General features: G+C 42.1%; 4 protein-coding genes across 5 annotated transcripts; 3 read left to right on the top strand and 1 right to left on the bottom strand.

Moving 5' to 3' along the window:
• Positions 1-24,327: 24,327 nt before the first annotated feature.
• ficd (FIC domain protein adenylyltransferase) lies at positions 24,328-31,617 on the top strand. Its single transcript, XM_007901738.2, has 2 exons — positions 24,328-24,597; positions 29,932-31,617. Exons 1-2 carry the CDS (start codon positions 24,375-24,377, stop codon positions 31,011-31,013), a joined length of 1,305 nt encoding a protein of 434 aa, XP_007899929.1. The 5' UTR covers positions 24,328-24,374; the 3' UTR covers positions 31,014-31,617.
• Positions 31,618-32,411: 794 nt separating this feature from the next.
• Positions 32,412-51,851, bottom strand: sart3 (spliceosome associated factor 3, U4/U6 recycling protein). Of its 2 annotated transcripts, none has more exons than XM_007901740.2 (19): positions 51,691-51,851; positions 48,814-48,940; positions 45,929-46,033; positions 44,198-44,382; positions 43,740-43,845; positions 43,102-43,226; positions 42,539-42,694; positions 41,525-41,663; positions 40,997-41,104; positions 40,825-40,902; positions 40,248-40,306; positions 39,973-40,082; positions 38,769-38,881; positions 37,800-37,876; positions 36,862-37,021; positions 35,818-36,266; positions 34,926-35,078; positions 33,639-33,814; positions 32,412-33,046 (listed from the first exon to the last, which is right to left on the bottom strand). In XM_007901740.2, the coding sequence occupies exons 1-19, from the start codon at positions 51,820-51,822 to the stop codon at positions 32,875-32,877; spliced, it is 2,730 nt and encodes a 909-aa protein (XP_007899931.1). In that variant the 5' UTR covers positions 51,823-51,851; the 3' UTR covers positions 32,412-32,874. The 2 variants fall into 2 exon arrangements, with proteins under 2 accessions (XP_007899931.1, XP_042193765.1); XM_042337831.1 differs by having other exon boundaries at positions 48,814-48,892.
• A 45-nt stretch (positions 51,852-51,896) lies between these two features.
• Positions 51,897-57,314, top strand: iscu (iron-sulfur cluster assembly enzyme). The gene is given in 5 exon segments (NM_001292446.1): positions 51,897-51,998; positions 53,999-54,112; positions 55,113-55,223; positions 55,846-55,924; positions 56,973-57,314. Coding segments are annotated over 5 exon segments (498 nt in total). The 5' UTR covers positions 51,897-51,905; the 3' UTR covers positions 57,074-57,314.
• A 1,590-nt stretch (positions 57,315-58,904) lies between these two features.
• Positions 58,905-122,063, top strand: si:dkey-91m11.5 (BCR activator of RhoGEF and GTPase). The gene is made up of 23 exons (XM_007901742.2): positions 58,905-60,539; positions 81,025-81,209; positions 87,920-88,024; positions 88,850-89,035; positions 96,717-96,824; positions 97,296-97,356; positions 98,413-98,465; positions 99,851-99,991; positions 104,171-104,292; positions 104,632-104,800; positions 106,516-106,635; positions 107,510-107,585; positions 108,750-108,854; positions 109,745-109,819; positions 112,829-112,926; positions 113,264-113,395; positions 113,904-113,963; positions 115,753-115,862; positions 116,350-116,489; positions 117,534-117,668; positions 119,002-119,107; positions 120,335-120,497; positions 121,546-122,063. The coding sequence occupies exons 1-23, from the start codon at positions 59,129-59,131 to the stop codon at positions 121,633-121,635; spliced, it is 3,951 nt and encodes a 1,316-aa protein (XP_007899933.1). The 5' UTR covers positions 58,905-59,128; the 3' UTR covers positions 121,636-122,063.
• Positions 122,064-124,016: the final 1,953 nt, after the last annotated feature.

Genomic DNA, 124,016 nt, shown 5'->3' with positions numbered 1-124,016 from the left:
GAGAAGGCAGAAAAATTGGATAAAGAAGAAATGAGAGAGAGGAGGAAAATTGGGCGACAGAAGGAGAGCGACAGAGAGAGAACGTGTGTTAGAAGGATTGGAATAGAGAGAGACAAAGTGCAATAGACGGGAGAAAGATTCTGATAGAAAAAGTGATAGAGAGGACAGAGATTAAAATAGAGTGAAAGTGTGATAGAAAAGAGAAAGATTGGAATAGAGGGAAAATGTGAAAGAGAGAAAAAGTTTGTGATAGAGAGGAAAAAGATTGCAATAGAGAGAGAGTGTGATCGGGAGAGAAAGTGTGTTAAAGGAGAAAGATTGGAATGCAGAGAGAGAAAGTGTGAGAGAAGAGAAAGATTGCAATAGAGAGGAGAAAGATTCTGATAGAAAGATAGAGAGGGAAAAGTTTGTAATAGAGAGAGAAAGTGTGACAGAGGAGAAATATTCTGATAGAGAGAAAGTGTGACAGAGTCGCAAAAGTTTGTAATAGAGAGGAGAAAGATTCTGATAGAAAGAGTCAGAGAGGAGAGAGATTAAAATAGAGAGAAAGTGTGACAGAGACGAGAAAGTTTTGAATAGAGAGGGAAAGTGTGAACGAGAGAAGAAAGATTGTGATAGAGAGAAAGAGAGGAAAAAGATTGCAACAGCGAGTGTGCTTGAAAGGAGAAAGATTGTGATAGAGAGAGAGAAAGTACAATAGAGAAGCAGAAAAATTGCGATAAAGAAGAAATGTGAAAGAGAGGAGGAAAATTGGGCGACAGAAGGAGAGCGATAGAGAGAGTGTGTTAGAAGGTTTGAATAGAGAGAGACAAAGTGTGATAGAGAGAAGGAGAAAGATTCTGATAGAAAGAGTAATAGAGAGGGAAACAGTCATAACAGAGAGAGAACGTGTGACAGAAAAGAGAAAGTTTGGAATAGAGAGGGAAAGTGTGAAAGAGAGAAGAAAGACTGTGATAGAGAGAAAGTGTGACAGAGGAGAAAGATTGCAATAGAGAAAAATTTGATAAAGGAGAAAGATTATAATATACAGAGGTACAATACGATAGGGTGAGAAAGTGTGAGAGGGAGAGAAAGTGTGTTAGAAAGGAGAAAGATTGGAATGGAGAGAGAGAAAGTGTGAAAGAAAGGGAAAAACTTGTAATAGAGCAAGTGTGATAGAGAGAAAGTGTGTTAGAAAGAGGGAGAAACATTGCGATAGCGAAAAGGAAATTATTGTGATACGCAGAAAGTGCGAAAGAGATAGAAAAGGTTGTAATAGAGAGAAGGCGAAAGATTCTGATAGGAGTGAGAGAGAGGGCAACGTTTGTAATAGAGAGAGACAAAGTATGATGGAGAGAATGAGAAAGATTGTGATAGAGAGAGAGAAAATGTAACAGAAGCAGAAAAATCGGATAAAGAAGAAATTTGAGAGAGGAGGAAAATTGCGCGAAAGGAGAGCAATAGAGAGAGTGTGTGTTACAGAGGGAGAAAGATTGCAATAGAAAGTGTGAGAGAGGGAAAAGATTGTTATATACAGAGGTAAAGTACGATAGAGTGAGAAAGTGTGCTAGAAAGAAGGAGAAAGATTGCAATACGGAGAGAGAAAGTGTGAGAGAGAGGAGAAAGATTGCGATAGAGAGAGTATGATACAGAAGAAGAAAGACGGCAATAGAGAGTGTGATAGAGAGGAGAAAGATTGCAATTGTGATAAAGAGAAAAATTGCGATAGAGAGAAGGTGTGACAGAGAGAAGGAGAAAGATTCTGATAGAAAGAGTGAGGGAAATGTTTGTAACAGAGAGAATGTGTGACAGAGACGGAAAAGGTTGTAATAGAGAGGAGAAAGATTCTGATAGAAAGAGTGATAGAGAGGGACAAGTCTGTAACGGAGAGAAAGTGTGACAGGAGAAATATTCTGATAGAAAGTGTGACATAGACGGAAAATGTTGTAACAGACAGAAAGTGTGACAGAAAGAAGGAGAAAGATTGTGATAGAGAGAGAAAGTAAAATAGAGAAGCAGAAAAATTATGATAAAGAAGAAATGAGAGAGAGGAGGAATATTGGGCGACAGATGGAGAGAGGGAGTGTTAGAAGGACTGGAATAGAGAGAGACAAAGTGTGATAGAGAATAATAATAACAATAATCCTTGCATTTGATATAGCGCTTTTCACGTCAGGAGGACGTCCCAAAGCGCTTCACAAAACACACTGTAAAGTGATTTGACTGTACATTTGTGGGCGAACGCGGCAGCCAATTGCGCACAGCAATGTCCCACAAACAGTCATGGATTGAAAATGACCAATTTATTATTGTTTTTGGTTTTGGAGGGATTATTATAAGGAGAAAGATTGCAATAGAGAGGAAGTGTGATAGAAGGAGAAAGTTTCTGATAGAAAGAGTGATAGAGAGGAGAGAGATTAAAATAGAGAGAAAGTGCGAGAGAGAAGGAGAAAGAATGCAACAGAGAGTGTGATAGAGAGGAGAAAGATTGCAATAGTGAGAAAGAAAGTGATAGAGAGGGAAAAGGTTGTAATAGAGAGCTGAAAGATTCTGATAGAAGTGAGAGAGAGGGCAACGTTTGTAATAGAGAGAGACAAAGTATGATGGAGAGAAGGTGAAACATTGCATTAGAGAGTAAAAGTGTGATAGAGAGGAGAAAGAATACGACAGAGAAAGTGTTAGAAAGATTGGAACAGAGAGAGTGGTAAGGAGAGATTCTGATAGAAAGAGTGATAGAGGAGAGAGATGAAAATAGAGAACGTGTGACAGAAGAGAAAGTTTTGAATAGAGAGGAAAAGTGTGAAAGAGAAGAAAGATTGTGATAGTGAGAAAGCGTGATAGAGAAGGGAAAGATTGCAACAGAGAGTGTGACAGAGAGGAGAAAGATTGCAACAGTGATAAAGAACGATTGCGATAGAGAGAATGTGTGATAAAGAGGAGAAACACTGTAATATACAGAGGCAAAGAACGATAGAGTGAGAAAGTGTGAGAGGGAGAGAATGTGTGTTAGAAAGAAGGAGAAAGATTGTGATAGCGAGAAAGTATGATGGAGAGAAGGAGAAAGAGTACATCAGACAGTGAAAGTGTGATAGAGAGAGAAAGCGAATTAGAAAGAAGGAGAAAGATTCTGATAGAAAGAGTAGAGAAGAGAAAGATTGCAATAGAGAGAAACTGATTGAGAGAAGGAGAAAAATTGTGTTAGAGAGAAAGTGTGATAGAGAGACGAAGTATGATAGAGAGAAGGAGAAAAATTGTGTTAGAAAGATTACAATAGAGAGGAGTAAGAATGCGATCAAGTGTGTTAGAAAGATTGGGAGAATCCAATGATCCTTGCATTTGATATAGCGCTTTTCACGTCGGGAGGACATCCCAAAGCGCTTCACAGAACACACTGTAAAGTGAATTGACTGTATATTTGTGGGCGAACGCGGCAGCCAATTGCACACAGCAATGTCCCACAAACAGTTGTAGACTGAAAATGACCAATTTATTGTTGCTTTTAGTTTTGGAGGGATTATTATTAGGCTCTGTGTGGAGTAAGGAAACTTGCTAAAGGTTTCGCCCTCTGCCTGGAATTGAACTCAGGTCTCTCACTTGCAAAGTGAATGCTCTAACCACTGAGCTACAGGACTTTCTCCTCTCTATCACACTTTCTCTCTATTGCAATCTTTCTCCTTCTCGCTCACACCTATTAGTGCTTGTGATCTGATTTGATGGTATGTTTGATAGTGTCTCTGAAGCATTCAATAGGAAATTCTAGGAAAGTGTGAATGCTGTAAAGTAATGAATGTAAACACTAGGAGTTAATAATCCCTCCAAAACAATAATAAATTGGTGATTTTCAATCTACAACTGTTTGTGGGACATTGCTGTGCGCAATTGGCTGCCGCGTTTGCCCACAAATATACAGTCAAATTCACTTTATTGTGTGTTCTGTGAAGTGCTTTGGGACTCCTCCCGACGTGAAAAGTGCAGTATCAAATGCAAGTATTATTATTATTATTCCGGGGCGGCGAGCTGCAGGGGCCTCCGAGCATCAGTGGCCTCCGAGCTTCAGGTGCTAATAATCCCTCCAAAACAAACAATAATAAATTGGTCATTTTTAATCTACGACTGTTTGTGGGACATTGCTGTGCGCAATTGGCTGACGCGTTCGCCCACAAATACAGTTAATTCACTTTGCACTGTGTTCTGTGAAGCGCATTGGGACGTCCTCCCGATGTGAAAAGCGCTATATCAAAATGCAAGGATTATTATTATTATGTAAATCTATCTGTATTATCTGCTTCAATTACTACTGATGGGAGTGAGTTCCGCATAGTGCTGCCCTCTGTCTGAAGAAGTTCCTTCTAAATTCTCATTTCAATCCTCCAGTCACTATCTTATACTCGTATTTCTATGTGAAGTCTCAGTCAGAAATAGGAACTACCTATTTGAGCAGTGACACCATGTTGTATTGGTGTCACTTGTGGCAATATAATCAGTCCTGCAGCTCAGGTGGGGAGTCCTGTAGCTCAGCGGTTAGAGCACTCGCTTTGCAAGCTGGAGACCTGAGTTCAATTTCAGGCAGAGGGCGAAACCTTGGGCAAGTTTCCTTACCCCACACAGAGCCTAATAATAATTCCTTCAAAACCAAAAACAATAATAAATTGGTCATTTTCAATCCACGACTGTTTGTGGGACATTGCTGTGCAATTGGCTGCCGCGTTCGTCCACAAATATAGAGTTAACTCACTTTGCAGTGTGTTCTGTGAAGCGCTTTTGGACGTCCTCCCGATGCGAAAAGTGCTATATCAAAATGCAAGGATTATTATTATTATTATATAAATCTATCTGTATTATCTGCTTCAATTACTACTTATGGGAGTGAGTTCCACATAGTGCTGCCCTCTGTCTGAAGAAGTTCCTTCTAAATTCTAATTTCAATCCTCCAGTCACTATCTTATACTCGTATTTCTATGTGAAGTCTCCGTCAGAAATAGGAACTACCTATTTGAGCTGTGACACCATGTTGTATTGGTGTCACTTGTGGAAATGTAATCAGTCCTGCAGCTCAGGTGGGGAGTCCTGCAGCTCAGTGGTTAGAGCACTCGCTTTGCAAGAGGGAGACCCGAGTTCAATTCCTGGCAGGGCGAAACCTTGGGCAAGTTTCCTTACCCCACACAGAGCCTAATAATAATTCCTCCAAAACCAAAAGTAATAATAAATTGGTCATTTTCAATCCACGACTGTTTGTGGGACATAGCTCTGCGCAATTGGCTGCCGCCTTCTCCCACAAATATACAGTCAATTCACTTTACAGTGTGTTCTGTGAAGCGCTTTGGGACGTCCTCCCGATGTGAAAAGCGCTACATCAAAATGCAAGGATTATTATTATTATTATTATTATGTAAATCTATCTGTATTAGATTTGTGGAGTCCTGTTGTGTTAGTGCGTTCACCTCGCAAGCGAGAGGACTCGGGTTCAGTGTCTCCACTTCCTTTTTAAATGTCATTTTGGAGTCCTGTAGCTCAGTGGTGAGAGCACTCGCTTTGCAAGTGGGAGACCTGAGTTCAATTCCTGGCAGGGCGAAACCTTGGGCAAGTTTCCTTACCCCACACGCCTAATAATAATTCCTCCAAAATCAAAAATAATAATAAATTGGTCATTTTCAATCCATGACTGTTTGTGGGACATAGCTGTGCGCAATTGGCTGCCGCGTTCGCCCACAAATATACAGTTAATTCACTTTGCAGTGCGGTTTGAGACGTCCTCCCGATGTGAAAAGCGCTATATCAAAATGCAAGGATTATTATTATTATGTAAATCTATCTATCTGCTTAAATTACTACTTATGGGAGTGAGTTCCGCATAGTGCTGCCCTCTGTCTGAAGAAGTTCCTTCTAAATTCTCATTTCAATCCTCCAGTCACTATCTTGTACTCGTATTTCTATGTGAAGTCTCAGTCAGAAATAGGAACTACCTATTTGAGCTGTGACACCATGTTGTATTGGTGTCACTTGTGGCAATGTAATCAGTCCTGCAGCTCAGGTGGGGAGTCCTGTAGCTCAGTGGTTAGAGCACTCGCTTTGCAAGTGGGAGACCTGAGTTCAATTCCTGGCAGGGCGAAACCTTGGGCAAGTTTCCTTACCCCACACGCCTAATAATAATTCCTCCAAAACCAAAAATAATAATAAATTGGTCATTTTCAATCCACGACTGTTTGTGGGACATAGCTGTGCGCAATTGGCTGCCGCGTTCTCCCACAAATATAGAGTTAATTCACTTTGCAGTGTGTTCTGTGAAGCGCTTTGGGACGTCCTCCCGATGTGAAAAGCGCTATATCAAAATGCAAGGATTATTATTATTATGTAAATCTATCTGTATTATCTGCTTCAATTACTACTTATGGGAGTGAGTTCCGCATAGTGCTGCCCTCTGTCTGAAGAAGTTCCTTCTAAATTCTCATTTCAATCCTCCAGTCACTATCTTATACTCGTATTTCTATGTGAAGTCTCAGTCAGAAATAGGAACTACCTATTTGAGCTGTGACACCATGTTGTATTGGTGTCACTTGTGTTAAGTAATGAGTCCTGCAGCTCAGGTGGGGAGTCCTGTAGCTCAGTGGTTAGAGCACTCGCTTTGCAAGAGGAGACCTGAGTTCAATTCAGGCAGGGCGAAACCTTGGGCAAGTTTCCTTACTCCACACAGAGCCTAATAATAATGCCTCCAAAAAAAAACAATAATAAATTGGTCATTTTCAATCTACGACTGTTTGTGGGACATTGCTGTGCAAACTTGGCTGCCGCGTTCGCCCACAAATATACAGTTAATTCACTTTGCAGTGTGTTCTGTGAAGCGCTTTGGGACGTCCTCCCGATGTGAAAAGCGCTATATCAAAATGCAAGGATTATTATTATTATTATGTAAATCTATCTGTATTATCTGCTTCAATTACTACTTATGGGAGTGAGTTCCGCATAGTGCTGCCCTCTGTCTGAAGAAGTTCCTTCTAAATTCTCATTTCAATCCTCCAGTCACTATCTTATACTCGTATTTCTATGTGAAGTCTCAGTCAGAAATAGGAACTACCTATTTGAGCTGTGACACCATGTTGTATTGGTGTCACTTGTGGTAAAGTAATGAGTCCTGCAGCTCAGGAGCGGAGTCCTTTAGCTCAGTGGTTAGAGCACTCGCTTTGCAAGCTGGAGACCTGAGTTCAATTCCAGGCAGAGGGCGAAACCTTGGGCAAGTTTCCTTACTCCACACAGAGCCTAATAAAATCCCTCCAAAACCAAAACAATAATAAATTGGTATTTTCAATCTACAACTGTTTTTGGGACATTGCTGTGCGCAATTGGCTGCCGCGTTCGCCCACAAATATACAGTCAATTCAATTTACAGTGTGTTCTGTGAAGCGGTTTGAGACGTCCTCCCGATGTGAAAAGCGCTATATCAAAAGGCAAGTATTATTATTATTATGTAAATCTATCTATTATCTGCTTAAATTACTACTTGTGGGAGTGAGTTCCGCATAGTGCTGCCCTGTCTGAAGAAGTTCCTTCTAAATTCTCATTTCAATCCTCCAGTCACTATCTTATACTCGTATTTCTATGTGAAGTCTCAGTCAGAAATAGGAACTACCTATTTGAGCTGTGACACCATGTTGTATTGGTGTCACTTGTGGCAATGTAATCAGTCCTGCAGCTCAGGTGGGGAGTCCTGTAGCTCAGTGGTTAGAGCACTCGCTTTGCAAGTGGGAGACCTGAGTTCAATTCCTGGCAGGGCGAAACCTTGGGCAAGTTTCCTTACCCCACACGCCTAATAATAATTCCTCCAAAACCAAAAATAATAATAAATTGGTCATTTTCAATCCACGACTGTTTGTGGGACATAGCTGTGCGCAATTGGCTGCCGCGTTCGCCCACAAATATAGAGTTAATTCACTTTGCAGTGTGTTCTGTGAAGCGCTTTGGGACGTCCTCCCGATGTGAAAAGCGCTATATCAAAATGCAAGGATTATTATTATTATTATGTAAATCTATCTGTATTATCTGCTTCAATTACTACTTATGGGAGTGAGTTCCGCATAGTGCTGCCCTCTGTCTGAAGAAGTTCCTTCTAAATTCTCATTTCAATCCTCCAGTCACTATCTTGTACTCGTATTTCTATGTGAAGTCTCAGTCAGAAATAGGAACTACCTATTTGAGCTGTGACACCATGTTGTATTGGTGTCACTTGTGGTAAAGTATGAGTCCTGCAGCTCAGGTGGGGAGTCCTGTAGCTCAGTGGTTAGAGCACTCGCTTTGCAAGCGAGAGACCTGGGTTCAATTCCAGGCAGAGGGCGAAACCTTGGGCAAGTTTCCTTACTCCACACAGAGCCTAATAATCATTCCTCCAAAAAAAAAACAATAATAAATTGGTCATTTTCAATCTACGACTGTTTGTGGGACATTGCTGTGCGCAATTGGCTGCCGCGTTCGCCCACAAATATACAGTTAATTCACTTTACAGTGTGTTCTGTGAAGCGGTTTGAGATGTCCTCCCGATGTGAAAAGCGCTATATCAAAATGCAAGGATTATTATTATTATGTAAATCTATCTGTATTATCTGCTTCAATTACTACTTATGGGAGTGAGTTCCGCATAGTGCTGCCCTCTGTCTGAAGAAGTTCCTTCTAAATTCTCATTTCAATCCTCCAGTCACTATCTTATACTCGTATTTCTATGTGAAGTCTCAGTCAGAAATAGGAACTACCTATTTGAGCTGTGACACCATGTTGTATTGGTGTCACTTGTGGAAATGTAATCAGTCCTGCAGCTCAGGTGGGGAGTCCTGTAGCTCAGTGGTTAGAGCACTCGCTTTGCAAGTGGGAGACCTGAGTTCAATTCCTGGCAGGGCGAAACCTTGGGCAAGTTTCCTTACCCCACACGCCTAATAATAATTCCTCCAAAACCAAAAATAATAATAAATTGGTCATTTTCAATCCACGACTGTTTGTGGGACATAGCTGTGCGCAATTGGCTGCCGCGTTCGCCCACAAATATAGAGTTAATTCACTTTGCAGTGTGTTCTGTGAAGCGCTTTGGGACGTCCTCCCGATGTGAAAAGCGCTATATCAAAATGCAAGGATTATTATTATTATTATGTAAATCTATCTGTATTATCTGCTTCAATTACTACTTATGGGAGTGAGTTCCGCATAGTGCTGCCCTCTGTCTGAAGAAGTTCCTTCTAAATTCTCATTTCAATCCTCCAGTCACTATCTTATACTCGTATTTCTATGTGAAGTCTCAGTCAGAAATAGGAACTACCTATTTGAGCTGTGACACCATGTTGTATTGGTGTCACTTGTGGCAATGTAATCAGTCCTCAGCTCAGGTGGGAGTCCTGTAGCTCAGTGGTGAGAGCACTCGCTTTGCAAGTGGAGACCTGAGTTCAATTCCTGGCAGGGCGAAACCTTGGGCAAGTTTCCTTACTCCACACAGCCTAATAATAATGCCTCCAAAAAAAACAATAATAAATTGGTCATTTTCAATCTACGACTGTTTGTGGGACATTGCTGTGCGCAATTGGCTGCCGCGTTCGTCCACAAATATACAGTTGATTCACTTTGCAGTGCGGTTTGAGACGTCCTCCCGATGTGAAAAGCGCTATATCAAAATGCAAGGATTATTATTATTATGTAAATCTATCTGTATTATCTGCTTCAATTACTACTTATGGGAGTGAGTTCCGCATAGTGCTGCCCTCTGTCTGAAGAAGTTCCTTCTAAATTCTCATTTCAATCCTCCAGTCACTATCTTATACTCGTATTTCTATGTGAAGTCTCAGTCAGAAATAGGAACTACCTATTTGAGCTGTGACACCATGTTGTATTGGTGTCACTTGTGGCAATGTAATCAGTCCTGCAGCTCAGGTGGGGAGTCCTGTAGCTCAGTGGTTAGAGCACTCGCTTTGCAAGTGGGAGACCTGAGTTCAATTCCTGGCAGGGCGAAACCTTGGGCAAGTTTCCTTACCCCACACGCCTAATAATAATTCCTCCAAAACCAAAAATAATAAATTGGTCATTTTCAATCCATGACTGTTTGTGGGACATAGCTGTGCGCAATTGGCTGCCGCGTTCGCCCACAAATATACAGTTAATTCACTTTGCAGTGTGTTCTGTGAAGCGGTTTGAGACGTCCTCCCGATGTGAAAAGCGCTATATCAAAATGCAAGGATTATTATTATTATGTAAATCTATCTGTATTATCTGCTTCAATTACTACTTACGGGAGTGAGTTCCGCATAGTGCTGCCCTCTGTCTGAAGAAGTTCCTTCTAAATTCTCATTTCAATCCTCCAGTCACTATCTTATACTCGTATTTCTATGTGAAGTCTCAGTCAGAAATAGGAACTACCTATTTGAGCTGTGACACCATGTTGTATTGGTGTCACTTGTGGCAATGTAATCAGTCCTGCAGCTCAGGTGGGGAGTCCTGTAGCTCAGTGGTTAGAGCACTCGCTTTGCAAGTGGGAGACCTGAGTTCAATTCCTGGCAGGGCGAAACCTTGGGCAAGTTTCCTTACCCCACACGCCTAATAATAATTCCTCCAAAACCAAAAATAATAAAATTGGTCATTTTCAATCCACGACTGTTTGTGGGACATAGCTGTGCGCAATTGGCTGCCGCGTTCGCCCACAAATATAGAGTTAATTCACTTTGCAGTGTGTTCTGTGAAGCGCTTTGGGACGTCCTCCCGATGTGAAAAGCGCTATATCAAAATGCAAGGATTATTATTATTATGTAAATCTATCTGTATTATCTGCTTCAATTACTACTTACGGGAGTGAGTTCCGCATAGTGCTGCCCTCTGTCTGAAGAAGTTCCTTCTAAATTCTCATTTCAATTCTCCAGTCACTATCTTATACTCGTATTTCTATGTGAAGTCTCAGTCAGAAATAGGAACTACCTATTTGAGCTGTGACACCATGTTGTATTGGTGTCACTTGTGGAATGTAATCAGTCCTGCAGCTCAGGTGGGGAGTCCTGTAACTCAGTGGTTAGAGCACTCGCTTTGCAAGTGGGAGACCCGAGTTCAATTCGTGGCAGGGCGAAACCTTGGGCAAGTTTCCTTACTCCACACGCCTAATAATAATTCCTCCAAAACCAAAAATAATAATAGGTCATTTTTAATCCACGACTGTTTGTGGGACATAGCTGTGCGCAATTGGCTGCCGCGTTCGCCCACAAATATACAGCTAATTCACTTTGCAGTGTGTTCTGTGAAGCACTTTGGGACGTCCTCCCGATGTGAAAAGCGCTATATCAAAACGCAAGGATTATTATTATGTAAATCTATCTGTATTATCTGCTTCAATTACTACTTACGGGAGTGAGTTCCGCATAGTGCTGCCCTCTGTCTGAAGAAGTTCCTTCTAAATTCTCATTTCAATCCTCCAGTCACTATCTTATACTCGTATTTCTGTGTGAAGTCTCAGTCAGAAATAGGAACTACCTATTTGAGCTGTGACACCATGTTGTATTGGTGTCACTTGTGGAAATGTAATCAGTCCTGCAGCTCAGGTGGGGAGTCCTGTAGCTCAGTGGTTAGAGCACTCGCTTTGCAAGTGGGAGACCCGAGTTCAATTCCAGGCAGATGGCGAAACCTTGGGCAAGTTTCCTTACTCCACACAGAGCCTAATAAAAATCCCTCCAAAAACAATAATAAATTGGTAATTTTCAATCTACAACTGTTTGTGGGACATTGCTGTGTGCAATTGGCTGCCACGTTCGCCCGCAAATATACAGTCAATTCACGTTACAGTGTGTTCTGTAAAGTGCTTTGGGACGTCCTTCCGACGTGAAAAGCGCTATATCAAATGGAAGGATCATTATTATTATTAAAGCTTGTGATAGAAAAACTGTTAATGGCGAAAGATTGTGGTAGAGAGAAGGAAAAATATTCGGATAGAAAGTGTTAGAAAGATTGGAATTAAGAGAGACAAAGTATGATAGAGAGGAGAAAGTTTACAATAGAGAAAGTGATAGAGAGAAAGAGTGTGTTAGAAAGAAGGAGAAAGACTATGATAGAAAGAGAGAGAAAGTATAATAGAGAAGCAGAAAAATTGCGCTAAAGAAGAAATATGAGAGAGAAGAGGAAAATTGGGCGAGAGTGCGTGTTAGGAGGATTGGAATAGAGAGGAGAAAGATTCTGATAAACAGTGATAGAGAGAGAAAGTGTGACAGAGCAGAAATATTCTGATTGAGAGAGTGTGACAGAGACGGAAAAGGTTGTAATAGAGAGGAGAAAGATTCTGATAGAAAGTGTGATAGAGAGGAGAAAGATTGCAATAGTGAGAAAGATTGCACAAGAGAGAAAGTGTGATAGAGAGAAAGAACGATTCTGAAAGAGAGAAAGTGTGTTAGAAAGAATGAGAAATATTGTGATAAAGAAGTAATGTGAGAGAGGAGAAAATTGAGCGAGAGAAGGACAATGATAGAGAGAGAAAGAGAAAGTATGATAAAGATTGCAATAGAAAGTGATAGAGGAGAAAGATTACAATACATAAAAAGTGTGATAGAGAGAAAGTGTGATAGAAAGAAATATTGCGATAGAGAGAAAGTGGGTAAAGATTTTGATAGAGAGAAAGTGACAGAGGAGAAAGATTCTGATAGAAAGTACGATAGAGAGAGATTAAAATAGAGAGAAAGTGTGATAGGAGAGGGAAAGTGATAGAGAGGAGAAAGATTGCAATAGAGGAGAAAGAATACGATAGAGAGAAAGTGTGTTAGAAAGATTGGAATAGAGGGAGAGGGTGTGATAAAGAGGAGAAAGATTGTAATATACAGAGGCAAAGTACGATAGTGAGAAAGTGTGAGAGGGAGAGAAAGTGCGAAAGAGGGAGAAAGATTGCAATATAAAGTGTGAAAGAGGGAAAAAGTTGTAACAGAGGAGAAATATTCTGATAGAAAGAGTGATAGAGAGGGCAAAGATTGCAGTAGAGAGAGAAAGTGTGATAGAGAAGGAGAAAGATTCCGATAGAGGGAGAAATTGTGTTAGAAAGAAGGAGAAATGTTGTGATAGAGAGAGAGAAAGTATAATAGAAGCAGAAAAATTGCAGTAAAGAAGAAATGTGAGAGAGGAGGAAAATTGGGTGACAGGAGAGCGATAGAGAGAGTGTGTGTTAGAAGGAATGGAATAGAGAGAGACAAGGTGTGATAGAGGAGGAAGACTGCAATAGAGAAAAAGTGTGAGAGGAGAAAGATTACAATAGAGAGAAAGTGTGTTAGAAAGATAGGAATAGAGAGAGAGAGAAAGCATGATAGTGATGAGAAAGATTGTAATAGAGAGGAGAAGGACGGCAAAAGAGAGAGTGTGATGGAGAGAAGGAGAAAGATTACGATAGAGAGAAAGTGTGATAAAGAGGAGAAAGATTGTAATATACAGAGGCTAAGTACGATTGAGTGAGAAAGTGCGAAAGGGAAAGAAAGTCTTAGAAAGGAGAAAGATTGGAACAGAGAGAGAAAGTGAAAGAGAAGGAGAAAGATTGCCATAGAGAAAGTGTGATAGAGAGGGAAAAGGTTGTAATAGAGAGAAAGAAAGATTGTAACAGAAAAAGTGTGATAGAGAGGGCAAAGATTGTAATAGAGAGAGAACTGTGATATAGAGAAAGAGATCGATTCTGATAAAGTGTGTCAGAAAGAAGCAGAAAGATTGTGATGGAGAGAGAGAAAGTATAATAGAGAGGAGGAAAATTGGGCGAGAGAAGGAGAGCAATAGAGAGAAAGTGTTAGAAGGATTGGAATAGAGAGACAAAGTATGATAAGGAGCAAAAAGATTGCAATAGAGAGAAAGTGTAATAGAGAGATGGAGAGACATTCTGGTAGAGTGAAAGAGGGAAAAGGTTTATTAGAGAGGAGAAAGAGTGAAAGAGGAGAGATTAAAATAGAGAGAAAGTGTGGTAGAGAAGAGAAAGGATGCAAGAGAGAGAACGTGTTAGAAAGATTGGAATAGAGAGAGAGGACTTGTGATAGAGAAGGAGAAAGATTGCAATACAGAAAAAATGTGACAGAAGGAGAAAGATTGCGATAGAGTGGAAGTGTGATAAAGAGGAAAAATATTGCAATAGAGAGAGCAAGTGTGACAGAGAGAAAGTGTGTTAGAAAGAAGGAGAAACATTGCGATGGCGAGAAGGAGAAATATTGTGATACACAGAAAGTGTGACAGAGGCGGAAAAGGTTGTAATACAGAGAAGGCGAACGATTCAGATAGGAGTGATAGAGAGAGACAAAGTATGATGGAGAGAAGGTTGCATTAGAGGGAGAAAGATTGTGATTGAGAATAGGGGAAAGGTTGCACAAGAGAGAAGATTGCGATAGAGGAGAAAAATTCTGATAGAAAGAGTGATAGAGAGGGTAAAGATTGTAATAGAGACAAAGAGAAAGATTCTGATAGAGAGAAAGTGTGTTAGAAAGATTGGAATAGAGAGAGACAAAGTATGATAGAAAGGAGAAAGATTGCAATAGAGAGAAGGAGAAAGATTCTGATAGAAAGGAAAAGGTTGTAATAGAGAGAGAAAGCGTGATGGAGAAACATTGCGATACACAGAAAGTGCGATAGAGAAGGTGAAAGATTATGATAGCAGTGAGAGAGAGGGCAATGTTTGTAATAGAGAGACAAAGTATGATGGAGAGAAGGAGAAAGATTGCATTAGACAGTGAAAGTGTGATAGAGAGGAGATTGCGATAGTGAGGAGAAAGATTCTGATAGAGAAAGTGACAGATACGGAAAACAACAACAAGATTCCATTTAAAAAGCGCCTTTCACGTCAGGAGAACGTCCCAAGGCGCTTGGGTTGTAACAGAGAGGAGAAAGATTGTGATAGAGAGAGAAAGTGTGGTAGAGAGAAAGAGAACGATTCTGATAGAGAGAAAGTGTGTTAGAAAGATTGGAATAGAGAGAGACAAAGTATGATAGAGAGCAGAAAGATTGCAACAGAGGAAAACTGATAGAGAGGAGAAAGATTGCAATAGAGACAAAGTGTAATAGAGAGGAGAAAGATTTTGATAGAAAGGAAAAGGTTGTAATAGAAAGAGAAAGTGTGATGGAGAGAAAGTGTGTTAGAAAGAAGGAGAAACATTGCGATTGCGAGAAGGAGAAATATTGTGATAAACAGAAAGAGCGATAGATGGAAAAGGTTGTAATAGAGAGAGACAAAGTATGATGGAGAGAAGGAGAAAGATTGCAATAGAGTGAAAGTGTGATAGAGAGGAGAAAGATTGTGATAGAGAAAAGGAGAAAGATTGCACAAGAGATAGAGAGGAGAAAGATTACGATAGAGAGAAAGAAAGATTGTAACAGAGAAAAAGTGTGATAAAGAGGAGGAAGATTCTGATAGAGAGAAAGTGTGACAGACGAAAAAGGTTGTAATAGAGAGGAGAAAGATTCTGATAGAAAGGGCAAAGATTGTAATAGAAGCAGAAAAATTGCGATAAAGAAATGTGGGAGGAGGAAAATTGGGCGACAGAAGGAGAGCGATAGAGAGAGAAAGTGTGTTAGAGGAAAAAGATTGCAATAGAGAGAAAGTGATAAAGAGAAGGTGCAATAGAGAGAAGGAGAAAGATTCTGATTGAAAGAGTGATAGAAAGGTGAGAGATTAAAAGAGAAAAAGTGTGATAGAGAAGAGAAAGTTTGGAATATAGAGGGAAAGCGTGAAAGAGACGAAAGATTGTGATAGGGAGGAGAAAGATTGCAATAGAGTGATAGAGAGGAGAAAGATTTCAATAGAGAGAAAGTGTGATAATAATAATCCTTGCATTTGATATAGCGCTTTTCACGTCGGGAGGACGTCCCAAAGCGCTTCACAGAACACATTGCAAAGTGAATTGACTGTATTTTTGTGGGCAAACGCGGCAGCCAATTGTGCACAGCAACGTCCAACGTTTTTGGAGGGATTATTATTAGGCATGTGGAGTAAGGAAACTTGCCCAAGGTTTCACCCTCCCTGAAATTGAACCCAGGTGTCTCGCTCGCAAGGCGAGTGCTCTAACCATTGAGCTACAGGACTCTACTGAACAACTGAGCTCAGCCCATTAATCACTTACATCTCCCACAATTTTCAGCTGCATCTCATCTCCAAACAATTCTTAGTTGGACGTCTTTGACCAAAATCTTAATGATGTTTTAAAGACTAACATTGCAAAATAATTCCATACAGTAATTCTGTCATCACCATCTCTGAGACGAGTTACACAATACAAAGAAAAGTCAGACAGGTCAAGAGATGTTCACATTAAACCGAAGTGGATGGCAACAAAGTTCATTGATGTATGAATACCCAGTGATCATCTGGTATAAACAAGCATTAGACCAGCGTTCAAAAGCAATACAAACCTGCACTGGTTCCAGGATAACCTCTGACTGAATCGGAAACAACAGAACTAAATACTGAGAAGAGCAAAGGTTAGAAAACCAAAAGTGATAATTACCTGAGTTGCACCAGAAAGAGAAACAGTTTAAGAAAATAAACACAAAAAAGCAAGAAAAACACTATTGGGCATATGGGCAAGTGAGGACAGTTACCCTAATAAGTGTCTGACAAATATACATAGTATAAAAATAAGTTAGGAACACAAATTTAGCTTAAAGCGTCTGATGTAGTAGCCATTACAGAGACCTGGTTACAAGTTGGGCATTACTGGTAGCTAAAATTCTAGGCTGTAAAATCTTCAGAAACGATAGGGAAATTGGGAAAGGAAGGGAGCAATATGGATAACATTCAAGTACAACAGTAGACAGAAAGGATTTTAGTAAAGGTGATCAGGCCACAGAAACACTATGGGTAGAATTAAAGAACAGCAAAGGAGGGAAGACTCTGGTGGGAGTTGTCTACAGACTCCAGACAGAAACAAAACAGCAATTGTTTTTGAGACAAATTACACAATAAAAGGAGAAGCCAAACTGGCCAAGAGTTGCTCACAATTGACATGGAGAGCAGGTGGACAGTGATAATGTCGCTGAAGCTCACAAGACTGACAACACCCAAGGTTTGGACAACTTCCCTTCACAAACACTACTGACAATTTAGAGCCCACGAGAAGGTTCTCACAAATGCAGACTTACCTGATATAGTCCAGAAAGACCAGCCTGGGCCAAGCTCCACCACATGCAAACTGACCATTTCACTGCTCTGAACCACAAGCCTCCAGCAACTCATCTGCTCTCTCTAAGCTGATGAGATGACTCCTTCCTCCAATGGTTTGACTGAGCTCAGCCTCTGGGTTAAATACCCAAAGGTTCAGGTTTGACATGTGGCCAATGAGCGAATCACATTCCTCACAAGGTCCGGTTGAAGGGAATGTCCTCCCTTCACAGTTGGAAACAATCAGTATCATCACATGGGCTGTTGGCTATTGGCTGGTTCAGAGAATTCACAGGGTTTATATTAATTACTTTAGAGCATTCACACTTTCCTAGAATTTCCTATTGAATGCTTCAGAGACACCATCAAACATACCATCAAATCAGATCACAAGCACTAATAGGTGTGAGCAAGAAGGAGAAAGATTGCAATAGAGAGAAAGTGTGATAGAGAGGAGAAAGTCCTGTAGCTCAGTGGTTAGAGCATTCACTTTGCAAGTGAGAGACCTGAGTTCAATTCCAGGCAGAGGGCGAAACCTTGGGCAAGTTTCCTTACTCCACACAGAGCCTAATAATAATCCCTCCAAAACCAATAATAAATTGGTCATTTTCAATCTACGACTGTTTGTGGGACATTGCTGTGCGCAATTGGCTGCTGCGTTCGCCCACAAATATACAGTCAATTCACTTTACAGTGTGTTCTGTGGAGTGCTTTGGGACGTCCTCCCGACGTGAAAAGTGCTACATCAAATGCAAGGATTATTATTATTAAAGGTTGCGATAGAGAAAAGGAGAGAAACTGTGATAGAGAGGCAAAAGATTGTGATAGAGAGGAGAAATATTCTGACAGGAAGTGTGATAGAGAGGAGAAAGATTGCAATAGAGAGAGAAAGTGTGTTAGAAAGATTGGAATAGAGAGAGACAAAGTATGATAGAGAGGAGAAAGATTGCAATAGAGAAAGTGATAGAGAGAAGGAGAAATATTCTGATAAAGACAAAGAGTGGTAGAGGAGAGATTGCAGTAGAGAAAGTGTGATAGAGAGAAAGTGTGATAGGGAGAAGAAAGACTGGAATAGAGAGAGAGAAATTGTGAAAGATTGTAATAGAGACCAAGTGTGGCAGAGAGGGAAAAAGTTGTAATAGAGAGAGCAAGTGTGATAGAGGAAACAGATTGTAATAGAGAGAGACAAAGTACGATAGAGAGAAGGAGAAAGATTGCAACACCGAACCACCCCAGCAACCCTGACCCGGCTGCCAGCAACCTCGAGCCAGCCCCAGCAACTCCGGGTGCTGTGTGTGGGGGGCGGTGCTGTGTATGGGGTGGGACGGGAGCTGTTTGTATGTGTGTGTGGGGTGGCGGGTCTATGTGCTGAGGGGGAGCTATGTGTGTGTGGGGCGGGGGGCAGGGTATGGGGTTGTCTGTGTGTCTGGGGGTGGAGGGGCTGTGTGTGTGTGTTGGGGCAGGGTGCTATGTGTGGGGGGAGGTGCTGTGTGTGGGAGGGTTGCTGTGTGTATGTATGTATTTGTGGGGGGCGTCTGTGTGTGAGGGGGATTGTGCGTGGGGGTGGGTGGTGTGTGTGGGGGGGAGTGTTGTGTGTGGGGTGAGAGGGGAGCTGTGTGTATGTGTGTGTTGGGGGAGGGCGCCTGTGTGTGTGTGTGGGGGGGGAGGTTGTGTTTGTGTGGGGTTGGGGGCTGTGAGTGTCTGTGGGGGGTGGGGGGCTGTATGTATGTGGGGGTTAAGAATATAAGAATTACGAGCAGCAGTCGGCCATTCAGCCCCTCGAGCTGCCCCACCATTCGATAAGATTATAGCTGATCTTCAGACCTAACTCGAATTACCCGCCCTATCCCCATATCCCCTAATCCCTCTGTTTTTNAAAAATCCATCAGTCTCAGCCTTGAAGATGTTCAAGGACTGACATCTACAGCCTTGTGGGGGAATGAATTCCATAAATTCACTACCCTCTGAGTGAAGAAATGTTTCCTCAACTCTGTTCTAAAAGAATGACCCTAAATTTTAAGACTGTGACCCCTGGTTATAGATTCTCCTACCGGGGAAACAGTCCCTAAGTGTCTACTTTATCAGCCCTTTAAGAATCTTATATGTTTCAATAAGATCTCCCCTAATTCTTCTGTACTCTAGAGAATATAGCCCTAGTTTATTCAACCTATCTTCATAGGTCAGTCACCTCATCCCAGGAACTGACCGAGTGAATCTACGCTGCACCCCCTCTAGGGCAAGTATGTCCTTTTTTAAATAAGACCAAAACTGCACACAATACTCTCGGTGCGGTCTCACCAAGGCCCTATACATTTGTAGCAAGACTTCCCTACTCTTGTACTCTGAACCTTTTGCAATGAATGTTAACATGCCGTTTGCCTTTTTAGTTGCTCACTGCACCTGCAAACTAACTTTTTGAGATTAGTGTACAAGGACACCCAAATCCCTCTGCACACTAACACTATCTAATCTCTCCCCCTCAGAAAATAATCTGATTTTCTATTTTTTATACCTAGGTGAATAACTTCACACTTCCCCACATTAAATTCCATCTGCCACCTACTCGCCCACTCCCCTCGCCTATCTATATCCCATTGCAATCTTTTTGCATCATCCTCAGAGCTTACTCTCCCACCGAGTTTAGTGTCATCCGCGAATTTAGATACGTTACATTCAATGTCCTCGTCTTGATCATTAATGTAAATTGTAAATAGCTGAGGCCCAGCACTGATCCTTGTGGCACTCCACTAGTCACATCCTGCCAATTCGAGAATGACCCATTTATCTCTACTCTCTGTTTTCTACCCGTTAGCCACTCTTCAATCCATGCTAATATGTTCCCATTAATCCCATGGGCCTTAACCTTGTGTTATAGCCTTTTGTGTGGCACTTTGTCAAATGCCTTTTTAAAATCTAAATATACTACTACTGGTTCCCCCCATCTAACCTGCTAGATACATCTTCAAAAAACTCTAAAAGATTAGTTAAGCATGACTTCCCGTTTGTAAAGCCATGTTGACTCTGCCTAATCTTGTTATGGTCTTCCAGGAATCCCATAACAACATCCTTAATTAAGGACTCAAGAATTTTCCCTACCACTGAAGTTAGACTAACTGGTCTATAGTTCCCCATCTTTTCTCTCCCACCCTTCTTAAATAGTAGTGTCACGTTTGCAATCTTCCAATCAATGGGAACCGTTTCGCAATCCAGAGAATTTTGGAAGATCAAAGACAAGCCATTCACTATCTCAGTAGCCACCTCTTTTAAAACCCTGGGATGTAGGCCATCAGGTCCAGGAGATTTATCAGTTTTAAGACCTGATAATTTACCTAAAACTTTACTAATATTAATTCCCCCAAGTTGCTCGCTAACATGTTCTTCTCGGTTCCCCTCTATTCTTGGTAGGTTTTCAGTGTCTTCTAAGGTGAAGACAGTAGCAAAGCACTTGTTTAATGACTCTGCCATGTCTTTGTCCCCAACTATAATTCCCCCCATCTATGCCTGTAGCGGACCCACATTTACCCTTGACAGCCTCTTCCTCTTTATATATTTATAAAAACTCTTGCAGTCTGTCTTTATGTTCCTCACTAGTTTGCCCTGATATTCCATTTTCTCCCTCTTAATCACTTTTTTGGTTCTCCTTTGTTGATCCCTAAAGTTCTCCCAATCCTTGGGCTTACTACTCATCTTAGCTGTTTTATAGGCTTCTTCCTTTAACTTTATACTTTCCCTAACTGCTCTAGTTAGCCACAGTTGGCCCCCTTTCCTGTGGCATTCTTATTCCTCAAAGGAATACGTGTTCGCTGGGAATTGTGCACTATCTCCTTAAACGTCTGCCATTGCTGGTCAACTGTCAAATTCTTAAGTCTAATTTCCCAGTTAGTTTGGCTAAATCCTCTCATACCAGCAACATTGGCTGTACTTAAGTTTAAAACCTTTGCTTCGGACTTAACTATTTCTCTCTCTAACTTAATGCTAAATTCCATCATATTATGATCACTTTGCCCAAGAGGAGCCTTAATTTCCAGTTTGCTGATCACCTGCTTCATTACACAAAACAAGGTCTAATATGGCCTGTTCTCTGGTCGGCCCCTTGGCAAACTGATCAAGATAATTATTCCTAATACATTCTATAAATTCTTCCTCTATCATACTTTTCCCAATTTGGTTGTCCCAATCTATGTGCAGATTAAAATCATCCACAATTAATGTTTTTCCTTTACTCTACGCTCTGCTAATTTCCTGATTTATACCTTGAGAGATACTGTAACTGCTCTTCGGGGGTCTATAAACTACTCCCAATGGAGTTTTCTGCCCCTTGTTGTTACGTACCTCTACCCATACTGACTACTTTTCCTGCTTTTCGGATTTAAAATCTTTCCTCTCTACTGTTTTTATCTACTGGGTTGAGGCTCTGTTTGTGGGGGTGTGTGTGTGGGTGAGGTTTGTGTGTGGGGGAGGGGGTGTTCTGTGTGTATGTGTGTGTCTGTGTGGGGGGGCTGTATGTGTGTGGGGGGGGAGGTCTATGTGTGTGGGGGGGGCTGTGCATGTGAGTGGGCAGTCTACAACCCACATGCCCCATACACTTTCGCTCCTGCCTTTAAGACAGCGACGACCTCGCTTTAATTCCTAAATACGGTCTACAGACTGAAATCCTGCCTACATCATGACCCCACCACGCACTCGTCACCAGCCCCGACCCTCACGTGTCACAAGTACCGATCCCGCCCATCACGCGTCACCAGCCCCGCCCCTCACGTGTCACAAGTACCGATCCCGCCCACCCAGTCACGAGCCCCGCCCCTCACGTGTCACAAGTCCCGATCCCGCCCACTCGCGTCACCAGCACCGCCCATCACGTGTCACAAGTCCCGATCCCGCCCACCCCGCGTCATCAGTCCCGCCCCTCACGTGTCACAAACCTCCCGCCCACCCAGTCACCAGTCCCGCCCCTCACGTGTCACAAGCCCTGGTCCCGCCCACCCAGTCACCAGCACCGCCCCTCACGTGTCACAAGCCCCGGTCCCGCCCACCCAGTCACCAGCCCCGCCCCTTACGTGTCACAAGTCCCGATCCCGCCCACCTCGCGTCACCAGTACCGCACCTCACGTGTCACAAGTCCCGGTCCCGCCCACCCGTATCACTAGCCCCCGCCCCTTACGTGTCACCACCCCCGGTCCCGCCCACCCCGTCACTAGCCCCGCCCACTCCGTCACTAGCCCCGCCCCTGTCTGGCTCCTGTTTGCAGCTGATTGAGTTTAATAAACTATTGCACTTTAAACCCGTTTCCCGCGTTGTTCCCGGAGAGCGGTTATTAGGGAATCCCAATGTCAATGCCAAACCCCATGGATATGATTGGGATAAATGCAGAATTAGGAACATTTTGCACCAGTTTTCGGGGTCAATTTACGTCGTTCCTCTAATTTTTTTGACATGAATCAAGATTCATGTCAAAAATCAGGAGTCCTGTAGCTCAGTGGTTAGAGCACTCGCTTTGCAAGTGAGAGACCTGAGTTCAATTCCAGGCAGAGGGCGAAACCTTGGGCAAGTTTCCTTACTCCACACAGAGCCTAATAATAATCCCTCCAAAAACCAAAAACAATAATAAATTGGTCATTTTCAATCCACGACTGTTTGTGGGACATTGCTGTGCGCAATTGGCTGCCGCGTTCGCCCACAAATATACAGTCAATTCACTTTACAGTATATTCTGTGAAGCGCTTTGGGACGTCCTCCCGACGTGAAAAGCGCTATATCAAATGCAAGGATTATTATTATTATTATTATTATTTCAAAAAAGGAATGATTTCCCACTGACGCAAGAGGTTTTTTATTAACCGCGAAAAATAATTTAAACAAAGATGTTTTATTATTTTTTTGTTACCTGGAGGATGAAGCATCACCGGGAAAGGCGCGAGGTCTCGAACCCCGGCCCCAAGTCTAGGTGGGGCCGGGAAGGGGGGTGAGGGTCTGCGCACGCACATGCGAGGCTGTCTGTATAAAATCTCTTAAAACACAAAGGGAAAACTCAGCAAATCTCAAGTTGCACAAAATCAGCTTCAAACCAACAAATAAAAGCCCAGAATTTACTGTTGTTCGACTATAGAAGTTGTAGTATAATAATAATGAATATTAAACAAATGCAGAATGGAGAAAGTACTGACAGTCACGGTATAGAACACATCTAGTTTTCTCTGTGTGTGAAAAAGGAACAAGACGGCTTTGGGAAAGGGCAGAGGGTCCCCTTTTATCAGTAAATGACAACAGAGGTAACGGTCCGAGGTACTGGTCGACACAGGATCTCGACTGAGCAACAAGTCGCTAGATTCTAACAAGGCCTCCCAAGACACAGAGGGCAACCCTCAAGAATAGCAACTAATGAGCAAGTGGCTTAAACTCAAGGACCTCGGTACCATCCTGGGATACTGATAAGAAATAACCAGTCACTTAAAAGGAATGTACTAATAATCCCACACAACAAAATAACAAGCACCAGATACAGCCCTAAACTAATCCAATTTATGTATTAAGACACGACAAGGGGAAGACCTCGTGGAGACTGAAGTCAGGCCGGCCCGAGCCAGAGGGTTAATTGACCCTCTGGTCACGGTGTATACCGTGATTGGTGGCAATGGTGTATGGAGGTTGCAGTGCAATAGGGTTAAAGTTAGTGAAGTCCAGAGCAAGACAGCTGTGAGAACTAAGGAAGGGTGAAAACACAGAAGACTTGTTTGCAGAAAAGACAAAGTGCTGAATCAACATAGTCCTGAATCAGCAAAGTCCAGTAGTAACGCTTTGCTCTGAAGTTAGTTATAGTTGTGTAGTCTTTTTATATTATTGTGCTGTTTCCTATTTTATATCTTTTATACACCATATGTGTGCTCATAATTGCTACGTAATAAAGCATTACTGGATTCAGACAATAAACACGATGTGTTCCACCGATACGGAATATTGAGATCAAATTCAGTTGCAAATGGAGACGCGATTGTCTCACACAATCGCAAACCCGAACCGGCCCCAGCGACCCCCAGCGACCCCGAGCCAACCCCGAGCCAACCCCAAACGAGCCCCAGCGACCCCGAACCAACTCTCTCTCTCCCCATAGCCCTGATCAACCCCACTCCCCCGCTCTCTCCCGCTGTTCGGCCGATTGACAGGAGAACTGACCAATGGGTGTAAAGCTTTGGCTGCCATGACAATGAGCAGCCAATGAGCGGCTGGAGCGTGGCCCGGGGGCGTGTGGCTATTTTGAGACTGCGCGCGCAGTGCCTGGGCCTCAGCGGCGATGGTGGGTTCGGGCGGTGTCCGCGCTGCTGCCGCGGCCCTGACCCTCGGGATCCTGGCGTCGCTGCTCTTCCCGCAGATGAGGAGCGGCTTCCAGCTGCTCCGCTGCCGGCTGTTGGGGGGCGAGGTTCAAGGCCACATCTCCGGCCTCAGCCTGGCCCACAGCGGCCTGGATTTCACACAACTATCCGACACCTTGGCCTTTACACACGAGCCGTCGCCAGGTGAGAGCGCGCAGCCGCGCTGGGCCCGAGCCGAGCCGGTGTGGGGTCAGGGCAGGGCTCGTGTGGGGCCGGTGGCTTCGTTAAGGGGATTAATGGCTGTTTGTAAACACACGATGGTTTAGAGATAAAACAGCTGCTGCCCATCAGGGGACCGGGTGGGAGTTGTGGGTAAGAATAGCAACAACAACAACAACAACAAGATTACATGTGTATCGGCCTTTCACGTCGGGAGGACGTCCCAAGGCGCTGATAAGGGGGAGAAAGGACAGTTGAGGGTCGAACAAGATGCCCAGGTTCCCAACTGCCTTTGGTGAGGTGGACTGTGCCACTGCAGATGTTGATGCTCTTCAGGCCTTTCATGCTGAGCTGTGCTGCCCACGAGGAAGCTGCGGGGAGTTCCAGCTCCTTCCACCCACTTTAGTGAGGGCACAAATCTACTCTGTGAAGGGAATGAAGGGGCTGGACTGAGAAGGTTAAAGACACAAAATTTGGTAAACAGTAATGTAGTTTCAGATAACTACAACATAGAAAGTTGGAAATAACCTACGATCCTTCTTGGGTGGGGGAGGGGTGATGCATGGCGTCTCCTTGGAGCTGAACTGGTTCTAAGGTGACCTGCTTGCCGTCGGAATTGAGTCCACTTTCTGTGGCGGTCTCCGGTCCAGTTTCCTGAGCCAGGCAGGTCCACAGTACTCCAGGGCTTGCTGATGACAGCCTGGCTCATCAGGAGGGCACAGATCAGTCTCTAGTGGTAGAAGTTCTTCCCACTGAGCTCCACGGGCTGCAGATCATCCAGAACTATGTAGCCCGTGTCCTCTCCCGCACCAGGCTCTGCGAGCCTATCACCCCCATCCTCGCCTGATTCCACTGTTTCCCCATCACTCAGCGGATACAGTTCAAGATCCTGGTCCTCATCATCAAAGCCCTTGAAAACCTTGCTCTTCCCTACCTCTGTGATCTCCTAACCACAACCGCTCAGCGGGCTCCGGCCTGCTTCACGTCCCCCGCCTTGCCTGCCTCCCATTGGCGGGCGAGCCTTCACCCTCTCTGCATCTAACCTTTGGAAATCCATCCCTCCGCCCCCCCCCCCCACTCCCTTGCCTCCTTCAAGACCTGTCTTTTATTGTGCATTTGGTTACCCTCCTACCCCTACCCTCTGCCCTTCACCCCTCCTGATCCCAACCACCAGTTTGGGTGCTGAACCCTAACTGTCCAGCGCCTTGGGACGTCCTCCTGACGTGAAAGGTGCTGTACAAATGTAATTTGTTATTGTTAACCCTGTGAAGGGCTTTGAGACAGCTTAACAACATAAGGTATTACACCAATATTCTACAGACATAAATAACAAAAGAAAAATCAAAATAGGAATAGGGCCACTAAAGGATGGACAAGTTAAGATCACAGACAGCGAAATGGCAGGAATATTAAATAATTACTTTGCCTCAGTATTCACCAGGGAGACGGATCAGGTGGACATGGCAGTAGAAGAGATCTAAAATAATATAAATACATTTAAGATACAAAGGAGAGATATAATCGAAAAACTAACGAAACTCAGAGATGATAAAACCCCTGGTCCAGATAGATTGCATCTGCGTATATTAAAAGAATCGAGGGAAGAGATAGCAGAGGCGCAATTACACATATATAATAACTCATTAGAAAAGGGAGTAGTACCAGAGGACTGGAAGATAGATAATGTCATACCTATATTTAAAAAGGGAGATAGAACAAGCCCAGGGAACTACAGACCTATCAGCTTAGCATCGGTGGTAGGAAAGGTAATGGAATCCTTAGTGAAGAAGGCAACAGAAAAACATCTAGAAATGGAAAACATAATAAAGAATAGTCAGCACGGGTTTCAAAAAGGAAGGTCATGCTTTCAAGGGGTAACAGAAAGAGTAGACAAGGGGAATGGGGTAGATGTAATATATTTAAATTTCCAAAAGGCATTCGATAAGGTACCACATAATAGACTAATGAATAAGGTCAGAGCATGTGGAGCCAGGGGAAAAATAGCAGAATTGATAGCAAGCTGACTACAAAACAGCAAACAGAGAGTAGGGGTAAAGGGTAGCTACTCAGACTGGCAGGGGGTGGGCAGTGGTGTTCCACAAGGATCGGTATTCGGACCCACTGTTGTTCACAATATACATTAATGATTTGGATTCGGGAATCAACAACAAATTTCAAAATTTGCGGACGACACCAAATTGGGGGAAGTAGTTAATACAGAGGAGGATTGCAACAAATTACAGTACGACATTAATAAACTTACTGAATGGGCATTTAAATGGCAAATGCATTTCAATGTAGAACAGTGTGAGGTGGTACATTTTGGTAGAAGGAATAAGGAAGTCACATCTTGTAAAATAAAAACCTAAATGTGGTAGAGGAGCAAAGGACCTAGAGGTACACATACACAACTCACTAAAAGTAGCAACGCAGGCTAATAAAGCCATAAAAAAAGCAAACCAGGCATTGGCGTTCATTTCTAGAGGGATAGAAATGAAAAGCAGGGAAGTTATGGTAAACCTCCATAGGACCTTGGTTAGATCACACTTAGAAGACTATGTGCAGTTCTGATCATTATAGAAAGGATGTAGAGGCCTCGGAGAGGGGGCAAAGGAGATTCACAAGGATGATCCCAGAACTGAGAGGTTATACCCATCAGGAAAGGCTGAACATGCTGGGATCTTTTCTCTTGAAAAGAGGAGGGTAAGGGGTGACCTGATAGAAGTCTTTAAAAAGATGAAAGGTTTTGATAGGGTCGATATTTCCATTTGTGCGGGAGACCAAAACCAGGGGCCATCACTATAAAATATTCACAAATCGATCAAATAGGTAAGTTGGAAGAAATTTATTCACACAGAGAGTAGTGAGAATGTGGAACCTGCTACCACAAGGAGTTGTTGAGGCAAATAGCATAGATGTATTTAGGGGGAAGCTACAGAGGTACATGAGGGAGAAAGGAATAGAAGGTTATGCGTGAAGGCTTAGTTGAAGAATGGCAGGAAGAGGCTCACGTGGAGCATAAACACCGGTATAGACCAGTTGGGCTGAATGGCCTGTTTCTGTGCTGTATATTCCAATGTATCAAATGTAAAGATTATTATTTTAACTGCTTAAGACTCCAGCTGTACCTCCACACATTCTGGGATCCCCAAGCCTTCTCTTGCTGACATGTACCTAATACACTTCAGAATTAGGAAAGTATCACGAGTTCCTCCGAGGAGAGAGTGCACATTCCATTCTAATCCGTGGGAATTTCCACATGTACATGGAACTCTTGTTTGGTTTGGATACTCTTAAGCAAGGTCATGGATTTCTACATCTGTGCGACACCCAGCTACACCCAAAAAATCCACGAGGGATGTGGATGGGTGAGCTCGCTAGGGTGAGGGTGAGCTCGCTGGGAACATTAAGTCTGATTATAAAAGATTTTACGAATACATTAAGAGGAATCGGCTGGTGAGGGTAAATGTAGGTCCACTTCAGTCAGAGACGGGAGAAGTTGAAATGGGGGATAAGGACATGGCAGAGTCCCTAAATGGGTACTATGCATCTGTCTTCACCCTAGAAGACACAACAAGTCTGCCAACTATAGAGATGCACCAAGGGGATAAGGACTGGGAGCAACTTAGGGAAATTTTCATTAGTGGAGAACTGGTGCTAGGGAAACTGTTAGCACTAAAAAGTGACAAATCCCATGGACCGGATGGTTTGCCTCCCAGGGTTTTAAAAGAGGGAGCTTATGAGATAGTGGAGGCCTTGTGTCTGACCTTCCCAAATTCCTTGGATGCTTCCCAGATTCCCCATGGATTGGAAGATTGCAAATGTCACACCACTATTTAAAAAAGCTGGAAAGGAAAAGATGGGGAACTACAGGCAGTTAGTCTCACATCAGTGATAGGAAAATTTTTAGAATCATTGATTAAGGATGTGGTAGTGCGGTATTTAGGGCACAATATAATTAGGCCAAGTCAACACGGCTTTACAAAAGGGACGTCATGTTTGACAAATCTCATAGAGTTTTTTGAGGATATTTCCAGTAAACTAGATAAGGGTGAATCAGTGGATGTGGTCTATTTGGATTTTCAGAAGGCATTCGATAAGGTGCCGCATAAAAGGTTAGTCCAAAGGATAAGGGTCTATGGAATTGGGGGGAGCATATTAACGTGGATTGGGGAATGGTTAACGGGTAGGAAACAAAGAGTAGGGATAAGCAGGTCCTTTTCAGATTGGCGGGATGTGACTAGTGGAGTGCCACAAAGATCAGTCCTTGGGCCTCAGCTATTTACCATCTACATCAACAATCTAGATGAGGATATCAAAGTTAATATATCTAAATTCGCGGATGACACAAAACTAGGAGGAAGTGTCAACACAGAGGATGACATTAAAAAAATGCAGCGAGACATAGATAGGTTAGGTGATTGGGCAGGTAGGTGGCAGATGAAGTATAATGTAGGGAAGTGCAAAGTCATCCACCTAGGAAGCAAAAACAGTAGAGGGGGTTATTTTTTAGAAGGGGAGAGATTGGAATGTGTTAGCGTCCAGAGGGACTTGGGTGTCCTTTTACACCAATCACAGAAAATTAGTCTGCAGGTGCAGCAGCAATTAGGAAGGCGAACGGTATGTTAGCATTCATTGTGAAAGGATTAGAGTATAAGAGTAGGGAAGTCTTGCTGCAACTGTATAGGGCCCTGTGAGACCACACCTGGAATACTGCATCCAGTTTTGGTCTCCTCATTTAAGGAAGGATGTACTTGCCCTGGAAGGGGTGCAGCGTAGATTTACTAGGTTAGTACCAGGGATGAAGGGGATGAGTTACGAGAATAGGCTGACCAATTTGGGCCGATATTCTCTGGAATATACAAGAATTAGAGGGGATCTTATAGAAACCTATAAGATCATCAAAGGGCATGATAAGAGTAGATAGTGGGAGATTGTTTCCCCGGTTGGAGAAACTAAAACCTGGGGTCACAACCTTAAAATCAGAGGCAGCCCTTTCGCACTGAGTGGAGGAAAAACTTCTTCAGTCAAAGGGAGGTGAATGTATGGAACTCACTACCCCAAAGGGCTGTTGACGCTCAGTCCTTGAACATATTCAAGACTGAGATAGATAGATTTCTTATTGCAAAAGTGATTAAGGGATATGGGGATAAGGCAGGTCAGGTTATTAGCTGGAGTTAGATTAGAGGATCAGCCATGATTGAATGGCGGGGCAGGCTCGAAGGGCCGAATGGCCTACTCCTGCTCCTACATGTTATGTTATGTCAACTACTAATTTAATTTCCAATGAAATAAAAAATAAAAATGTTTTAATTTCAGAAGTGCAGTTGGAAGCTAAAGCTGCTCTACACCAGGCCCTGGAAATGAAGCGTCTGGGGAAACGGGAGAAGGCACACAGACTGTTCTTGCATTCCCTCAATATGGATCCTAATTATGTTGATGCCTTAAATGAGTTGGGTATTTTTTTGGAAGAGAACAGGGATGTTATTCAGGCAGACCATTTATACTCAAAAGCCTTGACTATCTCTCCATGCAATGAGAAAGCGCTGGTAAACCGAGACAGAACATTACCACTGGTCGATGAAATTGACCAAAGACAATTTAGTGTTCTTGACAGCAAAGTTAAAAGGATTCTGGCTATACCCAAATGGAATGCGGCATTGTGTCGTGTGATGGAAGAGAGTTATTATCACTATATTTATCATACTGTGGCTATTGAAGGAAACACATTAACCCTGTCCGAGATCAGGCACATCATAGAAACTAGGTACGCGGTGCCTGGGAAGAGTCTGGTGGAACAGAATGAAGTGATCGGTGTAGATGCAGCCATGAAATATATTAACAAGTCTCTCATGTCCAGGATTGGATCAGTTAATATCAATGACATTTTAGAAATTCATAGAAGAGTATTGGGTTATGTAGACCCTGTTGAAGCTGGAAGGTTTCGAACAAATCAGGTGTTTGTCGGTCACCATATCCCTCCTCACCCCAGGGATGTGGAGAAACACATGGAGGAATTGGTACAATGGCTAAATTCTGAAGAAGCCACGAATCTTCATCCTGTAGAATTTGCAGCCCTTGCACATTATAAGCTTGTTTACATACACCCCTTTGTAGATGGGAATGGAAGGACATCACGTTTACTGATGAATGTTATTCTAATGCAGGCTGGTTACCCACCCATTACCATTCGTAAAGAGCAGCGTTCTGAGTATTACAGTGCATTGGACTTGGCCAATGAAGGGGATGTAAAACCATTTATTAGGTTTATTGGAAAATGCACGGAAATGACACTGGACTTGTTGATCATTGCAACCACTGATCACTCAGTTGATAAAGGTTTACCTGAAGCCAATCCAAATCATTCAGATTACACACAGACCATTCTGGTTACAAATTAATCATCTCATTACATCATGTTTCCTTCTGAAGTCTTAACAGTCTAATTTTGAAAAATAGCACAGTATTCCCCAAAGAATTTTGCTGGACCCATTGAGCAAATTGAAGTTGAAATCCTTAGTGATAACTAAAATATATATTCCAAAGGGTGAAGTGAGCAGCACATGTATGATTGCTTTCTTGATCAAATTAGCAGATTTTTCAATGAACAAAGACCAACACAATCAAATATTGTATCTCTTTGTTTTGTATATGGTGACTTGGTAAATTCCTCAACTTCTTACGTTGAGTTCTGACATCAGATAATGTGGCACTGTGTTACGTCACGTACCCAGGAATTCCAATGCTACTAGTCTGAACGAAACAAGCATTCTGATCAGAATCTTTAAATCCAATTTGTTGATGTACTTGTGACTCTAATGCTTTTTGTAACATTGTTTCTCAAGTGTGAATCCTCTGCAGCATCTGATCCGCTCACATTTGCTCATCTGTTACCTATATTATATACAGACTGTTTGCTCAAAACCACAATGATGCATCACAGTGATGTCGAGTTCTGGCTCTTTGTTCTGTTCCACATTAAAATTTAATTGCATTTTGAATTTACAAACCATGCGAGAAACTGATGTAATGATTATTAAATTATATTGGAGTGGTGCTGATGAACAAAGGTTTGGCACCGTGCAGAGGTGAAATGTGGTATTTTGTAATTATTTCCACAGAAAACTGAAGTGAAAGAGGTCAACCATCTCCCCAACAGTGAGGGAAGAATCATTTCCAATGTTACTAGAATAGCATTGGTATCAGGTGATCAAGGGAAGAAAATGTGGATCTTAATATTTTACATTATTACACTTGTGAAAGGCCCAGAACAGGAGATGATTAACAAAGCATAGTGAGATTTGTTTATGTTTCCTGAAATATATCTGCTACTCAACAAAAGTGTTAATACATAAACTATTTGTGTAACAGAATAAATAAGAATCAATTGGCCAAAAGCATATATTCACCGATTCAATTGTTCAGTTGAGATCTCAAAAGTGATTTGTTTTTTTTGAAAAATGCAATTGTGAAAATTCAAATGTGAAAGATATGTTTGTGTATTCTGCTCATGATCTGGAGCTAAATAGTCATTGTTACTCCATTTCTGGTCATCTTTATGTTAAATTAAAAACTTTGAGATATCCTCCGAATAAGTAAGGTGTTATATAAATGTTAATTATATTGCAAATTGTATAACTTCCCTTAATTTCATTGAATTGGTTATATGATATAGAGTGGCTGTACCATTACAAAGCCTTGATTGAATTGCAGGATCCTAGCTATAAACTATTTTTTTGTAACTTGTGGAAACCTGAAAAAAAAACAAGCTGAGAAATAGCAAAGCTACACAACATCAATCTCTTTTATACAAACATTTAATCAGGAACAGAAATATATAAGGCAGGAATATACTGAAATTGGCCAAAAGACAGACTCATAAAATAAAATGGTCCACGTAATCTGCCAGATTGACATTGTTACTGAGCAAAAGAAATGTAAAATGTCAGGAGTTTCTAGGTAATCATAACACAACACCAGTTACAAAACATACTTTGTCACTGAAAATACTGTATTCAGAACCTCAATTTCAAACCATATTTAATGCATCAGATTTTTAAAAATATATTTCTGCAGATGAAGTACTAACCTATCAATGCCATCGAAGGTTTGAAAATTATAGAGAACATTTGTCATAAGGATATTTACAGTTCTGCTGTCCTGGTTCATTATGCCTGTTCCAATGCCTAAGTCCTCAAAATATCTTGTAAAAGTAGTTTACATTTATCTAGATGCCAAGAATGTTAAAGAAAACATTACCAATTATTTCATCAACATCTTTGCAAAGTCTGCATTGGTCATCCTTTTGGCCTCACCCTCTGTAGAGTCTCCATGTTGGTTCTTGCACGTACCATTTGCAGTAGTTGTTTCTGGTGCTGGTTGTTGTCGTAAAGCGCGAGGAAGAAGTGCAAGCTGCGTTCGACTTTTGCCTCTTCTAGAAGAATCGTTAAAATCAAATGTGAGCATTAGCTTCTTTAGAACAATCCATAAATAATAATCCTTGCATCTGATATAGCGCTTTTCACGTCTTCTCGATGTCTCAAAGTGCTTCACAGAATACGCTGTAAAGTGAACCGACTATATTTGTGGGCAAAACGCGGCAGCCAATTGCGCACAGCAGCATCCCACAAACAGTCGTAGATTGAAAATGACCAATTTATTATTGTTTTGTTTTGGAGGGATTATTGTTAGGCGTGTGGAGTAAGGAAACTTGCCCAAGGCTTCGCCCCGCCTGGAATTGAACTGTCTCGCTTGCAAGGTGAGTGTTCTAACCACTGAGCTACAGGACCCCAAGATATAGCATCTTCCATCGAACGTTTCAAAATTATTCATACAACAAATAACTATCCAGTAATATTATTTCAGAACTTATTGGGGGAACTGCTTCCCATGGAAGGGAAAATGTTCCGCAAGTTATTTCAAGATGTTCTTGTTCAGAGAGCAGAGAGTAATATTGACAAGGCGTTTGGAATCTGATCCACAAGTCAGGGAAAGACAATACGTAAAACACTGTAATGAGAACTTACGCTCCATACATCTGCCGAGTTACCAAACTACTGGTCTCCATGCTATCTCCTGGCTTCCTCTGGGGAGGGTTACTGATAGCAACACTGATCACATGATCTTTAATCATCATTCCATCCATCTTGAGAACAGCCTGTGAGGCTTGGGCTTCATTCTCATATTCAATGTACGCTAGACCCTGAAAAAAAAACATTTTAATAACATTTCCTTAATTTGTTGGTTATTAAGTTATGGAATAATTAATTCCATTTGTGAGATGCTGGATGCAAACCTGGCTGAAACATTCATCCTGTTCCTGTGACAGGTCTGCGGTACTCCAGATCAATACTGACGACGTCCAGCCAACATCGCTTTGTGGTGGACTCTTATCCCCTCCCAACTTTATATTTCATTTCGTCATAATAGAGTCATTATTTCCAAGATGTTCACTCATTTTACTACAATCTGGAGATCTATAGAAAACTCACTTTTCCCGTTTCTCATTTTCACTCAGAGATTACACCTGAAATATCAACATTGCCCTTACATTTTGCTGTTTATTCCATGTGTACCACCATTCCCTGACTCAACAATCTAGAAATGTAAATCCTTCTAACACCAACTCTGCAGTCATCTATTCACTTGGTGCATTCATCTCAGGTTTTCAGACCCAGCTTGTGAGCAAGATATTAGTCCTTTTGAATATTTTGATATTGCACTTTCTAATTTCTTCCCTACCTCTATGAGTTCCCGACCGAAGATCGTAGGCTTTTTTCCCCTAGATCTTTGGTTGTGACCAGGATCCTAACCACTAGCATATTCTTAGTGACTTACTGTAAATCCTCACCTGCCAATGGGAGGAACTCGTACAAATACAAGAGATTCTAGGACACGCTTGCAAGCCTCGTTGTTTATTCCCCCGAATCATAGCCAACCCCCCACAAGTTTCAGCCATTGCTTTTGCCCTTACTTCCCCTTGGGTTATGTTGGGTCTTACTGGTGCCAATGCTTCCCTCCTCACCTTGATACGGTGGGTTTTTGTCTCCTTCTTGCCTCGTGTTACTCAACTCATAGGTCTTTCTTGTCGCCTTCCTCCTCTAGCAAACCCACCTGGAGAGCCTGTGCTCAAAATAATTTACCCCTCATTCCTTTGCAGTGTTTCTAGCTGTTTGTTAAGTTCAGCCATGTAACTGAAGTAGCCAGTTAATTTTCAAAGATACGTGATACCCGTAAGCAAATCTTGTCTACATCCATTCCACCACAAAGCATGTTTATTCCTCACCTGGGCACAGAAGTGTACAAAGACATACCTTTGGCTTTCCAGCCCGGTTTGTGACTAAACGGATCTGTTTCAGGATTCCATGCTCTTTACAAAGCTCTTCTAGTTCCTCTTTGGTACAGGAGAAGGGCAAACCCGACACAAATAGCTTGTGCTTCTCCAAGCTAGTACTGTATTTGAAGACCTGCGGGGCATAAAAGCCTATCATTTCTGCAGTTATGATTTGTAACATATCAAAATTCTGATGAAATGCTCTGTATTTTACCTAATCCAGTAAATTAACTGATAAACACAAGTAGAAATCAAATAGAAAATTGGTACTACAAACCTATTAAGTTAACATCACCCACATTCACACCGTATCCCTAAAAGCATCTTTCTCCAGAAACGAGGCCGTAGCCTCTTCAACTCATTTGTTATTTGCTTTTAATAGTCTTATTTGGTAACTTAGTGTTTTTTTACCCTTTGAATTGCCCCAACGTCATTTAATTCCAATATCATAATTTCTTCCTTTAAATTTATATTGTGACACTGGGGCAAGTACTTATCAGTTAAGATTAGTCATGGAACTAGTTAAAACTAGTTGACTGAGACCATCTTACTCAATCCATATGGAGTTAAATTTTCCCATGTCCTTTCCTAGGACCAGCGCCCTGGGACGTCTTTCAGACCTGAAGGACTCTGTACAAGTGTAATTTGTTGTTGTTATTATAGGACAACTTCGCCTTTACTCTCACTTTTAAACCTCTGAAAAAGAAAGATTGGAATATTGACTGAAGAATATTATAGAATGGTGCTGCAATTGATATAGGCTGGAGCCAAAGCTATACATTACAATTTACATTGTGCCTTTTACATTGGGAGCATGTCTCAAATCACTTGACGCAAATAGCAAAAATAACCAATGAAAGAAAAATGATTACCTTAAATTCTGGATTTTTAGTTTTGTCAACACAAGGTGAAACGAACATTGGGCGACCTTCCACCAGCTCACGGTCTAGCCGCAAAGCATCTGCAACTTCCTTCTCCTCACTGAATTCTACGTAACAATAGCCTCGGAAATGGCCTTTATTGCTGTAAACGGGGCGGACCTCTGCAATCTGGCCAATGCTAGCAAATACCTCTTTTAATCTGTCTTCAGGGTTGTGAATAGAGTATGAGAGGTTGCTGACAAACACGGTGTACTTATCCTTGCTCTTATCATGAAGGACTTTTTGAACGTTTCTGGAAGCAGCTACTGCTTTTTGTTTTTGAGATGCCGGAGTCTCTAAAATCTTTTTAATTGTTCTATGACCGTGAATTCCACTCTCCGTTTCCATGTCTTCCTCCACTTCCTCTGTGTCATTAGCTCGAGTTTTCTTACTTGGCTGATCTAGAAGTCAAAGATGAATCATTTACAGCCTCCCCCATGAATCGAGTGAAATGTTAAAAATGCTTTACTGACCTGAAGCAGCAACGAAGGCAAACAGAATTAAATAATTTTTGAATTCCAAAGGTAAAGGAAAGAAAACAATAAACAATTTCATGGCTGTAACGTGTCCATGTGGAGATTTGGTGCCACAGCACAAGGGGCAGCCAAACCTCAGAACTAATCGTGTTCGAGGGATGAGCTATGAACAACCAAGTACTGTAGGTTTGGAACTTTCAGACACAGATGGGATATTTCTGATAGAACCTTATGGAACCATATCAGATATAAAATGGGATTGAGAAAGTAAACCTGGAACAATAATGGGGTGAGGGTAAAACTGTACTGCACCCTCAAGGCTGTTCATCACCATTTAGCATAAGCCCTGAAGCTGGGCGGCATATTTAAAACACAGATTAGCGCTGCTCCAAGAAATGAGAACATAAACAAAGCATTTTTGTTTTTTCTCCTGGTCACTTTCCAAATTTCCATCTCGTTACTATGGCAGATACAATTTCAACAATATGAATAAATGCTCGTTTGCTGTTGGAATAGTTACCGAATTCTTCACCCCATTCCTCATTCTCTGCTTTGCGTTTCTCTCCAGACAATGTCTGTTTCTGGGCCTTTTTAGCAGCTTTCTTCTCAGCCCTACTCTTCCTCCGGTCGACATTTCTCTCCTCTTCCTGCTGAGCTATCAGTGCTTCCTTTGCTGCAGCCTGAAATAAAAAAAATCCGTTCAACCAAATTACTCAAGATTCACAGCGAACAGATTTTTCAATCAATAGTACAAAATTATATTTTCAATTTGCACACTCTGTTTACTTACACAATTAAAGATATAACACAAAGAGGGTTTAAATGTTAGTTACAGCCAAGCCAAGCAGCCTGAACATTTTGCATTCAATGCTTTAGCAAAACAGGAGATTAGTAGATATTCTAAACCTCCTGGTGCAAGCCCACCGACACAACTGGACTTGAGAAGCAAATCCAATGAGTTAACTTTCCAGGTTATAGTTTTGTCCACAACTTTCACTCATTAGGGTTAATGAGTTAGGGTCATTAGGGTAAATGGGACTGAAAAATATGGTCATTTGGGTAAATGAGACTGAAAGGACTGTAAATTGGATTGCAGACACGATGGGCTGAATGGCCTTCAGTAAATTTCTATGGTTCATGAGTCCCACTGCAGCTGCAATGGCCACAGTTTGTGCAGTAAACACCACACAATGCTCTCAAATATGAAATTTTATCTGGGATTAAATAAAAGATGAGAAACTGAGTAATGTGTAAGCATTCCTGTGTACCACTACCTGCTCGCGGGGAAAAGACTGTAGCCTATCTACCCGCGCATTTACATACACAAACATATACACTGCCATTCTCTCGGAACACATCACCTACGCTACCCATTCTCACCCTCCCTCTCCCCACATTAGACTCTTTGTGTCTTGAGTTTCTCCCATAGGTAAAAAACGTGGATGGTTGGAATCTTGCCTTGGCTCTTTGCTCATTAACTCGATTCAGTTTGGCCTCAGTTTTCTCTGCAGCTAAGTCCCAGTCTTCCAAAGAACCTGAAAGGAGGGAAAAAAGGTTTCCAAAGTCACACTTAATAAGTAGTTGAAATTGCATGATAGTTCAATATTAAAAAGGCTGAAATTGCAATTTTGCTTTAACTAAATAAATGCATAATCTTAATGTTTTCTTTTACTCTCAGCTCTATATCAATCTTTAAACAGGACCAAGGATAGAACTCCTGAGGAATGCTGCACAAGATAATGGGAGGTTGGGAGGAGAAGCAGCTATTAGACATGGAGTGGAGACATCAGGATAGGTAAGGCAGAACCATGAAAGTGGAGCTGAGAGGAAAGCTGATGGAGAAGGATAGAATGGTTGACAGTGTCGAAGGCGGCATAGAGGTCAACAAGAACAAGGAGCCTGAGAGAGTCCTCATCAGATAGTGAAAATGCCATTGGTGGCTTTGACTACGGCATTCTTGGTATTGTGGACTAGCATAATGTGTTACCAGGAGTAATCCTGAGATTACTACCCCTGAGGCCTGCTCTTTCATATAGTATCTAACTCCTGAAACTCACTTGCTAAGACGTTTGCAAGATAATCACAAAAAACTTGAAAGAGAAGCTGGAAAAAAAGCTTTACATAAGGGATTAGAATGTATAATTCTCTGCCACAAACTGTTGCTGATGTAGCATTCATAGCTTCTTTTAAAAATAAATTAGTTGAACAAAGGGGAATATGAATGGGTCTGGATATTGAGCGACAGCATAGGATTAGATTATGTTTGGCATGGAGAACAGCCCTAGTGCAGACTTGATGGGACAAATGGTCTCTTTATAGGCTGTAACATTGAGGGACTCTATAATCAGTTTGCCCAATAATACGTAATCCAGTGCAATTGATTACTCCTTATTTAATGAACACTTTGTGGGTTACCCAACCACTTACCTTCCATCCTCTCAAAGTTGAGCAATACGTCACAAACATGTTCAGGGTAATCAGTAGTACACTGTACTGCCCGAAGCAATGCCTTTCTGCAGTGCTGAGGGTCACCGTAAGCTCTGTATCACAACCAAATATAAACAGTATTTTATTCCTGTCCAGAAAATAAGGCACAACACAGGCTTCTGTCAATTCTGATGCGTGTAATGGAGTGCATGTTCCATACTTCCAATTCTTGACAGTTGTGCTATTCTTGTGAGCATAGGCAAGACTTACAAAACCACCCCAAAGAGACTGAAATTTCTGCCTGTTCAGGTGGATGTTAAAGATCCTGCAGCACTATTCGAAAAGAGAAGGGAGTTTCTCCCAGTGTCATGGCCAATAACCCCTAAATAAAATTAGTCATTGATTTATGGCTGTTTGTGGGACATCGCCGTGCACAAATTGGCTGCCATATTTTCCTACAAATAGTTCGATGTAGGGAAGTGTGAGGTCATCCACTATGGACCCAAAAAAGATAAAGCAGAATATTTTCTTGATGGGGAAGAATTAAGAACTGTGGAGGAGCAAAGAGATTTGGATGTCCATATCCACAAATCACTAAAAATTAGTTTCCAGGTGCAAAAAATAATCAAAAAGGCAAATGGAATGTTGGCCTTTATCTCGAGGGCCTGGAATACAAAGGGAAGAAATGATGCTTCAGCTTATGAGCAAGCTAAAAAGGTTAAGTTATGAGGAAACGCTGAGTAAACTTGGATTGTGCTCCCTTGAGTTTAGATGGTTGAGGGGTGATTTGATTGAGGTATTTATGATGATAAAGGGATCTGACAGTCTAGATACAGAGACGCTATTTCCTCTGGTGGGGAAATCCAAAACAAGGGGGTATAGTCTTAAAATTAGAACCAGGCCATTTAAGAGTGAAATCAGGAAGCATTTTTTCACCCAAAGGGTGGTCGAAATCTGGAATTCTCTCCCCCAAAAGGCTGTGGATGCTGGATCCATCCACAACTTGAAGAGTGAGGTTGACAGATTTTTGGTAGGTCAGGGTATTAAGGGATATGGGGAGAAAGCAGGAAATTGGAATTGAAAGGATTAGTTGAGGTACAGATCAGCCATGATCTAATTAAATGGCAGAACAGGCTTGAGCCAGGCCCGTCTCACCAAGAATTAGTGCCTCCAGGAGTTGAGGAATAATGGTCGATGCTCTTACCGCTCCAGGTTGTAATACTCCAACCACATGTTGGCGTACTTGGCATTCCCTTTGGTCATTATACTGTCCCAGAGTTCCCGAGCTTTCTGCACGTTATTGCAGCGTCCAGCCTAAAATATAGATGTTGTAAAACAATTTGGATCCACGGTTAGGAATATTTGCTCTCACTTTGCTTGATTGGAGATCTTGTAATTTTTACAATTTCCTCTCTTCTTTTGACATTAGCTTCATTGATATTCTATTTGCAAACAGAAACCAGTGGGTTTGAGTCTTACCTCAATCCGCGCCCAATTCTGTAAGATGGTACATGAAGGATCCCCACTTTCACTGAATCCTAAAAAAGACCAAGAATTTTTGTTTTAATAGGTTAAAGGTTTAATATAAATCAGACGCCATGAATAGTTATTGTACTTTTCGGGTTAGTTAACACCCAGATGGACTTCTCCTTTCCTCGACTTTTCCCGGGTTCTTTAATTTATTGTGATCTTCATCTGTGAAAGCCTTGATTACTGTAACTTTCTCTGTGGCTAAGGTGGTGCTGTGGCTTGGGAATCCATGCCATCAATGAACGGTGGCTCACCCAATTATTAGCAATAAGATCTGATAGCAAGCAAACAACCACAGTTACGTAAAGGGTGCACTGCTTTAGAATGGAACATCCCAAAATATATGGCAGTTTAATATATTTTCAGAACAAGTTGCTACTCTGAGCTCCAGCCTGCCTGGTGCTCATCTGAAGTCTGTATGTCTATAGAGTCCAAATCACCTTCCAATAGAAATAACTGCTCCTCAGTTACCCAGAAATAGTATATAATCCTTGGCAGTAATGCACTTTTAAATAGAAAAACTTACGTTGCTCTACGTCCTGTTTCAAGTAGTCTAGTCCACGAGTGAAAGCAGATCGGAGCTCCTCTAGTTCCTCACTGGAATCTATCCAAAGCAAAAGTATGCAATGTGAATATTTATGCTTTATCACCATTCCCCGATTGAAGAGGTGAAATGAACAGCCACCACTATTTCGTACCTTGGCTGAAATTGACTCTACGCCTCAGGTAGTCAAGGTACGCTTGCCAAAGTTCCACATAGTCCAGGGCCTGGATGAACCCAGCATTCAATGCCTTTTCAAAAGTATCTACCAATTAGAATAAAATATTACTTTGTGAATCACCTGGAACTTCATAACTCAATTAAATATCATGGCAGAATCTCAAAGTCAGATAGGAACTGATGCATGATGGAACTTTTTTGTGATGGAAGATTTTTATTCCTTGATTGTTGTGGGCTAGCTGTTTACAACTTTTGTAACTGGCACATAAGACAGTGGATAAACAGTGGGAAACTTTCAAATACAACATGGATAGAGTTTTACCCTACATACGTTTTTTGCAATGAACTAATTACCTGTTGAATAGTTCTGTCTTCTTGTCAATTAATTTACCAACTCATAATTCTCCCTTCTTATTTTAGTAAATTCTTTTCCCATCTCTTCAAAGGTAACCTTGTAAACTTATGCCAAATGAAATATGCACACTGTTTTCTCTATAAGGCTTACCTATTACGGTCTTATGTGCAGCTCCATGTCTTTCCAATGCTAGAAGGTAATTTTTCCACAACCCAAGTGTCCAAGGGCAATTTCGAACAGCTCGCTCATAAGCAGATAGAACCAAGTCTTTAATCTTCAACTGTTTATCCTTGAAAAGCCAATGCAAATGCTAAAAATATTTTCCCTGGATTATACAACCACATTGTGAATCAAACAAATGGCCTAGCCTTCATGAAGTTTTCACATCATGTACTACACTCCATCTGCCCATTACCCCCAACGTTGCCAAGCTCCACTGGCTCTCCATCTCCCAGCAGATTGACTTCAAGATCTTCATGCTGACCCTCAAATCCCTCCCTGTCCTGACAACACCACAGCAATCTCCTTCACCCAGTTTTGTTCAGTTCTCCGCTTCTAGAACCGAGGTCAGCTGCATGTTTGTCTCCCCCTCTGATCTTCCTTCGATGGTTAATCTTTCAGCTACTATGCTCCCACTCTCTGGACCTTCCTTTGTCTCACACCCTCTTGTATTGCCTTCAAATACTTAAAACTCAGAATCTATTCTATTTGGTTTATAATATACTGTCAGTGATATGATGAATCCCTTGCTATTTCTCAGCTCAATCCTGTTTTTATGTTGCTCTTCAAAAATTGCTACATCTTAAGAATAGCAGGTGAGCACCTTTTGTGAACATAGATCCAATGCTGTAATATAACTGGATCTTTCTACAGCTACCACAGGAGTAGAAGAGGTCTTCACGGTGCACACAGCAGATCACCACTGGGAAGGATTGCTGCTAGTTTATAATTTTATCTGACAGAATTAATTCAGAGAAGGGGAAAATTTTAAATCATAAATCTAATGAGACGGAGACTCTTAACAGCCCTTCACATTTGCTTCCCATCATCGTTCAGCCAATTGTCTGCTTAGTTGATGAGAAAATTTCCTAAGAACTGTCTCAAGTGTAGTGAGAAATGAACAGTTACACCTAGGCAGGCTTTTTCAGGCGGGAAATTCCTTACCAAATACAGAGTAAAACGTGTCCATAAGTCCGGTACAAGACAGTTCTCTGCCAGTGCTCGTTCAAATATGATTTGAATCCGTGCTGGATCTCCCGTCTTCATCTCAAAGTCAATATAAAACTGGTATTCTGCCAACTTGGGTGGCTCTGCTACCAGCTGCAACATCATATTTAAAATGGAATATTTTTAAGACAGGCTATATTTTGAGAAAAAAAAAGAACTAAAATTAAGTTACTTTTAATGTTATGAATATGGAGGATTATGTGGTGGCTGTATAGTAAAGCGATAATGAAAGGTTTTTAGGATTAGGACAGAGGATGTTCAGCTGCTGCTGAACTGTGAACATATTTTAAAATACGGAAAATTCTGAAAGAGCTACTCAATTGTAACACCCCAAAAAAACAGAATTGGGATATTAATCAGATTCAGGTAGTAGTGGACCTTTGATGCATCTCGCTAACCATCCAACTTTCCAAAAGCTTCCTTCGACACATCTGTCACACAGAATCATATAAATTTAGGAGGCAAAACTCCATTGCTACAGTACAGAGGTTAGATTGTACCAGAGCTTCTTCATAGGGTTTATATCTCTCCATCTGTTGCAGGGCCTTCTTATACTGCTGAATCACAGATGCTTCAAGAGGCTCCTCAGACCACGCTTCATACTCCACAAATGTAGCTTCCATATCTGTACAGAGCAAAATCACCACTTATTAAAGTATCTGAGCTAATTTTATGGAGCAGACATTCTGACGGTACTGTTACAGTTACTTGCAATTAGTTAAATTTCTCCAGTTTTATACATGTTATATTTCTGTCGATGCGTTGACTCCTTCAGCCAGGAGAAGAATAACACCTTACATTTATGTTGCGTCTTTCATGTTGAGACAACGTCTCAAAGCACTTTACACAGCTGACTGGGATCTGAAGGGTTGGGAAAGGTGACTGAAATCACAATCGAAAAGATAAGATCTTAAGATGGGTTTTAAACGTAGGAAGGTGGGCGCAGGACAGAGAGACTCTGGGATGGAGAACCAGTCTGGTGCGGGAAAGGACACATGCTGCAATTTGGGATAATAAGGGATCATTGCCTATTGTAATCCTCAGTAGTCAAATTGTTATTTACCCACCACCAAATAGAGCTACAATGTCGGCATTAGATTCCACTTGGTTTACCTCTTGTCATTTCAAACCATCTTACCAAGCAAGGGGACAGCCAGCTGTCTCTTGAACAGTGTATGGATTCGGTGAAGTTGTGCATTTATCATTTCCTGCTGTTCAAGAGGTATAACACTGCCAGCTGGTGGCTAGTGGGAAGAAAAGAGAAGCTTTGTTAATCTGTTTATTTGAAATTGATGGACTGACCTGACATCACAAGAATATTCTCTTAAACTCACCCAGAGCTTTCCAAAGCAACCTGGTTCAGTCCAGGTTCATGGGCTCATTAAAAAAAACAGATTGATGCTGCAATACAAAGACAGTAGGCTGTGTATTCTGAATGGATAAGATTAATGGTTTATAGGTTCATCCCAACCTTTCCTGTGATTTATCTCTGTTCTATTATGATTACTCTCTTGAAAGAAATGCTAATATTTCCTTTATCAATGGACAATATCGCTACATCCCCCTTTTTAGCAATGTGGTATATAGTTCTCTTACCTGCAACGTTCCTAAAATAGCATTTTCAAACTCTCTAAAGGCCTCCCAGATTGCAGTTCCTCTCGTCATGTGTAATCCGACAGCAGTTAACGCTTGTTCAAATATTCCACGAGCTTGGTCAATACCACCTTGCTCCCCTATCCCGCCGATGGAATACTGGGCATATTCCAGCCATATTTCAGGACCTGGATTTAAATCAATCAGTTAGCAGATTGACAAAACAGAATTAAACAGAACTCTCTACAATGTAGCCTTAGATGTTAACCATTTTTCACCCTCTGGAAAGTTTTCCAATCACAAATAGAATTTGTGATGAATCTACTCCAGTAGTTATTGAGTCCTTTTAGCAACTGCAATGTGCCAAGCATGACATCTTACTTCAATACGTAATGGTTCCATTAAATCCCATTCTCATTGGCTGGAAACAGCCTCTTGGGCAGACGGTCACTGATGACTAAATGTATCGAAGGAAACAAAAATGTAAAGGATGCGAAGTATCCAGAGCAGTCTGTACCGACACCGTATGTGCTGTTATATAACAATCCTGGCATTTGACCCGGCGCCTAATCACGGTTTTGAGACGACTCAAAGTGCTTCACAGGACACACTGTAAAGTGAATCCACTGTATATTTTGTGGGCAAAACGCAGCAGCCAATTGCCCACAGCAGCGTTCCCACAAACAGTCGTGGATTGAGTGAGCGATTAAATTTTTAAAATCTATTTTGAAGGAATTATTACCCCCGGAAAGTGATCCGCCAATCGACTAACAACTGGGTTCCTACGTACTGCTGGTAAACAGAGGCATGTGGAGTAACGAAACTTGCCCAACGTTTCACCCTGCCGGAAGTCGAACCCAGGGCTCTCGCTTGCGAGGTGAGTGCTCTAACCACTTGCAATGTGAATTAAATACAGATTTAAAATTTTATATGTACATATTTGCACATTTTATGAGGGAAAACTTTACATTGTGAGAAAATACATTTGTCAGAGAGATTTGCCGGTGAGAGGCTGCAGATTCGAATTTTCTGAACTGCCTTCCAATGCACTTTAGTTCTTTACCAAAGGGAAATATTGTCATCTAGCAGTGAGCAAATCTAGAAATATAGAATTCACTTATGAGAAAACAACAATGTGCATTTTTATATAGTTTCTTTTATGAGGGTAGCATCTCGAAGCGCTGGAGAGGATGAGATAACTGATCTTTAGCAAAGAGAAGACTTCAAGGTGTGGCCAAATTGAATGCTTCAAGATTACAAAGTGGCAAGTTTCAAGTTAAGAAGTCAAGCAGAACTCTTTTATAACAAAACAAGAGGCTAATAGATTTATTGAATAAATTAGCAGGCAAGATACTGAAATAAATATATAATTGAGTTCAAGTCACAAATAAATATCTCCAGACAGAGAGTGGGCATGGGATATGATGAGAAGGCAATTAGCTGGGACTGAGATTAATTAAAAAGGACAAGCTTGATGTCCTGGCCAATGGGACAACTTCGGTGAAATTTCAAATGCTTTACTGTATCTGGGAAATGATCCTCATCTTCACCCATTCACAGCCACACAAAAGCATTCTGGTCTCCACAACTTAATTTCAACAAGCAGATAGGAGCTGAGTCCATTAGTGGCAACAATGATAACAACAATTGTGTAGGCTTATCCTCCATAACTAATAGAATTTGTGGTTTCGCAATATTGATTCAGAATAAAAATCTAAGTAATAAAATACTTACAGATATAGTCTTTCACAGACTTCTTAAACAACTGATAAGCCTTTTCCATGTCAGGTTTTTCTATTGCCATTCGAATCTCATCCTTGAGCCAATCCAGCCAGAGCTCTGCAATAAAACCAGATCAATTGGCAGCTTTATTCAGGGACATGACCATGTTCTCTCAATGTAGAATGCTGGCGCCTAAATTACCAATTTTCACCTAGGAAAATCTACAAAATTGCAACATCTGAATACAGGACCAATGAGAATAATTATCCTGGCACCTTTCGCGCCAGGAGGGTTTCACGGGATTTAATTATTAAGTGTAGCTAGTGACTGTGTATGTTGTAGGCAAAAGCAGAAATGTCCCACAAATGAATAACCAATTTTATTTGTGGGATCTTTGGCCAGAATACCGGGAGAAACTCTTTTCTCTTTCCCGATAGTGCCATGATATCTTTGACATCCACCTGAACAGGTAGACCAGGACCTCAGTTTAACATCTAATTCAAAGAATAGCACCTTTAAAAATCCAACAATGAATTCCAGTGTCATCTTAGACTATATCAGTTCAAAGTCCTGATATTGGGACTTAAATTCACAACCTTCTGACTAAGAGGTAAGACTGCTACCATCTGAGCCAGGCCAACACCCAATATTAGTACCATTTATCTTTGAATACAAAGCCCCATTAATTAACTACTCTACATTCCCAATATATTTGTGTTCTGTGAAATCTGAAGCAAAAATCTTACAGCAGAGTATCACATATCTGCATAATAACTGTGTATACTTTTCAGCAGTGGTACAGAAATCTCAGAGGTAAAGTAGAGTGAAATTTTGCAGAATAATGTAATTGGGTGCACTGTAACCAGTGATAAGAATTTTTCCTGATTGTGTCAAAGAGAGGGAGAAAAAGTCACATTGACTCAGAGAGAAACCAAGATATACATACAGTCAGATAGTTAACAGAGACAGAGAAAGTGAGTCACGGACTGAGCAACAACAACAACAGCAAGATTCCATTTATAGAGCGCCTTTCACGTCGGGAGGACGTCCCAAGGCGCTGTACAGTTGGGTCAGGACCCGAGCCTTGGGGGGAAATGGTCAGGGTGAGGGTAGGGAAGGGAGGGAGCAAGGAGGGGGTAGAGAGCCGAGAGGGGAGCTGAAGGTATGGTCAAAGAGAAAGGTCTTGAGACCGGCCTTGAAGGAGGAAAGGGAGGAAGCGACGAAAGCACTGGGGGATAGCGTTCCAGAGCCGAGGGGCTGAGAGGCTGAAGGCTCGGCCACCGATGGTAGGGCGGTTGGGGCGGGGGATGTGGAGCAGACCGGAGGCAGAGGAACGGAGGGTACGAGCAGGTAGGTAGGGGGATAGTAGGTCAGAGAGGTAGGAGGGAGCAAGGCCGTGAATGGCCTTGTAGGTGAGGATGAGGATCTTGAAATCAATCCTCTGGGGGATGGGGAGCCAGTGGAGGCGAGCGAGGGTGGGAGTGATGTGTTCGTGAAGCCTGGTGCGGGACAGTACACGAGCTGCAGAGTTCTGAATGACCTGCAGTGTGGAGGGAGGTGCCAGGAAGGCCGGCGAGGAGAGAGTTCCCATAGTCCAGCCATGAGGTGATAAAGGCGTGGACCAGTGTTTCAGCAGCGTGAGGGGTGAGGTAGAGGTAGTGCCGTAGTCTGGCGATATTCCAGAGGAGATGGAAGGCGGTGCCAGTTGTGGCGCGGATATGAGGGAGAAAAGACAGCTCAGGGTCGAACAGAACACGGAGGTTCCTGACTAGGTTTGAGAGGTGGAGAGTGCAGCCTTGGATGCTGATGCTGTCAGCGCCAGAGATGCGGAGGCGCTGACGTGAGCCAATCAGGAGGGCCTCAGTTTTACGCAAGTTGAGCTGAAGAAAGTTGTCTCTCGTCCAGGACTCGATGTCGGACAGACAGCTGTCAGGACATCGGTGGTCGTGGAGTTGAGGGTAGAGGAGGAAAGGTAGAGTTAGGTGTCATCCGCATACATGTGGAAGTTAACCCCATGTCTGCGGATGATGTCACCAAGGGGAGCATATAGAGGGTGAAGAGGAGGGGACCGAGGACAGAGCCCTGAGGGACACCACACGAGACAGTGCGGGGGCTGGAGGAAAAGCCGTTCGTGGAAACAAAGTGAAGACGGTGGGAGAGGTACGACCTAAACCACTCAAGGACAGGGCCTTGAAGGTTGAGGTGGGAGGACAAGCGGTGGAGTAGGATAGCGTGGTCGACCGTATCGAATGCTGCCGATAGGTCGAGGAGGACGAGGAGGCAGAGGGAGCCCTGGTCGCAGATGGTCAGGATGTCATTGGTGACCTTGACCAGGGCAGTTTCTGTGCTATGGGCAGCACGGAAACCCGACTGAAGGGGTTCGAATAATGAATGGGTAGAGAGGAAAGAGCGCAGCTGGGAGGCGACAACTCGTTCAAGGACCTTGGACAGGAAGAGGAGGTTGGAGATGGGCCGGTAGCTTGATAGCTGAGACGCATCAAGGGAGGGTTTTTTCAAGGTGGGAGTGACGGTGGCAGTTTTTAAGGGAATGGGAACAGAGCCAGAGGAGAGGGACAGGTTGACGATGTCTGTGATATGTGGGGCAAGGAGGTGGAGCTGGGAGATAAAGAGTGGAGTGGGGATGGGGTCAAAGGAGCAGGTGGTGGGTCTGCACTGTGTACAGAGTGAAAATGTACTTAGTGTTATGCCCTCATATGCATACCCTCTCTATATCCAAAAAGAGCATGATCCCAAATACAGTAGTGTTGAAATTGGGCTCTACTGTACTTTGTATCTTTGCTATTGACTTACTCTCTATGACAAACTCAACTTTTTCTTCTTTTTAGCAGCCCTACCTACTTTGATTATGCTTTTACTATTGATGGTTGTGATCTTACCTTCAGTCAGGGGAAAAAGATCACTCATTTTCTGTCGAGCACATCGTAGTTTCACCAGGTCCCCCTCCTGCTGCAGCAACTTAATCAGATCCACGTGACAGTTATAGTCATAGGCACTGATGGAAAGCTAAAATTACAGTACAAGTCATTGCTGCTGTCTGGGCTGTGCCCAGCATCACATTTCATTTACATGATGTCTTGTTCGCATCTTACAGTAAAAGTGGTTACTTTTAAATCAAAAATAGCTATTTTATTATCTTTAAACTATTTTCCTCAGCTAATAAAATAGAGATTGTTGAGCCCTGAAGAGATGTGTAGTCTGATCTCAGTCTGATCACGTGGAAAATGGTTAATCTTTCACACTGGAGCTGAGGACTTAGTACGTTTTGACAGAAACAAACATATTACAACAAATGCTTTTTTTTAGATAATTGTAAAAGGAAATGGGCAAATAACCTGTAGTGCTTTAAAATTTGTTGAGGATGCTCATTCACACATTTCATTGAAAAAAATTAATTCACTTTACAGTATATTCTGTAAAGTGCTTTGGAAGGTCCCACCAACCGGCTCTCTCTCCACCCTCCTATGCCTCGCCCATTCTCTCCTCAAGAGATGCTGGATTTCTTCAAGTCCAAAATTGAGGGGATCCATTCGGCTGCCTCTGCCCTCCCAACCACCACTCCCTCTCATTCGCCCCAACCCATCCCTCCCTCCTTCCACATTTTCAAACCTGTCTCCCCCTCCTCTCTCACCACCACCATCTGCAGCATGAAACACACCACCCGCTCCCTTGACCCCATCCCCACCTCTCTCCTTACCTCTTAGCTCCACCTTCTTTCCCCTCTACTCTCTGACACCATCGATCTCTCCCTTTCATCTGGCACTGTTCCCATCCCCCTAAAAACAGCTACAATCACCCCCATTCCGAAAAATCCTTCCCTGAACCCGTCCCTGCCTTCTAACCCCCAGCCCCCTTCCAACCTGCCTTTTCTTTCGAAGGTCCTTGAAAGAGTCGTTGCTTGCCAGCTTCGCTCATTCCTCTCCTACCACTCCCTTCACGAGCCCCTCCAATCGGGTTTCCATGCTGCTCACAGCATGGAAAATGCTCTGGTCAAGGTGACAAATTTACATTTTGTCCATCTGTGACCAGGGCTCCCTCTGCCTCCTCGTCCTCTCGGCTGCGTTCGATACTGTGGACACTTCATCTTCCTCCACCACCTCTCCTCTCACCTCAACTTTCAAGGTTCTGTCCTTGAATGGTTCAGGTCTTATCTCTCACACCGTCTCCAATTTGTCTCCGCCAATGGTTTCTCTTCCAGCCTCCGCACAATCTCATGCGGTGTTCCTCACTGCTCTGTCCTCGGTCCCCTCCACTTCAATCTCTACATGCTCCCCCTTCGTGACATCATCAGCAGACATGGGGTCAACTTCCAAATGTACGCGGATGACACCCAACTCTATCTTGCCGCCTCCACCCTCGATTCCAGGACAATTGACGTCCTGACGGACTGTCTGTCTGACATCAAGTCCTGGATGAGAGCCAACTTTCTACAGCTGAATGTCAGCAAGACCGAGGCCCTCCTGATTGGCTCGCACCAGCACCTCAGGCACTGGCAGCATCAACATCCACAGTGGCACACTAAGCCAGTTGGGAACCTGGGCATCTTGTTCGACCCTCAACTTTCCTTTCCCCCCTTATCAGTGCCTTGGGTCATCCTCCCAACATGAAAGGCACCATACAAACGTATTGTTGTTGTTGTTATCCATGCTATGACCAGCACTGCCTTCCCCCAATTCCACAACATTGCTCGATTGCGCCACTGTCTCACCCCTCAGGCCGCTGAAACCCTCATAAATGCATTCGTCACCTCAAGGCTCGACTACGGAAATTCCCTCCTTGTCGGCCTCCCCAACTCTTCCCTTCACAAGCTGCAGATCATCCAGAACTCTGCAGCTCATGTGCCCTCCCGGAACAGGCTCCGTGACCCCATCACTCCCACCGTCGCCCGACTCCACTGGCTCCCCCTATCCCTCAGAGGATAGAATTCAGAATCCTCGTCCTCACTTTCCATGGCCTTGCCACTTCGTACATCTCTGACCTGCTGACCCGCTATCAACCTGTCCGCTCCCTCTGCTCAGCAGGCTCCAGCCTGCTTGCGGTCTCCTACCCGACCAGCTCTACCATCGGCGGCCAGGCTTTCAGCCTCTCTGCCCCCACTCTTTGGAACTCCATCCCACAATTCCTTTGCCTCGCTTCCTCCCTTACCTCCTTCAAGGCACGACTCAAGGCCTGCCTTTTTGCCTTCAGCTGCCCCCCCTAACCTCTCTGCCCTTCCTCATCCCAACCCTGCCCCCCACACTCGGGTCCTGATCCCTGACTGTTCAGTGCCTTGGGACATCCTCCCGACATGAAAGGTGCTTTACAAATGCAATTTTGTTGTTGTTGTCTCAAAGACTTGATAAGGGGCTATATCAAATGCCAGGATATTATACCATCAATCCAAATAAATCTGGCCTCTGACCCGAACTCTCTACTGGGGATATTTTTGTACAGGGTGTTCACAAAGTCCTGTTAACCCCTATTGTTTTATCTTACAAAAAAAATTCTGTTGCAGATGAGTCGAGTGTGACAATGTCTGATTCCAGTAATTTCCTCCTCACTCTATCCATGTTACAGAAAAAGCCATGAAAACGATGACGCCCACCAACACACCCCATCCTCTGGACATTTAAATACAGTTGTAGTGAATACAATGAAGTAACTTCTAAATACAATTATTATCATCTCCCACATGTGTCAGTTGTTGGTCAGTAACTGGAGAAACAACAGGGAGTAACAGGACTTTGTGAACACCCTATACAGATTGCCCTCAGCACCTGCTCCTCCAGCCGCTGGATTTCCGCCTCATTGTCATCTCCAGAGGAGTCGTCGGTCTGCTCCTCGGACTCGGCTCCGGGCTCCTCGGGCTCCGGGCCTTCAAACTCCCCACCTGCCGCCGCCGCCGCCATCTTGGAAACTATGCACAATAATTCGGCTACTTCCGGTCCGTCAGTTCCGGTTCCGGCGCCGTTACAGACCCTGCGACACAGCGATGGCGCGGAGGCGGCTGTTTGTTTCGATGCTTGAGCTCCGAGCGCCGCGGTCTGTGTGGGGCCCCGGACCCGCCGTGACCTATCACCACAAGGTATTGAGCCTGAGTGGCTCTGAGGCGCGACATGTAAATACTAGTTGTTGTATCACTGAGCTCCCCCGAGGCCGGTCTTGTAATAATAATAATAATAATCATTGCCTCTGTTATAGCGCTTTTCATGTCTTCGAAACGTCTCAAGGTTACAATCATAGAATTATACAGCACAGAAGGTGGCTCTTCAGCCCATCATGGCCCGTGTCGGCTCTTTGAAAGAGCTGTCAACCAGTCCCACTTCCCCCACTCTCTCCCCATAGCCCTGATCAACCCCACTCCCCCTGCTATCTCCCCATAGCCCTGCAAATATCTATCCATTTCTCTCTTGAAAGTTAGGGGCTGGAAGCAAAGGTACTGACTAGTCACATGCATTGTGCAGTTAGTTAGTGTGTAAAAAAAATTGGCCAGAGCTCTTCTTGTGCTCCTGTGGCTGGAATGTTTTTTTTTAAACCAATTAATTGTATTTGGGTTTGAACCTCTCCTGTACTAGAATAGCCAGGCAGGTCCACAGTATTCCAGGCCACTGCTGATGACAGCACAGCCAGCCTGGCTCATCGGCAGGAGCTGGAAGGGCAGACCAGTCACTGGGGACAGGGAACCCTCCCACTCTGCTCCTGTTAACCCTGCAAGCCAAAGCCATAATCGGTAGGGTGGTCCTAGCTGGACAAGCAGCAGGAAAGCTGATATTGAAATCCGGACAGCGATGGCAATCTACGTGGTTATAGCTGATTAGACTCCAGCAGCTACCCCAACGCACACTCTGGGCTCTCCAAGCCTTGGCTCTTGCCAACCTGCGCCTAACACTTTCTGGAATTAGGTAAGCAGGTTGGGTCCCTCCAGGGAAAGAGTGCGATTTCGCACAGGAGTCCTGTAGCTCAGTGGTTAGAGTACTCGCCTTGCGGGTTTGATTCGCGCAGGGCGAAACCTTGGGCAAGTTTCCTTATTCCACACGCCTGATAATAATCCCTCAAGAAAAAAAATAATAAAATTGGCCACTTCATTCAACAACTGTTTGTGGGACACTGCTGTGTGCAATTGGCTGCCGCATTTTGCCCACAAAATATACAGTCAATTCACTTTACAGTATATTCTGGGAAGCGCTTTCAGACATCTAGAAGATATGAAAAGCGCGACATCAAATGCAAGGATTACTATTATTGTTCCAATAATCTATCTCTGGGATTTGCATATGGAGGTGGGATGCATGAAAACAGAGTTGGTTTGGATATGCATGGTGCTGGGTTTCCGCATGTGTCAGATACCCAGCTGACCAAAAAAAAATTGGATAATAATCATTTTGCAAAATCTCTAAATGTCTCAAAATGCTTCTGAGTTTCCTTTTAAAGTGTTTTGTAGTGCCGAGGTATCTTTAATGTACATTTCTTGGCTTCATATGGGAATAAGGATGCCATCGTATGAACTAGGGTTAGATTGTGAGGATTTAGGCATGACTAGTTACTTATTTCTTGTCCTCTTAGTTGTGTGTTTGACTTAATTTAGTCATTTTGGGAATTGTGCTGCGGTTTAAGGACCGAAAGAATTGTCTCAGCCAGGGGCTTCATTGGAGTAACACAAAAAATTTCCCCAACCTTCCCAGGGTTATTCGAGACCAAAACCTGTCAAGGTTTCCACTGCTAGTCTCTCTGCAGCACTAATGATTGTGACAGTCAGGCGAGGAAAGACAAGGTGTATCTGAGATGCTCTAATACCAGGGGTCTCCAATCAGTCAATTGCCACTGGGTGGCGTTGTTGTACATGATCAAAAAGACGAGAGGAACAAAAATGATAGCGTCAATCGACTGGTTGGATACCCGACTCTAAACAGTTGCCAACACTCACACATAAATAATGGCCACTTGTGTGGGGTATCAGAGGCAACCAGCATACATGCAACCATAACCCAACGTGTGAAAGCTGGGGACCAGGAACAGAGGCAGAATTGGACACATTAGCATGTTGTATGTAACGTGAGTTACTGTGCATTATTTTCTATAATGAAGGTGATGGACCACTATGAGAATCCCAGAAACGTTGGCTCATTTGAGAAGAATGCCAGGAATGTTGGGACTGGCTTGGTGGGAGCACCTGCTTGTGGTGATGTCATGAAGCTGCAGGTAAATTTATCTTTTTCTCTCTAAATCTCATTTCATCCAGAACTCTGCAGCCCGTGTCCTCTCCTACACCAGGCTCTGTGACCCTATCACCCCCATCCTCGGCCGACTCCACTGGCTTCCCATCACACAGAGGATATAGTTCAAGATCCTGGTCCTCACCTTCAAAGTCCTCCATGTTCTTGTTCTCCCATACCTCTGCGACCTCCTAACCCCCTACCATCCTGCTCACTCCCTCCACTCAGCAGGTCCGGCCTGCTTCACATCTCCCACTTGGCTTGCCTCTCTATTGGTTAGCGGGCCTTCTGCCATTCTGCCCCCACCTTCTGGAACTCCATCCCGCAGTCCCTCCGCCTCGCCCCCTCCCTTGCCTCCTTCAAGACCCATCTCAAGTCCCTCCTTTTTGATTGTGCTTTCGATCACCCTGCTTCCGCCTGCCCTCCACCCTCCCCAACCCCTAGCTCAGGTCCGTAACTCTGTCTGTCCAGCGCCCTCCCGACATGAAAGGCGCTATACAAATGCAATTTTGTTATTGTTCTTTCTGAACAAAGCAGAGCAAAACACTTTTTAAATGGTGCATGAGCTTTGCTGGTGTTCATTTTATAAATTGAGATAGAATGTTTGAGATATGTTTGGCATAAAGGGACTGCTTTAGCTGCAACCAGCTCTCTGTGAGATCAACGTGTTTGTGGACTCTTGAACAGAGCCAGTCTATTGGACTTGCATGAGTAAAAATTGCTCCAAATTTTTCTTTATCATTTCCTATTGTAGTTTATCACTGAGGAGATCTGGAAACTTTAATCTTGACAAGGGGAGACTACAACAGGAAAAAGTCATTGACACCTATTTCTATGCCTTTCTGTTTAGTTCACCTCCTCAAAAAATGACCTTGTTTTGAGGCTTGCTCTAGCACTACTTGGCTAGAATCTGATTTGGTGATGCTCAAACCTGCAACATTTTGCATTCCCTGTGCTCAATGAATAGCTACTGTTCTTTGTTACAGATACAGGTGGATGAAAATGGAAAAATCATTGATGCGAGGTTTAAAACCTTTGGCTGTGGATCTGCAATTGCCTCTAGCTCATTGGCTACAGAATGGGTGAAGGGAAAAACGGTAACAAATATTGAATTAATCATAGGATTGTCCCTTTGACACGCTCCCACAGTTGCAGGTCATCAACAGAAATCTCATCACAGGTCGTGAAGTTCTCACAATATTTAAATAGCGTCAGCCTAACTCTGTGCTAGTGCTCTCACCTCTGTGTCAGAAGGTTGTAGGTTCAAGCCCCACATCAGGATTTTAAAACTCACATAGTCTGACACTCCAATGCAGTGTTGGGGAAGTTTTGCATCGTCAGAGGTGGCATCCCGTCTTATCTGTTTACATGGATGTTAAAGATCCCATGGCACTATTCAAAAAGAGAAGGGAGTATTTTCCATTATCATGGCCAATAATCCTGATAAAATTTGGGGGATTGTTAATTATTAATTCAATTGTGAATTCAAATTGGTTACTGTATTCGCCCACAAATACACAATCATTCCATTTCATGATATACGCTGTGAAGTGCTTTGGGACGTCCTCCCAATGTAAAAGGTGTTATACCAAATGCAAGGATTATTATTATATCAGTAATAAAGTCCAATTTGTGATATTTACAAATGTGCATTGGTAATTTGCATTCTTTTAGCTATTGAAATTAATAATGATATAAATCCTAGCATCTCAATTACAGATCGATGAAGCCTTGAAGATCAGGAACACAGACATTGCTAAGGAGCTTTGTCTTCCTCCAGTCAAACTGCATTGCTCGAGTAAGTTGCGTAAACCTGTCAGGGTTTGTAATGGTTTTAGCTGGTTCAACTCCAGCAGTTGGCCAGCGCACCCTATGTGATTCTCCAAACATTGGCTATTGCTGGAGACCTGTTGAATTATTTTTATGTTTTATAATTGGTTTATTTTTGGAGAATTTCATGTTATTTTGTTTTATCCATTAAAAATATTTTATTTTTATTGCATTTACAAAAATACCTCAAATGACCTGACCGTATATAAATTCCCTTTGTCAGTTTCCCATTTTTGAAAAAATAAATATTTCTTGCTTCTATCTTGTTTACCTTAGTATCTTACCCCTTGAACGGTTCCTGGCTGGAGGGGAAACCCCAAGGACCACAATTATTCCTCCAGCCTCACCCCACAGGCCCCTCTTGCTCCTCCCCTTTCCCAATTCCTCGCCAGTGCCCACCTACTTATGGTGTAGCGGGCTGTTCGTCGGGGTGTCTCTTCCGATGGGCCTGTCAGTCAAGCCTTCTGTGGTTTACATTTTTTTCATTTTATTCTGTTTGTATGTTTTCCGTTTTTGTGTTATTTTGTATTTGTGAAAAACTAGATCAGCTGTTGCTACCCTGTACATAATACTTTCTGGGATTAGGTGAGTAGGGTATGACCCACTGGGGTGAAAGTGCTCTGGGACTCTACACTGCGTGAGGGTTGCTGTGTAAATGGAAGTTGTTGTTGAGTGCACATCATACACAATTTCAGACAAAGGGGATTTTCCATACACATGTGGAACTTTCAGCAGTTTGATTTTGATAGCCTTAAACTTGTCGATATCAGTCATTCACGTGAAAGGTGCAATATAAGTGCAAGTTGTTTCTTTCCCCACCCCTCTAGTTCCAGATGCTCTCCACCTCAATCATTAATTTGGGAAGGCCGTGAGGCATTGTCTCTGCTGGAATTGTGGTTCAATAGACTTTGTTAGTGCTTTTGTACTTCACCCTGAAATTCTTACTCAGAGGTTACAACCTGCATAGGTGTTTTCAAATTAAATTGGATGTTCTTGACCGGTTCTGCCTCTTTCAGTGCTAGCTGAGGATGCGATTAAAGCTGCCCTGGCTGACTATCGTGGAAAACGAGATCAGAAGAACCCGAATATGAACGCAGAAACGACATCAAACAACTAAATATGTACATCAACGGTGTCCACTCACAGTAATAACCTTTGCGTAGTACAGCTTTAATAGTTACAGGGATCAGCGCATACCAAACAATTGACAAAACAGATGCAATAAGTTGTTCACAAAAACAGAAGTCGCTGGGAACACTCAGCAGGTCAGGTAGCATCTATGGAGAAAGGAAAGTGAGTCAACGTTTCGGGTCCACGACCCTTTGCAAAAGTTGTTCAGTTCATTAAATGGTCTCTTCAACAAAAACATTTTCTATTTGATGTTTCTTTTAGCGCATTATTCAAAGGTTTCTTTGGGAGAAGTTAATGAAAATTGAAATTTGAAGATGAACGTTGGTGGATTGAAAGATGTCACCATATGTTTAGAACACACATGAATGGTGGTGTGTTTAGCTCTAATATAACCTTGATTGTACATTTGTACTATATGCAAAATAAATAGCTGAAATCTTGCTGGATGTGGAATGGAATGCACACTCTCCCTGTTTATCTAATTCCAAAGTGTATTTGGTGCAGGTTTGCGAGAACCAAGGCCTGGGGACCCCAGAGTGTGCTGCTGGAGTTTAACCAGCTAAAACTGCACAGCTTGCCATTGGGAGCATTGTATGGCAAGATTCCTGTTGCTTGTCCAACTAGAACGAAAGCTGTGCCTTACTGTGTCCCATCTGGTGGCACAGGCAGGAGTTGGGGAAAACTCAATCTCATTATTTTTACTGTATCCACCACTCATGATCTCTCCTGAGACGTTTTGATGACGTGATACACCGCTATATCAAATGCAAGGCTTATTATATTTTTAGATATTACCCTTCATCCAATGGCTTCAGGTCCAGATTTGATGTTTCCAATGCCCTGCTGACTGGACTCTCCAGCTCCTCCTGTGACTCCATCATCCCCATTCTTTTGTTTCCAGTGATTCCCCATCCCCCAGTGGATCAAATTCGAGATCCTTATCCTCACTTTAAAATCCCTCCATTCCCCTTTTATGGATTTCCTAGATTGCCCCACCCTACCTCTGCTCTGGCCATTCCCTTCACTTGGCAGTCACCTGCTTGTTTTATTTCATCCCGACATCAGTGGGTGAGTTTTCAGCCATTATGCCCCACTCTCTACTCCTATCCCGGTGTCCCTGTGGTTTGCCACCTCCCTCCCTTCAAAACCCATCTTAAGATCTATTTTTTCAACTATTCCTTCAGTCACACACACACACCTTTGGCTCCCAATTCGCTGTGTGAAGTGGTTTGAGAACTTTTTTAAAATAAAGTCTGCCTTTTCTCCATTTGATTCTATTCCTTACATTTGGTGTAGTGCCTTTCACATCTGGTGGACATTATTCCTTTAGCTGCAGCTCCACGGTCTCCTTCAGTGGTTTGTGTAAGTGGGTCAGTGGCTGTTGGACTGTGAGCGCCCCCTCCCCCCGACTCGCTGAGGGGAAGGCGATTGCAGACAGATGTTCTCACAAAATATCCACTTAAAAGCACTTCTCAGCAAACCACTAACACAATACAATTTATATCTATAATATACATTCATAAATCACTAACAACATCTCGAAAGCTTAAATTTTCAATTTCCGTCCGGTTGCTATGACAATCTGCAGATTGCCTACCAGGTTGGCCGACAAACACACGAACATTGCAGCACTGAGCCGCCCTCCAGACATTAAAGGCGAGGTTCCGGACACGTCTCCGAGTCTTTCGCTTTGAGTTTCCAGTGACTTTGGTAGATTTTCCCCTTTAAGCAGACGGTGAGGGCGGGAAGAGGTGGCGTCAGCTGCTCGAGCGGCGTCAGTTGGGCGCGCGCGCAGCTTATTGTCCAGCGATCGTGAGCCATGAGGGGCCGCAGCCGCTGGTCACAGCCTCAGGGACAGCGATAGCCAAGACAGGCCACAGCCACAGCGGTAGCCACAGGGCGCCGGGCAGCGCAGCACAGAATCCAGTTGCCCCGAGCGATTCAGACGGCGAGGGAAGGCGACGTCGCGGAGTGATTTTTTCGGTGCTGTTCGGAGTCTCTTCCCGTCTTTCGCCTGTGAGGGGAAAAGTGCCATGAAAACATGGTGGAACCGGTTGGCTTTGTGGAAGCCTGGAGGGCGCAGTTCCCCGAGTCCGAGCCGCCCAAAATGGAGCTGAGGAGCGTCGGAGACATTGAGCAGGAGTTGGAGAAATGCAAGTGCAGCATCAGAAAGCTGGAGCTGGAGGTGAACAAGGAGAGATTCCGCATGATTTACCTGCAGACATTGCTGGCCAAGGAGAAGAAGAGCTATGACAAGCAGCGCTGGGGCTTCAGGACGTCGGTCCTGATGGAAGCCACGGCCGAGCAGCCTCTGCTCCAGCACAGCCCCTCCGCGGGAGACTGGGAAGAAGGAAAACCCTGCGGGGAGGAGAAGCTGAGGAGACAGCCTGGCGAGGAGATAATGGTGGACAGCAGGGGTGATCTGGAAGGTTCTTCTTCCAGGCAGAGGGCCTCCTCCTCCACACGGAGGATGGCGGCGGGGGCTGAGAAGGACGCGGGCAGAGGGACGAGTCAGGAGGCCGAGCAGACGGAGAAGAAAGAAAAATCTCCCGGCACAAGCGTGGCCGCTTTGAGGTCCAATTTTGAAAGGATCAAAAGAACCAATTCGAATTGTGCCGGAGACGGGAAGGCGATGGAGAAGCCGCTGTATGTCAATGTGGAGTACCACCATGAGAAAGGTTTAGTGAAAGTGAATGATAAGGAGGTATCTGACAAGATCAGCACAATTGGGAGTCAGGCCATGCAGATGGAGCGCAAGAGGTCATTACACTCCTTGCCCGGGAATGTCTCAACAGGGGACTATCGCAAGCCCGTATACAGGGGTCGATCCACCGATAGCAGCTGTGGCTATGACCCAGAGTATGACGATGTGGATCTCAATCCCAGGTTCCTGAAGGATAATCTGATCCGTGCCACGGCCAATGGGGGCAAATCAGACAAGATACCTTGGCAGCACGAATTCCAACCTTATGATAGTGTGTACATTGGTGGGATGATGCAGGACAGCGATGGGAAGGTTGGTGGCGGGTTAAGGGACTATGGAAGATTCCAGAGTACAGCAGATCAAGAGAAGCACCTGACGTGGCCCAGGAGGTCCTACTCTCCAGGCAGTACCGATGATGTTGGTGGGGGTTATACTCCAGACTGCAGTTCCAATGAAAATCTAACCTCCAGCGAGGAGGATTTTTCGTCTGGTCAGTCGAGTCACGTTTCCCCCAGCCCCACCACCTGCCGTATGTTCCGAGAAAAAAGTCGTTCTCCCTCTCAGAACTCTCAGCAGTCATTTGATAGCAGTAGCCCACCGACCCCGCAGTCTCAAAAGAGACATAAGCATCAGGTTACTATACAAGAAGCAACGATAGTGGGACTACGGAAGACGGCACAGATATGGGCGACTGAAACACCCCTGACCCCCAGGGGTACTCAAGAAGACAATTTACACGGCGACCCGGGTAAGCAACTTTCTTCCCTTCCTTTGGTCAGAAACGGAATAATAATCGTATTACACATTTCAATAATCCCTTTTAAGATTTTAAATATATGGCTAAACTGTAGGTTTTCTTAACTGTGAACGGAGCATTTATGGAGTCGCTTGTAGGCAGTTGTTTATGTGAGTACAGGATAAATAATTTGTGAACATACCATTGTTTGCAACAATCGCAGTTTTGCATGAACCTGAAACCAGGGGAAAACTTAAAGAGAAACACTGGATTATGTTGTTGCATTAAAAAGTCTTTTGCTTCGTAGTTTAAAAGTCTATAGCATTGTGTATGAATTTGTCGGAATATTTCATAATTGCACAAACAATGTAGCTTTTTAGTTTGTCACATTGAATGTTTCTAATACTGTATTTTAGTACTTTGGGCATGCATTTTATACGCTTTAAAATTGTATTTGTATCATATACATCGTGGGTGGTATTTTAAGATATTTTTCCTTTTAGAACACTTATATGGAAGAGGTTAAGATGAAAGACCTTTTAACTTTTTTTAAATGGTGTTCTAATACTAAAGAAGAACTGAAGCTCAAATAGGGTTAGCATCAACAGCGTGTTGAGGTTGAACTACTTTTGGGATTTAAGAGAGTCAACCAATTGATTGGAATAAAAATAGCTAGTTTATATAATGATTATAAATACTGACGAGAAAGAATGTTTAATTTTGTTAGGATAGTTTGAACAATTGGGATTGTGTATTTGATGGTTGATTCACATCTCATTTTCTTTAAGGAATGACCTTTAGTTCCCTCACCCACAAAATAGACAATCCACTTTACAGTATTTCCTATAAAGCACTTTGAAACACCTCAACGGTGTGCTAAGACCTACATCAAACACAAGGATTATTATTGAGTAAAACCTTTTGTCTACTGTTAACTTATGGAGTCAATTGATGCAGTTGTCCATAATGGTCATTTGTAGCATTTATTATTGCACGCTGATGCCATGCCAGTTGGCACAAGAGGAGAGATTATTTCTTGGTCTTCTATCCCTTTTCTGTGCTTTTCTCCTTTTTCTACCAAGATATTTATCATTTAATCTTTACTTAATTTTTTNCTTCTTTCCTTAATCTCTGGTCTGAAGTCCAGGATTTATTTTTACTGGTAAGTGTAATGCCTGACAATGTGTACTTTTATTGAAAAAATCCTTTCATATGTTCACATCACATTACTTAGCGACGAGGAATTTCATCCTCAGTCGTCACCCTTCTATGGTATTGCTGAGATTTGGAATTCTCTATGGAATCATTAGATTGAACCTGTAGCATACCAAGGGATTGCAGCACGGGGTTGTCTCTGATATCTTAGTAATTATTCTTGAATGGTGATTCACCTTGCTGTCGCTATTTAAAAGTAAGATGGGAAATTTCTCACATTTATACTGGCTAACATCCCTCCCTCGTCCAAATTCACTGAAACATTTTTTAATTCATTGGCTACAAGTTGACATTGTTGTATCATTTCTGCTGAAAAGATATCTGTGCTCGGATGAGATGTTGGAGGGAGTGGGTGAGGGAGGGGGTGAGAAAATATATTAAAGGGGTCCTCCCACTGAGTCCTCCTAAAAGGAATCCTCCCAGCTGAGTATACATAAAGACAAAATGTCTGTTTGTGTCTATCTACATTCCATGGATCATGGCTGGAACAAGAACAAAATTACAATTATAGAGCGTCTTTCACGTCGGGAGGATGTCCCAAGGCGCTGGACAGTCAGGGGTCAGGACCCGAGCATGCGGGAGGGGTGGGGTAGGGGTGAGGGAAGGTAGAGAGGTGAGAGGGCGACTGAAGGCACGATCGGAGAGGATGGTCTTGAGACCGGCCTTGAAGGAGGCAAAGGAGGAAGCGAGGCGAAGAGTCTGTGTGATGGAGTTCCAAAGTGTGGAGGCAGAGAGGCTGAAAGCCCTACCACCGATGGTTGGGCGGGAGGCATGGAGAGCAGGCCGGAGCCCGTTGGCAGGGAGTCAGCAGGTCAGAGAGGTAGGACGGGACAAGGCAATGGATGGCCTTGAAAGTGAGGACGAAGATCTTGAATTCGATCCTCTGAGGGATGGGGAGCTAGTGGAGTTGGGTGAGGGTGGGAGTGATGGGGTCACGGAGCCTGGTGCGTGAGAGTACACAAGCTGCAGAGTTTTGGATGATCTGTAGAGTTTTGGATGATCTGCAGCTTGTGAAGGGAAGAGTTGAGAAGGCCGACGAGGAGGGAATTTCCATAATCGAGCCTTGATGTGACAAATGCGAGGGTGAGGGTTTCGGCAGCTTGAGGGGTCAGGCAGTGGCAGAGTCTGGCCATGTTGCAGAGGTGGTGGTAGGCAGTGCTGGTCATGGTGCGGATATGGGGGAGAAAGGACAATTGAGAGTCAAACAAGACACCCAGGTTCCTGACTGGCTTAGTGAGGTTGAGTGTGCAGCCGTGGAGGCCAATGCTGCCAGCGCCCGAGGTGCGGAGGCTCTGGCGCGAGCCAATCAGGAGGGCCTTGCTCTTGCTGACATACAGTTGAACAAAGTTGTCCCAAAGGGTAATTGAGTGGGCACGGAGTCCCCTCCTGTACATTGCACAGCTGGCCTTTCCCCATTTGTGAACTGTATAGACTGGCATGGTTCCAGGGTAAATCCTGATTTGAGTTCATTTATTAGTTGAGGATTGAACTGAAGAGATCAAAGCTGAAGTGAAGATCAGGTGGTTATCTCTTTTAAAATATAAAGAATATGTTGTAGACAGCATGGTATAAGGGGTCCTCACCCTGAACCAGCTTGTCTCCAGTTCGCGCTGAACTTGTTGGCTTTGTACTGACAGATTCCACAATCATATCAGTTATTGTTCAAGTTGTACAAATGGAGGCTGACTGGCATATTTGTTCTTGAATGTATACAACAACAAAAACAAGATTACATTTGTATAACGCCTTTCACGTCGGGAGGACGTCTCAAGGCGCTAATTCTGTGCTCATACCTCATGACCACAGAATTAATCTTATTTCTATGTATTTGATAAGAACTATGTTTCAGGTTAATTTTACTCTATTGTTCTGTTATGGCAAAGAGACATGCCTGCTTGCTGTACAGCCATTTCCACATTTCAGAGTGCTGATGAACAGGTCAGTGCAGGCTGGAGCTCACCATGCAAGTTTTACTGGAGATGTACAAGGTGCTGAGAAGTAATTGCTTAAGTATTTTCTTCCTTGTGCAAGGTTCTCAACCTTCCAAATTTAACTTTAAATATTTGTGGGAACAAATAATTTTTTGGTTACTTAGTGCTTAGTGCTGCTTTATAACTTGATGTTACACATTCATTGCCTTCCTGGTCATATGCAGATGAGATTAGGAACTTGCAGTGTGAGGAATGGAGACAATCCTGAGTTATCCCACTTTATCACCCACAAGGTCTCTCCATTTTACAGTATATCCTGTGAAGTGCTTTGAGACTTCTTGACCATGTGATAAGACGCTACTTCAAATGAAAGGATTATTTTGTGGGATATAGAAGCTACCTCTCTGCACCCTCTGATAAGTACTGGTACCTTATTGAGAGTTTTGTGGAGGAAGAAGCTAAAATTGTGAGTCAAGAATCCCATAAAGAAACCCTTTGAAAGATGTTCTGGAAATCAAATGGGTTGTTGATTTTTGAACACATTGACCTTGACAACTATATTGTGGTATCTTGAGATTCATCTTGAAAGTTAATGTGTAATTCAAATGTGTGGCTATGTCTCTCATACATGCTAATGTGTAATTTTGTACCTTTTAGTGGTTGACCTCATGAGACGAACAATACTGAAAGAGCAGAACTAGTTTCTAAGACATTTATATCATGATCCTGTTGGTTTCACAAATTGGTGATTTTATAAATCAATGGTTAGTTTATAAATCCTTAATCAGTTCTTATTTATATATCACATGTAATGTACTTTGATTAGTTTTGCGGTTTCCAACACAAACCTGGTCCTTGCTGTTAATTGCAGAAAATTGTTTTCGTTCACTCTGAAAGAACACCCAGCGGTTTATTTGTATATTTCTTTTGAAATTACACTGAACTAGTTTATATCAAATAAAGCTGAGACGCTTGATTTCCTCTTTAATGCCAAACATTTATTAACCGTTCAATGGTATGCACAAGACTTGAATACTGCTCTGTTATGTGAACTCTTAATTGCTACATTCCTGAATGAAGACCCCCTGGCCTGCCTCCATGTTTCTCTTTTTATTTTGTTCTCATCTAATATTGAAGCTTTTCAAATTCCTCGCTGTATGTAAATCTTATTTGCTGCCTACAAATCTTCACTTCACTTGACAACAATTATTTGATAGGCACTTTGAGATATTTCTGTTATGCATGTTACATCAAATGCAGTAATTCGTTTTATTATTTTCACTACCATTAGCCCTGCATTAGAGATGAGTGAATTGCATAACTATTTACTTATAGTCCTGTGTATTAATCAAATTTTATTCAGACTGTTGTTCAGTTTAGGGAGTATTTTAACTGTCATCAGTTTGTCAAATGTGAGTGCATTTAGACGGGTCTGTAAATAGACGAGCAGATTTGTCACAAGTCACTGCTTCACTGGAACATTTGAAGAGAAATGACAAATTTCAAGAGCATTTATTGGATAATGGAAATCATGAGGTGTAGGTGTGCTCATGAAGGATAATTCTAGGATGTCCCAATTATAATGTGCTTTGCTAGAGCATGAGTCCGTGTATAACACGAATGTCCTGTGGATCTGTGGTTAGTGTATGTGCTTGTGGTAGGCCTTCTGCACGTGTGCACAGGAGCAGCCAGTCAATACCGTGAACGAGTTCAGCAGCGACTTCATAATCCTGAAGAGGGATCAATAGCTGTTTTATAAAGTTATAAAGCACCAAGTTATAGGGGGATGCCCAGTATTTTAGGTTATTCAACTGATTATTAATGAATATTGCTGTCAATAACAACTTGCATTTAAATAGCACCCTATATATGTAGCGGGTATCGTCCTGGAGTGCTGTCAAATGTATATTACAGAATCTCGGGTTTTATGGATGAGATCACTAAAAATGACTTGTTTTAAAAATTTTGCTGTGACAAAAGAAGCATGCAAACCGTTGCATGCGAAACATGCATTCCAAGTATGTTGTGTATGTTTTGCCAGCACCCGACAGTTTGTATGGGAGGAAACTTGGAATGTGGAACCTTTACCGGAGGGTAAAGGTTTAGTGAGCAATGCATAGAATATTCATTTGCCTTTAAAATGTTATTAAACATGCTTAATTGATTAGCTAGACATTGCTTGTTTCAAATTAAATATGAACAATCCCCCACCCCTTGCTGAAGTGAGTTGCTCATTCTGGTCTGCCAATTAAGTATCAACTCATGCCTGGTAATCCTGCAAAATTATGAAATCTCGGTCATTCTGACGTTCTGAAATATTGCTCAAAAGCCTGGCAAATGTGGGCTTTAATATCTTAATCCCAGTGCATGTAGTGCTGCTGCTGCTGCTGGGAGAAGCAATGATGTCATTTAAAGTGAGCCAAAAGTGCTTTTATTCTGCAAATGGTCTATTTTATGGGTCTGAACAAAGCATTTAAAAGATTCATGTGACTAATGGTAGAATCTGAAATAATTACACTTAGGGCATCAGTTTGAGAAACTTGTAAAATATTATATGTGGAAATGAGGAGCCATGGAGTTTGTTTCAATTTAAAAAAAAATCTTTCGAACCCCTAAAAAGTCTGATCACTCAGCAGGCAATTCCAGCAATAAAGGTTTATTGTATCTTCTCACTTTAATGACGGCACAGATAAACCATTGGAAAGATTCAGACTGTAGCTACTGTAGCTTTTAAAAGATGAATAATAAGGGTAGGTACTCAGATAAAACTAATATGTACACTATGATTAACATTTGTACGCATATTTGCAATGGATGTGCATATTTTTAAAATATTATGCAAATAGTGTTTTTATACTGGTCTCTCTCCCACCTCTCTGCCTTCCCTCACCCCTACACCAGCCCCCCTCCCCCATGCTTGGGCCCCGACACTTGACTGTTCAGCGCTTTGGGACGTTCTCCCGACGTGAAAGGCGCTCTATAAATGTAATTTTGTTGTTGTTGTTCTAACTTAATTGAAATTTGATTAATTCAATCTTTCAACTATTTGACAGCATATATTGTAGAAATTTGTATATCAAACCCAATGTCGCAGATATAAAGTTGAATGTTGATACAGTCATAAGCAACAGTGAAAAATATATTTGTATACATATATATGCCTATTTTTAACCAGTCATGTCCATACTTCAAGCATGAAATGCTACCGGAAACAACCCGAGATGTTGTAAAGAGTGCACTCACTCTATGATGTGAATTGCAATATTTCTGGCATGAGGAATGTTTGTGGAATGTGTCTGCTTCTTTTCTTATCTTTCCTATTCAGAGTGTAAATTGCGAACTCAATGATTTTATTTTGAAGACTGGTAGCTTCTCGGAGGGAATGAATCTCAAGTTGAGCTTTTGTCCTTGCTGTTTAACATTGCTCATTGGTTCACAAAACATTGGTGTGTTCCAATCAGCCTGTTTTACATTATTCACCTAGCTTTACATCGTCATCAGAAGTATTCATGTCTGATATTCTTCACTTGTAAATCTTTTTAAAATTATTTTGCCCACAAACATACAGTCAATTCACTTTACAGCATATTCTGTGAAGCGCTTTGAGATGTCTAGAAGACATGAAAAGTACTAGATCAAATGCAAGGATTATTATTATTATTCCTTCCTGCTGGTGAAGCTCTCTGAAGGAAGTCAATGCACTTTCTGTACTTTACAGCCTAAAGTTGAAGTGGAGGCTACTATTTGTGGCAGTGTGTAATGTAAACTCATTTACGCTGTAAATAAGCATCCCAGAATAACTGCTTGGGTCCAGCGCTCTGAGATACTAGCGTGCTTGAATGTTTCTACATAAATACAGGTTGTCGCTCTCTATTTAAATGATACAAGTTCTCACAGAAGTACAAATGTTGCCGATTAAGGTCCAATACATAGTACTAATCTAACTGAATAAATACCACTAAGGTAATATCTCAATTTGATGGTGGCCAAATATTAAATGTCATGTTTTACAAAGTTTTCATGGTTGGCTTCAGGATGAAAGTTTGTGGCTTTTATTTTGCATAGTATCATCATGTTTATAATGGTTCCTGATTTTTTATGCAAAATATCTGTTTCACACCATGTGCATATATTTTTGGCTATTTTAAAATAATATTTTAACCCTCCTTTAATGGGAAATAAAGCAAATAATTCCTAAACATTATTCCTTTATAATTTCAGGAGTTGAAAAGCTGTAGCTAATTTGTCAAACCTAAATGCAGTAATAGATTCATTGTAACCCTTGTTTTTGCCTCATTCTGCTGTGAAGGAGGTGTGAAAATTTCGGACTGTTGCACATTGTGACCCTGGAGCCTTTTCATTTACAGCCGCACTTCTAGATGTGTTTGCTTATAATTATCCTGATTTTGAAGGGGTTGCAGTTTTCTGGCAATATCTCTCATAATACAGGCTTGCATGGAGGAGGCTGATTATAAATAACTGATATACAGCAATAGAAACCTGGTAGGAAAAATTGGTTGAGCAAGTTTATCTACTCAGAGTGAAAGGAGGAAGTGTTTTGGAGAACCAGACAGGTTAGCCTTCTGCCAACTCTTAATGAAAGCCCACACAAACGAGCCTTTAAGCCTTGAGGACATAGCCCATGAAGACTGTTTAATTTTGCTTTTGGTGGTGCAGGAAGCAATTTTAATAGTTGTCTAATTTAAGCACATTACTAATGTGGAACAAATTGTTCCAGTTACAGAATATCTATCTAGGTGGGTGGGGGGGGGGTTGGGAGAGGACATAAAATAGTTTTTTCTAGTGAGAAATACAATGTGTACAACATATTTTATGTAGGGTTTCAGCTGCTAAACTGCCTCCAACTACTTCCACAGATTATTTAATTAATCAGTGTATTGACATTTCCCATTGTAACACTGTTTCTGATCTCCAGTTCACTTTGAATTCATTCATTTAGTCTGTTTTTAAATCAGTTATTTCAGTGCTTTGTTGAGTGCTCATATGCATGTGTTTTTTTAGTGACATAGAAATGTGGAATTAAATTATTTGAATGATAGTAAACTAATAAAGGATTACATACTGTGCCATCCTTACTTGCTTTAAATGTATATACAAGATGCTAGGATCCATTGTTTAAAGAACTCAGGATTCCTACAACATTGTTTAATAAAACTATGTATTCCTCTGCTGGATGCTCAGTTTACTTGTCAAATTGTAACCACAGTAAAGACCATAGTACTGAGATCTGTAGCAAACAAACAGTTGTACAGACCGACTAATTCCTATGTGTCCTTTTCCAATCCCTTCTAACTACGGGTATCTTGATTAGCTGTGAGCAGAATCCTATACATTAACCTCACTATCAACATGGTCCCTTGATGTCTCTTCATATCTGTGGATGTGCACCCCACAAGGCAGGGAGAAACCTTGGGCAAGTTTCCTTACTCCACATGCCTAATAATAATCCCTCCAAAACAATAATAAATTGGTCATTTTCAATGCACGACTATTTGTGGGACACTGCTGTACGCAATTGGCTGCCGCGTTTCGTCTACAAATATATGGTCAATTCACTTTACAGTATATTCTGTGACGCACTTTGAGACGTCGAGAAAACGTGAAAAGTGCTATATCAAATGCAAGGATTATTATTATTACTGACGCCTTACAAAAAACATTGTCAAATGCCATATTGCTTTGTGTATATTTATATTGAGACTGTGGCGTACTGCAGAGAATTATACTCGGGTGCACATTTGCTTTTTCATTTAGATTGTTTTCTATGCAATTTTGACATCTTTGCTGATTAAAAACAGATTTTTCTGCTGTTTTAAAACCGGGGGAAAAAAACACCTGCCAGCAAAGGAGCACTCTGCATCTTAAGAACTCTGACTAGCTCCTGCTCATAAAATTGTCCCAAATTTTTCGCCAGAGTTGGCATTGCCAGCACCAAGTGAAATCTTGGGTTAAGACATGCACCTTAGTGATCTTACCTACACATTATCTATTCTAACTGTAACCAAAGCGAAACATGACATTTTCTGGGAAATTGCTTCCACTTCCAGAAGCAAATGAATCTCAGTTCACAAGCAAATAATCCTGAAAACCACAGGCCTTTCTCCAATTTGAACCTGGTGCATTTGTTTTAACAACAAGTAGCACACAAAGAGCCTCGCACTTTGTTATTTTAATGGATCTGCCGAACAGGCTGCCAGTCTGGCTAGAACATGGGTGTATGAGCATCTCCTAGTGCTAGAGGGTCCAACTGCTCTAATTTCATATGAATGAAAAGAAAGCAGGGGAGGGGGCACGAAAGAAATACAAGTGCTCAAGTGACCCAATTTAGCAATCCATCTAATCCAGCAGAAGGGAATTGTTATGTCATTTAGACAATATTGCTGCCCGAGGTGGATATTATACAATGTGCCCAGGACATTAAAACAGAACCAGTTCCACGCACCCCTGCCCTATCCATACAAAGTGCTGCAAGTCATGACCTAAAATGTCAGCAATGGGAAGAAGTCACCATGTCGAGTAAATCAGCAGCTTTTCATTTCACTGCAGTCACATCTGTCTGTGCCTGTTAAAGTCACATTGTCTCTTTGTATTAACTCAGCCACCTGAATAGCAGACCAGGTGCTATGAATTTTTATCCTTCATTCTATGTTACACTTCTCTTTCTCATAATAAATAAAATTAGTGTCATCATTGCTCCAAGTAGGCTGCATAACCTCAGAGATGTCACAGTACTGTAAAATACAACTAGGTTTATACAGCAGGAGGTTACAATCCATTTTGGTATTTTTATTGTTTTGAATGCTAATAATGAAAATCTACGCGTATTTTACAACTTATAATAAAGCAATTCATTCTCTCAACTGAACACAATTTTGTTAATAAGATGTATTATTCACCTGATGTAAATCTGAAAAATAAAACCCTAACCAAAAAAGCAAACGTACATAAGCCAAATGTCTAAAATTATATAAGCATGACTTTGAGCAAACTTTTTTTAAATCAGGGAATAGTCATTACTTTGCAAAATGTTAAGTCATTTATTTTAATCAATATGATGTTTGGTGCAACATTCAAGCTAAAGACAATACACTATTCTGAATTCAGTTTTACCTCATTTTATTTATATATTATTTATATATAATATATAGACTTAACATGATCTCCATAAGCTAATAAATGTAAAATGAAGCTTTGAAACTATGCATTTTTGAAATCCTATAGCGTGAATCGTTTTTCCTAAAACAGAGCTTGTTTCACAATTCAATTTAGAAAGTGTCAGTGTAATACAAGTATCTCAAAAATCTTGGTTAAAGATTGTGTATTGATTGAGCCGAAAAACATTTTGTTTATCAGTGGCATAATCATATATTCTACTTGAGTTTCATTCAACACAGAGGAGCATAGTGCATCTACATTCACAATCTGACATTAATTATCATGGTATAGTTGACTTACTATGAAGCAGGGCGCAGTTCAAAGTAATGCCTTTTCAACAATTTCCACCCAATTATTTATATCCAACGTGAATTTACTATAACCGTTTCAAGTGCTCATTATATCCACCGATGAATCCACTGAGCCCACCAGTTTTTAATAATGCTCACTTATTGACAAATTATTTTAGAGTGTAGAGTGAGCAATAAGCCAGAGTCAAAAGACCAGAGGAAAAGCTGGAATGTAGAGATTGCATTGGGGCTAATAACGCTTCAATCAGAAACCATTGTCAGCAACGCCCCAAAAACCGCCTGACTCTGTTGCTGCCAGCCACTTTTTCTGCCAATGTACATGCATCCCTTTCTTTGTTCCCACACCACTGTCCAGCCTTGGTTTTATAAGAAAATGTTTGGCAGCAAAAGGCAACTAGATGCAAAAACATCCATCTGCCCGCAAAGGAGCACTCTGCATCATAAGAACTTCTGGAGGGAAGATGGCTATTTCTGTGTAATGACTGAATGTAAAGCATTTTTAATATATTGCCGATGACCAGGGTAAACTGAGCCTCAGAACATATCTAAAGATAACCTAATTGAATCTCAACTAGGTTTGTGCAATATGATGAAAATATTTGTCATTCGATAACTCCTGCTTCATAAGACTACTTTGTTAGTAATAGATGGCATGGTGCAAAAGATGTTTACTGTACCTCAGAATTCTCACCACTCCCTCCAATTTGATAACTCAGGTAACTCAGCGCTGCACGCTCTCAGTCCCACCATTGATGGGTGAGCTTTCAACTACGACTCAACTAGATCTTTACCACATTATCAGAGGTGTTGTCCTTTCAATGAGATGTTAAAATAAGGTCCTGTCTGATTTGAAAATTAAAGATCCAGTGGCATCATTCAAAAATAGAAGGAATTCTCTCCCGGGCAACGTTCCTCCAGATAAAATTAGTCATTCACTTCATCATTGTCTTCATTACTGTGCTCAAATTGGATATTGTGTCTATTTACAAAATACATGGTCATTACGCTCTGCTGTAAATTCTGTGAAGCACTTTGAGACATTTTGATGACTTGATAAGGCACTATATCAAATGCAAAGATTATTTTATGTTGTAAAATACAATTTATGTAATCTGAAGTTCTGTTGTGACACTGTGCTTCATTTATAAAGTCATCAAACATATTTGATGAAGCCCAGATCTTTCATTGGAAATATTTAATGTAATATACAATACTCAGATATTCACTGCATGTAACACTGATGAAATAAAATATATTATATCTAAAATCAGATTTGTTCTTCCATCACATAAGCTGAGTGCGCTGACCCGACAATAATGGTGACTTTCTTTAGCAGTCTGCATGGTTTGTCCTGGATACTGGCAGGCAAATACAGTATGTGGAAATGTGGCAATTTTACTCAAAAATTAACCTTTTAATCATATTCCTGTTGAACCCAAAAGTTAAATCAGAAATACTTGATGTACCTAGAGATTAATGCAGGTTGAAACAAGTAGCAAACAATCAAAGCCACATTGAATTCTTTTTGTGAAAAAAGTTGTCTGTTTTTGATGTGATGCCGTAGCTGCTCTTTTGGTTTAGGGAACAGTTTATTTATTTAAATTTCTTTGTATTTCTGAGGCTTTATATTTATCATTCTATGCAGGGGCAGATTAATAATAATAATCCTTGCATTTGATATAGCGCTTTTCACGTCTTCTAGACGTCCCAAAGCGCTTCACAGAATATACTGTAAAGTGAATTGACTGTATAGTTGTGGGCAAACGCGGCAGCCAATTGCACACAGCAATGTCCCACAAACAGTCGTGGATTGAAAATGACCAATTTATTTTTGTTTTGGAGGGATTATTATTAGGTGTGTGGAGTAAGGAAACTTGCCCAAGGTTTCGCCCTGACCTGCCTGGAATTGAACTCAGGTCTCTCACTTGCAAAGCGAGTGTTCTAACCACTGAGCTACAGGACTCCACAGGGATTAAGGGATCTGGGGGCCATAAACTAGATCATGTTTGGGGGCCCTTTGTAATATTCACGCAAATTGATAGTGGCGAAGCCATTTGACCCTTTGTGTTTCTGCTGGTGCTAGCTCTCCCACTAGACTACCTAAATGTTCCTTTGCTCTTTCCCAAAACTTTTTAACATTTTTATTAAAGTTCAGTTCGATCCTCAGCTGTCTTTCTGACCTCACTTTCAGCCCCTGACCAACACTGCTTTTCTTAAACTCTGCCACATTGCCCGTTTCTGCCATTACTTCAAACCAAATGCTGCCGAAACCCTTATCCACGCTTTTGTCTTGACTTCTCAAATGCACTCCTCACTGCTCTCCCCAGTTTCACCTTCCACAAAATCCAGCTAACGCAAAACTCTGCCACCATAACAAAACAACTACAACAACAACTTGGATTTATATAGCGCCCTCCACGCCGGATGGCGTCTCAGAGCGCTTTAAAGTAACGGATCCCGGGACCGAGCCAGGGAGAGGGGGGTGGGGGGAAGGTGACCAAAGGCGCAGTCGAAAAGAAAGGTCTTCAGCAGAGATCTGAAAATGGGAAGGGAGGGAGCGAGAGCAGGGAGTGAGGAAGGCATGGCTGCCGAGGGTGGAGCGGAGGACTCGGGGGACGAGGAGGAGGCTTGACCCGGAGGAACGAAGGCAACGGGTACTGTTTTGAGGAGAGGAGGTCAGAGAGGTCGGGGGGGTCCATATCCTCACCTGCAGAAAACTCTGCATGGCCAATCCTCTCCTGAGCCAAATGAATCAACTTCATGGTCCTCACCCTCACATGTAAATCGCTTCACATTCTAGTATCTCTCCATCTCTGATTTGCTCATACCTCACTCTACTGCCCGCCCTCTCTGCTCAGCTATCACAGGATGCTGCACATCCCCTGCCCTTCCACACCACCAGAGGCTGAGCCTTTAGCATAATGGCCTTCGCCTCTAGCCCTACACCTCATCTCCCTCCCTCTCTATCTGTCTGTTTTGAAGCCCCACCTTATAACCTACCTTTTTAATGTCTAATATCACCTCCCTCTTTTCTACTGCTCAGCATCCAATCCACCACTGAAACGTTTCCTACGTGAAGGTCGCTATGTAAATGTTTGTTGCAGCAGTCGTGGTTGCTGACGTTGCTGGTGTGGCTGAGAACGCCATAGCCACCGTTGACGCCATAGGTGCCGTAGTAGTATAGTATTTTTCTAATTCCCCTTTTAATACTGCTATGAATTAGATTTAGTGCTTTAGCACAGATGACTGTTAAACATTCTTACGAACTTCTGTATACAACTATTTCTTTGCACGTTGTTACTGTGTTATAGCTCTGCACTGAAATGGCAGTTTTTTAGTGTGGATTCCGAAATGTCTGTGGAATTTTTAGACTGCTGAAAACACTGGCATTTCATCAAAAGTATATCCAGCCAACTCTGGTTAAACCTTTAATGCCTTGCTTTTTCCAGAATTTAATCTTTTTATGTTCAGCAGTTGTGAAAATACACACGTCTGCAAAATTAGCTGTTAAAAAGATTCAGAGACCGACTGGATTTGAAAGTTTGTCATTGTGGTTGCATTATTATTTTTTCTGTGGTGTTGAATATTACAAATAAACCCCTTCTACACTTAACATTTCTTTCCTCTTCCTGGTTAAAATGCCATTCCAAAGCAATGGAAGGTCTCAAAATCTTCATTAAAAACAACATTCTGAGTCTCCCTAATAATATTGAGATGCAATTCCTCCCTCAGTGAGTCCAAAACTGTAAAAGCCTCAGTTGAAGTTGCCAGTCCTGGTATTTGATGAGTTAGGTATTCTCAGTCGACCTTAATGTTTCTGATCATTGTCTTGTGAGTTCTGCTTGGATGACTTGGTGGATGATGATTGGTACACTGCAAAATTGTTACACTGCTGAAATTAGTCATCGTAAAGTTAATTGCTGTTTGTGATGAATAGCGTTCTATTGTGTACTGTAGATGAGCGGTCTCTTATTTCGCAAAAGTGCTATGCAAATAAACCATATTTCTAAGTAAAATGCAAGGTGATTATTGTTCATAATAATTCTTGCATTTGGTATAGCATCTTTCAATCAGGAGAACATCTCACAGCACCTCACAGGTGCATTTTATTGTGCATTTGTTGGCAATGATGTCAGCTGCTCTCGTTTGTCCTCAAAACTTTGATTTCAGGGAATTGGGCCTTTTATTATATTGTGCCCTCTCTGGTGAACTATGTTGAATATGTCCATGTATACACGTTCGACACAAAGCAAATTGGTTATGTTATGGAATGTGCCCTGAAGTGCTGGTGCTTTTGGATTATAGAATTTAAGCTATTTTGCTTGTGTTCATAAATGCCAAACAGATTGCAGTCTGGGTGTTTATTTATGGCACATTATTTTTTTAAATAATTTGAAAATGTGGTGAACATATTCTCTCTTTGAACTTCTTGTCCAAACCTCCCACACTTAAGAAGTTGTAAAAAAAGTTATTATACAGCGCTTCATGTTGGCCTAAGAAACTTTCATGTCTTTTTTTAAACATTGTTAACTTTGTATTTGCAAATCTTTAAGTGTAAAACTTCATTTAATGAAACAGTTGCCAAAATAGTTACTTTTTCCCATGTCCAGTTTTCTCTGTTCAACCCAAATTTTACCTTGTGTAGTGGCATGCCCATCAATGATGCTACATAATCATTAGAAAACTTGAACCAGATGACATAATGTAATGTACAACAACAACAACAAAATTACATTTATAGAGCGCCTTTCACGTTGAGAGGACGTACCAAAGTGCAGAACAGTCAGGTGTCGGGGCCCGAGCATGGGGGAATGGGGGTGGTGTCAGGGTGAGGGAAGGCAGAGAGGTGGGAGGGAGACCAAAGGCACAGTCGAAGAGAAAGGTCTTGAGACCGACCTTGAAGGAGGCGAGGGAGGAAGCGATGCGAAGAGACCATGGGATGGAGTTCCAGAGTGTGGGAGCAGAGAGGCTGAAAGCCCGGCCCCGATGGTAGGGCGGGTCGGGCGGGAGACATGGAGCAGGTTGGAGCCCGATGAACGGAGGGAGCGGACAGGCTCGTAGGGAGTGAGCAGGTCAGAGAGGTAGGAGGGGGCAAGGCCATGGATGGCCTTAAAGGTGAGGACGAGGTGAAATCGATCCTCTGGGGGATGGGGAGCCAGTGGAGTCGGGCGAGGGTGGGAGTGATGGGCTCACGGAGCCTGGTGCGTGAGAGTACACGAGCTGCAGAGTTTTGGGTGATCTGCTCTTTTGCTTACCCCAAATGGTGAACGATTAAATGCCAAAGACAAAAGTTTCAGCACATGACAGTTTGGGTTGAACGTGTAACTTTCAGGTTGAGAAATCTTAGAGTCATTGCCATCTTGCTTGCCACAGTTACTAGCAAGCGGTTCCAGAGGAGGAATGGTAACTTCCTGTGTATGGTGGGGAGCCCAGCAAGGTAAGTGAGTGAGGGAATGTTACTCTAATTTGAAAGGGAAAATGATCAAGTTTAGTGCTGTACTAAGCGTTTACCAATCCTGGAACTTGCTGGTTAAGGGTTAAATATACAATGCAAAATTGAACCAGAAATGTTGTAGAGGTTTTACATCCAAGCAGGTGGATTTGTTCCAATAAGCTTTTTTTAAAAAATCCAACTTGGTGGTGTGCATTGATCCTGACTGACTACTTTTAATTTCTCAGACCTCAACTTGAAGCCAAGATTGGTTCATTTGAGTGGAGTGCTCAATAAAGAGCCTTTATTTTACATTTGCTTTGGCTCCTACCCTAGGATGAAGTTCACACAGTTCTGAAAATGAGAAAACTGCGCATCATGTTTGCCTTTTTAGAACAGTGTGGCACTGTAATTAGCCAGTGAAGCACTTGACACTGAGTTTGCCAAGTAATAAAGTTCATCTGTTCCATCAGTCAACAAACCTTTTGGAGACTATTTGCAATATTTGAATACCTACACAGTCTGACCCAGACTAAATCTCCCAACACTGCAGTCTGTATATCTTCTCTGGATTGAAGATTGAAAAAAATAGCTTTTAAACAAAAACCATCAGAGCAGATGGTGATATAATTGTATCACTGAACAGGTCTTGTTCACACCTCAAGAGTATTGCAAGTAATTTTGTTAGCAAAAATTTCCACTTCACAGTGATGTGCTATATTTATTATCATAGACATTTCAGCACCACAACATTATGTGCGTGCTGTGGTACAATAACAAAAAAATTATATTTGGATAGCACCTTTCACATCGGGAGAACCTCCCAAGGCGTTGGGCAGTCAGTGTTTCAGACCTGAGCTGGGGGTCGGGATTGGGAAGGTTGCAGGGCAGGGGGGGAAGCAGGTTGATCAAAACCACGGTCGAAGAGGAGGGTCTTGATGGGTCTTGAAGGAGGCAAGGGAGGAGACATTGCGGAGGGACTGTGGGGTGGAGTTCCAAAGGGTGGGGGCAGAGTGGCAGAAGGCCTACCCGCTAATGGTGGAGTGGGCAACTTAACTGTTGTTAAGTCTAAATTGTTTGTCTAGATTAAATTGCAGCAGCTCATGTTTTTTGTTCAACCTTCACCTCTCTTAAGCTTTCCATAGGTTCTTGACCAAGTCTGTTTTGCTTCATCTTCCCAATCATTGCCCATTCTGTCCCTGCTTCACTCCCAGTGCAATCGAAACCCTCGTTCATGCCTTTACTACTTCCACATTGTCCAAATGCACTATTTAGTAGCCTTGAGTTTTGCAACCGACATTCTCTTTTCAAGCGCTTCACTTCTATCCAGGATCCACTGGCTCCCTGTTCCTCAGCAGATGCTTATTCCAAGAGAATTTGTTTCCATATTCTTTCCCTATCAACCTATGTGATCGCCTACTGATAGACATCCCTGCCCACTCACTCTGCCTTGTTAACTCAGGCCTGCACCACGTCCCCGCCCCTCTGCCTCACCTTCCGTGGGTGAGCTTTGAGCTACTTTGCCCTTGCTTTCAAGAACTTTTTTCCATAGCCTTCTGGTTCCCACCCTCCCTACTGTGAAGTATTTTGAGATGTTTTCCAACTTAAAAGGCACTTTATAAATGCAAGTTGTTTACTTTCCCTCTCTGTGATTGGAGTTCTCTCTTTGTAGAGCTGTAATAGGATTGAAATTTTTATTACAGTAATAATGTTCTACTAATAATTGCTTATCACGTTGAAACATGTTTTGTATTCAGCTTCTACTGCATAATCAACCTAGATGTGATCCAGCTTGTTAAATTGTACTGTATCATCCAGACAGTCACTCAGCAAATAAACCACAACAAGTCTACTTTTTGTCTTGTTATTCATTGTCACTTAAATCAGATAAACCCCCTGCCCAAGTCATTTGAGGGAGACGTTGACCATATCCCCACAGGGAGGAAGCAAAGTTAAGAAAATTGGACTGTCAAGCGCCAATTGTCAGGCTTGATCCTCAGCTGTTTTACCTATCCCACATTTAGTCCCTGTCTAGGGCTGCTTTCCTCCACCTTGCCCCCATTGACTGCCTCTGAACTTATCTTGCACCAAATGTCATTGAAACCCTCATGCGCGCCTTTGTCATCTCCCAACTTGATTTAATAATAATAATAATAATAATAATAGTGATAAAAATAATAATAATCCTTGCATTTGCATCCTGGTGTCCTGACCAACAATCTCCCAAATAAGATTGTTGGTTATTAACCATGGTTAATAATAACTTATTATTGTCTCCCAAATAGATTGGGCATTCACTACATAGGTGTTTGTGAGTCTTTGCTGGGCACAAAATTGGCTGCCATGTTCGCCCACAAAATACGTACAGTGCAATACTTTATATCCTCTATATTCTGTGAAATATATCATGTGCCTGTGCTACCTCAACTACAATTCTAAGGAGGGCATCCCTTTGTCCTTAACAACCATCTGCATTTAAAAAACATCTTCTAACCTCCCATTTTTACTGCTTAGGTAATACCTTGAATCTATGGCTTAATTTGAAAATCTATACAATTGCATTTTCTCCTAGAGGTGGTATTCCTGCTGCCGGACAGTTTGGGTATTGGTCATGGGAATAATTATTCTCTTGTGGCAAGCAAAATAGTCAGCATGAGACCAACCCTATCCTATCCTCACCCAACGCCCATGAATAGGGACTTCCAGTAGGAGTGTATAGATAGTCTAGATAGTCTAGGAACCTTGTCTTTTTTTCCTCAAAAGTGTTTCTCTGTAGCCCAGGAATACAATATTCCAAATATGACATCACTAGAAATTCTTAAAATGTTGAATAACTTATATCCAAGCTTTGGGCAATTGATTTGCATCTTCAATTTGATTTGTTGGTTTCCAGTTATCGTGAAGTTACCTTTAGTAAATAATCAATAGTTGCCATCAGATTCTTTGTACTTGTACGATAAAGTGAGGAATGTTCATGGCTCTAACACTCTGGACGATGTTTCTGTTGATGACATCTGATCCTGGAGATGATGCTCTGAGGTCAGGTGATCAATAATCGAACCCATTTCCCTGCAATAAACTCTTTTTGTGAGGCATTCCTCAGAGCTCTGTCCTTGGTCCCCTCCTCTTCAATATCGATATGCTTCCTTTTGGTGACGTCATCCGCAGACTTGGGGTCAACTTCCACATATATGCAGATGACACCCAACTGTACCACTTTGTCTCCACCCTTGACTCCAGGACCACTGCTGTCTTGACAGAATGTCTGTCAGATATCAAGACCTGGATGAAAGCTAACTTTCTTCAGTTGAACGTCAACTCCACTGTCTCGCACCCCAGGCTGCCGGAACCCTCATACACACATTCATAACATTCAGGCTTGACTATGCAAACTCCCTGCTTGTTGGTCTCCCCAACTCCTCCCTCCATAGGTTGCAGATGATCCAGAATTCTGCAGTCCATGTCCTCTCCCGCACCAAGCTCTGTGACCCTATCACCCCCATCCTCGCCCAACCCCACTGGCTTTCCATCCCACAGAGGATACAGTTCCAGATCCTGATCCTCACCTTCAAAGCCCTCCCTGGCCTCGTTCCCACCTACCTCTGTGACTTAGGCTCCTACCAGCCTGCCCGCTCCCTCTGCTCAGCGGGCTCCGACCTACTTCACATCCCCTGCCTCACCTGCCCCACCATTGTGGGCGGGCCTTCAACCACTCTGCCCCCACCCTCTGTAACTCCATCCCACAGTCCATCCGCCTCGCCACCTCCCTTGCTTCCTTCAAGACCTTTCTCAAGACTCTCCTCTTCGACTGGGCTTTTAATCACACTCCTTCCCTCGCCTGCCCTCCACCCTTCCCAATCCTGACCCCCAGCTCGTGTCCAAACAACTGTCCGTCCAGCACCTTGGGACATCCTCCCGACTTTAAAGGTGCTATACAAATTTAAATTTGTCATTGTTCTTGTTTTAGGCATCACTATAATACTCTATCTCGGTATCTCTCTCTGTGACTCTATACAACAACTACAACAGGATTACATTTGTATAGCGCCTAAGTTGACTCAAATGTGTAAAGAAACAGAATTCTTATACACATAGCTATTTCTGTGTCTGATGCACTGTGTAATTTTGTATTGTATAATTGTCTGCTACAGGTTGTGTTGTGTGTAACTGTTACCGAACTAAACTATAATTTAATCTCCTTACCTGCAGAAAGCTGAGCGCGTCTTTTTCCATCTGTTTCTTGTTGAACAGAATCTAATTTGCCCGAATCGTTCACAGATTTGTCTCTCCCCTCCCCCCCACCCCGCTCGGTCCAAAATCCCTGACTGTCCAGCGCCTTGGGACATCCTCCTGACGTGAAAGGCGCTATACAATGTCATTTTATATTGTGTTTTCCTATGCACTGATGTTTGCTTGTACTTTCTAATCTTCAGATGCACAGTATAGTAGCACACCTCCAACATATGGCTTTGATGCGGATCGGGGAGAAGAACAAAGACGGAGTCAGGATGCTATGCCCTACATTGATGACTCTCCTTCCTCATCACCTCAGCTCAGCTCTAAAAGTCGGGGGAGCAGGGATACTGTATCATCTGGGTCCTTGGAATCCACCAAATCGGTGAGTTCTCTTTATTAACAGCGAACTGCACATAAAATGGTAAATAATAATAAATTGGACTCATTCCTTCAGTCTGAAATTAATGGAAATTTAAAGAGATTAAATTGGGGACTGAGACATGAATGTGAGAATATAAATGATTTATTTTCTTTTAAAGGATTGCTACAGGTTTGATACTAAGTCTGTGCTGAGTTATCTGAATAGAACCAGGATATGAATTGTAGCATCATAATTGGCCCCAGTGCTTTAGGTTAAGGAGAAGAAAATCGGGCAGAATTTTTATCCTAATCATCATCCACGATCTTCCTTCTCCCCTGTTGTAGGTTGAGTCAGGACAAGGTGAAGCTCATGGTCAAGTCTGAAATGAATAATGGCACTTAGACTAGTTGTGGAGGATACATGGCACTCATTGAATTAAAGTCTTGTTGAAAGCAAACTATACTCCATTAAAGTGGTTCATACTTTTATAAGATTTTGAACACTTCTGTTTTAAATTTATTTGCTAGAGGACAAATACATTGATTTGCTATAAGAACAAATAAATGAAACTGCAGTATGTTCCTTACAAATGGCTGACTTTTGGGTTATCGCCACTTTCGCTTCCGTTTGCTGTGCAGTGTGCAAAGCTGGAAGTGATGTTTATGGCAACCTGTGACCCAGAAGTTGGCTGTTATAGGTCGAAAGCCGTCTGGCGCATGGAAGCGAATGGGCTAGCTTTACACAAAAGTAGTAAATGGGGTCTACAGTGTAACCATGTTTTAAGCAAATTTGTCAGTGAAACGTGGCTTCACTGTAGCGATTTCCTAGAAGCAGGACAAATCGATGCAAGTGTAAATTCAAAAGGCTTCAGTTTATGCTGCATGCAGAGATTTAGCCTGAGGCGCATGATGCTCTGTCCCTGTGATAAATGGAACTACTGTGGCCTCTGTGGGCTTTGGAATAATTTTAGTATGCATAAGAGTAGTATTAGAGCTTTCACTCTGCTGATAGAATAATAATATGCTTTGATCGTATATTTATTCCACTGTAAATCTCCTACTTTATCCCTGAAATAACCTGGATTTTCTAGCATCAAACTCTGTATAAAAGCTGATTCGGAACACAAATATGAAAAGTCCCTTTTCATAGGAGGCAGTACAGTGGTGGTTCATTGCTCATTCTTCTGCTCCAGAAGCTAACAAAGATAGACAGCTGTGGTTGTGTAAGAACACATTTCAAGTAATTCCCTTGCTAGGTATGAACAAGGAGACTTGGAACCAGTTACAATCAGCAAAGTCCAGGAGTCATGTTCTCCCTTCCTCCAATCTCAAGGGTTTAAGGGTCAAAGTTGCTCTTCATTAACTGGATCGTGAAAGCTGCTTGTGTAAGTGCAAATTAACATAGGCTTCATGCTCAGACACCTCCTGAGGGAACACCTGGGAGTTTGATGGGTCGAGGATTGGTTCAGTATTCTCTGGCTGGGGTTTTCCGTTTGTCAGGTCCTCCAGTAATGAACTGTATTCTGTTGTTTTGTCAGCTGGTCAAGTATGTTGCAGACTGTAGTTTGTCCCTTTCAGTATAGTTTGTGTCAAAAGCAGACTTGATGCCAGATAGGCCCAAGCAATAACATGATCTCAGTATTACACTACAATATTTGTAGTTTGTGTAGTTTGCTGATATTAATATTTAATTTTCAGTTGTGATGTCCAAGTATTAGAATGAGTTTGTATTGAGAATGGAGGTGCCTCTTTATCACATTTGAAGGAATCAATTATAGGTATAATTCAGTTATAATTATAGGTAGTCTATTTTAAGATGAATCACTGACTGGAGGAGGGGAGGGAAATGTCTCATATTGATTTTTCAGGCTCTGGCAGCATCAACCTCCATGGTTGCACACTACAACTCACCAAGCCAGTCAAGAACCTAGGTGTCTTGTTCGACCTTCAACTGTCTTTTCTTCCCCACATCCAAGCCATGACCCGCTCTGCCTTCCCTCACCTCCGTAACATCGCCCGACTCCACCACTCCCTCACCCCTCAGGCCGCTGAAACTCTTGTTCATGCCTTCATCGCCTCCAGGCTCGACTATGCAAACGCTCGGCTTGTCGGCCTTCCCAACTCCTCCCTCCACAGGCTGCAGATAATCCAGAACTCTGCAGCCCATGTCCTCTCTCGCACCAAACTCCGTGACCTCATCTCCTCCACTCTCGCCCGACTCCGTTGGCTTCCTATCCTTCAGAGGATCCAGTTCAAGATCCTGGTCCTCACCTACAAAGCCCGCCATGGCCTCGCTCCACCCTACCTCTGCGACCTAAACCCTTATTAACCCACCCGCTCCCTCCGCTCGGCTGGCTCCGGCTTGCTCCACGTCCCCCAACCCACCTGCCCCACCATTGGCGTGAGAGCCTTCAGCCACTCTGCCCCCAACCCCTGGAATTCCATCACCCAATTACTCCGTCTCGCCCCCTCCTTAGCCTCCTTCAAATCCTGCCTCAAAACTCTCCTCTTCGACCATGCCATCAGTCACCTCCCCTCCCTTCTCCCTCCCTAACCCCAGTTCGGGTCTGAAATGCTGTACACTGTCCAGCGCCTTGGGACGTCCTCCCGACGTGAAAGGCGCTATACAAATGTAATCTTGTTGTTGTGGTTGTTGTTTCTGTGTTTGGGATAGGGAAGCAGTCTTCAGATTGTTTCTATTGTGCAGAGATCCAGCAGCACCATGTCAATAAGCTAATGTACTTGAGAAATGCCCAGGATCCATTAACTGTTCAATGTGTAAAACTCTTGTTCATTTCACTCCTAGGAATAATGCATTTACATGCCACATGTACTGTCTATGATATTGAACCCATTGATGCTCATTGAGAAAAAGGCCTGTTCTATACTATGAACTTAGCTCTCTAAGAGGAGCATAGCATAAGAATGTCTTTAATGAAATGGGACCTGTTCTGCAATATTAACTGACTCAGTTTACTGGTCCTAGTCTGTTGTTCCCTAGGTCCGTCTTTACATCCGTCTTTCTGTCCTTATTAAAACATTGTAATACTTGAAAGATTGTAAAATACTTCTAAATGTAGATGGAAAGTTTTTTTTGCCATGTCAGTTAACGACAGTAGCAGCATTTTTGCGCCAAGTGAACAAATTAAATTAAACTAATTCCTTTTGCTTAGTTGAAGCCATTTGATTGACCATGCCACCTACCACTAACGTTTTTGCAATAGCTGAACAGCTTGTTGTGTTGATTGTTGCAAATCAAGAACTTAACAGTTAAAAGTGTTATGAGTGTATTATTACTATCCTCCACCAGTTTATGCTGTTGCCAATAACTATCCAATCAGCTTGAAGTTGTTCAAACTGAAGTAAACAAATCACATTTCAGTCCTATTAAACTTCTCAGCAAAACGTACATTAACCATTTGCCAATGATCCCTGTGTTTTTGCTCATTTTATGACAGTATTTTTAAAACATTTAACTTTGGAGCAAGATAGAGGTTTCACCTTACTCTGCAACATCTTCCTCCACCACCTCTCCAAACAAAGACACGTTGCAGGACTTTCTATCCCTCGGATAAAATTGCAACTCGACTTGCCTCTGGTAGTGATTGTTCTGTTATTCAGATGTTTGACATTTTTTTTTTGTTTCTTGTGATTAACATCAAAATCTCCAGCAAGAGCAGCATTGGATCTGTAGAATAATTTGAAGTGTTAATGCTGCTAGTTGTAGCCTGTGGTGCCAAACAGGGTTTCAAATGTCCTTTGAAAAGATGATAGCATGGTCTAGGAAAATGCACAGAACACATTTCTCTAAATAATGCTTTTCTCCAAATACATCTGAAGGTGTCAGTCTTCACACATTCAGTGGCATGGAAGTAAAATGTTTTTTGATGGCCACTTTCAGCAACAAAATCTTTCATTTTAAATAACGCCATTCATGCGAGTAGCATCTCAGAACACTTAGGATTTCAGTTGATATTGCTGAGGATCACCATTAATCTATATGCCAATACCTTCTCCCATCATTATACACATTCGACATCTAAGCAGCAAATACTACATTTAATAAAACTAAAGCTAAGTGATTCAATTATAGTGCTTTCTGTGATTTACATATCATAAAATGTCAAGTTTATAAATTATTAATCTTTATAATTACTTTCACCGATTCTAAAAAGGAAAATTAATCAATTGAATAGAAAGTATGGATTTTAATGAAGGTTAGCTAATCCACTTTTCCGGCAGAGAGAAATTGGGAGAAATATGGGGAGAAATATTGAGTTTAAAACATTAGGTTAATAAGAGTTAACAAATGGAGCAAATGTAGATGATTGTGATCAACGGACAAAGCTGTACCTGGAGGCCAGACTAGTGCAGTTCTACATGATCCACTGTTGTTCCCGTTGCTGACAAATGACTTCAAGTCAGGATAACACTTATCCCTCCCTCTCCATTGGAGGGAATCCCAAGAAAACTCAGTTGTTTAACGTTCGTGTTTGTTTCTTGAGATGAACGCCAAGATATCCAGCAAGAGAATTATATCTGTGGTGTAATTCTTGAAGTTTTAACAGTTTTAACATGGCTAGTTTTAGCATGTGGTGCCACGGTACTCTCCTAACTGTGATTGATACAGCTGACAATAACACTACAGTTGTCCCTTGAAAATCTTGAACTGAATATTATTGATTCCATTAAACATTCATGAAACATAATTGAATACTTATGTTATGCGGAAGCATCTAAATTTGCATATTACCTTAAGGGATTGTTGATGAATCACAGCAATTTAAAAAATTGATTTGAGTGAAGTACACTTAATAAAGCTCGCAACGGAGAAAACAACCCATAGGAGCAAAACTGTTTAATTTCACTACATTTTACACAATTAATAATAATACTTACATTTGATTATGTTGTCATTCATTTCAGCACAATGTCTCAAACGCTTTGCAGAATTTACTGTAAAATGTTTGACTGTGTGTTTCATACGCAAATGTGGCAGCCTAGCAATGCCCCACAAACAGCCATTAAGTGAATGACCATTTCTATCCAGGGGATTGTTGGCCACAATACTGGGAAAAACTTACTTCTCTTTTCAAGTAGATCTTAGATATGTGCTGAAATTGGAAAATAGCAGTGTGGAACACCATTCTATTGTAACATGCTTATATTTGACATATATGGAAGCATTTGGGATAAAGGACAATTAGCAAATTTCATGGATGGATTCCATATCTGAGCCATATGCCATTAGTCTGTTAGTTCCTTATTTTGCTGTTCTATGATCATAATGGAAGGAGCTGCCAAAATTGCTGTTGAGTCCTGTCAGCATTTTGCTTTGAGTAAAGAATTACACAGAAGGTCGCTCATTCACTGAATGTCTTCAAGTGCAGTAGTTGAGTCTGTTTGGAGCACAATTATTCAGGCAGTGATTTAGCCAAAATTAAAAACATGTTTCTTTTTCAAAACAGCTTCACAGTAAGTTATCCTCAGGAAATCCGCCCTGGCGTCCACTGCCAAGAAAGTAGTATGTGGCTTGCTCCATTACATGGGCAGGAAATGGCCTGTACTACACAGGTCTTGGAGCAGCCACACATGTACTACACAGGCATGATTCCTGCCTCCACTCAGTGACTTGTTGCTTTCTATAGCTTCTGCTGCCATTGCCTAAGTCTGGCTGTGATGAAGGTGCAGATGATCACTGGGTATAGTTGGTTCCCTACAGGGAGAAAAGGAAAGTAAGTGGAGCTACATTTATACATCCAAGTAGCTGGTTAACGGGTGTCATTGGCAAAGAACTGGGAGCAGATTGCCTGCATGTCTCCTCTTGCGCACAGACACTCGAGAAGGGAGGGGAGATAGAAGAAAATGCCAAATATGAGGTAATTTGCAATGGAAAGGAAATACTGTTTGGATTTATGTGGCAGCTATGCAACATTTTCTAAGAATCTGTTTCTGCAGTAAATTGAACATATAATTGACTTCACCAGTACTGGAGGCTGAGACCAATGTTGACCACACACGCACTTCCTCGAGTCATTGTGGATAACAATTGGGAACATGAACAAGTGGTTTTATTTTGCTGCTTTCTTAGCCAAGGAACATTGATGCCAGTTATAATACATCCACTGTTGCCCTGTCTGAGGTCAACTACTCACCACATATAGATAAGGCTGGGATGTGGCTGGTCTTATGGCTCAATACAATAACCACAGAGCTCAGAATGTGCTATATTGTACAAATATGGTGCTTTTAATTAATTGGAATGGAACTTTCTCTTTTACATAGTGAAATATAGCTTCAAAGTGACTACATTGCAAAGTGAAATTTCGCTGCCCTGTTGTTGAAGAGTTGCACTGATGTCTCCTAGTAACTCAAAATATTTAATTAATCTATAATGTCTTTCTATTATGTGACATAAAATATAGATTTGAAATTGTTAGCTATTGCTCAAAACACATCATTATGTGCATGGTGTGCTTGCTATTGTAATGTAGCAAATAATGCTGCATTTCAACACTTAATAGAGTTCAGGCCTCAGAAATGCATAACAATTGCTTCAAAAATAAAAGTGTAACCAGATTCCAAGTAAAATTGGAAGGCATTTTGATGTACTAAATTTTACATTTTGTTTAGTTAATCCTTGCTGTGACTCATTTTTTGTGATGGAAAGATGGAAAGAATTTCAGCTATGGTATGGCACAGACATAATGTATCATCTATATTTTCCTGCAGAGTGAACCAGATTTGGAAAAGGGTCTGGAGATGCGAAAATGGGTTCTGTCTGGAATCCTAGCCAGCGAGGAAACGTACTTGAGTCATCTGGAGGCACTCTTATTGGTATGCCCAGAGTTTTCTTTTTATTACACTGGAAAATTGTGTTTCACATTTAAGGAAGGATGTACTGTAGAATTAACAACACCCAAAAGTCATTTGGAAATCCTCCCAAATAGGTTCCAGTTTTACTTGCCCTCTGTTATTTTTAACCCTTATTTTTAGGTGCTGCAGTACATCCCCTACCCTCTCTGTTAAGAAGCAAGATGATGGGTGACCTCTTCGCAGACTTTTATGTGCCAAATGGACTGTAAAGTTTTATTCCATTGCTGCTTTGAGGCTGTTGGCTTTATTCAAACGCTAGGGTGGCCTCTCTGTCTTTCCCTCTCTTTGCCTTTCTCTTTCTCTATCTGTCTCTGTCTCTCTATTTCTCTCTGTCTCTCTCTGTTCTGGTCTTAAATACAATTGGGTCTGACTGTGCACCATCCTGAATTTGGGTGCTGGAAATCAATTCAATTGGTATTAGAGTGAACAGAGAGTAGTTGGATTGGGAAATAGAAACTTTTACTCTGATGGTGCAAGGGGTGTTCAGAATGTAGGAATTGCAGCAAAGTTGAGAGAGCTCTACTCTCCATCTAACAGATTTATCTAACAGTTGATATTGATACTGAGTGTCAAAAGTAGAAACATGTTTTTCAGTGTGAATGTAAATAAAATAAATCTAAGGAAAACTCAGTCTAATATATTAGACAATTACTGAATGCCTCCAGCAATTTGCCACATTCTGATGGTTGTACATACTTCTGCACAGAAGTGAACTTTTGCAAATGTTCTTTTTTCCCCAACAAATTGTGATTTCACATTCTTTTATTATGGTTTGTTTTCTTGTAGCCTATGAAACCACTTAAAGCAGCTGCAACTACATCTCAACCTGTCCTCACTCAGCAACAGATAGAGACCATCTTCTTCAAAGTGCCTGAGCTCTATGAGATACACAAGGAATTCTATGATGGCCTTTTCCCTAGAGTACAACAATGGAGTCACCATCAATGTGTTGGAGACCTCTTTCAAAAACTGGTAATTTCATATAAATTTTGCCGCATTTATAAGCCTCATTGGAGGCTTATATTATAATGTTATATATTATATAATAATAATTCTTGCATTTGATTTAGCACCTTATCATGCCGTTGAGACGTCTCAAAACGCATCACAGGATATACTGTAAAGTGGATTATCTGTATTTTGTTGGCGAACGTGGCATCTGCTGGATTGCCAGCGTGCTTCATTTAGTTAGCTGCTCAAAGATTTCCAGGTTTGTTAGACATGACTTGGTGCTTTTAAATATCTCCTATGTATGGTCCTTGCACTCTGAATAAGTATTCATACAGTCTCTGTTTAACTAGCAGTGAGTAGGAATCCCAGTTGTTAGTCGATTGGTGGATCACTTTTCTGTGGGTAATAATCCCTTCAAAAAAAATGGTAAATAATTTGGTCAACTCAATCCACGACTGTCTGTGGGACACTGCTGTGCGCAATTGGTGTTTGGACCACAAAATATACAGTCAGTTCACTTTACAGTATATTTTGTGAAGCGTTTTGAAACGTTTCGAAGATGTAATAAGACGCTATATGAAATGCATTATTATTATTGCTACAATAAAATTGTTTTATGGCAAACTTCATTATAATGCAGGTTCGCTTGGAATTAGGTAAGCAGGATGCATCCTTCCAGGGAGAGAGTGAGCATTCATTCCAAATGTGGGAATTTTCGGGAGTGGTTGGCAGACATGGAACTTGGTCTGGTTCTACCCAGCATCTGTGCCATGACCCGCTCTGCCTTCCCCCACCTCCGCAACATTGCACAGCTCCGCCACTGTCTCAAACCGTAGGCCGCCGAAACCCTCATACATGCTTCCATTACATCGAGGCTTGACTATGCAGACTCATTGCTTGTCGGCCTCCCCAACTCCTCCCTCCACAGGCTGCAGATCATCCAGAGCTCTCCAGCCCGTGTCCTCTCCTGCACTAGGCTCCCCGACCCTATCACCCCCATCTCTCCCAACTCCACTGGCTTCCCATCGCACAGAGGATACAGTTCATGATCCTGGTCCTCACCTTCAAAGCCCTCCATGGTCTTGCTCCCTCCTACCTCTGTGACCTCCTAACCCCCTACCATCCTGCTCACTCCTTCCCCTCAGCGGGCTCTGGACTGCTTCACCTCCCCCACTTCGCTTGCCCCACTATTGGTGGGTGGGCTTTCTGCCACTCTACCCCACCATCTGGACTCCATCCCGCGGTCCCTCCATCTCGCCCCCTTGCCACCTTCAAGACCCACCTCAAGACCCTTCTCTTCGACCGTGCTTTTGATCACCCTGCTTCCAATCCTGCCCTCCACCCTCCCTGACCCCGATCCCCAGCTCGGGTCCGAAACTCTGTCTGTTCTGCGCCTTGGGACATCCTCCCAATGTGAAAGGTGCTATACAAATGTAATTTTGTTCTTGTTTTTGGTTTGGATCTTCTAAAGCTTGGTGCTGGGGAATCTGTCCAAAACTAAACAGCACTCTCTAGTAGGTTCACTGAACAAACTTAACAAACCATTAGTGGGAGGAGCCTCTTAGTTTCTCAGTCCTGAGATAGAATGAGTTTGAATAAAAGGTAGTCTGATAAACCTTGATTTTAAATCTGTAAATATATAGGGAACAAGTGCCAGATAGTGTATTTGAAGGAAGAACAAGAAGAAAGGTTGGAAACACTATGAATGTTGTATTGTGGGTTATGGAAGTAGGATTCAGCACTCTGTACTTTACAGATAGAAAAGCCATGGAGTAATTTTATGTAGAAATGTGTTATCCAGCATTACTGTAGCATGCTCCAACCCAGCTGACCAAGGAGTAGTGTGGTTGAGAACAGCTGTCTGCATTAAAACAGCTACTTTTGTGATTTTCTGAACAAATTGGGTATTGTCTGTTCCTTGCCAATTAGAATAAGGTTATCACTGTGTACTGTATATTAGCTGGAGGAGTGCTGCCTGGCTTGGCTGCTTGGTTATACAACCCAATAGTTCATTTCAGCACTAAATGAGGAACTCAGACTAAAATTCCAATGTCAACTAATATTTGTACTCTTGTCTCTTTTCCTTCCCTAGCTCAAAACCAAACCAAATTATCATATGCTAAGTTGATTTGAGCTTCCACTTTTGGTTATACTCAGTGATGTTTCAGCTATTTTGAAGTTTTAACAAGTGTCCAAGATTTTAGTTCAGTAAAATAGAATACACATTTATGTAGCGCCTTTGGACGGTGGCTGTAAACTTCTTCTGTGGTCTTGTGTACAACATAAGCAAAATGAGCGTCTTTGTAATAATTCAAAACAATCATAAAAAAAAATCCCAGCCTATAGGAGAGGTGATGGGTAACAGGTTCATGATGCCATCAAAGTGAAATCTTTGCTGACAACCAATCTGGGAAACAGAAATTTTGTAATTCCGCCACTTTGAGGGCAGTTCAGTGCTGCTAGACTGCTAAATCAGCACCTTCAGGAAAGAGAAAGAATCCCAAATATTTCTTAAAATGACTACAAATAGTACTACAGTACTTTTTATATGGACCAATAAATAATGGATGTTAGGAAGCATACACGAGGGGGAGGGAATAGGAGGGGTGGGGGTTCATGTGGAGTGTAAACACCGGTGCAAACTGGTTGGTACAAATGACAGGCTGTGTAAATCTACAGTAGGTCATTTAACGGAGAAGTTCAGATGATGCTCAAGCTCGAGACAACAACAAATTATATTTGTATAGCCGTATGAACCTGGCCAGTTACAAGCAAGCTCAGTTGGTAACACACTCACCTCTTGAGTCAGAAGGTTGTGGGTACAAAAGCCACATGTCAGGACCTGGATATCCTTTTGAAGTCCTTCTGAAGAGACATTAAACCGAGGCCCCGTCTTCCTGTTTAGGTAGACGTTAAAGTTCTTTTGGCACTATTGAAAAGAGAAGGCAGTTTCTACGGGAGTCCTGGCCAACAATACCCCAAATAAATTGGTAATTCTCTCCATGGCTGTTTGTCTGACAACGCTGTGTGAAAATTGGCTGCCCCGTTTGCCCAAAACATACAGATATTTCAATTTACAACGTATCCTGCAAAGGGCTTTGGGACTTCCTCGTGACGTGAAAGTCGCTATTCTGAATGCAAGTATTTTGTTTTACTTTGTTTTGGCTGTTTAAAGACTCACTATTGGGAAGTACTGCTTCTCTTCAAATCTCTGAGGAAGACCATGATTTTGTGGTTTTAATCAAGACTGTTATCTACTAGAGAATGGTTTATTGTAATGAATGCCTTGAGGAGGACTGATTACACGTTTGGTGCTTCGAATACTATTTTCGGTATTTCGTGGATCAGAATCTTAGTTTTCGGACATTATCAGAAGGAAGGGTGGTGTTCGGGAATGAGTGGATTGGTATAACAGCGGTGGTTGATTTGAAGGCCAGCAACATCAGATAATAATAATAACAATAATCCTTGCATTTGATATAGCGCTTTTCACGTCGGGAGGACGTCCCAAAGCGCTTCACAGAACACACTGTAAAGTGAACTGACTGTATATTTGTGAGCGAACGCGGCAGCCAATTGCGCACAGCAATGTCCCACAAACAGTCGTAGATTGAAAATGACCAATTTATTATTGGTTTTGGTTTTGGAGGGATTATTATTAGGCTCTGTGTGGAGTAAGGAAACTTGCCCAAGGTTTCGCCCTGACCTGCCTGGAATTGAACTCAGGTCTCTCGCTTGCAAAGCGAGTGCTCTAACCACTGAGCTACAGGACTCCACAGTCATTGATGCGTAACATTTGTTTTTTCAGAAGAAATGGGGAATGACTCATAATTACTATATGTTGGTATTTCCTAGTGATTAAAGTGTAAATTAAATAGAACACATTGAGACTTGGTGTGTAGGTTGTATGCATTATCCCCCAACCCCCACCCCATTGAAATGTATGAATTTCCAGAATACAAGTGATCTTTTAAGTATGAGCTGTTATTTACACAGTTGCTGTCTTTTATGTGTTGTCATTCATAAGCACTGTGAATAATTTATGGAAAGTGCACCAATGGCCTTAATCTAACTCTTATCAGTTTTTAACTGTGATGGCTAATGATCATTTTGGACCAAAGTTAAATACCTGCTTAGTAATTTCTTATGTGTATACAACCAGCTTGGATTTTGTAGTTTATATTAATATTTTTAAAAACAACTTGCAGTAGGTGTGGACCTGATCATATTGAAAAGTCTTGGTGCTTCGCACAATAAGTGACTGTTACGCAGTCAAATGCAGCAGTTTATCTGCAGCAGCATGTTTCATAAAGGCAATGAGTTTAATGACCAAATGTACCTGTTTTCTGGTAAATTTGGATGAGGCTGAAATATCAGCCTAAAACCGGTAGTTCAGGGTATTGCTAATGGAGCCAAGTTAATACTCCAAACATAATAACTTACAATATATACAAAACTACATGGAGATAGAAAAGTGCAAAACAATGTCACTGGATTTTCATGCTATTACAACATATTTTGACAAATCACTTGTACACCAAATACGTAGACTGTTTTCTCATAACTACGGCTGTAAAAAAATCAGGGGCCGCAATTTTGTCGCGGAAACCGCAACTTTTACACACACTGCAGCTTTTAAAAGTTGCCGCAACTTTTAATGACTACAATGAGTACTTGCTCCCATTGCAACATCCACCTGATCTTCAACCCGTCCCGTTGTATTCTGAAGCCGTGCATATTTTTCCCTAAGATACATGGAGGATGTATTCAGGGCTTGAAGGTGACTCCATAGCTGTTTGTTTCCTCTCTTAGCTCAAATGTAACAAAAACACATTAAAAGATTTGGAATTATTTTTGTGGGAAGAGGTTTCAGCAGAGGATGCTTGTAAGAAGTCATTAGCTGTGAATAGATTTCATCAGGATTAAAATCTCAGTGTTAGTTTTGTTTCAAATGTAAAGTGATTATTAGTATGTCTGCGGGGCTCTTAGCCAGCAGGCGTTTGTGAAGAAGCTGATGGATTTATCCATGTTTGCAAATCTAAAGGATCGGAAATGCAGAATAAATATGCTGCTTTTTATGTCTGCAGATTTTAATGAGTTCTGTGACGCAGGCATTACGCCTTGAAACTTTGGAACTCGCTCCCCAATTCCTCTGCCTTGGTCCTTCCTTCCCCTCTTTTAGATCAGGTTGTTTTTCTGACTGAAGGGAAGTATGCAGTGGTGTCCCCATGTCGGTATTGGGACCACTGCTGTTTTTGATCTGTATAAATGACCCGGACTTTGGTATAGAAAGTACAATTTCCAAGATTGCAGATGATAGTAAGCTAGGAAAAGTAATAAACAGTGAGGAGGATACTAGTAGATGACAAGAGGAAATAGACAGACTGGTAAAATTGGGCAGACATGTGGCAGATGAAGTTTAATGTGGATAAATGTGAATGAAAAGAGGTAATGTAAGATGATGGTACAATCTTAAAGAGGGTAAAGGAACAGAGAGACCTGGGGGTTTATATAAGTAAATCTTTGAAGATGGCAGGACAGGTAGACTGGGTTCAGTTCTGGGCATCGCACTTTAGGAAGGATGTCAAGCCATTGGAGAGTGCAAAGTAGTTTTACCAGGATGGTACCAGGAATGAGAGACTTCAGTTATGAGGGGAGGCTAGACAAGCTCGGATTATTTTCCTTGGAGCAAAGAAGGTTAAGAGGAGACTTAATACAAGTTTTCAAAATTATGAGGGAATTCGATAGGGCAAACAAGGAGAAACTATTTCTACTGGCGGGTGGGTCGGTAACCCGAGGACACCGATTTAAAATAGATGTTAAAAGAAACAGGGGAGGTGAGGAGAATCTTTTAGCATTGCATTGAGTTATTATTTGAACTTAACCAAAAAAAATCATCCTGACATGCAAGGTGCTTTTTTAAATGCAGTTTGTTGTTGTGGCCCGCGGAAGTTAAATTGTTGGGAAGGCAGAAAAACAGGTCAGACAAGTCTCTCTGGCTACTCTCCTCACTATATAAAAATGTCCAAGTGGGAGAGGAACACTGGAATGTCGGAATCAAGCCAGCTCTCTGTGACAGTCTCTAGTCCAGTTCCTGAACCAGGCAGGTCCACAGTATTCCAGGGCACTGCTGGTGACAGCACAGCCAATCTGGCTCATCGGCAGGACTTGGAAGTGCAGACCAGTCACTGGAGGCAGGGAATCCTCCCACTCAGCTCCTGTTAACCCTGCAAACCAAAGCCATAATGGGTAGGGTGGTCCTAACTGGATAAACAGTGGGAAAGCTTGCCAGACAGCGATATCAATGACAATCTATGTGGTTTTAGCTGATTAAACTCCAGCAGTTACCCCAACGCACACTCTGGGGCTCCCCAAGCCTTGGCTCTTGCCAACCTGCGCCTAATACTTTCCGGAAGTAGGTAAGTGGGATGTATCCCTCCAAAGAAAGAGAGAACATTCCATTCCAACAATCTATCGCTGGGATTTCCATGTGTAGGTGGGATACGTGGAAATCTCAGATTGGTTTGGAGACTCTTAAGCAGGTGATGGGTTTCTGTATGTGTTGACACTCAGCTGACCAGAAAAAAGGCATATTGAGTCCTGTGCTTCCATTTGTTCACACCCTGAGGTTGCTTTTTTTTTAAAGGAATTATTACTTCCAGAAAAGCGATCCGACAATTGACTGACAACCGGATTCCTACTTCCGGCTAGGTAAATGGGCATGTGGAGTAAGGAAACTTGTCCAACATTTCGCCCTGCTGAGAATCTAACCCAGTGAGGCGAGTGCTCTAACCACTGAGCTACAGGACTACAGTTTTCTCAGTTAGGCTGCCACAGGAAGGGGTCAATAGAGGCCAGGCTAAGGAAGGTCTTACATCTCTTGGCTATTCACGGCGGTAGTCAATCGATAAAGTCTTGAGAGCAAGAATGAGAATAAAAGACATACAGAGCCCAGTTCGTTACATCTCTCTCGTGACCTGTTGAATAGTTTTAGAATATTTACTGATAGCATTCAGGAATAATGGGCATATGGGTGAAGGGTTTGTAACTGGGCACAGCACAATCGACTGCCTTCGTGGCAATTGGAAACTACAATTGGAAACAATTGGAGTTTTATTTTGTGTTTTGTGATGAAGAGAAATGTAATCCAGTTGTAGTTTAAAGGGAATGAGAAACAGGTGCTCAAGTTGTTCTTCTCCAAACCATCTCCAATATATCAGTGGTCTTTTGAAAGTAGTCTAAATGTGAACTATATTGTGTTAGGGTAACTGTTCCTTCTACCCTCTGCATTGCAGGTATCTTGTGTATTGTAAGATTCCCCTTTTAGGCTAAATGATCTATTCTCATTCCTTCATTGACTGGAGGACAGGTGTAGTTAATTTTGTCATTAAATACCCCATGACACTATTTGAAAAGAGGAGGAAGTTACTTCTATTGTCCAGAACAACAATAACATTTTGTCATTTACTTTGTGGCTGTTTGCCACAATTCTTTGCCAGGTTTGCTTACAAATATAGTTGTTGTACTTTGCAATAAATGTTATGATATGCTTTGTTACGTTTCAATAACTTGATAAGGTGCCATATCAACTGCAAGTACTGTATTATTAACAGAATGGTGTTGAACTTTCTGGACTAGCTTTTGCATTTTACATGTCACTAGGTGTTTGCTAATCTATCTTGTTTTCTTGTTTGTTATACAGGCCAGTCAGCTTGGAGTGTACAGAGCATTTGTGGATAATTATGAAGTTGCCGTAGAAACAGCAGAAAAATGCTGTCAAGCCAATGCACAATTTGCTGAAATCTCAGAGGTATTCTCTTCCTCTAAATCCCAAGCAAATAGGACATCTAGAGGAAAGCCCAACTGCCTCAGTCTTTCCTTGTATCTTAAATCCCTAGATCACATGTCACCATCAATTCAATTGTTTAAGAAAGGAATTTTATCATCTAGAATGTATAGGAGACTCAGGAATCAGCTCAGTAAAGAATATTTCTAGGCCTTCTCTCAGACAGAGAATCAGCCCCATTACTCTTACATTATTTGCATGGGCTAACAAACTAAAGTTATTTAATTTGCTATGAAAGGGATAAGGATGCACTTTCTAACATCTAAAAGTGAGAACCGGGGCAAGCCCTACCACCGAGATTACCCAAGGCCCTGATTGTTAAATGTAACCGGATTATATCCTGTAACCTGTATTGCTCAACTGAAAAAAAAATCTGGTCCTGTACATCTGTATATTTAATGAAAAATCTGACAAGATGCCTCTATTTTATTTTAGAATTTAAAGATCAGGAGCACTAAGGACGCAAAAGATCAAACCACAAAGAACTCCTTGGAAGGTAAATACTTCCTTAAGTTTCTAGAAATCATAGGTAGCTGTTTTTCTAATTTGAATCTTAACTACATATATCGTTTCTACAAGAAAATCTTCTGTAGCCAAAGCTAGAAGCGTTGTCCTTTGAATTCCATTAACTCCTTCACAGCTCATATTGAGGTTATATATTCAGCTGTCTTAGCAAGGAATTTAATGCAAAAGTTCTGGTTAACATCCACATACAATATACTGTAGCAGGATCGGGGCAATAAGGGGAAATAAAGGTGTCTTCTGCAGCTACTAAAGCGCACTGTAGTGAGAGTTAGCCAATGTCCGTGTGTTGTCAAACTTGCTATCGTGCCTCACTATAATATGATTGGGAATTTACAAATCCAAGCACCGACTGTGAATAACAGTGCACCCAGAACTCTGTTTCTCACTGCTCTCAGACCAATTTTCTTTTCATTTATCATTTCTCTTTTCTATGGCTGTGCCAGTATTCAAACTGATCATTTGATGATAAATAATAATATAATAATAATCCTTGCATTTGATATAGCACCTTATCATGGCTTTGAGATGTCTCAAAGGGCTTCACAGAATATATTGTAAAGTGAATAGACTGTATATTTTGTGGGCGAAATGATTAACATATATGCACGTTTTTAAGTTCTTTGTTTATAAGCCTCATTCAATGTCTATGTAAAGCCGCGTTTAAGCACTTCTTGCAGTGTCTTAAGGACACCTTTGTGAGAAATTCAGGGTGCTGTTTGGTGACCAGTGATGGTTCTAATTCATAAATAATATAGAAGAAGGAACTCATAATCTTTCTTATGTCCTTTCTACAGCTAAATAGCTCTTACATTTAATTCAAACTCCATAAACAACTAAGTTAATATTTTTGTTTGTCAGCAATTAATTATACATTTAATAGCATGTATTGATTGTTATTGATTAAAATTATGTTGTCTGGTACCTTTGTGTGGCTAGACATGCAACTGACCAAACTAAAATTGATTACAGTATGTGACTTGCACATCTGCTGAATGATCTCTTTTCATTGATATTCATATTTTCTCAGCTCTTCTGTATAAACCCGTCGATCGAGTCACACGAAGCACACTTGTTCTTCATGTAAGTGCAGAAGAGTATATATATATTCATCTCATTACTTCCAATTGTATGTAGTTTTATTCATGATGGTCAGAGCATCACTATGAAACTATTTTAGGCAACAACTGTGTACTGATGCTATTGACAACATCTTATTGGGTCATTAATGGCAAATTCTGAATGACACATAGTTAACTTGCCAGCATCATTAGTAAAGTAAACCCACAAATTCTTTGCAAATAATAAGATAGTTTATGAGTAAAATGTCCAGTCTGTTTATTAACTTATAATGTCTAGCAAGCAATATGTGACTATGAAGCTGCCCTGTATAATTTGCACTTTGGGGTTGAGTTAGGAAGGAGTCTCACAAACGGGGTTTTGGAATAGTTGAGCTTAGATGTGAATGAGCAAGAAAAGCGGGTGGTGTCGGCTATGGCAGATGATTGAGAACCCGGATGTGAGGTTTGAAAGATTGTATTATAGCAAGAGACCCCGGTTGTTCACTTCACAAAGGAATCTCAATGAGGAGCTCATTTAGTTTTCATATGGAATAAAGGACATATGAGAATGATTGCAGAATGCAATGATGTAGATTTGTTCTTTTATTGAGGTGAAGTGCAATAACAACTCTTTAACAATAGCAGTCTTGTGGACCCAGAGAGGAACTCACTCTCTCTCATGTCTCTTTCTGTTATGGAGAGCAATCCCGATGTTCCACTTACTTGACATTTGATGATGCCTTTACTTAACAAATAATGATCGTGAGTTATCAAGAGACAGTGTGCAGAAGATTACCAGGAACTCATTATAACCCTTGTATTTCTATAAACTGATCACTTCCCTCCCTTTTGACTTCCCTGGACTATTCCCAACTGAAAGGATAGAGCCAGTTGCCTGTTACCAAGATCAGGATCATACCATGGGCTAGAACCTGCTGTCTGGCAGTTTGCAATGCACTTTGGTTCAGAGAAGGTTTAGAGGAGATTTATTAGGATGATACCAGGGATGAGTGGTTTGACCTATGAAGTGGAGGAACTGGATCTATTTGATTAGATAACTAAACTAAGTGAATGTATCACAGATATTCTGAACTGACAGTCAGAGAAAGAAAGAAGATTGAATCTGAATAGAAGACAATGGGATGTTTGTAGCTGGAGCTGTAGGTTCCAGGCCCGCACAATCAGCTTATTTACATTACAGCTAAGTAATCAAGGTGCTGTAACTAGTTTATCCTAGTAAACAGGGTCTTTCCAGTAACCAAGTATCCTAAGACATTCTTACAATCATTTTACTGAGGTGAACATCTGATCCCAATAAATTGAGGTAAGTTTGAGATTAACTTACTATCTCCTGAGGGTGTACGTGAGGGTATCCTAAGCCTGAATACATTTATCTTGTATCTGTAGGATTTGTTAAAACACACGCCGGTCAATCACCCGGACCATTCCCTATTGCAAGACGCACTCCGCATTTCACAGAACTTCCTCTCGAGTATAAATGAAGAGATCACTCCCAGACGCCAATCAATGACTGTGAAGAAAGGCGAGGTGAGTGTCTCTCTGAACTATTGTAAAAGTAAACCTGTAACTCCTCTTCCCACTGTATTCTTATGTTAGCCAACGCTTTGGGGCGTCCTCCTGATGTGAAAGGCGCTATACAAACCCCACGCTCAACATGAAGTGAATAATCAATTCGACTTTCCGTGCTCCACTTTAATTTTAGCATAAAATTTTGATATGGTATGAAATAAGCATTTCCATTCCTTTATGAGCTTGTTCAAAGTGCCACACCCATGGATGTTGTATTTAGTTACTCATGCTGATTGTATGTCTATAATGAAATACATTTGATGTGTAATTTTCTCTCAGTAAATCTCTAAATGGTAGACGGGTTGTTAAATTAATAAGAGATTGCACAGTTCAGGATCGGTGGAATCTCTGACTTGAGATCCAAGGCAGTCTGATACTTATCTCTATTAAAAGGCCTGAATTAATTGTACAATCTTTGCATCTGCCCTGACCTTCAATCTGATCTGTATAGTGAATTCTCTGGCCAACAATCCCTCAGACAAAATTGTTCATTCACTTAATAGCTGTTTAGAGCTTTTGCGACGACGACGACAACTTACACTTTATAGCGCCTTTCATGTCGGCATGTCAACAGTTGTCCTGGCCAACAATCTTCCAGATGACCATTCATTCACTTCTGGCTGTTTTGGGGACATTGCAGTTTGCACATTGGCTGCTACCTTTGCCTTTGGGGTCTCCTCGGAGATGAGCAGGCTCCAAGGTGACATGCAAAGACTTTTACCCTAAACCTGACATGTTGTCCCTGGCCTCAGCAAGTGCTGTAAAATGAGAACAGAACAAAATGTTGAGTGCACTGGTGCACTGGTAAAAGGAAAAAGAGAAAACATTTATTATCTCTTAAATCGTAATAATTCCTTAAAAAAAAGTCAATCCATGACTGTTTGTGAGACACTGCTGTGCGTAATTTGCTGCTGCATTTCGCCCACACAATATACAGTCAATTCACTTTACTGTATATCCTGTGAAGTGCTTTGAGACGTCTCAAAGACGTGATAAGGTGCTATATCAAATGCAAGGAATATTATTATTATTAAGAACCCTGTAGCTAATTGAGGACTCTGTGCCGGTAGATGTTTCTCTTGTAATGATTTGCACAAGGATTGTCAGAATAGAAGGTTTGATAATGATTAGTTTTTTCAGTTGCTTAATTTCTGTTGTATTGTTATCTATTGCTGATTCTGTAGAATTTGGAAATGATGCACTTTATTATACCTGTTGATGGATATACTGTACATAATTCCAAAGGCATCGACTACTTCTTCATGGTTGAATCCTGCCCTCTGCTGGAAATGTTTTGAAAAGACATGAATGCATGAGTGAGGATATTTTAGTCATAGGAACAGGAATTTAAAAAAAAGAGATTCACATGATTCTGTTTTGATACAATATTTTTGTGATTCCACAACATTTCCTTTTCCACCAGTTATAGGAAAAGGCACATCAAAAACTCAGAGCATTAATGCATTAATTCTGAACAATAATTTGACAGTATATTCTGCAGTGATGACATAATCACTTCTAAGTCTTCAATCATTGTAACTTTGACAATACTATAAATTCTCATTGTATTGAGTGCTTGCATAAAATGTTTAAAAGTGATGCCAAAGAGTCAGTAAAGAGCTGTGTTTATAGGACTGCATTTTTAAAGCCATTCAAAACACAGGAGATTCATTCTCCTAAGTGTAATGTTATCAGGATCGCTGTTAGCTAGAACTTTAATTTTCCAACCACATCTCAACTTGTCAGTATTTGATCGCTGAGGAAAGGGCTGGGGAGTGGTATTGACATTAATTGCTCTATTCAAAGAGCCAGCACAAACTCGATGGGCCGAATGGCCTCTTTTGTTGCTGTATGATTCTATGATTCTACCAGAAGGCTTTTGGTTTGGAAGAGAAGAGCACTTTACTTTATGTGGTTTGGTTTAATTCCTGCCAAGGTTTTTGATTTCCATTCGGACACAGTTATTGTGTAACCAGCTGCCATGTGTTTGTCTGTCCTGTGCTGCTGCAGCTTTCACTAATAAAACAAGCTCTTATTTTTTGCTTGCATGCATGGAGTCTCTACTACACAAAAAACGGTTTACAAGTACCAATCAGGTAACCCGCATGTTCTTGCAAACGCTGTTAGTTGTCTCATTGTTCTCGTGTTCCTCTAGTTATAGGAACAAATTGAATGCTTGCAATGGTACTTTCATTCCCATTTCTTTAAAAAATACTTTCAAATGCAATTCCAAGTGTTCAATTGTATTGTTAGCTTTTGTGCCGCTCATTACCACTCGGCATGTGCCAGAATTCAGGCTGAAGTGGAGAGGGACAGAATTTGAGAATGGGTTTCCCTGGGCACTCACTGTTCTTTTGGGGTCAGCTTTGGCATAATCTGCCTGTCCAGGAAATAGTACACGGAACTATGGGAAATGCAATGAGAAAGAATGCATTTCTAAAGCATTTTATTATGTTGACGCATCTAAGCAGATCATAAGCGATTATTGTCCGGCAGAGTTACCACTTTATTAAAGGTTCACAGGTAGGTGGGACCTTGGTTTAATACCTTATCTGAAAAAGAAAACCAATGATTGAGACACTCTCCCAGCACTGCACTGAAGTGTCAGCCTGGACAAGAAGCACAAAACCCAATGTGGATTTTGAACTCACAATGTTCTGATTCAAAAGCAAGAGTGCTACAAACTGTGCCAAATGATATGTTAATGATGGGATAGATGTTGTAGGCTGGAGTAAGTCACTACCTTTTATTCTTTAGTCTATTTGATTTATTACAAAGTTATAATCTGTTTTGATCTTCTTCGAGTTTTGTACTGTAAAATGCAAACTTTACTCAAGAAAACAATGGTGTATATGAAAATAAATACAGTAGAAACGTCTTAAACTGGGAATCCTCAGAGGGAAGCAGCATGCTCCCGCCTCCCCTCTATCCAAAGACTCTGACTATTTAAACTAATTAATTTGTAATGCCTAAGCATGAATAATGTGATGTGTACTTCATGCTATTCCCTGTAAATAATAATAATAATAATAATCCTTGCATTTTATATAGCGCTTTTCACGTCGGGAGGACGTCCCAAAGCGCTTCACAGAACACACTGTAAAGTGAATTGACTGTATATTTGTGGGCAAACGCAGCAGCCAATTGTGCACAGCAATGTCCCACAAACAGTCGTAGATTAAAAATGACCAATTTATTATTGTTTTTGGTTTTGGAGGGATTATTATTAGGCTCTGTGTGGAGTAAGGAAACTTGCCCGAGGTTTCGCCCTGACCTGCCTGGAATTGAACTCGGGTCTCTCGCTTGCAAAGCGAGTGCTCTAACCACTGAGCTACAGGACTCAAATATCCTGTTTTACAGTATCCTGCATGCACTGATCACCTCCCAAACATTCACATATTACTTTCATTTACAGTGTCGATCTTGTGAAAGAAAACAAATATTCACTGATATTGCATGTGTTTTAAATGTCTCCTCTGGGCATCACAATGATTAATATAGTTGTTGATGGCAAAATAGTTCATGGCATCAGTTGATTAAACCTATCAAATGAAACACTTTATATAATCAGAGATGAGATTTGGAGACATATTTAGACATGGCAGAACACTGACCTCCTGATCACACTCCTTCATGGTGGTGGTGGGGGCGGCGGAGAACAAAAGGAGGTTGCCAGTAAACAAAGTGTCCCAATAAGCAAAGTGCTGTTCATTGGGACACGAAGCAGGCACTAAGTTTTCTCATCTTCCTATTGTTTTACTTTAATTTTAAAAGGTGGAATGTTTTTTAAAAAGGAAGTGTTTTGAATTGACTGCATTGGTTAGAGTAGCTGATTTTTGATTAACTAGGGCTGCATAATAACCAGACTAATCTCTACCATTTTCCTGCTAAAAGCAGGAAATGAAGCCCACAATGCACAGTGCTCCTCCTTGCATCTCCTTTGTTGTTTGTGCTCCACTTTCACTGTGGTTTCATATCATTGGAGCTGGGAGCTGGGGAAGGAGCAGCTCCTGAATGTTGAACAAAAAGCATGTCATGTGATAAATAATTGTTTCTGAATTAACCTATAATTGTACTGAATACTGAACAAAATATTAAAGTACTTTTTCCCTAGCTGTTTGCTTTTTATCTATTCAGCACCGTCAGCTTATGAAGGACAGCTTTCTGGTGGAACTTGTAGAAGGTGCTCGGAAACTCCGCCATGTGTTCCTCTTCACCGATCTCTTCCTCTGTGCAAAGATGAAGAAGCAAATATCTGGGTGAGGCAAATGGAGGATTAGCCTTTTGGGTTTTATTTAAAATTATCGATAAGACTGAATATTGCTCCAGAATTTGTGACATTTATTTTGACATACCAACCGGAGGTACCTATGCAATTACTGCTGTCTCTATCTTCATTTGCTCAATTGTTATAATAATCCTTGCATTTGATTCAAAATATTAAAACAATTAGAATAGGTACATTACTGGATACTGTTGGGTCCAGACAGAGGCCTGACAGTTTGTCCACCCCACCAGGTAGTAAAATCTAACTTTCTATTAGGATATCTGTACCGTGTGCTTGTGGCTTTCATTGACAGTTATTTCTTCTCTGTCAGGAAAAGCCAGCAATATGACTGTAAGTGGTACATTCCTCTCGCTGACCTCACTTTCCACACTCTGGATGAGTCAGAAAATGCCCCAAACTTTCCACTGGTCCCAGATGAAGAATTGGATGCTATGAAAATTAAAATCTCCCAAATGAAGAATGAAATTCAGAGAGAAAAGGTAACAGGAAACTTTTATTTTGCTGTGTCAGAAGCGGCATATGGGTCAGGCTTATCATTGTCTGTGTCTGTATCCAGCAAACAGTTTGGAATGAAATTTGGCTGAATAACTTTCAAATTCATGAAGCTTTTGTCTCCTAGAGTTAATGAAAGGATAGTGTGAGAGTAATGGCCTAAAAGCAGTTTGTGAAAGTGCTTTATTCAAGATTCTGTTTCTAGGTATAGTAATTCAGATGGCAGTTTCAATGGTAGTACAGATTTCAAAGATCAATTTTATTCACATTATGACTGTCAGTGGAACAGGTGGCAACTATCAGCCAGGATATATCATAACTATAGAACCTATTGTAAAAGTTTTCTTCAAGGAAAGATTTTGTCACTAAATCCAAAAGAATTAGATGGCTATTTAGCAAAGAAATCTATCTGAGAAATGGAATAGGGAATGACTGGAATGACAATGAATATTGTTTGACTTTGGTATGAGAATGAATATTATCATACCAAAGGATAACTGGGGTTTGAACCTGACACCCATGTGCAACTTAGATGTCAGGTTCAATCCTCAGTTATCCTTCCTCCCCCACATCCAGCCCCTGACCAGCACCGCTTTCTTCCACCTCCACCACATTGCCCGTCTCCGACAATACCTCACCTAAAAATCTGCAGAAACCCTTGTCCGTGCCTTTGTTACATCTCAGCTGGACGACTCTAACGCCCTCCTCACCCGTCTCCCCTTCTCCACTATTCACAAAATCCAGCTCATTCAAAACTCCACCGCTCGCAATCTCACCCGCACCAAACTGCGTACCCCGATTACTCCAGTCCTGGCCAAACCCCACTGGCTCCTGTCACAGAGCGGATCGCCTTCAAAATCCTCACTTTAGTGTTTAAATCCCTCCATTCCTTGCCCCCCTCCCCCCATCTCTCTACCCTCTCTCCCCACAGCAGTATCCGCTGCTTCCACTCTACTGGGTCCGGCCTCCTCCGTGTCCCCCGAATCCTCCGTTCCACAATCGGCGACCGTGCCTTCAGCCACTACACCCTGAAACTTTGGAACTCCCTCCCTCAACCCCTTCACCTCGCAACCCCCCCCCCCCCCCTTCCCCATCTTCAGGTCGCGCCTGAAGACCTTCCTCTTCGACCCCGCCTACGGTCACCTTCCCCCTACCCTGGCTCGGCTTTGGGCTCTGCCATTGTTAAGTTCTGAGACGCCGCCCAGCGTGGAGGGCACTATATAAATGCAAGTTGTTGTTGATATTGTTTGCCAATTAATATTGTTTGACTCTGGGACTAGCCATGTGGACCACAATAGTCACCTCCAGTGTTTCTGAGGAAGATTTACTGCACATCTTTTATTAGTGTAATACACAGATTTCTAAATCTACTATTTTAATTTTAAAGTAAATTTACATTAAATTTTATTTAAAATGAAATGAATGTCAGACAACCGGCTGACCAAGTAAATCAATCAATCTGCTACTGCCAAAACCTATGATGGTTTGGGTCTAGTCCATCGCCATGTGTTTCAGTGCAAATACGCTACCCTACCTGGAGGGCGCTAGATAAGTGCAAGTTGTTGTTGTTGTAGAGTGCTTTGAAGCTGGATTGTCACATTGATTCTCCGCACAATCTATCCTCTGTGAATTGACAATGGTCTGTCTGCTATTATAGAGTTGTAATCCTAACTTTACTGATTTTGATTTTTTTTATACATAGAAGGCCAATAAAGGCAGTAAAGTGATTGAACGTCTGAAAAAGAAGCTATCAGAGCAAGAATCCATGTTACTGCTAATGTCTCCAAACATGGCTTTCAGAGTGCATAACAGGCATGGCAAGGTGAGACTGGCCACACTTACACAGAAAAAATAGTACTTAAAAAAAAATGGCTACAGTATTTTATACCTACATTGTTGAATCCCCGTGCTTGAGGAATTGTTGGGATCTGCTTTCTGCTCTGTTTAGCGAGGAGAGCTGCATACTTTCCTGACCTGTACTGTTTACTTTCCCTGGATGGTAGATTTTGACTTGCATGGGAACCAACCCAGAGCCCCTAACATGAGAAAGCACAATACCATATGGGACGATGCTTTCTGAGATAGTGATATCTGCAGATTAACTGACAGGTTATTACAAAGCACTTGTTCCATGCTGAAGGATGCATAAACTATTGACATGATGTAGACTGAAAATGTGTGGAGATGATATTGACGGACTAAACAAGAATAATAATAATAATAATCCTTGCGTTTGATATAGCACTTTTCATGTCGGGAGGACGTCCCAAAGCGCTTCACAGAACACACTATAAAGTGAATTGACTGTATATTTGTGAGCGAACACGGCAGCCAATTGCACACAGCAATGTCCCACAAACAGTCGTAGATTGAAAATGACCAATTTTATTATTGTTATTTGGTTTTGAAGGGATTATTATTAGGCTCTGTGTGGAGTAAGGAAACTTGCCCAAGGTTTCGCCCAGACCTGCCTGGAATTGAACTCTGGTCTCTCGCTTGCAAAGCGAGTGCTCTAACCACTGAGCTACAGGACTCCACTCGCATGGAGTTGATGTGGATTGAACAAGAATGTGATGACTGGTGTATATTTGTAATGTAGACTTTGTTACTTCTCTGGCTGCTTTCATAATTGTTATGTCAGTAAGGGTGCAACATTAGTCTTAGTTTTCATGTCAGATTGTTCTTTTGTCGTTTAGAGCTATGTATTCCTGATCTCGTCAGACTATGAACGGGCTGAATGGAGAGAAATCATTCGTGAACAGCAAAAGAAATGCAAGTCTTTTTACTTCTCCTCTCGAGATGACGAACAATGTTTTAACGAACTGTGCAGTGCTGTAGGCTCAATTAATACAAGAAAACTGCGGCTTTTCCAATAGTGTATTCTACAAACCTTTTTCCTTGTTTACAGTATGCAAGGGGTTCAATAATACTTCAGAGATTCACAGAATCTTCCAGCACAGAAGGAGGCCATTCAGCCCATTGTGCCTGTGCCAGCTCTTTAATCGAGCTCCCAACTAGTCCCACTCCCCCGCTCCTACCCCAACTCGCCCCACTCCCCCGCTCCTACCCCAACTCGCCCCACTCCCCCGCTCCTACCCCAACTCGCCCCACTCCCCCGCTCTTACCCTAACTCGTCCCTCTCCCCCGCTCTTAACCCAACTCCTCCACACATTTGAACCTGTGTCCCACTCCTCTCTCACCACCACTGTAACCCACATTAAACTGACCACCTGCTCCCTCAACCCCATCCCTACCCCTCTCCTTAACTCCCAGCTCCACCTCCTTGCCTCTCTACTCACAGACATCATAAACCTCTCCCTGTTCACTGGCACCATTCCCACCCCTTTAAAAACGGCCATCATCACTCCTATCCTTAAAAAAACCCTCCCTGAACCCGTCCTCGCTCTCAAATTAGCACCCCATCTCCAACCTCCCTTTCCTTTCCAAGGTCCTGTAACGAGTCGTTGCTCGCCGGCTTCACTCCTTCCTCTTCCGGCTCCCATCAGTGTCTCCACACCTCAGGCGTTGTCAACAACAACAACTTGGATTTATATAGCGCCCTCCACGCTGGACGGCATCTCAGAGCGCTTTACAGTAACGGATCCCAGGACCGAGCCAGGGGGAGGGGGGCAAAGGTGACCAAAGGCACGGTTGAAAAGAAAGGTCTTCAGTAGCGACCTAAAAATAGGAAGGGCGGGAGCGAGACAAAGGGAGTGAGGAAGGCAGTTCCAGAGCAGAGAATTTTCCAGAGAATTTTGTTGTTATTGCTTCTAAGATGATTAACAGGAGAAGCTTCTGCGTTATCCCTTCAATATATAATCCTTTTCATTCTTCAATTCATACTCTAACATCCTCAAACTGAAATATTTTTCACTTTCTTTCGAGGCCTGCACCTCCAGTATAGGTATTGAACATTTTTGCCTTTTCATATTTCAGGCTTCAAAAGCTTTTCCCTCACGTCTCTGGAACTACAGATGCTCACAAATTCGTGTGTGAAACTGCAAACCGTCCATAACATTCCATTAACCATCAATAAAGAAGGTAAGCTGAGCCAACTCTGTGGGAGACTTTTTTGGTATCTTTGCTATGTTTACCTTGGTGTTGAACTCATGGTATTAATTAACATCACCACTGGGGGTGCTATTTGACTATGATGCTGTCTTTCTGCTCTCTTTTGGTCAGCTGGGTGTCACCAAAGCTTAACAGTCTCCAAACCAAACTGAGATTTCCATGTATCCACCTACACATGGGAATCCCAGAGATAGATTGTTGTAATGGAATGTTCACTCTCTCCCTGAGGGACATATCCTGCTTACCTAATTCCAGTAAAAAGTATTAGACACAGGTTGACAAGACCCGAGGCTCTTATATGTTTAGGGTAACTGCTGGAGTCTGACCAGCTAAAACTACATAATTTGTCATTGATATTGATGTCTGGCAAGCTTTCTCGCTGCTTGTCCAGCAAGGACCATCCTACTCATTAGAGCTTCAGCTTGCAGGATTAACAAGAGCTGAGTGGAATGACTACCTGCTCCAGGAACTCCCTGCAAGCTTCCTGGTGGGCAACATATTTCAGCATGAAATTTTCCTATCTGCAGCTCAGGCACACATCCTTTCCCATTGAGGCAGGGTTCCACTAGTTGGAGGTGCAGAGTTTAATTAGCAACTGCTTGCCGCTCTGCAGGCCAATCCAGGTGGATTCCAGGAACTGGATATACAAACCTGTGTTCATGAATTTGGATTCCAGGTAATGCCTTTCAGCAGCTGTCAACCCAAGCCTCAGAGTTTCCTTATCAGCTTTTTGTCGGGCATCTGCCTTCAACATGAAAGCAGATGCCCAACCTATAGCTGATGACGAAATAATCTAAGGGATAATTGCACTGTATGTCTGCCAATGCCTAACTTACTACTTTGTTTCTTTACTTCCACAGATGATGAATCTCCTGGTCTCTATGGATTCTTGAATGTAATTGTCCACTCAGCCACTGGATTGAAACAGACATCAAGTAAGCCATCTATATTCATTGTTCATCATACAATAATGATATGCTACTAACTTGAAGACTTGACTATGCTTTCTGTTTCCTGCCTTTACCTCTCGTATCTCCCTCTCAGTCCTTGTAAAGCACTTTGAAATGTTTTCCGTACATGAAATGAGCAATATTGTAAATTGTTGCCTGCTTCACGTTCCCTCCGCCTTGCCCACCCCCACCATTGGCGGGCGGGCTTTCAGCCTCTCTGCCCCCACTCTCTGGAACTTCATCCCACAGTCCCTCCATCTCGCCCCCTCTCTTGCCTCCTTCAAGACCCGTCTCAAGACCTTCCTCTTCCTCCCGACATTTCTACCCTCCTAACATCTCTCTGCCTCTGCTCTGATCGCCTCATCATCCTGGGCGACTTCAACTGCACTTCATCCCCTCCTGCTCCACCTCCTCGGACTTCTCCCCCCTCCTCTCCTCGCTCAACCTCTCCCTCCACTCACATTCATGGCCAACCACTCGATTCGGTGATCACCTGGGCCTCAGTGTCTCGGATGTCACCATTACCGATCACTTCATCTCCTTCACCACCTCCACCCCCCTCCCCACCTCCACCACACCCACCACCATCTTCTACCGCCCCTGGAAGAAGTTACCCCCACAATTCCTAACTGCTGCCTTGGAGTCCTCTGAACTCCTCTCCCTCTGGCCTTCAACCCTCACTGACCCCTCTTCTGCTCTCACCCTCCTCCACAACACCCTCTCCTCCACACTCGACACTCTTGCCCCCATCACCTCCCATACTGTCTCCTACTCTCGCTCCTCCCCCTGGTTCACCATCCACCTCCGCTCACTGAAGAGCCAGGTGCGGGCCGCTGAACGCACCTGCCTCAAATCTGGCCTAACGGCCAAATCTCCCACACTCCGACTCTTTCCCATCCTCCCCTACACAGCTTCGAACCCGTTTCCTCACCCTCTGTCACCAACCTCATCCTGTCCTTGAAACCCACCACCTGCTCCCTGGACCCCATCCCCACTCCACTCCTTATCTCCCAGCTCCACCTCCTTGCCCCACTTCTCACAGACACAATTAACCTGTCCCTCTCCTCTGGCTCTGTTCCCATTCCCCTCAAAACTGCCACCATCTCTCCCACACTGAAAAAACTCTCCCTTGATGCGTCGCAGCTATCAAGCTACCGGCCCATCTCCAACCTCCCCTTCCTGTCCAAGGTTCTCGAAAGAGTTGTCGCCTCCCAGCTGCGCTCTTTCCTCTCCACCCATTCACTATTTGAACCCCTCCAGTCGGGTTTCCGTGCTGCCCATAGCACGGAAACTGCCCTGGTCAAGGTCACCAATGACATCCTGACCATCAGCGACCAGGGCTCCCTCTGCCTCCTCGTCTTCCTCGACCTATCGGACGCATTCGATATGGGCGACCACTCTATCCTCCTCCACCGCTTGTCCTCCCACCTCAACCTTCAAGGCCCTGTCCTTCAGTGGTTTAGGTCGTCCCTCTCCCACCGTCTTCATTTTGTGTCCACAAACGGCTTTTCCTCCAGCCCCCTCACTGTCTCGTGCGGTGTCCCTCAGGGCTGTATCCTCGGTCCCCTCCTCTTCACCCTCGATATGCTCCCCTTTGGTGACATCATCCGCAGACATGGGATTAACTTCCACATGTATGCGGATGACACCCAACTCTACCTGTCCTCCTCTACCCTCAACTCCACGACCACCGATGTCCTGACAGCTGCCTGTCTGACATTGAATCCTGGACGAGAGACAACTTTCTTCAGCTCAACGTGCCTAAAACTGAGACCCTCCTGATTGGCTCGCGTCAGCGCCTCTGCACCTCAGGCGCTGACAGCATCAGCATCCAAGGCTGCACTCTCCACCTCTCAAAGCCAGTCAGGAACCTCGGTGTTCTGTTCGACCCTGAGCTGTCCCTTCTCCCTCATATCCGCGCCACAACTGGCACCACCTTCCATCTCCATCCCCCAGAGGATCGAATTCAAGATCCTCATCCTCACCTACAAGGCCATTCACGGCCTTGCTCCCTCCTACCTCTCTGACCTACTATCCCCCTACTTACCTGCCCGTACCCTCCGTTCCTCTGGCTCCAGTCTGCTCCACATCCCCCGCCCCAACCGCCCTACCATTGGTGGCCAGGCCTTCAGCCTTTCATCCCTTCGGCTCTGGAACTCCATCCCCCAGTGCCTTCGCCGCTTCCTCCCTTTCCTCCTTCAAGGCCAGTCTCAAGACCTTTCTCTTCAACCGTGCCTTCACCTCCCCTCTCAACTCTCTACCCCCTCCTCACTCACTCCCTCCCTTCCCTCCCCTCACCCTGACCATTTCCCCCCTGCTCGGGTCCTGACCTAACTGTCCAGCGCCTTGGAACGTCCTCCCGATGTGAAAGGTGCTCTATAAATGCAATCGTTGTTGTTGTTCGTCCGTTGCTTCGGGGACCCTCCTACCCCTACCCTCCCCAACTTCCACCCCTCCAGATCCCAACCAACCACCACCTCGGGTGCAGATTCCTGACTATCCAGCGCCTTGGATTGTCCTCCTGACATGAAAGGCTCTGTACAAATGTAGTTTGTTGTTGTTGTTGACAACAGGATATGGATTTTGCATCATATGAAAATGTCACAGTTCAGGATAGCCAACGCTAAAAAGCATTTCCCAATACATGCATTAATTTAATGTCCGCTAAAATTAGATTTTTTGCTGTGTAATTTCACTTACCTACTGTGAGTTATAAAGAAAATCCAAGATGAGGAGCTACAAGGTATGGTCGATATTCCATGGTAAATTCTGATTATGACTTTTGCAATATAAATCCCACAGCTCCTTATGACATTTTGTCCTAGAAATCTTCATCTTGGTGATGAGCCTGTGCGGTCCAGTGAAGACTGGCTTTGAGATGTGAATAAGAGTTGCCCTTTTTTAGAAGTTTAGTTTTCATTTTAAAAAAATCATTTCAGTTTTTTCTAATTTTGAACTTATGTTTGCTCTTCTTATTTTGAAACTATTTTACAGATTTATACTGTACGTTAGAAGTAGATTCATTCGGGTACTTTGTTAACAAGGCAAAGACGAGAGTCTACAGAGACACAACTGAACCAAACTGGAATGAGGTGAGTCTTCAGGTGATTAAATTAAAACCCTGCACATCTAGAAATGTACCTGTAATCCTGTTGATTTTAGTGGAAAGTGCAATTTTACTTAGAAATTTTGTATTTTATTCAGTTTTTTAACCATGTTCAGGGAGGTGAGCTTCTGTCAATGTTGCTCAGGTTGGCTCTGCAGAATTCAGTTATTAAAACTGCTGCCTGGTATGAGTTGAGCTCTGACTTCAGGTTAGAATAGATTAGCATTTCACCATGATAGTTGGAAATGTTGCCATTTGTCTCTTACCTGCATTTGCTGTGCACTATTTCTGCTTCTAGTTATTCTTTCTAATTTTGTTTACAGGAATTTGAAATAGAACTGGAAGGATCACAGACTCTCAGAATTCTTTGCTATGAAAAATGCTATAACAAAACCAAACTCACCAAAGATGATGCTGAAATAACTGATAAAATCATGGGCAAAGGACAGATTCAGGTGGGACTGTTGCTTTGCTACAACTGAAATGGAATTCTTTCAGCAAAATGACAGATTATTGGAATTGTGACGAGTATTAATCATCTTGATACAGAGTTTCTTGTAATATGCTTTTATTATTTTGTTTAATTGAAATATTATAAACAGGTGTAGAATTAATGAAGTCCTTGCACATTTTGATTTGTCTGTGCTTGTGGCTGAGTGTTTAAATGTATTAAGGGCTCGGGCAATTTGTGCAGGTTGATCCAGGATTTAGTTGGATTGTACCTTTACCAGTACTATTACTGGGAATTTCCTGCTTTCACTGCCAGTTTTATTCAGCTGATATACAGATGAAGAATTGGTATCTGTCACTAGATCAAATCACTACCTCCCTAAAACCTCTGCTAGTCTCTCAGAGCAAGAAGCACTGAAATAAACAGTGGCTAATGAGGATGCTTAGGTTGTCACTTTTCTCTGGCTTTATTTGTCAGGCTCTGTGCTAACTAAAGTTGATTCTATTTTGTAGCTGGAGCCACAAGCGTTGCAGGACAAGGACTGGCAGAGAACAGTTATTGCAATGAATGGTGTAAGTAGCTTCACAGATGTACCTGCATTTATGTTGCAGATCCAAGTAAAGGGGGTGTGTTTCTCATATCAAATATAATCAAACTGAATTATATGGTGGAGTCCTGTAGCTCAGTGGTTACGACTGATTGTGGGACATTGCTGTGCGCAATTGGCTGCCGCGTTCGCCCACAAATATACAGTCAATTCACTTTACAGTGTGTTCTGTGAAGCGCTTTGGGACGTCCTCCCGACGTGAAAAGCACTATATCAAATGCAAGGATTATTATTATTATGGTGAGATTAGAATCTATTTTGAAAACTAAACAGTTGGTGAGTGGATGAATTGGTTCAAACTAAGGAAAAAAAATCAATGATTTCTCTAATGGCTGTACAACTGTTTTTTTTGAATGGAGTTGTTTATCATTGGTTGACTGGAGTGACACTAACCTCCGAGCCATCAGGCTGACAAACGATCCTTCAGATAAATTTTGTCCTTCATTCCGTGGCTGTTTGGGGGACAATGCTGTGTGTAAGTTTGCAGCTGTGTTAACCTGCAAAATACACAGTAACTACACTTAACAATAATTACTGTGGAGCACTTTGAGAGGATCTGATGATCTAACCTCCTGATGTAGAGGCCACTGAACTAGTCCGACATCTGCAAATTATAGATCTATTATTTCTTCAGTTCAGGAAAGATGTTAAGGTCTTAAAGGTTTACGAAAATTATTTCAGGGATGACGGGCTCCAGTGATGAGAGATTATTATTATTGGAGAGGCTGGGCTTGTTTTCATTGGAGCAGAGATTGAGCAGTACATAATTATGAATGGGTTTGATGGGGGAAATAGGGAAAAGTTATTTCCAGCGAGGCTGAGGAACAGCTTCTGTGCTGGGTCTCCTTAGTTAGATCATCAAGGTTAGATCATCAGATCCTCTCAAAGTGCTCCAAAAGCAAGGTTACTAAAACATAAGCTTATTCCATTTACAATCCTCCAAGAGATTTTTATCTAATCAGTCTGGACTAGATAGAGCAATGTGCTTACCTCTTGTTCCAGTGTTTGATTTCAGTGATACATTAATGGATACAATAGTTTTGGGGAGGCATAGTCATTAAATTATTTTTGATGACCAAGAACTTAATTTTACTCTACAATACAAATTTATCTTTGTATTTATTCACCTTACATCAGAAGGATGCAACAGTACTGACTTGGCACCTAAGCTGGGGGTGGGGAGGAGACAGCGCAGTATGTCTTGAGACAAACCCTGGCCGGAGTGAGGGAATGAACGGCAGAGACTCTAGGATGGTGTTTTAATATAACAATCTTTCATGAACAGTCGACTCATGGTATTTTAACTCAGTTTTGTGTACCTTACCTTTGCTGTTGCTGTTACTGTTACACTCCTGGTCCAATTATGAAGAAAGATTAAGGAGATTGGCGCAATTGAGGCTGCGGGAAGCCCAACTGAAGCTTTCAGAATGATCCACAAAATTGATTTGGTTAAAAATGGTAATTTGGTGAGATTTCCCAAACTCTTTGCACATTACGTCACTGCATACTGTAAAGAGTTATCCCACTAGCTGGGTTGAATGCAGGGGTGAAATTACAGGGATTTTCTATCAATCTATCAATGTGCCATTCAACTACCACATAATTGGATCTCTGAACTTAAACACTGCTGATTTTAAACCATCATTTTAGAGTTATGTTTGGCCTCATCTTCCTCACTGACATCACATGGATGTGTGGTACTGATTCACATTAGGTTAGTCAGAAAGTTCAGATTTTAGTTTCTTTCTCTGCAGATTGAGGTGAAACTGTCGATGAAGTTCACCAGTCGTGAATTCAGCTTGAAACGAATGCCATCCCGGAAACAGACTGGGGTGTTTGGGGTAAAGATTGCGATAGTAACCAAGTGAGTACCTTGTGTCGTGTCAACTATAAAATGGCAAACTGTCACTATAATAATACCCAAAAATAAAACTGACTTTGAGTAACACTATCTCCATTGGATATAACTAGACTTGTTTCACACCTTTCGGGACTGAGTTAATCAGAATCGAGGCTTATCCAGACCTTGTTCTGTCCACTTGCCTGTCAGACATCAGTGATCCTGGAATCGAGTAGAAGTTGAAATGTAGAATTGTGTGTCATCTACATACATATGGAGCAAGTTAGCATTGGGAATGGGCAGATTTGACTGAATCACATTTTGTGAAGACTATGAAGGATGGGAAGTGGTGTGACCAAAACTACCCTCTTCTTTCTGTTCTGCATCTTCCCAGTACCTTTTCTCAGTCTTTCAGATGATTTTATATGTGCTGTATTTCTATTGTTCTTGATGTTACAGGGAAAAATTTGAAAAATGTTCTTTGGTAGATTTCTCTTACTTGTTCCTCCAGGCGTGAAAGGTCCAAGGTGCCTTACATTGTACGACAATGTGTGGAAGAGATTGAGAGACGTGGAATGGAGGAAGTTGGGATCTATCGAGTATCAGGAGTTGCAACAGATATTCAGGCCCTTAAAGCTGCGTTTGATGCCAGTAAGTGCTCTCCCTCTGTTGTTTCCTACCAACCTACCCGCTCCCTATGTTCAGCGGGCTCCAGCCTGCTCCATGTCTCCCCCCGACCCACCCTACCATCAGTGGCCAAGCTTTCAGCCTCTCTGTCCCCACACTCTGGAACTCCATCCCACAGTCCCTTCGCCTCACTTCCTCCCTTGCCTCCTTCAAGGTCGATCTCAAGACCCTCCTCTTCGATCGTGCCTTCAGTCGCCCTCCCATCTCTCTGCCTTCCCTCACGCCTACCCCATCCCTTCCCCATGCTTAGGTCCTGACCCCTGACTGTCCAGTGCCTTGGGACATCCTCCCAACGTGAAAGGTGCTCTATAAATGTAATTTTGTTGTTGTTGTAATTCATGATTTACTGTCACCAGTAATTAACAATGGTTTTGAAGTACTAACAGTCAAGCTAACAGTTAGGTTACTATCACATAGTAGGAGTTGGCATTCTTGGAAATAAACTTGTTAATTTGCCTACTCTTAGAGCTATTTCATTTGATTATCACACTCTACTACTCATGCAGAGCTTTTTGTGTATTTGAAGGTTTAACTTCAAATGTAGAATCCAAATAGTGATCTACTTTTTAAAAAAAATACATGGGTGCAGCACCATCCATCTCCTAACTGAGCTGGTGTGTCAGGGTGAGTGGGAGGGATTTTCCTCCAGTGTAATGTACTCTAACCCCTGTGTTTATAGACTTACCGTTAACCCTTCAAATCCAGGCTTAAAGTGGGGCCAGTTTTACAGAATAAATTTCATATCAGTTTGAGTTGATTTATTAGTATTGACTTTGGGCTGGTGCAATGTGTCTGAGTATGTTTCGGGTCTCCATCTGATGGGGAGTTTCTGAGCTGAATCAACGAGTGTGAAAATTCTGTGAGATATGGATGGTAGATACATTCGATCTGTGCTTCCTAGTACTTGGTGCAGACCCACTCAGAAAAAATAATTCGTACAATTTAAAAATTGTAATATAGTATTCTGATTGCCATTTAATGCTTTTGGAAACTTTTTTCTGCTTACAGATAATAAAGATGTTTCCATAATGATGAGTGAAATGGATGTGAATGCCATCGCAGGGACCCTGAAGCTTTATTTCCGAGAGCTGCCTGCGCCCCTCTTCACAGATGAGTTTTACCCTAACTTTGCTGAGGGCATTGGTAAATTTACAAATGTAGCTGTCTTGCTTCAGTGCAATATTCCATTTCCCCCTACCTACCTGCCCGTACCCTCCGTTCCTCCGGCTCCGGTCTGCTCCACGACCCCCGCCCCAATCGCCCTACCATCGGTGGTCGGGCTTTCAGCCTCTCAGCCCCTGGGCTCTGGAACTCTATCCCCCAGTGCCTTCGCCGCTTCCTCCCTCTCCTCCTTCAAGGCCGGTCTCAAAACCTTTCTCTTTGACCGAGCCTTCAGCTCCCCTCTCAACTCTCTTCCCCCTCCTCGCTCCCTCCCTTCCCTCCCCTCACCCTGACCATTTCCCCCCTCCTCGCTCCCTCCCTTCCCTCCCCTCACCCTGACCATCTCCCCCCTGTTCGGGTCATGACCCAACTGTGCAGCGCCTTGGGACGTCCTCCTGACGTGAAAGGTGCTTTATAAATGGAATCTTGTTGTTGTTGTTGTTACTTATAATAATCCTTGCAATTGATATAGCACCTTTCATGTCGGGAAGACATCCCACAGCTCTTCACAGCATATATACAGGAGTGACTGTGTATTTGTGGGAAAACATGACAAGCACAAAGTGTGGTGAATAATCCCCCCCCCCCGGTACTGATTGAAGCGACATCTATCTTAGACTTGTGGGTTCAAGTCCCAATGTGTAGCTTGAACTCAGAGGTGAGTGTGCTATCACTGAGCCAGCTGACATGCACTGTCAATCCTTTTGATCTTCCTCATAAAAATTATTTAGGAATAACTTGTTATTTTCCCCCATTGTCATTAAAGCTACTCTCTTTGACCAATTTCCAACAGTGAGAGCACATAGGTTGCTGCATCGCACACACATCATTGCCGCTCAGTAACTGAACAGCATTTCTGTGGACTTTGTGAGGAAAGGTCATGCGGCTGTGTGTCCCACACCTCTCAGGCATGAGTGCAACATCTGTCATTCTACTGCTTTCAAGTCAGAGTCAGGGTTAAAATATGGATTGTATTGTAGAATTAAATCTTTTTATTTGAATGATGAAATTCTTAAGTGGCTTTGTAGTTTCAATTCATAAGATTAGCTTTGGCACCACCAAAGTTGGAAAATTAGGTGAAAAGAGGGATTATAGAAAGAGGGAAATTCTTTAAAATTATAGAACACTGATCATTGAGATGATGTAATTCAGATTCACTATAAGGTGACTGGTCACCAGTGTTGGTGTGTCACTTCTGCTGGGTTTGTACATGCTGTTGTTTTTTGTTAGTTATATTGAGGTCCACTGTGGCTTGAATGCAGAGTATTGAAGTGAAAGATGTGACATGAGATTTGTGTTGCCGTTTATTTCCCAGCACTGTCTGATCCAGTTGCTAAAGAAAGCTGTATGCTGAATCTGCTGCTATCATTGCCAGAACCTAATCTCATCACCTTCCTGTTCCTACTGGATCACTTGAAGAGGTGAGTCAGAGCAAATATCTCCTCTGTTCCTCTGTCACTACATTCTGCCCCAGAGCTGAGAGCACTGCAAGTGAGTTTTGATGTTTGTTGTTGACAACTGCTTCACATTTCAGAGTATGGTCAATTATGCCCAATCCTTTTATACCTGAAATTGACAATTTTATTATAATAATCCTTGCATTTGATGAAGCGCCTCATCACGTCTTCAAGACGTCTCAAAATGCTTCACAGGTTATACTGTAAAGTGAGTTGAATGTATATTTTGTGGGTGAATTTATAATGTATACCTTCAAGCGCTCCGAGATGCCATCTGGTGTGAAAGGCGTTATGTATATATGTAGACATTTACAGTGCAGAAGGCTGTTCGGCCATTGTATTACATACGTTTTTCATTTTCTTTTCTTAAATATGCTTGATTATATTTATTTACATTGAAATTCACCTTTAGTCAATGCACTGACTCACTTGAGCTTAAGAGCCTGTTGACATAAGCAGTAAGAACACAATGTACTTAATTCTGTTTGGCACTTAAAATTTATCGATATAAGCATGTGGGTATTTATGTTGATGTCTACATACACGGTAAGTTTAACGTGTTCCTATACAGGGAGAGACACGGGACTTCACATCTTTATTGACACATGCAGGATGTCAATATTAACAGGTTCAAGATAAGTGCATCGCTTCTCGACCTTTTGTCTAAGATCAAGTGTAGTTTCTGTTCACATCAGTTACTCTTTGAGCTAAAGCAAAGCTGGGAATGCTCATCTCCTGTTGACATTAGCTTGTGTTGTTACCATGACCCTATCTCATCCAGAACTAGACATGGAGAGAGAGGATTGAGCTCCTGGCTTCAGCTACAGGTCTGCCCTTTGTGGGTTGGGTTCGGTATTGCAGCACACTCACTGAGATCTATACACACACTCTTTGCACACACGCAAAGACTGCAATCTACGCGCGCAGACACGCAAAGATTGTGATCTGCCTTCACACAGAGGAAGGGGAAATACTGGAAGCCCATGGTCACTAGGCTCAGGCCGGGCTTAATGGGGGTGAACAGTCTAACCTCACTCACTCACCAAAAAAAAGGATAGCGCTGGACTACTCATGGTATCAATCACAGCCTGGCTCAGTTGGTCGCACTCAAGCCCTTGAGTCAGAAGGATGTGGGCTCAACCCCAACATTGGGACTTTAACATCTGTTTCATTCTTTTGTCACTTATGCAGGATTGCAGAGAAAGAGCATATCAACAAGATGTCATTACATAATCTGGCTACTGTCTTTGGACCCACGCTTTTGCGGCCATCAGAGAAAGACAGTAAAATTCCCACCAACCCCACGCAGCCCATCACCATGGCAGATAGCTGGTCCCTGGAGGTGATGTCGCAGGTAATATGGTGGCACATTGATTGGTTTCTGTTGAAACCTGAGAATTCTGTCGTAATAGATCAAGTAGGAAGAACTTCCTATCCATTCTGCAGGAACAGAAGGCTTTTGTCAGCGCCACATCATGTCTCTCACACTAGCGTTCAGTTATTCTGATTAGAGATGGTTTAGATAGTTAGGTATTTGGTAAATTACATTCAGATTGTCACAGGCTGTCAGTTCGTGGAATAGATCCATTAAGATGGTAAAAAATCTGCTCAATTGATCTTGTCTGAGGATTTCACATATTGCCTTAGAAAATAATTCTATAAGATAATCAAATCTTGTTGGTAGTAATTGATTTTCCTGTCAACTACCTTTTATGTTTAGCTGAGTTCAGTATAATAATAAACCTTGCATTTGATATAGCACTTTTCACGTCTTCGAGACGTCTCAAAGTCCTTCACACAATATACTGTAAAGTGAATTGACTGTATATTTGTGGGAGAAACACACCAGCCACTTGTGCACAGCAGCGTCCCACAAACAGTCGTGAATTGAAGTGACCAATTTATTATTGTTTTGTTTTCTTGGGGGATTATTATTAGGTGTGTGGAGTAAGGAAACTTGCCCAAGGTTTCTCCCTGCCGGGAATCAAACCCAGGTGTCTCGCTTGTGAGGCAAGTGCTCTATCCGCTGAGCTACAGGACTCCATGTCAGTATCACTGATTCCTGCAGAAGTTGAGCCCGCGAGAGAAGGCCTGGTTTACTATTGCCATGGGGTTAACTGAACCATGTGAATGTGTATGAGGGAAGCGACTGATCCATTTAGCAAACATGGAGCAGTAATGGTGCTCCCTCATGGCTCATTTTAACACGTATGAATGTTCAGGGGAAACAATAGCATGTTTAACGTGTTCCTATACAGTGAAAGGCCCAGGAGCAGACTGCTCCTAATCAGGAATTAGAAAACTTTAACTTTCTTTTAATTTGCTTTTTAAATAAAATTAACAGTCAATCACTGGTCTATATTGAATTAGTATAAGACTAATGGGCCTCATGTTCTATCCAGGTGCAAGTGCTGCTCTATTTCCTGCAACTGGAGACCATCCCTACCCCAGACAGCAAGCGCCAGAGCATCCTCTTCTCCACGGAGGTTTAAGCAGCCATCGTGAGCATTGTTGTAGCACCAACCAAGGCTTCATTTACCACCGGATATTCACATGGGAGCCACAAACACTAGCATTTTCACACAAAGGCATCAACCTCCATCTGTGACCTGGCATCTTCCTGTGTGTTTCAGTATGGAAAGTTACAATTCTTAAAGGTTTACTAGTGTATGAAGGAGATGGATAGTTTAGAGTTTTAGTTTTTGGCATTCTGTGTATAGGAACATAAGACTGATTTCTATCAAGTTTGATATCCATAATAAACAATTATGGATGTAAATGGGGTAAGCCGAAGCACAGAGACCCAAATACACCATGACAATGGAAATAACGTTTTATATTTAAAGCTCTGCCAGAAGCTTCTGGAAATAATGTTTTCCGATGTGTTGCATTAGTGCATCCTTTGCTTGTATTAACTCAGATTTTTTTTATATATAAAGTTTGATTTAAGTTATAATTTTTTTAAAAAAATTATTTTACCTACATAACGGCACTTGATAACTAGTTTCGCAAGTCTATGCATTCAGTATGTTCTGTTTTGTAGAGGCTACAACCAGGTGCAAGTGCACAAGCAATACATGACTGTGCCAATTGCTTTGCTGTCCTTTTTATTTCTATAGTAGATATTGTTAAAAGCAGAATATTGAGTAGTCACCGTCACTGTTTGCTTGTTCAATTGACAGATTTATTGCCATATTAGTACAATCCATCCAATTTTAGTAACATTATTTAACATGCAGGCATGTTGATTTAAAATTTTACGTAATATTAAAAGTCCATATATTAACTTCTTTATGTTTTGTTTTCCCCAAAGCTGGATAATTTGGGCTGGGTTGTAGAACATTATCTTTGTCAGAATGTTTGATGGGTGTAGCAACAGAAGTGGAAATCTACTTCACTGTTTTCTCACAATAACCATGGCCCCAGTATAAAGATCGATACCAACGGCACAAATCTAAATTGGCACAAAGTACCTGAATGAGAAGCTGATTCAGGTCCTGGAGACCAGCGATGCTCAAGTGCTGGTTTCTGTAATACATTCCCAGCTTATGCTGGCCAGCAACTCCGCCTTATTCTGGACACTTTCTCTGAATGATCCTAGTTTGCAGGAGGCCTTCATCCTAATGCTGTTTTTTCATTCTTTAACTGATTGAATAAGTTGTCTGTTTTCTGAGTTAATGTTCGAGTCGTACTTTACTTGTTATATTCACAGTAAAGGGGCTCAATTACCACAATGAAGACGTTCTGAGGCAGATTTGGTTTCTGGAACAGACTCCGTTTATGGAACGGGCAGGAAGGTGCATGTTTCAGGAAACACTTGTTCTGTCTCACAAACATCCTTAAATCAGTTCTTTAGTTTTCAGTTTTTAATGGTATGTTTTCGTTGCATAGTCTTGTGCCCTCCTGAAAGCAGTGTATCGTGCTTGGTTTCTGAAATGCTGTACTCTGTCCAGCGCCTTGGGACGTCCTCCCGACGTGAAAGGCTCTATACAAATGTAATGTTGTTTCTGAGGAGTTGGCAGTGAGTCGGATTCATTAAAATCGAGCCCAATCTGGTCCTCATTTCATATCCTAACAATACATTGTCCAGCAAAAGGCTCACTGGATGACTATCAGAAATATCAGTCCAAAGGCACCAAGGATAGCTATAGCTCCTTTATTAAATCCTGGTCTGAGATCAACTAACTCAGCCCAAGCCAAGCATGTGAGTGGCTCAGCGATACAACATGTGCAATAAAGTATTTGTGCCACATCAGTGATGGATTGAGCGGACCTTCCTCTATTTAACAGGTGACGATGCTCTGATTAAAACAAAAGCAACATTGGTTTCATCTTTTGGTTCTGAGTTTCCTGGGAATATCTGCATTCCACACTTTACACCATTACAATTTAGTTGCATCAATAAAATATTTTCATTGAGCAACCTTGATAAGGTGTAAACAAATGATTCTCGTAATAGACTTAGTTAAAGCCTCACGATTTGATTTTGTCTGTAACCATTGCTTTACTATGATCATTCCTTTAGCTGAGAGAGTTTAGCCATTTGGAACATTGATGCCTCTTTGGTCCACTCGGATGAACAGTATACACCTCCAGTTCAATGGTATTTCCCCTATTACACAAACAGATTTTACGTCTGCAGTAAAGTCCAAGGAATGTTTACCCTCTCTGCCAACACCAGAGCCACAGGAGCTGTGCTGTGGCTGAATAACAGAGAGCTTTGTGACAAAAACATTGACTTCCATCTTGATACTTTTGTGTTCACAGTCATCAAAAGGTCCAGCATCAGCTTCACAATTGCTTTAAAAAGCACAAAGAATTATACTGAGACGAGAGTATAAAAATTTTCTGCTAAAATTAAAATAAGAATTGG

The sequence above is a fragment of the Callorhinchus milii genome, unplaced genomic scaffold (genome assembly GCF_018977255.1).
Source record: "Callorhinchus milii isolate IMCB2004 unplaced genomic scaffold, IMCB_Cmil_1.0 Scaffold8, whole genome shotgun sequence".
NCBI lineage: Eukaryota > Metazoa > Chordata > Chondrichthyes > Chimaeriformes > Callorhinchidae > Callorhinchus > Callorhinchus milii.
Note: the sequence above shows the minus strand (reverse complement) of the source record. Positions and strands in the feature narration are given on the sequence as shown.

Bases quoted from the DNA above. Each gene is read 5' to 3' on its own strand.
- ficd (XM_007901738.2), top strand. From the start codon at position 24,375: ATGGTGGGTTCGGGCGGTGTCCGCGCTGCTGCCGCGGCCCTGACCCTC. The intron at 24,598-29,931 runs GTGAGAGCGCGC...TTTTAATTTCAG, and splicing joins TACACACGAGCCGTCGCCAG to AAGTGCAGTTGGAAGCTAAA.
- sart3 (XM_007901740.2), bottom strand. From the start codon at position 51,822: ATGGCGGCGGCGGCGGCAGGTGGGGAGTTTGAAGGCCCGGAGCCCGAG. The intron at 41,664-42,538 runs GTAAGGAATTTC...TGGCTTTTCAAG, and splicing joins CACGTTTTACTCTGTATTTG to GATAAACAGTTGAAGATTAA. The intron at 41,105-41,524 runs GTAAGCCTTATA...TCTAATTGGTAG, and splicing joins TGCACATAAGACCGTAATAG to ATACTTTTGAAAAGGCATTG.
- si:dkey-91m11.5 (XM_007901742.2), top strand. From the start codon at position 59,129: ATGGTGGAACCGGTTGGCTTTGTGGAAGCCTGGAGGGCGCAGTTCCCC. The intron at 113,396-113,903 runs GTGGGACTGTTG...TCTATTTTGTAG, and splicing joins TGGGCAAAGGACAGATTCAG to CTGGAGCCACAAGCGTTGCA. The intron at 117,669-119,001 runs GTAAATTTACAA...TTTATTTCCCAG, and splicing joins TAACTTTGCTGAGGGCATTG to CACTGTCTGATCCAGTTGCT.